The sequence below is a fragment of the Arachis stenosperma genome, chromosome 8 (genome assembly GCF_014773155.1).
Source record: "Arachis stenosperma cultivar V10309 chromosome 8, arast.V10309.gnm1.PFL2, whole genome shotgun sequence".
Classification (NCBI taxonomy): domain Eukaryota; kingdom Viridiplantae; phylum Streptophyta; class Magnoliopsida; order Fabales; family Fabaceae; genus Arachis; species Arachis stenosperma.
The window spans coordinates 12,371,953-12,496,083 of NC_080384.1; the positions used below are offsets into that span (position 1 = coordinate 12,371,953).

The 124,131-nt window shown below is 33.8% G+C and overlaps 8 protein-coding genes across 15 annotated transcripts in view; 3 read left to right on the forward strand and 5 right to left on the reverse strand.

Moving 5' to 3' along the window:
- Positions 1–35,127: 35,127 nt before the first annotated feature.
- LOC130946618 (protein translocase subunit SECA2, chloroplastic) lies at positions 35,128–44,902 on the reverse strand. 5 transcript variants are annotated; one of them, XR_009072315.1, is made up of 32 exons: positions 44,594–44,902; positions 44,284–44,488; positions 44,127–44,191; positions 43,878–43,998; positions 43,668–43,759; positions 43,403–43,468; positions 43,224–43,288; positions 43,034–43,121; positions 42,846–42,911; positions 42,601–42,716; positions 42,228–42,318; positions 41,984–42,067; positions 41,785–41,877; positions 41,596–41,691; positions 41,405–41,490; positions 41,074–41,152; positions 40,812–40,925; positions 40,506–40,601; positions 40,373–40,436; positions 39,952–40,241; positions 38,812–38,867; positions 38,126–38,243; positions 37,771–37,851; positions 37,354–37,433; positions 37,062–37,116; positions 36,907–36,976; positions 36,608–36,797; positions 36,406–36,529; positions 36,251–36,325; positions 35,996–36,174; positions 35,742–35,843; positions 35,129–35,620 (listed from the first exon to the last, which is right to left on the reverse strand). XR_009072315.1 is itself a non-coding variant. In XM_057875421.1 (31 exons), the coding sequence occupies exons 1-30, from the start codon at positions 44,774–44,776 to the stop codon at positions 36,016–36,018; spliced, it is 3,168 nt and encodes a 1,055-aa protein (XP_057731404.1). In that variant the 5' UTR covers positions 44,777–44,902; the 3' UTR covers positions 35,128–35,843; positions 35,996–36,015. The 5 variants fall into 5 exon arrangements, 2 of the variants coding, with proteins under 2 accessions (XP_057731404.1, XP_057731403.1); XR_009072316.1 differs by having other exon boundaries at positions 35,742–35,848; XR_009072314.1 differs by having other exon boundaries at positions 35,131–35,620; positions 35,742–35,905.
- Positions 44,903–52,903: 8,001 nt separating this feature from the next.
- Positions 52,904–56,746, reverse strand: LOC130946619 (uncharacterized). Of its 4 annotated transcripts, XM_057875422.1 has the most exons (7): positions 55,102–56,746; positions 54,722–54,777; positions 54,324–54,596; positions 53,994–54,230; positions 53,767–53,886; positions 53,475–53,600; positions 52,904–53,361 (listed from the first exon to the last, which is right to left on the reverse strand). In XM_057875422.1, the coding sequence occupies exons 1-7, from the start codon at positions 56,744–56,746 to the stop codon at positions 53,341–53,343; spliced, it is 2,478 nt and encodes an 825-aa protein (XP_057731405.1). In that variant the 3' UTR covers positions 52,904–53,340. The 4 variants fall into 4 exon arrangements, 1 of the variants encoding a protein (XP_057731405.1); XR_009072317.1 differs by lacking the exon at positions 52,904–53,361 and having other exon boundaries at positions 53,474–53,600; positions 54,080–54,230; XR_009072319.1 differs by lacking the exons at positions 52,904–53,361; positions 53,475–53,600 and having other exon boundaries at positions 53,766–53,886; positions 54,080–54,230; positions 54,338–54,596.
- A 32-nt stretch (positions 56,747–56,778) lies between these two features.
- Positions 56,779–59,374, forward strand: LOC130946621 (uncharacterized). The gene is made up of 5 exons (XM_057875423.1): positions 56,779–57,017; positions 57,299–57,457; positions 58,109–58,160; positions 58,676–58,742; positions 58,934–59,374. The coding sequence occupies exons 2-5, from the start codon at positions 57,302–57,304 to the stop codon at positions 59,040–59,042; spliced, it is 384 nt and encodes a 127-aa protein (XP_057731406.1). The 5' UTR covers positions 56,779–57,017; positions 57,299–57,301; the 3' UTR covers positions 59,043–59,374.
- Positions 59,375–60,229: 855 nt separating this feature from the next.
- Positions 60,230–65,713, forward strand: LOC130944945 (auxilin-related protein 2). The gene is made up of 9 exons (XM_057873551.1): positions 60,230–61,307; positions 62,340–62,581; positions 62,671–62,921; positions 63,005–63,152; positions 63,241–63,335; positions 63,980–64,045; positions 64,172–64,261; positions 64,902–65,078; positions 65,277–65,713. Exons 1-9 carry the CDS (start codon positions 60,757–60,759, stop codon positions 65,313–65,315), a joined length of 1,659 nt encoding a protein of 552 aa, XP_057729534.1. The 5' UTR covers positions 60,230–60,756; the 3' UTR covers positions 65,316–65,713.
- Positions 65,714–71,020: 5,307 nt separating this feature from the next.
- On the reverse strand, positions 71,021–73,983 carry LOC130944477 (amino acid permease 3). The gene is made up of 6 exons (XM_057872813.1): positions 73,454–73,983; positions 73,073–73,306; positions 72,848–72,941; positions 72,523–72,737; positions 72,262–72,404; positions 71,021–71,988 (listed from the first exon to the last, which is right to left on the reverse strand). Exons 1-6 carry the CDS (start codon positions 73,584–73,586, stop codon positions 71,332–71,334), a joined length of 1,476 nt encoding a protein of 491 aa, XP_057728796.1. The 5' UTR covers positions 73,587–73,983; the 3' UTR covers positions 71,021–71,331.
- Positions 73,984–82,792: 8,809 nt separating this feature from the next.
- Positions 82,793–95,001, reverse strand: LOC130946590 (uncharacterized). The gene is made up of 18 exons (XM_057875385.1): positions 94,441–95,001; positions 94,037–94,135; positions 93,728–93,831; positions 93,122–93,189; positions 92,916–93,045; positions 92,344–92,455; positions 91,854–91,912; positions 86,167–86,346; positions 85,776–86,043; positions 85,540–85,636; positions 85,274–85,395; positions 85,061–85,145; positions 84,740–84,872; positions 84,464–84,618; positions 84,167–84,296; positions 83,812–84,012; positions 83,394–83,699; positions 82,793–83,204 (listed from the first exon to the last, which is right to left on the reverse strand). The coding sequence occupies exons 8-18, from the start codon at positions 86,314–86,316 to the stop codon at positions 83,031–83,033; spliced, it is 1,821 nt and encodes a 606-aa protein (XP_057731368.1). The 5' UTR covers positions 86,317–86,346; positions 91,854–91,912; positions 92,344–92,455; positions 92,916–93,045; positions 93,122–93,189; positions 93,728–93,831; positions 94,037–94,135; positions 94,441–95,001; the 3' UTR covers positions 82,793–83,030.
- A 23,933-nt stretch (positions 95,002–118,934) lies between these two features.
- Positions 118,935–123,179, reverse strand: LOC130944577 (chloroplast processing peptidase-like). Its single transcript, XM_057872946.1, has 7 exons — positions 122,943–123,179; positions 122,600–122,838; positions 120,615–120,677; positions 120,449–120,517; positions 120,259–120,345; positions 119,886–119,953; positions 118,935–119,511 (listed from the first exon to the last, which is right to left on the reverse strand). The coding sequence occupies exons 2-7, from the start codon at positions 122,825–122,827 to the stop codon at positions 119,442–119,444; spliced, it is 585 nt and encodes a 194-aa protein (XP_057728929.1). The 5' UTR covers positions 122,828–122,838; positions 122,943–123,179; the 3' UTR covers positions 118,935–119,441.
- Positions 123,180–123,825: 646 nt separating this feature from the next.
- LOC130944575 (uncharacterized) overlaps positions 123,826–124,131 on the forward strand; it is a 2,356-nt gene continuing 2,050 nt past the window's right edge. The window contains exon 1 of the mRNA XM_057872943.1: positions 123,826–124,131. This exon is cut by the window's right edge and continues 2,050 nt beyond it. Coding sequence (XP_057728926.1) covers positions 123,902–124,131 — 230 coding nt within the window. The 5' untranslated portion in view covers positions 123,826–123,901.

A 124,131-nucleotide genomic window follows, 5' to 3' on the forward strand; every position in this document is an offset into this window, starting at 1 on the left:
TATTATTATTATTAATAAAAATTATTGTTTATACACTGACCCAAAAATAAGACTAGACTCAAAATGAATAAAGGTCCAACAAAAAAATTTCGTTTCATCCTACCTTCCCAACCTCATTGAGCTCAAGTGTTGTGACTTAATTTTACTTACTTTAATAAGTAACTAATTCTTAAGTTATCTCTCATTTATTTAGAAGGGAGATCTTAATAACTTTCCTAGAAAAAAGGGATGATTATCCACTATTAAAAGTAGAACTACACTAAAAGGTAGTCATCTATTCCGACAACATTAAGTATATTCAAGACCTAATCTACTAAAAACTTACTAAAGCCTTTGCTAACTTAAGTATCGGAGTCTCTTGCAGGTACCACCTCCACCTCCTAACGAGGAACTCGGACGGCGACACCTCGGCACCAGCACAAGTGGATGCTGCCTCAGAAGGAGTTTGGACCTTACGTTCAGGCCTAAATCATCGTTTCAGGTAACCTTCAGAACATTGGCGCTGTTGACGGGGACCTGAAAGTCTACTCCAAACCATGGCGGACGAACAATTTGAGGACAGACACACTGCATTTGAGTCTGAGCTAGAACCTTGTAACGACGACCGATCCCTTGTGATAACCCCACGACAAGAAGGGACAAGTAATCCCAATGAGGAAGGAACATCACGAAATCCTCAAAATCGACGACTACGGTCAGAGGTACATCCACCTGAGAATGAAGAGCCTCCACACTTAACCGAGATCATGGGACTCGTATATAGACATCAAGGCCGGTTAGAGAAACTCGAACAACAGATCGAGCGACAAAGAGAAGTCGAAAGAGATATGCGAAGGGAGGTATGATGCAGAAGGGAACTCGAGAAAAAACTTCTAAAATTAGAAGCTGATCTACGAAATTGGACTAACAATGCTAAACGAGAAGAAAGCCCTTTTGGGGAAGAGGATCCGTTCATAGAAGAGATCATGCAGGCTAGGGTTCCAAGAAATTTTAAAAGCCCCGACATAGATCTCTATGATGGCACGACCGACCCAATACATCATTTGGCCGACGCATTTGATGCGACTCGTTGCAAGGCTTTTCTGACAATATTAACCAAAGCAGCAATGAAGTGGTTCAATAGCCTACCCCCTAGGTTGGTGACTTGCTTTGATGATCTAGCAAAGATGTTTCTTACCTGATTTTTAATTCAGAAGGACAAAGTCAAACATCCTCCAAGTCTCTTAGGAGTAAAACAAGAAGTCGGAGAGACTCTCTGTGCTTATATGGAAAGGTTCAATAAATCCTGTTTAAAAATACAGAATTTGCCTCCCGAAGTAGTAATAATGGGATTAGTTAATGGTTTTAGAGAACGGTCATTTTCTCAATCCATATCAAAGCGGCATCCGACCTTTTTATATGAAGTACAAGAGCGGGCAAATAAGTATATCAATATGGAAAAAAATTTTCGACTTAGAGATCCATCTCCAAGACCGAACTCAACCTACCAAGCTCAGGATGAGGATAAGGAGACAAAGAAAAAAAAAGAGAAATACAGATCAGAGAAGTCTCGGAGATACCACAACTACACCCCACTCTGAAAAATTTCTGCCTCCTTGCTCCACATAAGCACAAAAAGGCTGAAAGTCAGACGAAATACTGTAAGTATCACAAACTATATGGGCATTTTACCAATGATTGTTACAATCTGAAAAACGTTATAGAAAAGTTAGCCAGAGAAGGTCGGCTAAACAAATATCTCGCAGAAAGATTAGATGACCCAGGGAAAAGGAAGAGAGGTGATGAAGATGGAGGTCGACGAAATCAGCCACTACAAACCCCTGATAGGCACATACACATGATAAACGGAGGATTTGCAGGAGGAGAAATTGCTAAGTCCTCATGCAAAAGATATCTTAAGGAGGTATATCAAGTCGGGGAAGACAGCAGAGTTTCTAATTTACCCACAATCTCATTCACTAAAGAAGATGCACAAGGGGTGACATCTGATCACAGAGATCCTGTGGTAATTACCATGATCCTTGCTAATGCAAACCTCCATAGAACCTTTGTGGACCAAGGAAGTTCGGCCGACATATTATTCAAGCCCGCTTTTAATAAACTCGGGTTAGAAGAAAAGGAACTGAATGCCTATCCAGACACTCTTTTTGGGTTAGGAGACACATCAATTTTACCTCTTAGTTTCATTTCGTTGTACACCACTTTTGGTAAAGGTATGAAATCAAGAACCTTAAGCATTGACTACATTGTGGTTGACGTGGTGTCAGCCTACAATACCTTGATAGGTCGAACCACCTTGAACCGACTAGCCACAGTCATTTCTACACCTCATCTATGCATGAAGTTCTCAACTGCTGAAGGAATTGCCACTATAAAAGAAGATCAGAAGTTAGCAAGAAAGTGTTACAATGAAAGTCTCAACTTAAAGGGCAGTACCAAAGATAAGAAAGTCAACACTATTGAGCTTGGAAATGTCCGAGCATGAGAACAGCTGCATCCACAACCTGAAGGGAAGGTCAAAATGGTTCAAAATAGATATCAAGCAGAAAAGACAACGAGTATAGGAACCAACTTGGATGAAAAATTAAAGGTAAATCTCGTTGATCTCTTACAAAGAAACTTTGATCTCTTTGCCTGGAAAGCATCCGATATGCCTGGCATAGACCCTGACCTCATGTGTCACAAGCTCGCCATTTACCTAGGCTCCCGACTTGTTCAATAAAAGCGGCGGAAGCTCGGTCCCGAAAGAACACAAGTTGTAGAAGAACAAGTGCAAGCTTTACTAGAAGCCGGGTTTATAAGGGAGGTAAAATACCCTTTGTGGTTGGCCAATGTGGTCCTTGTAAAAAAGAAAAATGGGAAATGGAGAACGTGTGTTGATTACACTGACCTCAACAAAGTTTGTCCAAAGGATCCAAATCCTCTTTCCAGCATCAATGCATTGGTTGACTCAGCTTCAGGATATAGATATCTATCCTTCATGGGTGCATATTCGGGATACAATCAAATCCCAATGTATAAGTCGGATCAAGAGAATACCTCTTTCATCATATATCAACGATCGATATACAAGATGTTTTCATCTCACCTTAGAAAATTGATAGAGGTATATGTGGATGACATGCTCGTAAAAATCAGAGATGACTTCAGCCTCTTATCCGACTTAGCTGAAGTATTTACCACAATAAGGAAGCATAAGATGAGACTAAATCCTTCAAAGTGCATCTTTGCAGTAGAGGCTAGAAAGTTCTTAGCCTTCATGCTCACTCAAAGAGGTATTGAGGCCAATCCAGACAAATGTACAATAATATTAGAGATAAAAAGCTCGACTTGCCTCAAAGAGTCCAACAACTAAATGGAAGGTTGGCAGCTTTATCCAGATTCCTAGTAGGATCAGCCTTAAAGTCTTTACCCTTATTTTCAATACTTAAAAAAGGGAACCAATTTGAATGGACTAAGGAATTCGAGCAAGCCTTCCAAAACTTTAAAATCTTTTTGAGCCAACCTCCAATCGTTACCTGACCTATTTTTGGGGAAGAGATAATTCTTTACCTAGCAATTGCAAGCCGGGCTATTGATGAGCGGATAATTTGTACGCTTTTTGGCATTGTTTTTAGTATGTTTCTAGTATCTTTTAGTTAGTTTTTAGTATATTTTTATTAGTTTTTAGTTAAAATTCACTTTTCTGGACTTTACTATGAGTTTGTGTGTTTTTCTGTGATTTCAGGTATTTTCTGACTGAAATTGAAGGTTCTGAGCAAAAATCTGATTCAGAGACTGAAAAGGACTGCAGATGCTGTTGGATTCTGACCTCCCTGCACTCGAAGTGGATTTTCTGGAGTTACAGAAGCCCAATTGGCGCGCTCTCAACGGCGTTGGAAAGTAGACATCCTGGGCTTTCCAGCAATATATAATAGTCCATACTTTGCCCAAGATTTGATGGCCCAATTCGGCGTAGCAATTCGGCCTCAGAAATTCCAGCGTTAAACGCTGGAACTGGCATAAAACTTGGAGTTAAACGCCCAAACTGGCATGAAAGCTGGCGTTTAACTCCAGAAAAGGTCTCTACACGAAAATGCTTCATTGCTCAGCCCAAGCACACACCAAGTGGGCCCGGAAGTGGATTTTTATGTCATTTACTCATTTCTGTAAACCTTAGGATACTAGTTTACTATTAATAGGATCTTTTGACATTGTATCAAGTACCTCATGACACTTTACACGTTTCTTTGTGTACTTCTTACAGCATGAGTCTCTAAACCCCATGGTTGGGGGTGAGGAGCTCTGCTGTGTCTTGATGGATTAATGCAATTACTACTGTTTCTTATTCAATCATGCTTGCTTCGATTCTAAGATATCACTTGTTCTTAACCCGGATGAATGTGATGATCCGTGACACTCATCATCATTCTCAACTATGAACATGTGCCTGACAACCACCTCTGTTCTATTTTAGATTGAGTAGATATCTCTTGGATTCCTTAACCAGAATCTTCGTGGTATAAGCTAGAACTGATGGCGGCATTCAAGAGAATCCGGAAGGTCTAAACCTTGTCTGTGGTATTCTGAGTAGGATTCAATGACTGAATGACTGTGACGTGCTTCAAACTCCTGAAGGCGGGCGTTAGTGACAGACGCAAAAGAATCACTGGATTCTATTCCGGCCTGATTGAGAACCGACAGATGGATAGCCGTGCCGTGACAGGGTGCGTTGAACATTTCCAATGAGAGGATGGGAGGTAGCCACTGACAACGGTGAAACCCTACATACAGCTTGCCATGGAAGGAGCCTTGCGTGTTTGATGAAGAAGACAGTAGGAAAGCAGAGATTCAGAAGATAGAGCATCTCCAAAACCTCAACCTATTCTCCATTACTGCATAACAAGTACTTATTTCATGTTCTTTTGCTTTTTACAATCAATCCTGATAATTTCTGATATCCTGACTAAGAGTTACAAGATAACCATAGCTTGCTTCAAGCCGACAATCTCCGTGGGATCGACCCTTGCTCACGCAAGGTATTACTTGGACGACCTAGTGCACTTGCTGGTTAGTTGTGCGGATTGCAAAAGTGTGATTGCAATTTCGTGCACCAAGTTTTTGGCGCCGTTGCCGGGGATTGTTCGAGTTTGGACAACTGACGGCTTATCTTGTTGCTTAGATTAGGACTGTTTTATTTTTGTTGGTTTAGAGTCTTCTAGTTGAGTCTAGTTTCATATTTTAAGTTTGGTGTCAATTGCATGCCTTTTGCTTTTCTTTTAATTTTCGATTTTTGCATGTTCTTAGTCCCTTTTTGATCCGTAAAAGTTCTAAGTTTGGTGTCCTCTTTTTGTTTTTCCCTTAAAATTTTCGAAAAATTAGTGTTTGATTTTCTAAAAATTTTAAGTTTGGTGTCTTTTTGTGTTTTTCTCTTACATCTTTTCAAAAATCAAATCTTTTTCATAAAAATTTTCCAATCATATCTTTTTAATTGCTATTTTCAAAATCTTTTTAATTACTTGATTGATTCAGTTCTCAATTTGCTTTGATCTTATTTTCCTTTTTGATTTTCGAATTTTTCTTTTAATTCTCTTTTGTTTTATTTTATTTTATTTTTTTTTCGTTTTATTAAAAAAAAAAAAACAAAATTTATCTCTTTGCAATCATCATCATTTCCCTTTTGTCCATTATGGACTTAAGTGGGATTAATCAGTCCAAAAGGACTCTGGGGTCATATGCTAACCCCATTACAGCTGCATATGGGAGTAGCATCTGCACACCTCCCATCAAAGCAAGCAGCTTTGAGCTAAATCCTCAACTCATTATCATAGTGCAGCAAAATTGCCAGTATTCCGGTCTTCCACAGGAAGAACCTACTGAGTTTCTGGCACAGTTCTTACAAATTGCTGACACAGTACATGATAAAGAGGTAGATCAGGATGTCTACAGACTGTTATTGTTTCCATTTGCTGTAAAAGATCAAGCTAAAAGGTGGTTGAATAACCAACCTACAGCAAGCATAAAGACATGGAAATTATCAGACAAATTCCTGAATCATTTTTACCCTCCAAAGAGGATGACACAGCTAAGGCTGGACATCCAAGGCTTTAAACAAGAGGATAATGAATCCCTTTACAATGCCTGGGAGAGGTATAGAGGTATGCTAAGGAAATGTCCCTCTGAAATGTTTTCAGAATGGGTACAGTTAGACATTTTCTACTATGGGCTTACAGAAAAAGCTCAGATGTCTTTAGACCACTTAGCTGGTGGATCTATACATATGAGGACAATTGAAGAAGCTCAAGAGCTTATAGACACTGTTGCTAGAAACCAATATTTGTACTCTAGCAATGAGTTCTCTCCAAAAGAGGAAGTTATGACAGTAGTCACTGATCCTAATCCTCAAGAACAGATGAATGAGCTTAATCAACAATTGCTCCTGATGACTGAACAGTTAGCAGAATTTAAAGAAATGCTCCATGATACTAAGGTTGCTAACAAGAGCATAGAACTGCAATTGAATCAAGCAAAACAGCAAATATCTAAACAGATAACAGAGGAATGTCAAGAAGTTCAACTGAGGAGTGGGAAGACACTGAATAACACTGTTCAAAAGAGCAAAAAGTCAAACAAGGAACAATTGACAGAGGATAACCAACCCACTGTTCAAAATCCCTCTGAGGACAGTAAGAGCCCAGAGAGGAATATTATTGGCGTTCAAACGCCAGAAAGGGAAGGAAAGTTGGTGTTAAACGCCCATTCCTTGCCCAGTTCTGGCGTTCAAACGCCAGAAAAGGAAGAGAAGTTGGCGTTTAACGCCCAAACTTCACCCATTCCTGGCGTTCAAACGCCAAGGGAAGATCAGACACCTGAGAGTACTGACAGTAATCCCTCTAAAAAGGCTTCTTCAACCACTTCTGTAAGGAATAAACCTGCAGCATCTAAGGTTGAAGAATATCAAGCCAAGATGCCTTATCCTCAGAAACTCCGCAAAGCGGAACAGGATAAGCAATTTGCCCGCTTTGCAGACTATCTAAGGACTCTTGAAATAAAGATTTCGTTTGCAGAGGCACTTGAGCAAATACCTTCTTATGCTAAGTTCATGAAGGAAATCTTAAGTCATAAGAAGGATTGGAGAGAAACTGAAAAAGTGTTTCTCACTGAAGAATGCAGTGCAGTCATTCTGAAAAGCTTACCAGAAAAGCTTCAAGATCCGGGAAGCTTTCTGATACCATGCACATTAGAAAGCACTTGCACCAAGACAGCCCTATGTGATCTTGGAGCAAGCATCAATCTAATACCTGCATCCACTATCAGAAAGCTTGGGTTGACTGGAGAAGTCAAGCCAACCAGGATCTGCCTCCAACTTGCTGATGGCTCCATTAAACATCCGTCAGGCATAATAGAGGATATGATTGTCAAGGTTGGGCCATTTGCCTTTCCAACTGACTTTGTAGTGCTGGAAATGGAGGAGCACAAGAGTGCAACTCTCATTCTAGGAAGACCTTTCCTAGCAACTGGACGAACTCTCATTGATGTACAAAGAGGGGAAGTAACTTTGAGAGTCAATGAGGATGAGTTCAAGTTGAATGCTGTAAAAGCTATGCAGCATCCAGACACAACAGAAGACTGCATGGGCGCTGACATTATTGACTCTCTGGTAGAAGAGATCAATATGGCTGAAAGCCTAGAATCAGAGCTTGAGGACATCTTCAAGGATGCTCAACCTGATCAAGAAGAACCAGAGGAGGCAAGGGAATTTTCGAAAATTCCTCAGGAAGAGGATAAGCCTCCTAAGCCTGAACTCAAACCACTACCACCATCCCTGAAATATGCATTTCTGGGAGAGGGTGACACTTTTCCAGTAATTATAAGCTCTGCCTTAAATTCACAGGAAGAGGAAGCACTGATTCAAGTGCTAAGGACACACAAGACAGCTCTTGGGTGGTTCATAAGTGATCTTAAGGGCATTAGCCCAGCTAGATGCATGCACAAGATCCTATTGGAGATATGCCAAACCAGTGGTCCAACCACAGAGGAGGCTAAATCCTGCCATGAAGGAGGTGGTGCAGAAAGAGGTCACTAAATTACTAGAGGCTGGGATTATTTATCCTATTTCTGATAGCCCCTGGGTGAGCCCTGTCCAAGTTGTTCCCAAAAAGGGAGGCATGACAGTGGTTCATAATGAAAAAAATGAACTGGTTCCTACAAGGACAGTCACAGGGTGGCGCATGTGTATTGACTACAGAAGGCTCAACACAGCCACCAGAAAGGATCATTTTCCTTTACCATTCATAGACCAAATGCTAGAAAGACTAGCTGGTCATGATTACTACTGCTTTTTGGATGGCTATTCAGGCTACAACCAAATTGCAGTAGATCCTCAGGACCAAGAGAAGACAGCATTCACTTGCCCTTCTGGCGTGTTTGCCTATAGAAGGATGCCTTTTGGTCTGTGCAATGCACCTGCAACCTTTCAGAGGTGCATGCTCTCTATCTTCTCAGATATGGTAGAGAAATTTCTGGAAGTCTTCATGGATGACTTTTCAGTATATGGAGACTCATATAGCTCCTGTCTTAACCACCTAGCACTTGTCCTGAAAAGGTGCCAAGAAACTAACCTGGTTTTAAACTGGGAGAAATGTCACTTTATGGTGACTGAAGGAATTGTCCTTGGGCACAAAATTTCAAGCAGGGGAATAGAGGTGGATAAGGCAAAGGTAGAGGTAATTGAGAAATTACCTCCACCTGCCAATGTTAAGGCAATCAGAAGCTTTCTGGGGCATGCAGGATTTTACAGAAGGTTCATAAAGGATTTTTCGAAAATTGTAAAACCTTTAAGTAACCTGCTAGCTGCTGACACACCATTTGTGTTTGACACACAGTGTCTGCAGGCATTTGAGACCCTGAAAGCTAAACTGGTCACAGCACCAGTCATCTCTGCACCAGATTGGGCATTACCATTTGAATTGATGTGTGATGCCAGCGATCATGCCATTGGTGCAGTGTTGGGACAGAGGCATAACAAACTTCTGCATGTCATTTACTATGCTAGCCGTGTTCTAAATGATGCACAGAAGAATTACACAACCACAGAAAAAGAATTACTTGCAGTGGTTTATGCCATTGACAAGTTTATCCTACCTAGTGGGATCAAAGGTGATTGTGTACACTGACCATGCTGCTCTTAAATACTTACTCACAAAGCAGGATTCAAAACCCAGGCTTATAAGATGGGTGTTGCTTCTGCAAGAGTTTGATATAGAAATAAGAGACAGAAAAGGGATAGAGAACCAAGTAGCTGATCATCTGTCCCGAATAGAACCAGTAGCTGGGGCGTCCCTCCCTTCTACTGAGATCTCTGAGACTTTCCCAGATGAGTAACTCTTTGCCATTCAGGAAGCTCCATGGTTCGCAGATATTGCAAACTATAAAGCTGTGAGGTTCATACCCAAGGAGTACAGCAGAGTGCAAAGAAAGAAATTAATTTCAGATGCCAAGTACTACCTCTGGGATGAACCATATCTCTTTAAGAGATGTGCTGACGGAGTGATCCGCAGATGTGTATCCAGAGAAGAAGCACAAAGGATCCTATGGCATTGCCATGGATCACAGTATGGAGGGCATTTTGGAAGTGAGCGAACAGCCACTAAAGTCCTCCAGTGTGGCTTCTACTGGCCTACTCTCTATAAAGATTCCCGAGAGTTTGTGCGTAACTGTGACAGTTGCCAAAGAGCTGGTAACCTGCCTCACGGATATGCCATGCCTCAACAAGGGATATTAGAGATAGAATTGTTTGATGTATGGGAGATTGACTTCATGGGGCCATTCCCACCATCATACTCAAACACTTACATTCTGGTGGCGGTAGACTATGTATCTAAGTGGGTAGAAGCAATTGCTACACCCACTAATGATACCAAGACCGTGCTCAAATTTCTCCAGAAACACATCTTCAGCAGATTTGGTGTTCCCAGAGTACTAATCAGTGATGGGGGCTCTCATTTCTGCAACAAATAGCTATCCTCTGCTATGGTTAGATATGGAATTAGCCATAAAGTGGCAACTGCGTATCATCCACAGACAAATGGGCAAGCTGAAGTCTCTAACAGAGAGCTAAAAAGAATCCTAGAACGGACTGTAATAGCCCGAAGAAAGGATTGGGCAAAGAGCTTGGATGATGCTCTGTGGGCATACAGAACATTCAAGACTCCTATAGGAACTTCTCCATACCAATTGGTGTATGGGAAGGCCTGTCATCTGCCCGTGGAACTGGAACATAAAGCCTACTGGGCAACCAGGTTCCTGAACATGGACGCACAGTTAGCTGGTGAAAAGAGATTGCTCCAGCTAATGAGCTAGAGGAGTTCAGACTCATGCCTTTGAAAATGCAAAATTTATAAGGAAAAGGCAAAGAAATGGCATGACAAGAAGTTGTCAACCAGAGTCTTTGAGCCAGGACAAAAAGTTCTGCTCTTCAACTCTAGGCTCAAATTGTTTCCAGGAAAACTCAAATCCCGGTGGAGGGGTCCATATGTGATTACAGGAGTCTCACCATATGGATATGTTGAGCTTCAGGATATTGATTCTGACAAAAAGTTCATTGTTAATGGACAGAGAATCAAGTATTATCTTGAAGGCAATTTTGAGCAGGAGTGCTCAAAACTGAGACTTGAGTCTCAGTGAAGGTCCAGCTAAAGACAGTAAAGAAGCGCTTGCTGGGAGGCAACCCAGTCATTAGGAGGTTATATGATTTGTTCTTACAGAGGCAAGTATCAAAATGAAGGAATTCACAGAGTTACAGAAGGATTCAGCTCAAAAAGCAGAGAAATGAGCTTACTGGCGAAAAAACGCCAGTAAGGGGCATTTTGGGCGTTAAACGCCAGAATGGGCACCATTCTGGGCGTTTAACGCCAGGTGTGCAGCATCCTGGGCGTTTTGGAAAAACGCCCAATGACAAAGGAATTCTGGCGTTTAACGCCAGCCAGGGCACCTGGCTGGGCGTTAAACGCCCAAAAGGGGCAACAAATGGGCGTTAAACGCCAGAATGGGTGCCATTCTGGGCGTTTAACGCCAGCAAGGTGGGGGGACCACAATTTTGTTTTCAAATCAAATTTTTTTCAAACTTTCCTTTTCTCACCCATACTTTTCTACAAAATCACACTTCAATCATTCATCATTCACTTTCAAATCTTCAAAAATCAAAACCATTCTTCAAATTTATTTCAAATCAATTACAAACATTGTTCAAAAATTTTACCCTTTTCTCAATTTCTTTCCATATCTTCTCAATATCCTTTCAAATTTCTCTCTTTTTTCTTCGAAAACTCCCCTCCCCCTTATAAATACACGTTTGGCTCCCTCATTACACCACACCATTCGAATTTCCTCTTCCTCCCCCCTCTCTTCTCTCTTTTCTTTTGCTTGAGGACAAGCAAAACCTCTAAGTTTGGTGTGCTTTTCCGTGATCACTAAGCCAAGATTCATCAATATCATGGCTCCTAAAGGAAAACAAACCAATTTAAGAGGAAAGAAAGAGACTAATCCAAAGAATCTTTGGAATCAAGAGAAGTTCTTAACTAAAGAACATGAAGACCATTATCACAAAATAATGGGTCTGAGGTCAGTGATCCCGGAAGTTAAATTTGATCTGAAAGAAGATGAATATCCGGGGATCCAAGAGCAAATTCGAAACGGATGGAAGTTCTAACCAATCCTGAGACAAAGGTTGGAAAGAACATGGTTCAAGAATTCTACTCAAATCTGTGGCTGACAGATAAGCAGAGAATGACTGGAACCACTTACCATACCTACAGAACTATGGTCAGAGGGAAAGTTATGTACTTTCATCTGGACAAAATAAGAGAAATCTTCAAGTTACCTCAACTGCAAGATGATCCTGACTCCTTTAATAGGAGGATGGTGAGAGTAGATAAAGGGTTGGATCAAGTTCTAGAGGACATATGCCTCCCTGGAACTAAGTGGATAACCAATTCTAAGGGTGTCCCTAACTAACTCAAGAGGGGAGACCTCAAACCAATTGCAAGAGGTTGGCTAGACTTTATTGGGCGTTCCATATTGCCCACTAGCAACCGTTCTGAGGTCACCATCAAGAGAGCAGTGATGATTCATTGCATTATGCTTGGAAAAGAAGTGGAGGTCCATCATGTGATTGCTTGTGAGATCTACACAATTGCAAATAAGAATTCCACTGAAGCCAAACTGGCTTACCCAAGCTTGATCTCCTTGCTCTGTAAAGAGGCTGGGGTGAAGATGGGAGTAGATGAATTCATACCCATTGAACATCCAATCACCAAGAAGTCAATGGAAGGACAAATGCAAGAAAACTCTATCAAAAGGAGGGCGCAGGAGTTCCTCCCTGAATTTCCTGAAATTGGCTACTGGGCCAGCCTAGGAGCATCTATCACCAAGTTGCAAGAAACTATGGAGCAACTTAGGGAAGAACAGCAGAATCAGAACTGCATTCTCTGCAAATTGCTGAAGGAACAAGAGAAGCAGGGGCGTGAAATCCAAGAGATGAAACGCCAAAAGCTCTCCTCTCAAGCTGAGGGAGCATCCACTTCTCAAAATCAAGGTTGTTGAGTCCTAACTCTGTGAAAACCTCTATCATTAGGAGCCTATTTGCGTTTTTCTTTTGTTTTTCTATTCCTATTTTTATTTTATTTTTTTTAGTCTCATCTTATATCTATATTTGAGTCTTGTTCTTAATTCATAATTAATAAAATTTAAAGTTTATGCCTTAAAGCTATGAATGTCCTATGAATCCATCACCTCTCTTAAAAGAAAAATGCTTTAATCACAAAAGAACAAGAAGTACAGGATTTCGAATTTATCTCTGAAACTAGTTGAATTGGTTTGATGTGGTGACAATACTTTTTGTTTTCTGAATGAATGCTTGAACAGTGCATATGTCTTTTGAATTTGTTATTCATGAATGTTAAAATTGTTGGCTCTTGAAAGAATGATGAAAAAAGAGACATGTTATTGAGGATCTGAAAAATCATAAAAATGATTCTTGAAGCAAGAAAAAGCAGTGAATCAAAAAAAAAAATTTCGAAAAAAAGAAAGAAATAAAAGTTATGATCCAAGGCAAAAAGAGTGTGCTTAAGAACCCTGGACACCTCTAATTGGAAACTTTAGCAAAGCTGAGTCACAATCTAAAAAGGTTCACCCAATTATGTGTCTGTGGCATGTATGTATCAGGTGGTAATACTGGAAGACAGAGTGCTTTGGGCCACAGCCAAGACTCATAAAGTAGCTGTGTTCAAGAATCATCATACTTAACTAGGAGAATCAATAACACTATCTGGATTCTGAGTTCCTAAAGAAGCCAATCATTCTAAATTTCAGAGGATAGAGTGAGATGCCAAAACTGTTCGGAGGCAAAAAGCTACTAGTCCCGCTCATCTAATTGGAACTATGTTTCTTTGATATTTTGGAGTCTATAGTATATTCTCTTCTTTTTATCCTACTTTTGATTTTCAGTTGCTTGGGGACAAGCAACAATTTAAGTTTGGTGTTGTGATGAGCGGATAATTTGTACGCTTTTTGGCATTGTTTTTAGTATGTTTCTAGTATCTTTTAGTTAGTTTTTAGTATATTTTTATTAGTTTTTAGTTAAAATTCACTTTTCTGGACTTTACTATGAGTTTGTGTGTTTTTCTGTGATTTCAGGTATTTTCTGACTGAAATTGAAGGTTCTGAGCAAAAATCTGATTCAGAGACTGAAAAGGACTGCAGATGCTGTTGGATTCTGACCTCCTTGCACTCGAAGTGGATTTTCTGGAGCTACAGAAGCCCAATTGGCGCGCTCTCAACGGCGTTGGAAATTAGACATCCTGGGCTTTCCAGCAATATATAATAGTCCATACTTTGTCTAAGATTTGATGGCCCAATTCGGCGTAGCAATTCGGCTTGAGAAATTCCAGCGTTAAACGCCGGAACTGGCATAAAACTTGGAGTTAAACGCCCAAACTGGCATGAAAGCTGGCGTTTAACTCCAGAAAAGGTCTCTACACGAAAATGCTTCATTGCTCAGCCCAAGCACACACCAAGTGGGCCCGGAAGTGGATTTTTATGTCATTTACTCATTTCTGTAAACCTTAGGATACTAGTTTACTATTAATAGGATCTTTTGACATTGTATCAAGTACCTCATGACACTTTACACGTTTCTTTGTGTACTTCTTACAGCATGAGTCTCTAAACCCCATGGTTGGGGGTGAGGAGCTCTGCTGTGTCTTGATGGATTAATGCAATTACTACTGTTTCTTATTCAATCATGCTTGCTTCGATTCTAAGATATCACTTGTTCTTAACCCGGATGAATGTGATGATCCGTGACACTCATCATCATTCTCAACTATGAACATGTGCCTGACAACCACCTCTGTTCTATTTTAGATTGAGTAGATATCTCTTGGATTCCTTAACCAGAATCTTCGTGGTATAAGCTAGAACTGATGGCGGCATTCAAGAGAATCCGGAAGGTCTAAACCTTGTCTGTGGTATTCTGAGTAGGATTCAATGACTGAATGAATGTGACGTGCTTCAAACTCCTGAAGGCGGGGCGTTAGTGACAGACGCAAAAGAATCACTGGATTCTATTCCGGCCTGATTGAGAACCGACAGATGGATAGCCGTGCCGTGACAGGGTGCGTTGAACATTTCCAATGAGAGGATGGGAGGTAGCCACTGACAACGGTGAAACCCTACATACAGCTTGCCATGGAAGGAGCCTTGCGTGTTTGATGAAGAAGACAATAGGAAAGCAGAGATTCAGAAGATAGAGCATCTCCAAAACCTCAACCTATTCTCCATTACTGCATAACAAGTACTTATTTCATGTTCTTTTGCTTTTTACAATCAATCCTGATAATTTCTGATATCCTGACTAAGAGTTACAAGATAACCATAGCTTGCTTCAAGCCGACAATCTCCGTGGGATCGACCCTTGCTCACGCAAGGTATTACTTGGACGACCCAGTGCACTTGCTGGTTAGTTGTGCGGGATTGCAAAAGTGTGATTGCAATTTCGTGCACCAGCTATAGCCTCAGCATTAGTTTGAGAAGACAACCACAAACAATAACCTATCTACTTTATTAGCAAAACTCTTCAGGGGGTAAAACTAAACTATCAAAAGATAGAGAAGTTCACATATGCCTTTATCATCACTTCCAAAAAGCTCCAACCTTATTTTCAAGCTCACACTATAAAAGTCCAAACTAACCAACCCATGAAGCATATTTTACAGAAGACGGATATTGCACAGAAGAATGCTACAATGTGCCATAGAACTGTCCGAATTTGACTTAAGGTATGAAACTCGAATACCAATCAAATTCCAGTATCTGGCCAATTTTGTGGCCAAATACACTGAAGCCCAGGAAAGTCTTACAACCTAGAATCTATATGTAGATGGATCATCCAATAAAGTTGGAAGTAGAGCAGGAGTGATTCTGGAGAATGAAGAAGGAACTTGGGTTGAACTCTCACTAAAGTTTGATTTTGCTACTTCTAACAATCAAGCAAAATATGAAGCCCTACTTGCTGGCTTAAAGCTGGCCAAGGAGGTCAAGATGGAAAGTTTGATCATGTTTAGTGACTCTTAAGTGATTACCTCCCAAGTTAACGGGACTTATCAGGCTAAAGATCCCAACATGAAGAAGTACTTGAAAGAAGCACGTAAATATTTAGCTCAATTCTCGAAGATAGAGGTTAAATATATAGCTCAAAAATCCAACATACGAGCTGACGCCCTTTCTAAACTAGCCAGTACCAAGACAGGGGGCAACAATAAAAGCTTGATCTAGGAAACTCTCCACACACCATCAGTAGTAAAGGAAGACGAAAAATCGGATACAATGGCCATATCCAATCAAAGCCTAGGATGGATGACCCCTATAATCGAATATCTTAAATTCAATATCATTCTTGGAGAAGAAAGAGAAGCAATGAGGCTCATAAGGGAAGCACAAAATTATACCCTGATCCACAATATTCTCTATAAAAGAGGAGTATTTACACCTCTATTGAAGTGTGTCACGACCTCCAAGACTAAAGAAGTCTTAAAATAAGTTCATAATGGCATATGTGAAAATTACTTAGAAGCAAGATCACTAGCTAAAAAAGTGATCCAAGCCGGCTTCTTTTGGCCGACCTTGCAAAGGGAGGCGACCGACTTCGTCAAAAAATGTCCTCCTTGTCAAAAGCATGCTAACTTTCATTTAGCACCTCCGGAGGAACTTATCAGTATCATCTCACCTTGGCCATTTGCAAAATGGAGTCTTGACCTTCTCGGTCCATTTTCACAGGCACCCGGGCAGGTAAAGTACCTCATAGTTGGGATTGATTATTTTACCAAGTGGATTGAAGCAGAACTCTTGGCAACCATCACAGCCCAAAGAACATTGTTACCCGATTTGGAGTCCCACACTCCATTACCACAGATAATGGAACTCATTTCACTAACTCAGCCTTCATAATTTTAGTGGCAAACCTAAAAATCAATCATCAGTTCACATCGGTAGAACACTTCCAAGCCAATGGACAAGCAGAAGCTACGAATAAAGTCGTACTGGCCGAGCTTAAACGCCGGCTACAAGACGCTAAGGGAGCATGGGCAGATGAGCTCTCTCAAGTCTTGTGGGCATATCGGATAACTCTCCACTTAATAATTAGGGATTCACCTTTCTGACTTGCTTACAGCATAGAAGCCATGATTCCTGTGGAAATCACTGAAAAATCTCCAAGAGTTAGATTCTATGATGAAGTGATAAATATCCACGCATAAAAGGAAGAACTTGACCTTCTCCCAGAAGTCCGAGAACAAGCTCAGGTAAAAAAGGAAGCATTGAAGCAAAGGATGGCCTTGAGGTACAAGAAGAAAGTCATCAGAAGAAGTTTCGCCACAAACAACCTTATACTAATCTGAAATGACATCGAAGTTCAGAAGTCAAGCAAGGAAAAGCTGGTTGCAAACTGGAAAGGACTTTATAAGGTTATTGAAGTCTTAGGAAAAGGTTTCTATAAAGTGTCCGACCTAAAGGGCAACGAGCTCCCAAGGTCGTGGCACGCGTGTAACTTGAAGAGGTACTACAGTTAGAAAGCGCACCTTGCTCTTTGGTATACTCTTTTTCCCAACTTCGTGGTTTTTTCTCAAAAAAAGTTTTCTTGAAGAGAGTTTTAACGAGGCACTATAGCAAGGGCTAAGGGTAGAAGGAGAAATCCTTAGCAAGAAAACTTATGTGAATCTTTTCCTTTTATTAATGATAATTCATTTTATACCAATTTTTCCATCCAAACGCATTAAGTTAAGCTCGAAAAATCGCAAAAATTATTGCCCGACCTGAGTGGTCAGCAAGATGAAACGACGAGGTGCAAATTAGTGTAAGAAGTTATGTAAGCAGTTTATGTAACAGCCTACCACACAAAGCCTTACTCTATAGTCGTAACCATTAGATTCATTAATCATAACACTTTGTTCAAATCCTCAAGCTTAGATTCATTAACCCAAATTTTCTGTTAGTTTATTAATTCTATTCTCTCATGAGCGGGATAGAACCATCATCCTCACCGTGGGCCGAGCGAACCATCATCCCCGCATCCATGTCATCCGGTTCAACCAAGTATTTTTTCGGGAATAATTTAATTTAATGCTTTCAATATATTCTCACTCATTCCAGAACCTAAAAACTAGTTTTTGGACCTTAAACAGGGGTTGTAGAGGTGAAAAAGCATATTGGATAGGAAAAAATAATTAAAATAAATATCTTTTAAAAAACAGGACAGTCGTGTGTACGCATGCCTTGTGCGTATGCACGAGTTCACCTTTGCACGTACGTGCAAAAATGCGCACAAAAATTGTTCAATTCTGAAATGCAAGTTGTGCGTACGTAGGACTTGGCTTTTGTGTGTATGCATGATATGCACACGAAACCATTTCACTTCTGTAACACCCATCATGCGTACACATGGGCGTGCGTATGCATGACCTCAGTTTTTGTAACTTCTACAGAATTCAGTTTTTAACATCAATTATTAATCATTTGTAACTTCTTATACAAAATTCCGTTTTCTTTTATTCTTAAATAGATTTAAATCTCCTGTCATCACCTTTAATTTAAGATGAATTTCATTAAAATCTGAACTCCAAACGCCAAGTTATGACCCATCGAAATCGGTTAAAAACTACAATTTACCAATTTTAACATAATGCTCATTTACCAATCTTCTAAATTCATTACATTCCATTACCACCCAAAGCCAATTTTAGGCATCACCTTTAGACAAATACCAATTTCAATTCATTCCTTAGCCATTTAAAACCTAATTAACCAATCCAATCCATCAAAGACCTAACTTCGATTCAATTAGTCCTTTCCTAAGTTTTTTTTATACAAATCACTACCAACAATACATTTATTCAATCAAATCTCATCAATTCCACAACTAATCACAACATGGTAATTATCCAACTTACCATAACTTACCAAATAGGGATACCTCACCCTGTAAATTCTGTAAAATTAGAGAATAATTAACCAATAAATTAAATTTTAATAAAAGAAATTAGAAATGTAAATTTTATATTAAAATATGATAGAGCTAATTAAAACAAGAATTTTGACACTAATTTTAAAGAATTTGGCCCAAGATTGGGCCAAACGGGCTAGACCGATCAAATCAGGCCCAAAATGGCCCGAAAGCCCAACCTAATCAGCCCATACACTTAAAGAAGAATTAACTCTTCTTCCTCCATTCAGCAAGTCACGCTGAATCTCAACACAAGAGGGGGAAGAACATAACAAATTCACAAATCCTTGATTATCATTCAAATTCACATAGCTTCTCGCTCCGAGCTCCGATCGCCGTACCGTTTGCGGCTACGTATCCATGGTGCCGAGCTCTACAAATCCCAATATTTATATTGGTATGGAACTTCTATTTTTATTCTCAGCCTCCATTTTCCCAAATTTTTGAAAATTATATAGAGTGGTGTTGAGATTTTGGTTCTTTGACGTTATAGGATCCGATTAGTTTGAGGAAAACATTCACTCTTGCTTATATGGCGCTTGGGTAAGGTGAAAATTCTAGAACCTTAGCTAATTCCTTAATTGAGTATGTTAGGTATTGAATTTTGGGTATGTATGTGTGATATATGTGAATTAGATTTGTATATATGTAAATTGGAGCTTGATTGTATACATTGGAGGCTTGGTGGATTTTGGGTGTCATTGCTTTGGAGATTTTGGACCTTTGGGGCTGTGTTTGGTGCCTTAGTGGTGTCTCGGGTTATACGAGAAAATCGGCCAAGGTATAGTTTAGGTTTCTCGTATTTAATATATAATGTCTTGTGAAAACTTAGGTTAGAGAATCATAGGATAGGTTAGAAGGATTAAGTACGTTGAATGCTTAGCACTTGTCATAATGATTGATGATATGGAATGAGCATGTGTTGGTGATCATTGTTGTGATGGGAATAGAATTCTAAAAGGGTGATTTAATAATGATTGATATGTTGATGATGTTGATTATGCATATAGGATGAATTGTTAATAACCTTGTTGATGGAAGTGAGAAATTTAGGTGTGAAATTGTCTAATATTGAAGCATGATTGATTGTGGTATGATGAAGGGATTGTAGTGCTGTGTTGGTATGCTATGATATGTTGTTGTGTTGAATATATGTATAGGAGGTTGGATTTGATGTTGGGTTTTAATAAAACTTGAGGTTTAAGGTTTTTGTGCAAAATTGATTTTTAGTCGAACTTCAGCGAGCCATAACTTGGCTTCCAGACTCCCAAATTGTTTCAAATGGTTCGTGAAGTTTACATCATTCGAAGAACAGATGAAAAATATTTTAAAATGAGAAAGTTATGCATGTCAGAAGTTCGGTATGTAAAATTGAAATTCTGTAGACTTAGCCATTTCTGATCAATCTGCAGTGTATGCGTACGCATACCCCTCATTCACCAAGGGTCGTTTCTGTCCAGCGTAATGTGTATGTGGACAAGGCAATGCATACACAAAATGGGCTAAAATGCACTCCCATGTATACGCGTGACCCCACGTTTTAAAAAAAAAATGCATGCCCACGTGTATGCGAGGTCCACGCGTACGCGTGACCCCTGCTTTAAGCAAATGAGATTTTAGTGTTTTAAATATGATTTTAAACTTCTAAGCCTCTATTTTCATTCTTTTAATCCTAGATCTTAATAGTAAGCCCAGTAACAAGATGGAGTTATGAAATGGTGGTAACTTGGGGGTGAAGCAGGGTTGGAAAATTAATGAATTATAAATGGAAATGTGAATACTTGGAGTGTATGTGGTGCCATGGCTTTAATGATTGATTGTGCAATGATTATGAATATTTATAGGCTTATACACACAATTTTATCTGAGATACGAGTTTTCCTGGGTAAAGTACAGTGGCTTGCTACCACGTGTTCCACGTGGCTATGCATAGACTCTTGGGGATGCGCGTCGGGGGACAATCCAGGGTTTAGCAGCCGGACTTGTCGGGTTGGCTTGATAACCGACAGATGAGACTCATCAGCCATAGGACAGGCATACATCATGTGCATATTATTTGAATTGCTTTCTTGAGCATTAATTGGGAATGCCTAATTCATTATAATATGCTAATTGTAATACTTGCTATCTGTATTACCTGTATTCTACCTGTGTTTGCCATTGTTTGCTTGTCTGTCTGTGCAATTTCACCGGAGATGGAGGTACGGAGGAAAAGTGGAAAGATTTAGTGTTTAAGCTAAGTTTTAGGCAGGTTTAGAAATCCTTAGAAGACCACCCGTTTATGGTTTTTATTTAGTCCTTTAAGTTTCATAATCTGAGTATCGGTGTTCTAGGATTACTTCTGGCATTTTCAGAACCTTATATCTTATGTACGTGGCACCTTTACCATGCTGAGAACTCTTGGTTCTCATCCCATACAATATTGTTGTTTTTCAGATGCAGGTCGAGAGGCACTTCGCTAGGCGTCTGGAGTTCTGCAGCGAAGTGACCATTTTGGGACTTTACTTTTGATCTTTTGTTATATATGTATAGAATCTCCTCATGTATATACTTGTTTTACTTTTGTACCTCTTAGAGGTGTATGGAGAACTAGAACTTTATGTATGTATTTTGGGATTGTGGGTTATGTATATGTATGTAAATATTCTCCGGCCAGTCTTAGCTTTGCAGGCTGAGTTAGGAGCTTGTTATTTTGTACTCTTGACCCTCTGTTCTTACTTTCTCTCTCTCTATATATATATATTTGTGAACTCTAGCTTTCTTCGTACGCAAGTAATCCTTAATCTTGAGTGCTGCGCTTTTAATTTTTCGATTTTGTTTTACCTATTCTTCAAGGCTCTTAGTATACTACCTTCTTTCGAATATTATACGTATATATGTTTCATTTTAGAGGTCGTAATATCATACCACCTCTATTTTACGACTTAAGCATAAAGCTCATTGTGGTAGGATGTTACACACCCAATCACGGCCTGCAGCCCAATTTTCACACACATCGCCATAATAGGCAATAAATCCACAATCTCATATCCAATTTCAATTCAAACCAATACATATTTCACACCAAGAATTCAATGTATGAAATCATACTAACACATAATTCATCATCAATATACACTATTTTCTATTCAATTTTATCTTAGGGGCAATTAACCTCGGCATTCACATAATGTTACATACTGCCTATCCGAAACCAAAACCCGTACCTGTAAATGGTGGTTCATACAACATTTGGCTTTCCTCTGGACAACTCCAATGTCCACCAATTCTCAGTGTTTGATCCGCAACTCAACCCTGCACCAAATCAACTCAACAAGCCAAGCTAATCCATATAATCTAGTCACAACAATCAATTTAACATTCACACTAGGATTTTACTTGAAATTAGGGATAATTGAAGGGATTAAGCTTCCTTACCTCAACCCACTTAAAAGTAGGATAGAACCCACCAAGAACACAAGTTAGAAAACTCCTTAACATCAAAATCACAAAAAATTCTTAATACCCAAGCTCAAAAAGCAAATTCAGACTTGAATGAAAAACTGAAGCTGGGATTTCTAGTTACTTACCAAAGTAATTAGAGAGAATTGAAGAAGATGAGGAGAGCGACACGTGGCTACAAATGGCTCGTCAATTGGAGCTACGGTTTGAAAGTTATATGCGATTGAAATGGTGATGAATAGTGAAAGTTTAGGGCAAGCTCTTCCATCTCTCTTCTCTTCTTCCACCCATGGAACTCTCAATGAAAAAGGGAGAATGGCTGAATTCACTAAGTTATGAGAGTTATATATGTGTAGGCTTAGACTTTGGGTCCAGCATGGGCCCGTTTGTGGTTTTTGACTTGTTTAATCCAACTTTGGGCGAAAACCTTTAAGATAAGTGTTTGTGATTTTGTTTTAAATATTTTTCTTGTTATTTTTACGGTTTTAGCTTTCTCACTTGCAATACCGGACAAATTAAGTCGGTACATTTAATTTTAATGCCAATACACGTTTTTCCACAATTTATCATATTTTTGCATTCAAAATTATTTCCTAAGTTAAATTCTCATTGACAATTTCCCAAATTGTAAATCTAACCCCTTTTTGCTCCTAATTAGTTTATTAATTAATTATTAACTAATCATTTGTCATTTACCTGGATTTTACATCCTACCTACTTTAATAGAAATTTTGTCCTCAAAATTTAACCTCCTATAACAGAATGAGGATAATCCTTCCATCCCAGCTTGACTATAAGCCACTTTCACCAACGAAACTCCCTTTCCACAAAGCATTTCACTCCTAACACCATCAATTATAGTTGAGGTTCACTTTAAAAGTTCAAGCTTTTATCCTACATCTTCATCCATGCTCAAACCTAATTAAGTTATCAAGGTAGCTCCTTCAGCAAAATTCTACCATATCGAGGCTCCCACATGCTTTCGCTACATCACTCTGATGGTTAGCCACCAAGAACCTAACTATTCATCTATGTTACTAAAATATCTCTTTGTTTCAATAACTTAAAGCCATTGATTGATAATGCATTTGAAAATTATGATTTTTACAACTCAATCATATGATATAAATCAATGCCATGCTCCAATATCATACAAAGCAGTTAAAGTTCGGTTATCCTTATCAATTTCACAATTACCTTGACCTAGTTGTTGTGATCGACCTGTATCCTGAGTCCTCCGATGTGGACAAATCTAGGACATATGCCCCGGTAACCTGCACTTAAAGCATAGACATGGCCTGGTCCTGCATTGCCTGTTTAGGTGATGGTCCCTATAACGTCGACATGCCAACACATCTGAATAAGCCTTTGCCTATTTTCCTTTACCATTTTTCAAGCGGTTGTTGTTCCTTCCATAATTATTCTGATGTTGGGGGTGTAGTTGCATGCATCCACTTCTCTTGAATTCTTGGCCCCTTGCGGCATAACTGTTACCTTGATCCTTTTCACAGAATTCCCTACAGTCACCCCTTTTCATCATAGTCTTCCTTGAGCACTCTTCCACCACTCGGCTCTTATTAACTATCTCAGAAAATATCCTGATCTCCATTGGTACCACAGTACTCATAATGTAACTCCGTAGTCTACTCTTGTACTTATGCCCTTCCACTCCTTATAATCCTCTGGAGCACCTTGGCACAAAAATCGGCATAGCTCCTTAAACTTATTGGTGAATTTAGCCACAGTCATGGATCCTTGCTTTAGTTGCAATAGTTCTAACTCCTTTGCCGCCCTAACTGAGTTTGAAAAGTACTTCTTGTAGAACTCCACCCGAAAGGAATCCCAAGTGATCACAGCATCACCTTGCTACAGTCAACGACGAGATCCTTGCCATCAGAATTGAGCTTCTCCTTCCAACTGGTACGTGGCAAACTTCACCTACTGATTCTCTGGAACATGCTGAGCTTGCAGCGCTCTTTCCATGGCCTGAAACCAGTTATCCGTTTCAGTAGGGTTGGTCATACCCCTGAAGGTTGGTGGATTCACCTTCAAAAAAGTGGCCAAGGTCATCGACCCTCCATTCGAATCATTGGATCCACCTCTATTTTCATTCCCAGCATGCTATCCCAATACTTTAGCAGTAGCTTGCATAGCAGCAGCCATATTCTCCAAAGCAGCCATAAAGTCAACTAGATTATTCGTCGGTCCAGGTCCCACATTTCCTCTCTTTCCACGTCCATGAGACTATATATATATATATATATATATATATATATATATATATATATATATCAGTCAGATATCCTACATAGCACATAAACACAATCCAGAGTATGCTTAGAAGCATAGTCAGTCCATCCCTCAAGCTCTACGGGAATGAACTGCTCTGATACCATAATGTAACACTTTACCACACAAAGCCTTAGGCTATAGTCATAAATCAGAGGCGGTGAGGCATTACGATGCCTAAAAGCAAAATACATACACATATTCGAAAGATAGTAATATAGGTAGGAGCCTGTGAAGAAAGAATAACAAAACAAGAAGCGCATCTCACACGAAACGTTAAGGATATACAGTGTCAATATACAGAAATGAAAGATATATATATATATATATATATATATTATTCAAAAGGAGATACATAGCAAATACTAGTCTCGACCTGCGAAGACAAGACCGGCTAGAAAGTATTACAAACCAAAAGTATACTTAAAATAGAATGATGTTTCTCCAAAGTAAAACCTCTAAGAGGGATACACAATTACTTATACAAAAGTGGAGAATAATTATACTAGATATAAAATGTAAAAAAGTCTTTGTTTTCCAAAGAGAGTCCAGCACGCTCAACGAGATGTGTCATGTCCTGCATCTGAAAATAACAAAATTTGACAACGGGTGAGAACCTGAAGGTTCCTAGTAAGGTAATAATTTCAAATAGAGACTATGTAAAAAGATATGAACCTGCTAGACAATCCTATACTCCAATCAACATAAGGTCCAAACCTATGGTTTTGTTAAACCAAACAGGAAAAGCAGACTAAATCTCAACCATTTTTAGTGATCTCTAAATCTCAGTTCTTCCTAATAAAAGTTATCATCTCTCTCTATATCATAATTGTCCAAATTCAGTAATTCTATATCAAAATGCAGTCCCAATGGTATCGATTCATTCTCAATGTTGAGTCTCAACCTCTTAAATTTCCAATTTGTGTCCAATGATTAGTTCAGTAGTAGCAACTACAAGTAAAGCAATTCAACCACAATTAATAAACCACATCACATCAAAAACAACCTTCAGTGTCACCATCTTCAGTATAAGGGATCTCTCACTTGTTCAAACACATACAAAAAATATAAAGAATACACAAATAGAGAGAACAGATAAAGCAATTAGCTCAAATAACATATAGATACAATTATTCAACAAGGCAAGCTACATATAAGATGCACACCCAATCAATACACACAAATGTAAATGATGCATGCCTGTTCTACTGGCCATGAGCTCACGTGTCGGTTATAATGCCAGACCCAACACATTTGATAGTTAACCCGGACATAGAACACCATATTACGGAGCAAGTAGGACTAACCATAATCCTTGCGTCTATCTATACAGGTGCTTCACACCGTAACCCAGATGCAAGTGAGAGAATGCCACAACCCTTATATCTACCCAAGCAAGTACCTTTCACCACAATTCTGGATGCAAGTGGGACAATGTCACAACCTTTACATCTACCCAGACAGGTGTCTTTCACCACAATCCTAGATGTAAATGGGACAACGCCACAACCCTTAAATCTACCCAGGTGTCTCAAGTTTCATTCCATAGCAAGTGGGACTAAGCCACAATCCTTGTGTCCACCTAGGTGTCTCAAGTCTCAACCCGAAGCAAGTGGGACAAGCCACAATCTTTACATTATTTATCCAGGTGCAGGTGTCTCACAATTCAAGTCATTATTGGGGAATGACTTATTACATTCATCATATCTACCCCCAACATCAAATATAATCATTATTAATCATAAACATGCAAGCAGAATAAACTTCCGTCCTTGCCATTTCAATCATGCAGGCCATAATCAATCAACATTAATTGTCTTTAATCAATTTTCTAACCATTAGATTCATTAATCATAACCATTTGTTCAAATCCTCAAGTTTAGACTCATTAACCCCAATTCTCTATCAATTTATGAATTTCATTCTCTCGTGAGCGGGATAGTACCACCGTCCTCATCGCGGACGGGACGAACCACCATCCTTGCAACCATGTCATCCGGTTCAACCAAGCATTTTTTCAGGAATAATTCAATTTAATGCCTTCAATATATTCGCACTCATTCTAGAGCGTAAAAACTAGTTTTTGAACCATAAACAGGGGGTTACAGAGGTGAAAAAATCATATTGGATAGGCAAAAAATAGTTAAAATCAATATTTTCTAAAAAATAGAACAGTCGTGCGTATGCACGAGTTCACCGTTGCACGTACGCACGGAAGCGCGCACAAAAATTATTCAATTCTGAAATATAAGTCGTGCGTACTCATGGATCATGTGTACGCATGACTTGGCTTTTATGCGTATGCATGGTATGCGCACAAAATCATTTCACTTCTGTAACACCCCTCATGCGTACACATGACCCTAGTTTTTGCAACTTCTAAAGAATTCAATTTTTAACATTAATTTTTAATTATTCATAACTTCTTCTACAAAATTTTGTTTCCTCTCATTCTTAAACCTATTTAAAGCTCTCGTCATTACCTTTAATTTAAGATAAATTTTATTAAAATCTGAACTCTGAGTGCCAAGTTATGGCCCGTCGAATTTAGTTAAAAAATACAATTTATCAATTTCAACATAATGCTCATTTACCAATTTTCTCAATTCATTACATTCCAATACCACCCAAAGCCAATTCTAGGCATCACCTTTACACAACTACCAATTTCAATTCATTCCCTAGCCATTTAAAATCTAATTAACCAATCCAATCCATTAAATACCTAACTATGATTCAATTAATCATTTCCTAAGTTTTTTTTATCCAAATCATTACCAACAATGCACTTATTCAATCAAATCTCACCAATTCTACAACTAATCACAACATGGCAATTATCCAACTTATCATAACTTACCAAATACGGAATACCTCACCCTATCACGGCCTCCGGCCCAATTTTCACACACATCGTCATAATAGGCAATAAATTTACAATTTCATATCCAATTTTGTTCAAACCAACACATATTATTCACCAAGCATTCAATATACGAAATTATACTAACACATAATTCATCATTAACATACACCATTTTTCATTCAATCCTATCATAGGGGCAATTAACCTAGGCATCTAGATGGTAGTTCCTCCAAAATTTGGCTTTTCTCTGGGCAGCTCCAACGTCCACCAAATTTCAATATTTGATCCGCAACTCAACCCCGCACCAAATCAACTCAACAAGTTAAGCTAATCTATATAATCTAATCACAACAATCAATTTAGCATTCACACTAGGTTTTACTTAAGATTAGGGATAATTGAAGAGATTAAGCTTCCTTACTTCATCCCACTCAAAAGTAGGATGGAACCCACCAAGAATACAAGTTAGAGAACTCCTATAACATCAAAATCAACAAAAGTCCTCAATACCCAAGCTCAAAATGCGAATTCAAAATTGAATGAGAAAATGGAGCTGGGATTTCGAGTTACTTATCAACTAATCGAATAAAATTGAAGAGGATGAGAAGAGCGACAAGTGGTCGCAAACGACTCGTCAATCGGAGCTACGATTTGGAAGTTATAAGCAATTGAAGATGGTGATAAATAGTAAAAGCTTAGGGCAAGCTCTTCCCGCTCTCTTCTCTTCTTCCACCCATGGAGCTCTCAATGAAAAAGGGAGAATGGTTGAATTCACTAAGTTATGAGGGTTATATATGTGTGGGCTTGTGCTTTGGGTCCAACATGGGCCTTTATGTGGTTTTTGGCTCGTTTGGCCCAACATTGTGCCAAAACCTTAAAGATAGTGTTTGGACTTTTGTTTTAAATATTTTTCTTGTTATTTTTATAGTTTTAGCTTTTTCACTCGTAGTACCAGACAAATTTAAGTAGGCACAGTTAATTTTAATGCTAGTATGCATTTTTCCACAATTTATCATATTTTTGATTTCAAAATTATTTCCTAAGTTAAATTCTCATCGGCAATTCTCCAAATTGTAAATATCCATTTTCTAACCCTTTTTTGCTCCTAATTAGTTTATTAATTAATTATTAACTAACCATTTGTCATTTACTTGGGTTTTATAGTTCGTGGTCCGACCTTAAAAGAGTTGGACCTAAAATGAAATGCAAGAGTAACTTGATAAGCCTAACTACTTAAAGTCGGAGTGCAAACAATTAAGGAAAAATAATATTTAAATATGAAAAGTCCAAAAGTGACCGACCTACTTCGTCAACGTCTTTCCCAACTTAATGAAAACAATATCAAGAGTTATCAAAATGACTTAATGGAAATTTCTACTGAGTCACAAAAAGCTAAAAGTTGTACCAACTAATGAAAGATGATTAACAACACAATCATTCATGCAAAAAGCCACTATTAAAATAAGATTTTTAAACAGCAAAATAAAAGTTGTTCAAACCATAACTATTACAAAATAATTGTTCATCAAAATACCCACAAATCGGTCATCCAAATACTTAGAAAATAAAGACTAAGGAGGAGGAATCTATTGGTTCGAAGTCATGTTGGAAGTGTCTTCGGGTTGCATGGAAGAGGTCGGAACAGTTTGAAGTTGAGAAGAAATGGGCTCATCTTCCATCCGGGTTGGAAAGCTCTGAGAGGCTCTCTCAACTCAGACTTCTAAGGTCTTCGGGTCAAGCATGAGAGTATCTTCATCGTCTTCAGGCCCAGGGATAATCCTCCCATCAAATAGAATGTTATCAAGGATAATGAAAGAGAGATCCACCTTGGGAGCTATAACTCAGAATTGAGCCTTCAAATTCTCCACCATCTCATCCATTCCTTCAGCTATAATCTCCTTCAGCTCTACATATTTCTCCCTGGACTTGGCAATCTCATCCACCAAGTTAAGCTTCTCCCAAGAAGACTCTGGTATAATTATCCTTCACCTTCTTTTTTAAGCCCTCTGCCATGGCTAAGGTTTCCTCCGCCTGTTTTATTCTCTCCCGAGACTTTTCGAGGTCGGACAAAAGAAAATCCTTCTCACCCTCCAATTTCTTCTTTGTCTCCCTTAAGGTGCCACTTCAACTTGAAGGTCAACTAAGGCACGCTGAGTGGCGCCAAAGGGAGTCTTCTCCGACCCTGGCCGCATGAATTCTACCTCAGGCAAGTACTTGAAGGTGGTTATTCACGAAGACATCATCCATACTAATAGAACTATTTGGAAGGATGTGATTTTCGGCCCAAGTCACCACATCAAAGGCCTACTCATAGACACCCATTGATTTGGTAGTTTTTCATTTTTTAGACTTCAGCTCGGGATTAGGGGGTGGATGAAGAGTTGTTTGCTTTATCGAGCTAGAGGGAGGGGGAGTTGGTTGAAGAGTTAGGTCAGAAATTATTTTTACCGAGGCAGACGCTCCCGAGTCTGACTTGGAAAGGGAGGAGAGATCGGTAGATTCACCGACTTCTTTTAGTTGGATATTTTGGACAATAGCGCGCTTCCTAGCTATCCGAAGAGTTTTCATAGCCGCCCTAAGAGCCATCTTATCTACACGACATGAAAATCAAGTTAGATTAGCCATCCACAAAACAATCAACAAAAAGTATCTACAAAAATTAAGTAAAGGCTACCTTGCTCGGACTGAAGTTGGCTTATCTAGATAAGGAGCTCGACCCTAACACTCCTGAAACAAAGCTACTACACTCCCTTCGACCTCATCTAAGTCATCCAAGTTATATTTTACTATTACAGGACTCTCCTCCTAATACAAAGAAAAAAAGGGGTTCATCTCTCTCATTCGGAAAGAAAGGTCGAGCACCCTCAATAGCACGAATCTTGAAAAAGTAATTTTTAAAAATCATGAAAGGAATCATCAAAAATGATAAAGACCTTCCTCTCCTGAATAGCTCGGAAGGAGATCCAGCCTTGTCTTTTGGTGCTAAAAGATTTGGTAAGGATAAAGAGATAAAAGAAGACCTTAAAAAAAAAGAAAGGACGTCAAGTTCCTAACAAAGAAGCTGGTAAATTTTTAAGAAACTCCACGAATTAGGATGAAGTCGGGAAGGGCAATGTTACAGACCCTAAGGACTTCAGACTCAAAATTGAAAAGGGAAGACTAACATCTAATTTCGGAAAAAACACACCCTCTCCTCAGGGTCGGCAACTACAATCTCATAATTTCTCTCATCCTCCCAATTTAGACATATTCTATAATGCCTATGAAAGGTTTCAGTATAATTGTTATTAATACCCGAGACGTGAGTCAAAACAGATATATCTACCCAAATAAGGTCAGATGAGACTTTAAAAGACATATTGTGAATTACTGAACGAGACATAAAAGCTACACCTATAATACAACAAAAGAAAATATAATAAGAGAGGTAAAACAATAAAATCTGAAGAGGTCGGGTTATCTTTAATATTACAGTTCCTACAACCATTGACTTTCAACAAAATCACATAAAAAATGGAACCAACTTCAGAAAAAACGGTGTCATTTGGGGGCAACACAAAGGAAAGCCCCATACTCAGATTCACAGTGATAGTAACAAATAAAGATTAGGTTTAAAGCAAAGTTTTTAAGACTAAACTCCATTTTCGAAAAACCAATAAAGCATTGCAAACACCAGTAAAAACAAAATCAAGAAATACCACCCAGAACGCAGAAGCAGAAACAAAAATTTAAAGGAATTAAAGCACCAACCTTAAAGAGAATGCAAAGAGAAAATGGTGTACAACAACAGCAAGGCACATACGATCCAAAGCCCCCAATGTATGAAACAAGAATTCAAGATAAGAAAAATCTTGAAGAAGCAGCAGAGATTACAGTGAAGATCAAAAAGATTTTTTAAAATAAAGGAAAGGGTGAGTGCAAACGTTTCAAAGAAGAGAAAAAAAAAGAAAGAGAAATGAGTTTGGATATTTATAAGACACTAAGGACAAAAAAGTCATTTCACACCCCCTCATTAATAACATGCTCAGATCCTAAGGTAACTGCAAAAGTAACGTATGTTGATGCAATGTTTTAAATCTTGAAAAATACGTCGAGTACCCGACCTATTCCGGAAAGACGGCATACCCAATGTGGCCTAACTACATTCCAAAGATTAAATAAATCTACAAATGCTTAAGTCCGACTTCTTAAAAGCTCGGACTCCAATAGGGTCACTATTCATACCCTGTTCCAAAAATAAGACCAGACCCAAAATAAATAAAGGCCCAAAAATGAATAAAGGCCCAACAAGAAATCCTGTTTCATCTTACCTACTCGACCTCATAGAAGTCGGACGCTGCGACTTAATTTTACTTACCTTAATAAGTAACTAATTCCTAAGATATCTCTCATTTATCTAAAAAGGGGATCTCAACAACTTTTCTAGAAAAAGAGATGGTTATCCACCATTAAAGGTGAAACTATACTAAAAGGTGATCATCTATTCTAATATAAATACACTGACAACCTCACAGGTATATTCAAGACCCAATCTACTAAAAATCTGTCTAAAGTCTTTGCAGGTAGTACCCCCACCTTCTCACGAAAAGTTTAGACGACAGCACCTCGTTACCATCACAAGTCAGGCACTGTCTCAGAAAGAGTCTGGATCTCACGTTCAGACCCAAATCATCGTTTTAGATAACTTTCGAAACAATTATTAAATAAATTCTTATAATAAATACAAAACAAATATATTACAAATTTAAATTTTTTGGTATTTGCAATAATTTTTTTAATTTATAACTTTAACATGTATCATTAAAACAGACGTAACTAAATTCTATTTATTTTTCTATACGTCTATACTTTAATATGTATGTAAGGAAATATAAAAAAGATTAATGTACAACTTTTTTTTTTTTCTCAAAAAACTCTTCATTATATATAATCTTTAAAACAAATTATTATTTTTAGAATTTGAATCCAAAACTTCTTAGTTAAATTATGAGTTTTTTTCATCAGTAAATTTTGAGTTATTTGCCAAAATCATCTCAACTAATTTCATTTTTATTACTTTTACGTATTTAATAAATAAACATACATGTGGATGCACTAGGATATATAATTTGAATTATAAGAAAGTGAGCACTAAGTACATACTTAGATTTTGAATGAGAATATACCTAAGTATAAGATCTTGTTCAGTTAGGAACTAACTATTACATTTGGAAGAAAGTTAATTAAAGCCTAAAGGGTTGTTATCAAATAATAAATAATCAATTGGCAGCAAGTGCATTAGAAGTTATAATCACGCATCATAATAACACCGACCAGCCAACGACTTTGCTAGGTTTGATGTGAAACCATTATATTGTTTATATCGCAAAACACAAACATTGAAAATGAAAAGCATCATTCACCGGCACAAGTTAGACACCCACACAAAGAAAAATATTTAGTAACAAAAAAAAAATAAATTAAAAATAATTAAAATTTATTTTATTTATTATTTATTAATTTTAATAATAATTAATAAATATTAAATAAAATAAATTTTGATTTCTTTTGTCTTTTTAATATTACTGCACACATATATCATCAAATTGAGATAATCTTTTTTAATTTAAGCTAAAAAGGTAACTGTGTTGCATTAAAAATATCATGGTAGAAGGACAATAATCTAAAATTATTTAATTTAATTTAATATTTATAATTATTCATTAATTACATCTAAGGATAATTAAAAAATGCAAAATAAAAAAAAACTTTTGACTACCATTGATTAATTTTTACTGTCTCGCAAACATTTTGGTATAAATATATATAGGTCTAGACAATGAAGTCAACTCCTTTGTTATAAACATCTAAGAGTTTAATTGTTGTCATTAGAAAATAATTCATAGTATTATCTAATTAGATATTTTAGTTTATAAGACTTAAATACAATTCTAATTATTATATATAAGACAGAAATTTAAATATGTAAGAATTTTAAGTTAACAAGTGATTAAGCCAAATATTTTTACTAATCTAAAAGTGCGTAAGTAATTAAATATATCTATGCAATAAATTAGATAAAAACATATTTTCACAATATATATTATATATATTAAATCGAATTAAACTATCATTCTTTTTAGTTGCATAACTACCTGTACCTGAAAACTGTACCAGCATTTAGGGTTTCTATAATTATCTCGTTCTTGAGACTAGGGGTGTCAAAAATCCCCAGCAGGTGGGGATTCCCGCGGAGACCGTCCCAAATGGGGCCCCGATGGTGGGGAATTTTCCCCGTGGGGATGGGGATGGGGAGCAAAATTCCCCCGAGATAGGCGCGGGGACCCGAGCGGGGATCCCCGCCCCATCCCCGATAATTCCCCGAATTGTTAAACTTATTTAAATACTCTTACTTTATTTCTAACATAGGGAGTATTTTAGTAATTTCACCCATTAAAAAACCTTAACCCTATATTCCCTTCTCACCTTTGTTGCTGCGCCCTCTCTAACTCTCTATTCCCATCCAAACCCCAACTCTCTAGACTCCAGTCACTCACTCACTCTCCACTTTGTTCAAACTTCAAAACCCTCACAGCTAGCCACCGGCCACTCTTGCGCCGTCACCCTAGCAGCTTCACCGCGTCGTTCTCTCTCCTCAGGCACGGCGTCCTTCTCCTCTCCACTTCTGCGTCTGCGTGTTTGCTTCCATTCTCGTCACTGTATGTTAACATATTTGTCTCTATTATTTTAACAGAGAACATGGAGATGTTTGTTGGAAGTTTTATGCCGACAATGAAAGAATATTTGATGTTAAAGACTTTGTTTTATTGCTTTCTTTATAATGGAAGTTGCATTTTAAGATTTTATTTTATGGACTATGATTTGCTATGTTGTATTTCTGGACTTATAATCTTAGATAAGATATGTTTGTGTATTTGTAATAATATTTTTTAGTTTGTTTTTTTGTTTTTTTGATATTTTTTACTATAATTTCCATATGAATGTTAAACATAGGGAGATGGGGAATGGGGCCCCGCGGAAAACGCGGGGAATGCGGGGAACGGGGATGGGGACAATTATCCCCCCATGACGGGGAATGGGGCGGGGACGGGGATTAATTCTGGAGGCGGGGACGGGGAGTAGGGAAGCATCCCCCGCCCCCGCCCCGCCCCATTGACATCCCTACTTGAGACCACCATCAATCTACTTACAGATGCATGATTTATTTATTTTTTAAAATCAGATTTGATAAATATTCTGCTTACCTCAAGTGCTTATATAATGTGAGCTGCAACTTTGTTTTGATATATTTCTATAATTATAATTTGTCCTATTCGATAATGATGTTTGGAATATCAAATCAATTTTTTCTGGAAATTATAGAACTTTATTAAAAAAAAAAATCTTAATATGTGTAATGGTGATCTGCTTAGATTATCAGTTAGGGTTTAAGGTTGTTAATTGAATTTTTTTTACAGAAAATATAAAAATTTTAAATTCTTAATACATTTGTTATGTGTTTATTAAAAAAAAAATAAAACTTCCACTAATAGTAACCTTAAATTATATCTTAGTTAATTTTAATAAGCAATTAAGTGTAGGCAAGCACGGCATTAATATATTTGAAGTAGACATTTAAGGCAAAGCCAAAAGTGATTACATTGATTACTTCTCAAGCTAAAGTAGTTAGTATCATTATTAGTGAAATTTACATTCTTTATTTCTGCTCCTTTTCCTGCCCAAAGTCAACTATTCATTGTGCTTAGTCTGCTTAAAATCCTTGCCTGTGAACACTATAGACTTGTTACTTATTAGTGAGGAACTCTAATAAAGAATAAATAAAAAAAAGGGTACATAACTTGTATAGGGCAGGCCAACAAGTATTCAACTTATCATAAGTTTTGTATAAAATATTTACTTTTAATATTTTTATTACACAATTATTTTAAATTTAAACAATATATTGTTTATTTTAAATATTCTAATCTAGGGTATTGCTTAAGAGTTTGCCACATGAAATTTGGGATAAAGGGCTTGGCCAAAACATGATGGTAAAATATTGGAAATACCAATATAATAGCCCAGTGTTATGTCATAGTTTGATCCTCATAAACTAACATAGTTAACCTCTAATCTAAAGATACAATAAACCTGAAAGATAGAATGCCCTCAATATTAATTTACATATCCTACATAAATTCCTAGAAGTGTTGTTAAAATGTCAATAAACTTTTTTTTTTTGGTGACAAAAATGTCAAGAAACTGAAAGATTGAATATAATATAATTATTTACTCCTGCTTCATATTTTACATATTTTTTAACAATGCCAAAGGATACAATTTACAATGGGTTGATGCACTATCTCAATTTGCTTGGAGTTTATGGCAAAGCGCTTGCCATATATATCTTCTTGGAAGCACCATATAAAAACTTCAACTTCAAAAATCCACAAAAATCATGTTATTAAAGCACAAGAACTGTACGAAATAGGATCCCCTCTGTGATTACCCTGCATTTTGAAAAGGAAAAATTCAAGTCAATCATTCCCCAGGCTCTAAATAATAGGAGCTTGTATCAGATTCCGCACTGCATTATCTCCATGATAGGGTGTGCTGCTCATGATGACAAACCTGTATAGTGCATCTCCATGTCACATCCCAGTCCCTTTGACAAACCAGAAATACGGATAACGCTACCGGAGAAGGTGTGGCCAGAGTTCTTTAATACAATATCTACACTGTTCAGAATATTAGTCTGATTGAAACATCAAATTAACATTGTGTAAAAATTGGACCTGCATAATTTGTGCAGCTTTTAGTGATTAGGGGCCAAACCAAAGAGGGAAACCAGTCTAAGTTAAGATTCTTTCACTTGAATTATCTACCTTTTTATGTACATTTATAATCAAGATAGTTCAAGTGATTCCATTGGAGATGACCAATGCTGTAACAGCGCTTCTACAGTTAACCTCCTTGTTGCACTAAGCATTGAGATGAAAAAACGGCAACCGTCAATTTTGTACTCTTCAAGAGGGTTTCTGTGCCCAAAGCTCCTTATATTCACCTGCCACAAATCAGATAATAAGCCTAAATCTGCTAAGGAAGGCAAAAGGATTCATTAGAACAAAGGGAGAATTTACTGCAGAACTGAGCCGATTCATGTTTACAAGGTGATCTCTCCAGAAGCAATCAAGAGTTTTCAAAAGAACAGCTCTCTGTATTTCATAAAATATCAAATACAGTGGTTAGTTATAGTTTTACATTACAAGAGTAAAGCAATTGAATAGTATCTGACCTCAATTTCCTTGACATATTTATCTTCATAACCAGACTCTTCAACAACATTTAGATATGAAGCAATTAGAAAATCTCCAAGATATTTGCGGAGGAGATTAGATGTTGTCCGATACTTCCCGTTCCTGCATTAGGCACATGTCAGTTTGTTCTACAACTCAATATATTGGAATCTCACATCTACAGTAAAGCAATTAACTCACTCGATTAGATCATCAGAGCAAATAACAAGCCAACGTCTTAATGAAGAGCTTTTCCTGCGGATTCCCCTGAACGCATTTGGAGGTGTGGGCAGATTTGGAAGGGAAAAGTTGACAATATCAATGGAACCCGCATCATTCAGTTGCTCAAGTGAGGTTAACAAAGAGTCATCGGTGATCCCTCCAAAAGATTCTGTGGCATTCAACATTAGATGGTTTTGAGCAGAAAAATGATAATCAAGAGGACATAACATTTGTTAAACAGAATGGAAACGCTATAGTTGCAATTAGTAATGACTTACCATGAAGCAGCTTTCCACCAATTGTCATATACTCTTTCAAGAGCTTACTCAAACTCCAGGTACATGGATGCTACAAATCCATTCAATGCTATAATAAATAAAAGGAAGTGATGAACAGAGAAACATACAACAAGCTAAAGGGAAAGCTGAACCACCTTCATTGGATTGATGTTACCGAAGACAATCTCATCCACAACTGCTTGCATGTACCTATAAGTGACACTCTTTAGATTATGAAGGGGGACTAGAGGAAAAGTGATTGAAGAGAAAGAAGAATATATCTTGATCACCAAAACTGGACAAAAACCAGTAACAAACTTAAAGTAAGCATAAACCACTCAAGAACTTAGTTTCAACTCCCAAATGTACATGCTTAATCATCCCTGAAAGATACCCATAGAGGACAAGCAAAAGAATTTTGATGTTTGAGAATTTAAAGTGACTTACTGGAATATGTGTTGGGAACAGCTTTCATCATCTCCAGTCAAGATCAACTGCCTTAGATCATAAACATGCTTTCGCTGCACCTGATAAAATAATAATAATATTAGAGAAAAAATCAGTTGATAGATGATTAGTAGACTTTAACATTCCATCAGAAAGTCCAATTTTGGAGAACAGTGAAATTTATTCCATAAATCTGACGAAGGTTAAGAATTGTGGCAGACAAATTTAGTTCTACACATTTTTTAAAAAGAACACAATTGCCCAGTAACAAATATTAACAACAAAAATAATAGTAAGCCTAATTTGGTAAAACAGACTTTCACCAATTTGAATCAACCAAGAATATTATGACAATAAGCTACAAAGTAATTACTTAACCAACTATGTCTTTGAAATGTCTCCTCGTGAGTAACATACCTCCAATACTTCATCAAATTCAACTAGGCTCTTTCTTATGCTGAAGAAGAACTTCTCTGCATTGATTTGCAACCCCAAGAGCTGTACATATGTGATGATTCCAGATAGGCGAGGGAAGGTTACATTCATCATCGCAACGAATATTCGCATTAAATAAAATTAGAAAACAAGATGGCATGGGAAAAAGAAAACAAACAATTGGAAGAAAGAAATTCAAATATTTCACTGTGTGTGTCATGAAAGAAGAAATGTCATTATATGAGAAGAAGAGTAAAAGCACAGGTTCAGACATCTTCCCTATTCCCAAAAACAAATATATCCTAATGAATGATAATGTTAATAAGTAGATTATAACCTGCTTCACAATGGCATCACCCTCAATTGGCATATCCTCATCATTTGTAATCTTTGATATAAGTCTGACAGCCCATTCCGTATCAAAATTGAACTTTTGAAACATCTCGTCCTGCAAGCTGTAACAAGGATAATGTGAGAATTGTTGACAGCTCTTAATTAGTAAAATAGACTCATCCAGCCACCACAAGAAACCCAGATGTAAACAAACAAAATAAGGAGCAGGAAACATTTAAAAATTTAGGCATAAGATTCAGTCCTTATCTTTTGCAGAGAAAGGGGATACAAATCCAAACCTATACCTCATTGAAACATCTATTCATAAAAACAATAGTGTGTTTGTTGCAGTGGCATTTTATATTTCAAACAAAACTTCACATACTCCAACAAAACTTCACATACTCCTAATACCTAACATCTAACTAATCAAAGGCCAATCATTATTAATATAAAGTGAAGCCCAACATGGTCACGTTAATTACAAGAAATACAATGATTGTCTGATTGAATTCACTTTGTTATTTTAATACTAAAATAATCATAAATGCTGAAAGAAGATAGATCCAAATAATAATTATCCATGAGTAAGAATGAGCATCTCCTTTTTAGTTTTATTTAAGTTGACAAGAATTGTTTAGATTTCAATTCATATGAAAATCATTAACAGTGGCAGCAGTGGTACGCTACCTAACCATAAATCGCGTTGAACCTGGATCTCCCTGCCTTCCTGCTCTGCCACGGAGCTAAAGTGAAGATTACAAAATGTATTATCAAAATGTGAGCACAACATACGGCTGGGACTGTGACAAAATATGTATTGACATTAATAAATATAAACAATGATACAATTCACTCCAAAATGATGTTTGTTAATTAGAGATTTAGTATATTATTATTAGACATATAATCATTCATGTGCCTTTATCTAATAACTTAAACTTTTTTTATAAATGGTTTCATGACATGGTATCAGAGCTTATGCCCAAAAGGTCAAGAGTTCAATATTTTGTTAATTCCAAAAAGAAAGAAACTCTTGCATGAGGAGACACGTTAGATATATAATTACGCATGTGCCTCTACCTAATAACTTAAGCTTTTGGAATAAGTTATAAGTGGTCCTATGACAATTATGCCGCAAGCTTCAGAGAAGCCTTGGACATCTTGTTGGATGCATGAGAAACACTTATTAGACGCTGGAATTATGACTGATATGTTTTATATGACATTTTGACACCAAATTTAAAATTCCTTACAGGAGGCAGCAAATGAAAAAAGAATTAAAAGAACCCTTCAGCCAAGCCAAAAACTTAATATCTTTTAAGCTGAAATCATATTAAGATAATTATTTGTGCAAACTAAAATATGTAAATAAGCAATTATCGACTATTACATTACATATATAGATATCCTTTTTTCTTTTGCAAATTTAGGATAATTGATCATCAAGATAATATCAGATACCTCAAATGATTTGTTGATAACATTCAATGTTTATGTAAAGCTATTCAATACAATAAGTATATAAAACTTAATCCTACATAAAAATGAATATATTTCCTATACAGTATTTTAACAACACATTGGGTTTTTCTCCCATAAATCTCTAAATCTTGGGTGGGGAGAGGTTAAGGTGAAACAGCTTTTCTTCAGAGAAATTTAAAATTTTATCTGAAATTAACAATTTCTAGAAGGGTCAATTGGATGCTTAATTGTAAACATCTTCCCCTTTTTCCCTCATTAGTCATCCAAGTCGAAGAATACAATAAAAGGCCATTCCTAGATCTAATATATTAGTATTTAGACCATTACTATGCTTAAGTTACCTACCTGGTTATCTATTCTCCGGGACTCATGTAAAGATGTACCAATTACATGAAGGCCACCAAGCCTTTTAACTTCAGAGCCTTCATGCAAACAGTGCTCTTCACAATCCTTCAGAACTGACACATAGGCAAGTGCTACTGTTGGACCAAGAGGGTAAAATTCAGAATCTTCATTAGCAAGCTCCTCCAGCTCCTCAAAACTATATGACAGACTAAATTGAATAGCCTCTGTGATCAAGGATTTAGCCTTCTGATATGTCCAGTTTCTACCCTCACTTTTCGAGACATATTTGGCTGAATAATGCATGTTGCAAAGAATATAAAATCTTGAGTTAAAAACATGAACTTATACCTAAAATGAACAGAATGTCATCTTGTATGAAAAAAAGGAAAGAGAGGGGGGGTTGAGTAGAAAAGATACTGACCCATTAAGGTTGCCTTAGCCAGGAAGGCCATTGATGATGATCCAACCTTTATCTTTGGAAGCACCTATAATAAAAAATTTGTTAAAAACCGTATTTTCCAAAATATAGATTAAATATCAATATGTAACACTACCTGTCGCGAAACAGTCTCACTAGCAAGTTCAACATTTGGAACCTGTTGTGTCAATAAATGAATTACGCTATCCTCTATAATTTCTCTGGCAAGCATCTACACGCATAAGAAAAAATGCCACTTATAAGATCCAGTTCATGCCAAAGTGAACATATGTCATACAAACATGACGTCAACCAACCATAGAAGAGATGCAAATGATCTCACTTTCTTGACATCCAAGAAATCAAAGACAATATTATAGGGTTCTCACAGAACATTGAGGATGGAAGACTCAAAAACAACTAATCTTACTAGCACACTTACTTTTGGATTTCCTCCAAGGATTATATCCGTGCCCCTGCCTGCCATATTTGTAGAGATGGTAATGGCATGTTTGCGTCCTGCCTGTGCAACAATTTCAGCTTCTCTTGCAGCATACTGAATCAAACGAAAGAGGGAATGTGGTGAGAGGCAAAACTTGAAACACATGTGTGCCGGCACGCATGTGCACTATCTAAGAATAAAATGAAAGAGATAGACAGAGCATATGCTTCTGAAGAGACTAACAAGTTATACTTTCACAAACCTTAGGTCGAGCATTCAGGACATTGTGGGGAATATTCCACTCCCAAAGCAGACCAGCCAAAAGTTCAGAATTTTCTACACTGCATACAAAAAAGAGATCAGATAATAACTATTCTCCAAGCTACCAATTACTCAAAAGCTTTGGCACAGACAAAAACAAATTTAATATATAACTCATATTGTATTCAGTAAACAAAGGTGTACCAAAACTTACAGCAAGACTTCCATAGAAAATAAAATAGAAGCATAAATTCATTAATGCAAAGACAGAATTTAGAAACATTCTTCTGAAACTAATAGACAACAATAATTAGAACTGCCACAATGCTTACCTAGTTGTCCCAACTAAAATAGGACGGCCTTGTCTAAACATATATTCAACTTCTCGGCGAACTTGCTCCCATTTCCCACGAGCAGTCTAAAGCAACAGATTAAAAGAACAAACTTATGCCTTGAAGAAATAATCATTTAATATTATTGAAAAATAATCATTTACTATCATAGTGAATATTAGATGTCCTACGGCGAAAGCTTGAATAGGAAGATCTTTACGAATATTAGGAAGATTTGTGGGCACTTCAATGACTGGCATCTGGAACATTTTTAAGAATTCTCTCTCCTGTGGTGATAGATATATCAAGCTTACATATATTGCACATGAATTATGATAGATGGCAACTTATGCAATGCTAAAACTATATAAATCTTTTACTTCTGTTTTTGCAGTCCCAGTCATTCCTGACAATTTTGGATAGAGCTTGAATAATGACTGGTAAGTGATTTGTGCCACAACAACGGAATCTGCCTGTGCAGGGTTAAAACATTGAAACATAGAATCAAATAGTTTACCAAAAAAAAAAAAAGAAGCAAATAGTTATGACCAAATGAGCATCATGAAACCCAACATATACCTGAATCTTCAAACCTTCCTTTGCCTCCACAGCCTGGTGAATCCCCTCAGACCATCTCCGTTTCTCTTCAACTCTTCCTGTCAGCTGAGAGTTTTCAAGAGTATATTAATTATATCATCAGATTCTCAAGAAATGCATCACAAAAGAAAAAAAAATTATTAGGCTATTTATGAAAGTGATGCACTGCTATGGGAAAATAAAATCTGCATAATATTGAAAACAAAATGAAATCTCGAAATATTACCTCATTGATAATTAAAGCCTTCCCATCTCGGACTATGTACTCTACATCTCGTCGATAGAACTCTTTAGCTTTTAAAGCGTTCATCACAAACCTGGGGTAACTCAGCACTCATTACTCGTGTAAGGAACAATCCAATTCCAATTTGTTAGTCAGAATTATCCCAGAATCCAGCTAATATTCAATTAGTATGGCAATTATGATGGTAATGGTGATGATCGGTTTAAATTATCATCAAAAGATGAAACATGGATCTCACACCTAAACCCTAAACACTCCCCACCTTTGTTTTACTACAGGGATTTCATAAAAAGTAAGTACAACCAAAGTGAAATGAATATATTTCAAATTCAATATTAAAGCATGTGAATATTACCTAGCCCAGGGATCATTTTCATCCCAAAGGTCATTGGTTTCAAGAGCCATTTCAGCAAGAGCAATTCCTTCCTCAGTCAACTCCACTGACTCATTTTTAAGCTCCACGTTATAATGCTGTTAAGAAAATAAAATCTCTTTATAGAACTATTTTGTTGAATAGTCCAACTTAATTCCTTAGAATGGCGAAAAAGAGAAAAACTAAGATAAGGATTAATGATACAATAAATTACATAATGAACTCACAGTGCCCTGCACAAGCAGTTCAGCTACTTTTGCAGCAACAGGATATCGTGCAGCATCTTTACTAGCCTGCAATAAAGGAGGAGGACCAAGTGATCTGTCATTGAGCTCGTTCAGTTTAAATGATCATTCAACCTGGATAACGAAGGAGATCATGACAAGGAATAATAAAAATGGAAGATTAAGCTTACCTCACCGCTTATTAACAAAGGATTTCTTCCTTCATCTATCAGGACAGAATCCACTTCATCAACAATTGCAAAATGAAATGGTTTTGGCCTGATTTCATTTAGAATAGTAACTAGTAACAATCCCATCATATTCCCACAAAAATAAATAAACAAATAAACTTTTAAGTTCTGTTTAAGTAATATATTCTACCATCTCATCACAAGGTCTTCCCTATTTCCAGCAAGATTATCTCGTAAATAATCAAAGCCAAGTTCCTAAGGCAAGAAGGTGATAGAAGGAACAGATTAAGCACGCACTGTAAATAAATGTAAGTATAAAAACAAAAAGAATAAATAATAACAATTTGAATAACTTAGAAGTGTAGTTACAGAGTTATTGGTATATGTTATATCACATCTATAGTTGGATCTCCGCTCTGCAGCATTCATCCCCTTCTGCACATGCAGAAAAACCAGAAAATAAATTCAACATAGTCATGCTATGATTTTATGAGTTGATAAAATAAAATACCCAAATACAATCAGCATCATAAAATTAGTAACAAATCAGGCCAATTTTCTCTGGTCTAGCCTACCCCCAAGACACACATAGTACATACACAGAAAAACTTCACTACCAGCACAGGAAACTTACCTGAATAAGGCCTACAGAAAGACCTAAGAAGCGATGAACACTCCCCATCCATTCAGAATCACGCTGAGCTAAATAATCATTGACGGTTACCACTGAAAATAAATCAAAAGACCATATCAACTATTTTTCTTTTATTTTATGCAGAGCCAAATGCTAGCCTAGCCCCTGGAGAAATTGTTCAACCCATCAAAGCTTATCAATAATACATACCATGAACACCCTCACCAGTGAGGGCATTAAGATACGCTGCTAACGTGGAAACCAACGTTTTCCCCTCCCCTGTTTTCATCTCGGCAATTGACCCATCATGCAGCACTGCCCCACCAATAATCTAGCCATACAAAAACATCATAAGGAACAATTCAATCAACTATATTGAATTGATCGTGCCTGAACATCAAAATGTTCATAAATACACAATGCAATGCATGTACAAAAGAAATGACAGAGTGATCTTGCCTGAACATCAAAATGGCGCATCCCAAGCTTCCTCCATGCAGCTTCACGAACAACAGCAAACGCCTCTGAAAAAAGAAAAACCGATACAATCACATCAAAGGACACATTTTAAAGACCAATAAACAATGGGAACATATTTTAAAAAAAGAGATTGAACCAGCTTGAATATCTCCAAGGGTCTCGCCACGTCCGAGCCTCCTGCGAAACTCCTCCGTCTTGGCCGTTAACTGTTCGTCGGAGAGTTTCTGAATGTGGGCCTCGAAGGAGTTAACAGAGCTAACAAGGCGGTAGTAATCACGAACAACCCAGTAGTTCAAGCTCATGAAATCGTTGAGACTCTTTCTAATACTACCTAGCGTCCCCTAGAAACCAAACAAGTCACACACACAAAAAGGAAGAGTTAGTTAATTGTTTTCACTTTACACAGGCATTTCGTCGAACAGGTAACGAGCACAGAGCGAGTGGACCTTGGAAGGGGCAAGGGCGGCAACAACGGGGGCGCGTGTGAAACGACGTCGTCTGAGGGGAGAGAAGGAGGAAGGATGAGAAAGAGAAGAGGGTGGAATAAAGGAGGAGGCATTGGCGTCGGTGTGTGGAGGTTTGATAGCGAAGGAAGGCGCATATGAGAACGCCGGCACGGTGGTGGCCATAACCGATATGCCGCTGACTGGCTTAGACTGTCATAAACCGAATAATGAAAAGGAAATTAACTGAAAATAAATAATCGAAGTTATCTTTCACCTATGAAACATGCACACTTCCTTCAATTCAAGAAATTGAACACATTTTGACACTACACTCGTTAACATTACGTTGTTTAAACTTTAAATTATGTCTTAAAAAAAATAAAAAATAAAAATTATCAGATATTTGGACATATTTAAATATCATCACATCAGCGTATTCAATTTTATTTCTAACATATATTTTTAAAATAAATTTAGATATAATATATATTATTATTTATTAAAATAAAAAATATTTTAAATACTTGATATAATTAAAATAAAATATTAAAAATAATTAAAAAATTTTATATTTTAATATTAATAAAATATTAAAATATTATTATAATTTATCTAAAAATATTTTATATTTTATATGTACACGTGTTCTCGTATCTTATAAAATTTTAAAATTTACGTGTGACATATTTCATATCTTATAGTATCTGTGATCATAATCTTTCATTTTTGTTGACGTAAGTGAATTTTTTTTCTTATAAAAGATTTTTTTTTCTTATAAAAAATCTACTAATCAACTGCTCAATGAAATAACTTAAAATTTAAAAATATTAGTTAAGAAATTAAGAGAACTTTGGCTCGAATCAAGCTTCAAGAATTTTTAGTTGAGTATTTTAATTTTTTAATCAACAAATATGTTTTAAACATTTTATTTTATTGAAATAATCAATAATTATGTTAAATTTTAATAAATATTAATTTTTATCGTTATTTAAAAAAGACATAATATTTTTTAAAAATTCTTAGATAAAGCACAAAAATCAACAATTTAATGTAAGAATTGATTTAGTAATTAAAATTTATTAAAAACTATGAAGTACAGACACTTCACTTTACGGTTGGATACGACACTCACCGACATTTATCTGGCACGTGTATCTGTTGTATCCAACCGTATTTTGATAAAAAATAAATAATTTTTTTTCGGACACACTTGGACATACCTAAATACCATCACGTGTCAGCGTATCCAGTCTTATTCTTAACATATATTTTTGAAATAAATCTAGATATAATATATATTATTATTTATTAAAATAAAAAATATTTTAAATACTTAATATAATTAAAAAATAATTTATATTTTAATATCAATAAAATATCAAAATATAATTACAATTTATCTAAAAAATATTTTATATTTTATATGTATGTGTGTTATCGTATCTTATAAGATTTTAAAATTCGCATGACAATCCAAGAAATAAGAAGCCCAAGGCTCCTGCAATAGCTGCAATAATAAGTGGAGACAAGTCTTATTTTTATAGAGTTGGATTCTTTGAGTTACAAGACACTCTATGAGACAATCAAAAAAGATATTACTATAAGTTTTATACCATTTAAAGTGCATGTTACTTGATATTTATTCTGTTAGTTAGAATTTGTTAATATAAGCTATTATTTCTCTTTGTATAAAAAGTTGTTAGTAGTAGGTTTGATTGCACATGCTGAGCTGTATAGTTAGTTAGAGCAGCTATAGCATTCTATTAAAAGTAGTGTTTGTATAAATAGCAAATTATAGCTTTGTATTCTTTGAGTCTCATCATTATACAAGTTCAATTCTCAATTCCTTCTTGCCTTCTCTGTTCTTGTTCTTCTCCATGCTCACATGCAAATTTTACATGGTGTGGTGAGCGTGGATGGAGAAACGTTTAAATCCTAATTGAAGGATGAGAAACTTGGTCTCTAATTCACAATTCGTTGACGTGATTAGAGAAGAATGATGAGTCCAACTTCACAGTTGAAGCGCTCATTCGCTGTTCTTGGCTCGTGTATTTTTTCTCCCTTTTCCTTCGTTTGATTTGAACTCATGCAATTTCTTCTCCCTTTTATTCATACCTATTTGAAATCTCATCATTCGCTCTTCTTCTTCATCTATTTCTTTTCTTCTTCTTTCTTGAACTCACACCGTAGAGTTTGATGAGAGCTTTGTTATCTAACTGTCTTCCCGTTAAGGAGAGATAACAAGTTTTCGATCAACGAGATCAAGAGAGAAAGATTACAACCACTTTTGGTATCTTCGCAGCAATGGAAGGAAAATCAAATTCAAGTGATGGATCCACAGGAGGTGGTCCTACGATGGACATGCAGCAATTTGCAGCCTTCTTCAGTCACGTGGCACAGATCTAGAGCCATATCAACAAGACAAATCCGAATCAAGATCTCTCAAGCCCCCATTACATACTTCCTTCTTAAAATCCAGGTATACCTATTATCAATGTAATCCTTACTGGTTCAAATTACAGTGCGTGGAGTAAAGCTATGACTAATGCTCTTACATCTAAAAATAAAATTGAATTTATTAATAGCACTATCCTGAAACCTGAGAAAATTGATCCTAATTTCAAGGCATGGCAATGATGCAATACCTATGTAGTTGCTTGGATTAACCTTTTTCTTAGTCCAAAAATCTATCAGAGTGTTCTTTGGAACAACATAGGTTACGAATTATGGAATGACCTTAAGCATCGCTACTATCAGGGTGATAGGTTTCGAGTAGCTGAATTGAATGAGGAGATTTATGCATTAAAACAAGGAGATTTGTCTGTCACAGCTTATTTTGCCAAACTGAAAAATCTTTGGGAAGAGATTGATAATTTTAGAAGTATACCTAGTTGCGATTATGTTAAATGTGAATGTGGCTTAGACAGAGAGTGGATCATCTCCAGTAGAAAAAAAAAACTGGATGGTATCCAGTGAAAAATCTCACCCTTCATTGCTCTCTCTCTCTCTCATTTATTTCTAGTCCCACTTGTAGAATTAAAGGTGGAAGATTACACTTTATTCTCTCCAGTGACAAAAAAAATGGAGAGGATCCATTTCCGGCTTAGACATTGTTAGGCAACACAGGGAAGAGGACAGAGTCACCAAGTTTTTGCGTGGTCTTGGAGAGCAATATTCCACTGTTAAGTCATAGGTTATGTTAATGGATGATTTGCCTAGTGTGAATAGAATTCTGTCAATGATCACTCAGCAAGAAAGGCAGCTGTTCAGCTTTGATAATGCCTTAGATGCTAAGATTCTGGCAGCCTTTTCTCAGCCTGACAATAAAGGTAGAAATTCATCTAAAAAAGGGCAAAGTCGCATCAAATTGCAGTGCACTCATTGTGAAAAATCAGGACACATTGTGGATAACTGCTATAAGAAGCATGGTTATCCACCTAACTTCAAACCCCGATTTGAGAAAAAGTCTCCTGTCCTCAATTGTATAACTGCAGCAAACAATCCTGAAAATGAAAATGATGACTTTAGTGTTCCACAATTGGTTAGAGATGAAACAACCATTAATGAATTCACTCTAGAGCAACGAGAAGCTCTTTTAGCCCTGCTCAGCAAACAAGATGTGCCTCATTCTCATAGTGTCAACCAGATTTCAGCCAAAGCAAATCCTTCTCCTTATATAGGTAGAATGGTAAACATTTTACAATTTGATTCTCATGTCAAAGCTCTAAATATTTCAATCAATAAACACAAGCCATGTGTACTTGACACTGGAGCTACTAACCATGTATCATATACCCTGGTAGATTTTCAAAATTACTTTAAAGTTGATCCAATTATTGTCAAATTACCTAATGGAGCACTCACTACTAGCTGCATCATGGGTACCATTATGTTCTCTGACAATCTTTTTCTCACTAATGCATTGTTTATTCCCACTTTTAACTTCAAACTCATATCAGTTTCAAAATTACTGCATCTTTACATTGCAAAATGAGTTTTATTGACAAGGCTTGGAGATACAGGATCTATACACTTTGAAGATAATTGGTGCAGCTAGCAATGTTGATGGTTTGTACATTCTCCACAAAGAAGTCAAAGCTCTCCCTCACATCATAGCAACTTCCCGCAGCCAATTTTCTCGGTCTTTATGGCATGTTAGATTAGGGCATCCATCTCATGATAGGCTTGTTGCATTGCAAAATAATTTTGAATTTATTTATTGTACAAAACATACAAAACCGTGTCATTCTTGCCATCTTGGCAAACAAAAGCGATTACCCTTTTATGTTAGTTCTAATACTGCAGCTAATGTACTTGACCTCATTCATGTTGATATTTGAGGACCTGTTTATGTTCCCTCTTTTACTGGAAAGCGTTATTTTCTTACTATAGTGGATGATTGTTCTCGATTTACTTGAATTTTGTTCATGAAATCTAAAACTGAGGCTTCTTCATTGGTTAAAGATTTTGTCATTTTTGCTAAAACCCAATTTGATGCAGTGGTTAAAACAATTCACACAGATAATGGGCCTGAGTTTTTAATGCCTGCTTTCTACAACTCTAATGGAATATCTCACCAAGAACTTGTGTGAAACTCCACAGTAGAATGACATTGTTGAGTGCAAGCATCAACACATTCTTGCTATGGCTAGAACTCTCTTGTTTCATGCTCATTTACCAAAATCTTTTTAGAATTACAGTGTTGGACATGCGGTTTATTTAATTAATCGACTGCCAACACCCTTTTTGCAAAACAAGTCTCCATATCAAGTTCTTTATAAGACTTTGTCAAATCTTTTCCTTCTCAGAGTCTTTGGTTGTTTAGCATATGCTGGCAGCCTTGCACGACAACGAAGCAAGCTGGATCCAATAGCAAGAAAGTGTTTACATCTTGGATTCAGGGAGGGCACAAAGGGATACCTGCTCTTTGATTTGCAAACTCGAGAGATTTTCTTATCTCGGGATGTCCAATTTTATGAGAATTATTTTCTTTACTGTCACTCCAATAATGCCAATAATGACAATTTTTTAGCTTCCTCTCATTCATCTCATGTTGCATCTCATCCCTTTGATTATAAATTTTTGGAAGGGAGTCAGATACAAGTTTTAAATACTGATGATGCAGCCACTCAACCAAGCTTGCATCACCCAAATCTCAGCTAGCAGGAAGATAATGCTTCCTCTGAATTAAATGAACTTGATGAAATTCTCCCCTATCCTGAAATTCATGATCATTTGGAAATCACATCTGCATCACATGAAGGATTTTCAACTCATAATTCTGATGCTCTGCCTGAATCCTCCATTATGCCTGAAGTTGCTGATTTAAGGAGATCAACTAGGCACACTAAACCACCTACATACTTGCAGGACTATGAGTGTCAAACCATCAACACTGTTTCACCCTCATCGCAGCTTACTGCTCAAAGGTATCCTCTCGCTAATGTCTTGTCTTATACTAGGCTTTCCCCATGCATTTTGCATTTTCTGTTGCTATTCAAAATTTAGAGCTTAAAATCTATAAGGATGCAATCACTCAAACCTGTTGGCAAGAGGCAATAAGAGCTGACTGCCTTGGAAGAAAACAAAACATGGAAGCTAACTTCTTTACCAATTGGAAAGAGAGCAATTGGATGTAAATGGGTCTTTCGTACCAAATACCACCCAAATGGTACAATGGAGAGGCACAAGGCAAGACTTGTTGCCAAATGATTCACACAAGTGGCTGGTGTTGACTATCGAGATATCTTCAGTCATGTAGCAAAGCTAGGGACTTTGAGAGTGGTACTTGCTGTTGCAGCAGTAAAAGGGTGGCACCTTAAACAAATTGATGTCAACACATCATTTTTACATGGTAAACTTGATGAGGAGGTCTATATGAAGGTGCCTCCAGATTTAGAAGCCTCGCCTGGTCAAGTTTGCAAGCTTGAAAATTCCTTGTATGGATTGAAACAAGCGAGTAGGCAGTGAAATTGCAAGCTCAAATCTGTTTTACTCCAGCTAAAATTCACTCAGCGTAAATCAGATTACAGCCTCTTCACCAAGACTACTTCACTTGGATTCATAGCAATTCTCGTGTATGTCGATGATTTAGTGTTGGCAGGTGATGATCTAAATGAAATTAACTCAGTTAAAGACGTTCTTCATGAGAGATTTCGGATCAAAGACATGGGAGACTTGAAGTACTTCTTTGGTCTAGAAGGGGCAAGATCCAAGACAGGAATTGCTTTGTACCAGAGAAAATATGTTCTTGATTTACTCAAGGAAACAGGATTTGAAGGGTGCAAACCTGCCACCACTCCCATCAATTATGGAGCAAAGTTCAATAAAACTGCTGGAAAATTGCTCACTGATTCTAGTCAGTATAGAAGAATTGTGGGCAAGCTCTCATATCTAGCAAATACCAGGCTTGATATAAGCTATGTCATTGGGAAGTTAAGCCAGTTTTTGGACTGCGCCACTGCTGAGCATTTGAAGGTGGCACATAGAGTGCTGCGTTATGTAAAAGGTTTCCCTGCTGCAGGCCTCTTCCTCTCTGCAGAATCTGATTTGCAACTTACTGATTTCTCTGACTTTGACTGGGCTTGTTGTATTGAATCTCGCAGATCCATCTCGGCATATTGTTTTTATTTGGGACCATCATTGGTTACTTGGAAGAGTAAGAAACAACTTACAGTTGCAGTCTCCTCCTCAGAAGTAGAGTATAGAGCTTTAGCTCTGGCCACCAGAGAAACCCAATGGCTGAGCTATGTTCTTCAAGATCTTGGTGTTCCAATCACAAAGCCTATTAATTTATACTATGATAGCAATTCAGCTATTTATATTGCAACTAATCCTGTGTTTCATGAACGTACCAAGCATATAGAAGTTGATTGCTATATAGTCCGTGACAAATTGCAAGAAAAGTTGATTCATCTTCTTCCCATTTCCACCAATAATCAAGCTGCCGATATCCTCACTAAACCTCTTGCTCTTGGGCCTTTCAATGCAGATTATTCTAAGTTTGGATTGTTGGAACTCTTTTCTCCCAATGCTCCAAGCTTACGGGAGGGTGTTACTTGATATTTATTCTATTAGTTAAAATTTGTTAATATAAGCTATTATTTCTCTTTGTATAGAAAGTTGTTAGTAGTAGGTTTGATTGCACAGAAGCAGAGTATAGAACTTTAGCTCTGGCCACCAGAGAAGCCCAATGGCTGAGCTATGTTCTTCAAGGTCTTGGTGTTCCAATCACAAAGCCTATTAATTTATACTGTGATAGCAATTCAGCTATTTACATTGCAACTAATCCTGTGTTTCATGAAGGTACCAAGCATATCGAAGCTGATTGCCATATAGTCCGTGACAAATTGCAAGAAAAGTTGATTCATCTTCTTCCCATTTCCACCAATAATCAAGCTGCCGATATCCTCACTAAACCTCTTGCTCCTGGGCCTTTCAATGCAGGTTATTCTAAGCTTGGATTGTTGGATCTCTTTTCTCCCAATGCTCCAAGCTTACGGGAGGGTGTTACTTAATATTTATTCTATTAGTTAGAATTTGTTAATATAAGCTATTATTTCTCTTTGTATATAAAGTTGTTAGTAGTAGGTTTGATTGCATATGCTTAGCTATATAGTTAGTTAGAGCAGCTATAGCATTCTGTTAGAAGTAGTGTTTGTATAAATAACAAATTATAGCTTTGTATTCTTTGAGTCTCATCATTATACAAGTTCAATTCTCAATTCCTTCTTGGCTTCTCTGTTTTTATTCTTCTCCATGCTCACAAGCAAATTTTACAGTGCCCTTTATTTTATTTTTGGCTTAGAAAAAGGAGTTTGTATGATACATAACAGTACAAGGGAGAACAAATTCAAATGATTCAAATGAATTTGTGTTCAAAAATTTAATATGGCGTGTCCTATATCGTGCCATCCTGTATCCATGTATCATAGATTATAAATGAAGCATCTTACTAAAGTTTTTTTTGAAAACTTATTTGGAATATTACTCTTAATTTTCATTATATATTTCAAGAATTTGAATTTTTTTTCGATTAATTAACACTTTTCACCGTCAGAAACTTGAATTAAGGTCATGTGATTATGTGCTTTTTATGGGAAAAGATTAAAAACAGCATATTCCTTCATTCCTTCTTTTACTGTGAGCAACTATACTCTCAACAAAAATAAAGTAAAAAAGAAAAAGAAGAAAATCAAAACTACAGTAGGGTGAGTCAGTAGCATATACAATGCAAAGCTATTTTTTTTTTCTCCCCCGCATCTCCCAATTTCAGTCCAGCAGACCAAGAATTAATATGTCGCAAATCAGAATTCTATTTAAAATTTTGTTATTGGATAATAGATTGCTACATATACATAACGGGATTCAAACCCCAACACTTTAGTAGTTTTTCAAATCATGTTCCTTTAAAAAACCTCTTGAAACTAAGATAATATCATGTAAATTACATGGTAGCCTACTTGGTCACAAAAAATGATAACATACTAAAAAAGTAAAATTACCAATACTCTCCACTTTGCGTTCGTGACACACATGTTCGTAATATAACTCCACACTTGCAGGGTAATAATTTCCAATCAAATTTATGTACAAACCTATAAGCTGTACAGTAACTATACAACAGCGTTCAAGTATTACTCAGTTCCTGAGCATCACATCATTGATGATGCATCATTTGTGAAAATAAAAGATATTCGGCTGAAACTTGAGCTCTCCAACTTGAATAGATGCACGTGGTGGATATATTACCATTTACCACGATAAACCTGAAGGAAAGAAAACTAATGTCAAATTAAACTATCTCACTTGTTGAGAAACAAAAATGAATCTTCTCGTGTATGATTTTAACCAGAAAAATTATAATAATAATAAGTGCTACCTTGATAGACTTGTCAGCATATCCAACAAAAAGTTTTCCTTGACAGCTTAAAATAGCCGTTACAACAGAACTGCAAGAAATGGTACCGAATGCTCTGACTTCCAATTCGTGGTCTCCAGCTAATTCCTAAATTCAACAACTTTATCAATGAATTCATGTGTTCATTAAAAACACAAAATAAAATATCATACTTAAATTTTGGCAAATTTAAAGCAACTAACAGTGCAAACTAGCATTACTAAGTTCATTTTTTATCTGTGATTCCCAAAACACAGCACATTTTGCACTCTACCTGTATATTTATATTTTTGTCCCAGCCACCTGTATAAAGGCATTGCCCTTGCATGCTCATAGCAAAAATGGCACCATTATGTAATGATTTGGAACTCATGAACACATCATTTCTCCATACCTAAACAAACAAAGAGATGTTACCCAATGATGTTGGTAGCTAATATGTTGATCAAGTCCATATTTCATATCAAGTGGACTATATTTCATTATTAATCTTCAAGAAACCTTTATGCAGCCGTTCTCATACGCCGCAACAAGCAAATGTCTATCAACAGTAATAGCTAGGATAGACTTCATTTCTCCAGGCATACCTTCCCCTAGCACTGTCAATGGGCTGTGATCGCTAAGACTCCACAACCGAATGGTTCCATCCCAACTACCACTGTAAAGAACCTCATCACACACTACAAGAGTGGAAACTACAGACCTATGACCAGTCATTGTGCACATCATAGTTCCATCCTGGTAAGAGTACAGAAAACCAAAGAATGAATTTCTCAATGACTACTTTGTTTTAGGGTTGATATAAGTAGACCAAGCAAATGCCAATCTCACCTTTAACAACCAACCTTTTATTGTTCTATCTCCACTTCCGGTGTAGAGACAACGACTTGCTGAAACAGTTAACGAATGGATACCACTGAAGCGCCAATCCTTCTGCTCATACCATTTCCTTAAGGGGTCTTGCCTGAGAGGAGCAGAAAGTCCCCAGACAAATATGCCCCCTCCATTATCACCACTTACACACAATGGTTCTTTATCATCTACATAAACTATAGCCATGACTTTATCCTCATGACCTTTAAACGTGTGTGAAAGAGAAAAGTCCTACATAAAATTTATATGGATGAAATGAACAATAGAATAAATGAGAGAGAGTTTCCATCGTAAAGAGATTATTCTATCTAGAATACAGCCTGTAGAAATCATGTAATTGTGTTTTCCAGTCTTACCAGCAACGACCATACTTTGACAGTTTTATCAAACGAAGAGCTAAACAGATATCCCCCTGCAAAACCACACAAATGCTTATGGAATGGAATATAATTCTTCAATGCATAATCAACTTATATCCTAGCATACCGAACACCATAAGTGAAACTCTGACTGTAACATGGGTAAAGCAACATTAATGCAGAAACTGATCAAGAGCCTAGTTTATGTCACATTACATGCCATACCAATAATTTATTTCTTTGATTGAAGACCTAAGGCTGAATTTATTTCAATAACAATAACAGAAATATATTTTATTTTATACCCCAAAACAATAATCCCTATTAACTTGTCATCCAATCAAACAGCAAGTGGAATTTAAGCATAGAATTCATACCGCCAATTGCTAATCCAGAGATACAATCCAGATGTCCTCGCAGATCTTTAAGTTCAGCCATTCCCTTAGATAAGCTAGCAACCAAATCTGCATCAGGTTTCTCTTCCCCATCAACAACATCTGGTGGCCCATTGTCTTCTTTTTCATTCAACTCATCAAGAACCAAGCAGCAACCAGTGCTGCTCCGATTAACCATGACCTCCAAGTTTTCCAGAAAATCGAATTCAGGTTTGAGTAACATATCCTGAATGCACTTCCGCACATCCACCACACTCATGCGGTTTCCCGGATTCATGTCCAAACATTTGCAAAGTGTCCCCCTCAATGACGGATATTCAGAGCCAAGTTTGTCTTCCAAAACAGAACTAACTTTCTCCGCCCAACAAACATAACTAGCTGATAAGTCAAAGCCATTCTCTTCACTCATTTCAAAGGGAATCTGAGGGAGTGCATCTCCAATGAGAAGCCACAACAGCACACAAGCCAATGACCACACATCTGAGCCATACCCGAAGGGATATCTGGAATGCTCATCCTCCGGATTAACAGCAGCATTCTTCTGCAGTAATCGAAACAAAACCTCAGGGCATAAAAAAAGCTCATTTTTTAAACAACCCTTAAACAATCCCTCTTCTTTCTGCCTAACCTTGTTGCCACCAGAAAAACTATACAGAGTCTTCCTTCTCATAACCAAAACCTCATTCAAATCAACACAAACACCACCAAGCTCATCGAAAGCAAAGCACGAAGGTCCTAAACAACCAGCAACCAAACCTTCCAAATGCAAAGCCAGCACAGAATCACACACACTCTTCCCAATCACAGCAAAGCTTAAAATCCCATCTTTTTTATCTTCCAATCCCAAACCAAGGAACCCATTCTTCAATTCACCAAACTTCTGCAAAATGCTACCACCATTGTGCCTCTCACACACCAGGTACAACGACCCATCCACTTCACTCCACAGCCCATAAACCCTAGAAACCCTGCCCTGCCTCACAGAAGCTTCTAGAATCAAAGCTAACTCCTCCCTCACAGCCTCCTTCATCCCCACCAAACATTCCATAATCCTCGCAACATAACTGAACTTAAACTTCGAACAATTCAAAATACGAGGTAAAGAAAAAACAGGAACAAGGCTCAAACACTTGCTGTTTCGAGAACAAACACTAACCCTACCCTTCAACGAAGAACTCGAACCAAATTGCCCTCGCAACACAAACCCGCTGGGTTCGGATTCGGGTTCAGGTCGGGACTCCACCGAAACTGCGTCGTGCGGGAGAATCCAGTCCTTCCACTTGGCATAGAACTCGTCGGACCAGAACCGATCTCGAATTACAGACCGATCATCACAACCGTCGATCGTTGACCGTTGAGTCGGTTTCACCGGTCGCGAAGAAGAAGAAGAAGATGAAGAGAGGGAAAGCCTGAGAAGGTCGATGTTCTTTGGAAGAGACGAAGGTCCTTGCTCTGAAGAGTACTTAACGAGCTGTGTACACGCCGGGCACCGAATCGTGTTCGGGAACCGCAGCGGAAGCTCCACGAGGCATGCTTCGCAGACGGAGTGACCGCAAGATAGGACCCTAGGGATGGAAACTTGGTCGTCGTAGCGTTCGAGGCACACCGGACACTCCGGCACTTCCATCGCCGGCGGAGTTTTCTATCTGCGCCGTCGTTTCTGGTTTTGTGCGGAATTTGGAGCGCGAAACGTAAACAGTGTTGATCTGAAACGGCGTCGTTTTCTCCAATGAGCCTTTTTTCCTTTGGACGGATTTACCCTCGTGTTTAAATCTGAATTACCTAAATTACCCCTTTCGTCGTTGTGTTAAAGGTCTACTCGAACGACTAATGCGTGTTTTGAGAGATCTGAACTCTGAGCTGAAGCCGCTGCTTCTGATCTCAGATTCTCAGTTGAGGTAAGCTTCTTCCGTTTTTCTTTTAACCTCTTCGTTATTCTGTTTGTTTCCTTAGAAAATGCGAGTTGATAAGAAATCAAACTTACTACATCCCTGAATTCAGTTTAGATCGATGTGCCCTAACAGCATTATTGGGATCCATTAAGCATTGGTTGAGTTTTTGTAATCTTCTTCACTTGATTGATAACTTCAGCTACTTGTTAAGTGAAACGTAAAGTTGTGCCTACGAACTGTTTGTGTTTTGAACTCATTCACAGTTGTTTGAATTTTGCAATTTGAAGGCCATGGCGGGGTCTGGGAGCTCCATGCTGTATTCCTTTCTGATGTTCACTGTAATTCTCTCGCTTCAAGAAATGTACCGTGCGAAATTAGCATCGACGGAATTGTACACTATACTTGGAGGGTTTATCAGCTCTCTTCTGTTTCTTGTGCTCCTTACTGTGAGTTTTCATCATCAATCTATTGAATTCCTTCTCATGAATCAATCACATTCAGGCACATGAACATTAGCATAGCAATATTTGATATCATTGATATGGACACACACTAGAAGGAGGGACATCTGTTTATGATGGCATTATAATGAAAGATATATCTTTCGCTCATTCCTTTTCGAATACGGCTCGTTTGGTACTTTTGTTCGGTCTTTTTGGCAGAGAAAGCAATTATATTTTAAGATATGTTGTAATCTGTGCTTGTTAATGTACTAAGGTTTGCCTGAAGCAATCTAATCGTGCACTTAATAATAAATTTTCACTTCATAATGCTTCCTATGAGAGGTGCCATTTTTTGTAATTTGATTTCAGAAGGCTTTTACAAGAATGAGAAAATTCTGTTTTTTTTTTTTTTTTCTCCCATATATATATATATTCTTTCCTTGATCACTTATTGATATTATCCTTCTACTTTGAGAAAAGAGAAAATTTGTGGTTATTAGTATTGCCGGTAATATATGTGAATGCTTTTTTGGATCTATATAGTCTTTTTGTAATTATATACTGCTTTGTATAATTCTTTCAAGAATTCTATCATAGCAAAATCTTCCAAGTAAAATGAAGGTATTTATATTTGCTTTACATCTGTGCTTTCAGTTCATTGGAAACTACCAAGAAACAGTCGGCGCAAAAACTGGTTGGGGTGCAGGTATTGTAAATTTCATAATGTTTGTCTCAATGGGTTTGTTTGCATTTGTACTTACTCATGTAACAGAAGAAACTACGTATGATTACTGGAACTGAACATTTTGCATAAATTTATTAAACGTTATTGGTGGTCATTCCTTTGTCAACTTAGTTTTGTCAGTAAATTTATCACCCCTTCGGAGTTTGCTAATAGCAACTTTCTTTTGGGGTACATAATAGCATTTCTTTTTATTTGATAAACTATATGCATTAAGCAATATTAACAATTCTAGAAGAAAATGAAGATGAAGTTGTCCTGTGAATTTTATGCTCTAGGTCACTCATGCTATTTATGATGAGTTGTGTGATGACTAGCACTTAATAAACGACATCTTTATACCTGCGAATTGCATGGTCCATAGGATGAGTCTTTCAACTCTTTCATTCCCCCTGGTGTTTCTGTGTATTTCCACCTCGGTTTCTCATGTTTTTTGTGTTTACATAATGGATGACAGTTTTTTATCTTTTAATTCACAGTCTTCATAGCAGAAGCAGTTGCCCTGATTGCTGCAAGCACAGTCCACAGGGTTTGCATTACTACATGGTATGCTCCTCCCAACTAGCAATAGACACACTACTACCTCTTCTGTGCAAATAATAGATTGCCATTTAGATATGAAATCATACTCAAGCGTAGCATTAAGATGGTTCCAAATCCAAAATGTATAAATTGATATTTTGGTTTATTCGTATGGACACTTGTTGATCACCCTTCTAATGTTGGCATAATTGCAGTTTCCTGTTCTCGGCTGTATTGCTGTATGAGGTTAACAAAATCTCAGGATCAGTGCTTTCAGTTCAAACAAGCGACTCCAGAAGTAAAAAGTATAGTGGGAGAGGTTAATCTCGTGTGTTCTTATTATGTATGCTCACTGTCTAAGCATCTTCAAAGATTTTGTTTGTAGAATTAGTTAACTACCCTATTATCTTTTCTAAAGTTATCTCACTTTTCCATGTTACAACTTCAGTGCTGAATTCCGTGATGTAAACGATGAGCAAATTACCAAACTAGGATTATCGAGGGTAAACTGAGTGTTACAACTTATAAAATGACTTTTCCAGTTTTCCTTAGTTGACCTTGTTTACTAAATTATTGAGGGTAAAATGAGTGTTACAAGGGTTCTGATTGTTCAAAACTATCACCTTCGCTGAAGTTTCTTTTTATTTTATTTTTTATTTTCTGTTTAGTATCATGGATATGCAAGACTTTTGGCAATTACGTTGTATAAGATCACTCGGTCAAATCCATAATTAACTTGTGATGGTGCAAATTAAGAGAAAATAGTAACACCTTTTCTTCAAGGTCGAGTCATTCAAATTGGACCATTAACTTGCTATGTGCACTAGCAAACTAATGATCTATCTGGCCATGATTAATCAAATACTACTTATAAATACTAAAACCGGAGAGAAATTTTGATATGTAAAACTTCAGAGGGGCAGTAATTGGATAATACACAACCGACTCTTTTTACCCCCTGAATATGCAATGCATGGAATAGAACAATCAATAAGCAAACTTATGACATTGAAGTCCTCTTACACCATCCTGGTTTTCTAGATTTTGTTCTTTTTTTACTATTTGCTTTGAACTGTCCCTAACTCCGGTTTGATTAAGAGGATTGAAGATATCTTGGACACATATATATGTTTGAATAACAAAGTATTTTACAGAGTTATTTAATCAAATTTGTGGTTAAATATTTTTTTAATAAATTTAAAAATTAATTATAATGTAATAGTATATAATTAATTATTTGTATAGAATTCTTTTATGAAAATTAAATTTTATTGTTAAATTTTTTAAAATTATTTTTACAGCTATTGTGTGTATATTTGTCTAAATATTTAGATGATATTTTTTATTTGATAGAAAATCATAATCAACTGTGATCAATCAAATGGAGAGTTGGACACCGATTAAGGAAACTCCCATATCAATAATGAATAATCAAAATAATAATAAAAAAATAAAGCAAAAAGCGCAAAAGAATTAATAAGCAAAAACCGCGTATAATGGTGGTTGGTGGCAAACTGGCAAGTGGCAATGGAGTAAACATCTGTAAATTCCAATCCCACGAAAACGCCACCACACCGCACCACCACCGACCGGAGTGAGAGAAAGTGAGAAACGAAAGAGACGCACACAAATAGAAAGAAGCATCTCAATCTCCCAAAATTCACTTCTCTTATTCTCTCTCTATCACGCCATTCCCGCCATTTCTTCTTCGCCATCGTTCTCGCTCTCCATCCCATTTCACTTCCCCTTCCTCCTTCCCTCTGTTTTTTTTTTTTCCCCTTTATCCAGTTCCTTATCGCCACCGAACAACAATTTCGGTTTCAACGTATCCACTCGGACCAAAATTTTGATTCTTTTTCACCCTACCAATTCAATTCCTCTCATAAATTTAACAAATTATTTCGTTTCAGCTCTACCTAGCTCAGCAAAAACACCTTTTTAGTCCCTTTTTTGTATACCCTAGATTTTACGTTTGATTGGTTCATTTCTAAATTCTGATTATCGTTTAGTCGCTAAAGTTCAAATCTTTCCCCCCAAAATGGACGAGTTTGGCGTGTTGACCGAAAGGTTTGGCTTGAAACCGCAGGGAAAATCGGCTCCGATGGCCTCATCGAAGCGACCCACAGGTGTCGGTGGATCCCAACCTGGAATCAATTCGTTCAATCACCCCAAATCTTCTTCCCAAAACGGATCCAGATCTCACCAACACTCCGATTCTGATTTCGATGGCATTTTCAGCCCAAGCAACAATAAGAAAACACAGAATTTCGGTGGCCTCGGCGATGGCATTGACGATATCTTCGGCCCGGGCGCTAAATCTAATACCAGCAAGGGTTCTTCCTTCGATTACGATTCGATATTTGGCGGTTCGAACAGGCCGGTTTCGAAGCCTGCTTCGAACAATGATTATGTGGACGACATATTCGGTGTAATGCCTGAGAAAAAAGGCGTTGGTGTTGATGATCTGTTAGATAAGATTGGAGGGTTAAATTCTAGTACCAGCAACAAAAGCTCATCCAATGTGAAAAAAGCACCTGATTTTGATGAATTGATACCTGGGTTTGGTGGAAGCAGCTCTTCAAAGAATGGGTATGAACTATGGAAGCTTTGATTGCTTGATTATATGTCCTGTTGTTGTTTTTTTAATTGTTGAGGTAACTTGCAAAATTAGTATGATTTATGCGTTTGAAAGTGTTGCACTTCCCTAGGGTCAAGCACACATGTCTTTTAGGTGTAAATTATTGTTATCTTCTAGGCTTCTAATAATTTTTATTTTGGTATATTAATTAGATTTCTTATGAAGCTACAGAATAGGACTGCTTACTAGCACGTGGTTTTAAATTGTGTGTGTGGCGGTTAACTTATCTGCATTGAGTATCATGTGCTCCCAGCAAGCTTTGGGAGGTGTTTTGAGCATCTTCATTACTCTGTTGGTATAGTTTACTGATATGTTGAGGATCTATAATGTGTTATTTATATGTGCTGGTATATTATGCTGGTGTAAAATCTTCTATTTTAGGATATTAAGTTGGAGAAAATGTGGAAAAGGACTCAGCTGAGAACTAAGTTTTACATCTTCTGTGACTTATATTTCCATGAGACATGTATTTAATAAGGTTATATGAATTTGGTTTGAGCAACATATGTGAAATGGGAGTTCTGTTTGTTACATTGTTGCTACCATATGTTTCTTCTTTTTCATCTTTTACATCTTGTAATGAATTCAGACGCATCCCCACCTGATCCTTGTAAGGGTTTCACAAGTTTGGATGAATAACTTTCTTTTCTTGGTTTGTGCATTGATTGATCCTGGACTTGAGCCTAGTCGTTGTTCCTAGTGGTGTATCAAATATTCAAATTATTGATGCAATATGGGAATTTAAAAAAAAAAAAAAGAAAGAAAAAAGCATTCTGGCAAATTACTTGGTACTATACTGCAATCTACCATTTTACTTTTACTAGTGATTTAAGCTGCTTATCACTTAAGTAAAAAATAAATGCATGCAGATTTTGTGGCCTTCTTTGTTGGTAGGTGTGTCTCACTTATCCATCTACTCAGTCTAACAATCTCTTCATGTGTTTTTTTTTTTTTCCTTATCTCTTTTATTTTGTACTTTTCAGAAGAGCAAGTAATAAGTCTCCTAAACCAACTGCCACTACAAACAAACCTGCTGCCGCCTCTCATGATGATCCATTTTTAGTATTTGAAACCACTTCACGCGCAGCATCTTCGGAATCCTTCTTTGACTCTTTGGAACAGATTAATAAGTGGAATAATTCCAAAGGTACAAGAGACAGCTCTGGTGCTTCCCCAATATTAAGACCTCCACCTAAGGCAACAAATGTTTCATACTCAAATAAAGGTTTTTCTGAATGCTTGAGCTAAAAACTACTGCTACCTATCTTTCTTTCTATCACTACTAAGCAGTTTTCTGAATTATGTTTTATGCAGTTAACAGCTCAAATGTATCATCGATAGATGAGCTTGAGGAATTTGCCATGGGTAAGATGCAGAATAATGCTACCAGAAAGGCCAATATAAATACTGGTGACACTAAACGAAACTTAGCTGCAAAAATCAACAAAAATAAAGGAGGTCCGGCTGCAAGAGTGAACCAATCAAATGGCGTGGACGATCTTGAATCCTTTTTTGGCACAGGCTCTCGGTCAAGCAGTGTACCAAAGTCAAGGGCTTCAAATATGGTATATTATTGATATAAAACGCCCAAAAGATTTGCTACATTAAAGAGGCTATGTTAATGAATTATTGCTAATGCCTTGTGTAGGATAATACGTTTGATCATCAATTGAATGATAAAGGGAGATCTGGGGTGTCACAAGGGGTGTCACATGGGGTGCCACCTGTTTCCTCTGCCAGTGCAAAGAAACCTTCAGCAGCGACATCTTTTGATGACCTATCATTAATTTTTGGTGGTAAGTTGTTTATGTTTATTATTTCTAATTTTTTTTTATAAGGAAGTGAGTTTATTCTCATCATATCGTCCACTTTTGGCTGCAAAAGGTTCCCCAACATCTGAATTCCAGGAAATTGAAGGAGAATCTGAAGAGAGACGAAAAGCAAGATTGCAACGTCATCAGAGGACCCAAGAGCGATCGGTGTGTATTGTTATCTTTTAGTTTTCTTAATTCCAAGTAATAAGGAAAAAGAGGGATCATTAATTCAAATTATATGTCATTCTTTAATAATTATATTAACCCCCCCCCCCCCCCCCCCCAAAAATAAATAAATAAATAAATAAATGAGTGTGCTTTTTGGTTTTCCTCCTACAAGTATAAGAAAAGTGCATTTTTAATACAACAAATATATATATATATATATTTTTGGCATTAATTCCTTCTGAGAATCTTACAAAATCAGAACAAGAAAATACTCAAAATAGTCAATTTATTTATTTTATTATTTTGAGGAGTTAGGAGTGCTTATGTTATGATACAAGCACTTAATTTAGAAAATCAATTCTGAGTTTTTTTCTTAAAGGTAAGTTATTGAAAAACCTATCCAAATGCACCCCTTAGGTTTCCTAAATTGATTTAATAGTCAAATCTTTTAGTTTAATGATCCATATAGACCCGTCATGTGATATTTCATATACTTATGGTACTCTGAACTTAGAACACAAATGATGTCTTCATGGTTTGTACTGGACATCGAACTTGATTTGTCCGTGCATAATAGGTTTATATTGAAATAATCTTACAAGACATACCTTTTCACTTTGCTTTCTATCGGTCTTTTCCAGTTAAAAGCATTGGCTGATATGAACCAGCGTGACCATCAAACTAAAATGGAGCAAGAAGAGAGACATGTAAGCTTTTAGTGTTTTTATTTCAACTTTGATTTATTTCCAACTATTATCATGATGCAATTCTTTTGTTTTTACCTTATATTTTCTCACACTTTCTTGGGGTGTGATTTGATTTTAATGTGGCAGAGAATCGCCGATTATACGGATGTTCAGATAAAGAGATGGGCTGCAGGAAAAGAAGCCAATATGCGGGCATTGCTATCATCATTACAAGATGTATGCTCTTTTGACATTAGTTTTGCATTGCTAATACACCATTCTCTTTAGTTACTACTCTAATGGGAAGTGTAAAGGAAATGAACACAACAAATTGTTTGGTTTTGTTTTTAACTGGGTAGTCAATTATTACCCTCTTCAGAATAGCTATAGCATGAAAGTGTAAGCAAGAATGACCAGATCCTGTCTAGAATATTATTGTTACAAGATCGAAAATTAGATAGAATGCACCATATGTGATTGAATTTTTTAATTTTTCAATCAATTTATCTCGTTCATTAATGTTTCTGTTCACTATGGTTGTGCTAAATTATCTTCGCAACTGAATTATTTATGTTGGTTATAAATGAAGCAGACTACTATTTCATCCCGTCAAATTATGTATTGTTTTAGAAGTTTTTGAGTGCTATAAAAATTTCACTTATTTTATGATTTTATTTCTTAATTGTTTATTTTATATATTATTCCATATCAAATGCTAGAGCATATTTATTAGCTTTATTGTACAGGAAAATGATGCATCTTCCTTGTGTATATTTTGATTATTTTGTTTCCTTTTACTGAAACAATTCTATAATTTATTTCAGATCTTTATTGTTATTTTTCATTTCTCAAATCTTACCCTGAATTTCATATTCAGGTTCTTTGGCCAGAATGTGGATGGGAGCCAGTGTCTATTACAGATATGATCTCTTCCACTTCGGTGAAAAAGGTTTACAGAAAAGCAACTTTATGCATTCACCCAGATAAGGTCCAACAGAAAGGTGCTACTCTTGAACAGAAATATATTGCAGAGAAGGTTTTTGACATCCTCAAGGTACAAGTTCATACCCTTTTAACCCTCCTCAAATAATCTTTTAAGGAAAAAAAAAAAACACCAAGACTGATATTTATTTGGTTGTGGCCCTTCTCCAAACCCTGTGTTACGCGGGATGTTTGTGCATCAGACTACTCTTTATTGCAGTATGATAAATGTGTTACCTTTCTTATTTTGATGTTGTGATCTAAAACACAGGCAGCGTGGACCAAGTTCAACGCGGAAGAGCTTTCTTAGACCCCCTGCTAAATTTTCTTTGCAAATCATAGCTGTATGTCTAGGACTCGTGCACGTCTTCAGTTTGAGAATATTCACTTGAATTGTTGGTTTTGTGCGGTTGAGGATATAACTTGGCAAGAGTTTCTTTTTCCTAATGTGTTTATGCTTGGAATGTTCATTTTAAGTTGTATTGTACAGTAATGTACTTAAATGTTCATTGAGGTCAGTGTACAAAATTTGTAGTGCTCCTTAGCAATTTAGACATGCCTACCTAAAATTCAATTCAGCTAGCCCTCAAATTAGAGGTTATCTTATATTTAGATTGTGCACGTTTGCACACCTGCATTTGATATGTTGTATGAATAATATATCATTGATTTTTTATTTATTTAGCAATATTTGTTTGTGATCTCGAATTCAATTAAGTTTCGGTTCCATTTTGTGGATAGGATGGCAATTTTAATTACAATGCGACTCTAGCCAAATATATTGAGTTTTTGCGTCATAAATGTAACAAATTAATAGATATAAGCTTTATAAGTCATAGTGTCATACCCTATTTCGACGTCGAGATTTTGGTTGGTCAATTTAATATATAAAACAAAAGAACTGAATGAGAACTATATACATATATTAGTTATTTTACATTCGGAAAAATTACAATTTTAATAAAATAAATCTCAAAAAAGATGCAAATGACAAAATGAATCAAATATATATAAGTAAATTGATTATACATTTGATTTAGTTTGTTAAAGGTAACATATATTTGGAGGTAATTTTGTCATTTATGTCTTTAGGAATTTATTGTGTCAAAATTGTAATTTTTTAGAGGTCAAAATAGTTATTTGCTCGAATTTCTTATATAATGTGGGATCAATAAAAGAGTTATATATATTCACTAGTGACGAGAAATTAAAGTTAGCTTGCCATTTGAGATATAAACTATCTCGGTGTAAACAGTGTAAACAAGTACTACTTGCATGTTCTATATAAGCAGAAAATTCTAGCATTCTTAAAGAGTTCTATTCAAACCTCAAATCAAGTATCCCAAAAGTATTCAATTTACCCAGATTTATTAAATCTTAGTAGGGCCAACCTATCAAAGGAAAAAGTTTCAAACATCCTTGTCAAAATATATTTCGGTAAGTTAAAACTTAGTTTAGTAAGGTTTTTATTTTTTAAAAAATATAATATTTATGTTTAATAAATCAAATTAAAAATAATTTTTAATAAATACAAGTAATATAATTCGTTTGGTAAAATAACTTTTAAAATTTAAAAGTACTATAAGAGACATAAATTTAAGCGTTAAATTTAAAAATTAATTAAAATATGAAATTATATTAAATTTTTAAATTTTTAAAAGTACAAGTCAACTTTAAAAAGTTCTACCTTAGGTGCTTTTAAAAGTACTCCAATCTTTTAAAAGCTACAAATATAAACACATAATCTTTTTTATTTATTAAACACAAAATGAGGAGTTTGTATTTTAAAAAATCGCACACTTCTTTAAAAAATTTTACCAAATTAAACCTAAAAATACTGAGATTCAATCCCATAAGATCTAAATGAATACGTATAAAGACATTGTTTTTGCTTCATTTGTAACATGTGTAACATTAACAAGGATCTCCTTTCTAATGATTATGTCCATAAGATAATACAATGTCCTAACTTCTATGCCATCTTACACATTCTTACTGGCCAAGTTGTTAGTGACATGTTTTGCAATGAGTGATTAATTTGAATCAAACAATTAATTATACCCCAATTCATCACTTCATATATACATTCAACTTTTCAAATTGGATTAAACCCAAAAAAGTCTGAAAGTAACAGTACTAAATAATAATATTTCTTGCTTTATTAGTAGTGGATACTACTGTCAATGAAAGCGAGGAAAGTGTATTTGCCTTTCCCATGCTCTTTGGAGATTCTTCTTTATTCCTTCATTAACATTAAATTATTAATTTTCCGTACGTTTTATATATATATATATATATATATATATATATATATATATATATATATATATATATATATAGCTTTAAGAAACATAGAGAAAACACTTTATATGTTGTGGTGAGAAACTTCCTATATCTTCCCACTTATCACCCACTAAACGAAACCAATAGTCCACACCCTCATGAAGGAAGAGAAAAGCAAGATAGATTTCTCTTTAAAAAAAAAATCACATGATTAAGTATCGGTTTAATTTTGGTGGTGGGATAACAATTACTTAATCAATTATTAGTTTAATTTTCATACACCGAAAGTATAAAAAAAAAATTATAGAGACATTCGTGTATTTTTATATTATCAAAACTAACTAATTTTAGAATTTATTACTTAAAAAATTATCTACACAAATGAATTTAATGGGATGACCATATAAAAAATTTTATAAGAAATAAACTCATTAATATTAAATTACACTAATTAAAAAAAAGTAAAAAAAAAATTATTTTGCTCATCATAATACACTTATTTAATAACTAAATTATAGTGTAAATAATCTATTATATATTCTACTTAACATGGTAAGAAAGCTAAAGAGAGAAAAAAAAAGTTAATAAATATGACATTTAAAATATAAAAATAAGAAATATATCCAATTAAAAGTCTTTTTATTTTTAATGTAATTATTAATTAATAAACCAAACCAAAAAAGTTTTTCAAAATCCAAAGTATCTAGTGATATAGACAATTTTAGTTATGGCCCACCACTTCCTAACTTCCACAACTTTTTTTTTTTGTGCCGGCGGCCGTTACCAAAATTTAAATAAAAATAAAAAATTATTTAATTTGGAGAGTCAAATTTGAAATACTCAAATAATAAAATGAAATGCACTAACAATCACTAGTAGTGTCTTTTAGCCTATACAAAGTGCAACTACTTCAAGGTGGGAATTATATTGGAAACAAGCAAATCCAACTAATTTAACTAGGCCTGTTTATGGCAACCATCTGAATTTTAATTTGATCTTAATATTACAAAACATGGGTTTGTTATAAAATGGACTAACAAGATTGGAATAACAAGTAATTATGTTTTCATTAACACTACTAGAGGTGTATAAAAATTGAATCTGATCAATCCAATCCACATATCTAATTCTTATCCGAAAATATCAAATTCATAAATTGTTAGATCAGATCAAATTAATCGAATTTAGAGGTAAAAATATGTATATCTGATCCAATTCAATTTGTGTACATTTCTAAATACCACGTTTATTATTAAATTAACCTTGTTAAAAGACTCTAAATTTTAAGTTATATATATATTTTTCTTAGTTCTTCTCGGTATCTCCTATTCTATTAGATTAAGAACTAATTTATTGTAAATCTAAATTTTATTTAAGGGTCTACTATCATACACAAAGCAGTATTATTTAAACTCCGACATTTATTTAAGCGAACAAATGAATGGTCTGACGCGGTCAAGTTGGTTTAAGTTGTTACATTATTATTGTTGGAAATTATATGAATATGATCCTACATCTTTGTAAACCCTTTAAAGTGGAGTCAGCTTATTGCTTTACTGAGAAGTCTTATAAGGCAATTCTTTACAAAAAGTTTATGGACTCTCTTGTAAAGGTGACTACAATCTTATACATATATATGTATATGGAGGCCTCAAATTAAAGTTAAAACAAATACTACTTTCATTCCCACAAGATTGTAAATACTAAATTAAAATAGCCTCTTGTTCAAGCTACACACTGAGTAATGATCTAGTGTGTGCTACTCAATCTCCAAAATTCAGAGGCAGGTAGGTTGTTGGGCTATCTATTTAAAGAACAAGCAAACGTTTATAATCGTGTTCCCATTACAATAATTATGTGGACCACAATTTATAGCCCATTAATTATTCATAAGAAAAGAAAATTAATATCATTGAAATTTTCTATGCAAGGTGAGGTAGTCTTCATGACACTTTTTTAATTTTTCTTAGAATTATGTACTCATTTTTTTAATATATATATGTTTTGCTGCGTACCCTCAATGAACTAATTTGTTACAGATCGTAGCTCTATTTAAAGGTAGAGGTAGTAACACTACCCAAACTTGTGGGTATCCATCTCGCCCCTACCCGTTCGAGGCAGGTAATTATCCATTTTCGTATCGGAACAGATTTTTAATGGGACGGATTCTTGGGCAGGATGAGATCGAATTTAGGTTAACCGTTCCTACCCGTCTTGGTATATATAATATATGTAATATATATAAAATAATTAGTAAAATAATTAATAATATTATATCATATTTAAATATTTACTTTAATTTATGTTATGTATATAATGATAGTTATATAAATTTTAAAATTTTATTTTATTTGTTAGATTTTAATAATTATAAGGGCGGAACAAATATCCACAAGAACGGATTAGAATTTAACTTTTTACTGCCAGATAAAAGTGGAACGGGTTCAATGTGAATTATTGGAAGGTGAGACAAGATCAGGTAGGACAAAAAATCGTCCCATTGTCACCCCTATTTAAGGGTTTATTATTGTTTAATAAATCGCTATATATACAACTAAAAATTCAAACTTTCGATATTAGTTTAAGTGGACTAATAAACTAACAACTTGGCTAACCTGTTAGTTAATAAATGGTCCTAAACTTGAAGCTCAGACTGATATATATTAAATACGATTAAGGCCATTACTTTACTTTGATGGTACTTTAAAAGCAAAGCAGACCCTTGCATGTTGGAACATGCATGAAAAGATCACCACCAATTCAAAGCACATATTTGTCTCAAATATATAGCTCTGATCTTATAAGCCACTTTGTGATGATCTAATATAAGGAGCCATCACGCTCAAGTTTTGATGGTCCAGATTGAACGAGATTCTATCTTTATTTCAGTGCAATTCTATATATGGACCTTGCATTTTCCCACTTTCAGCGGTTCATGGCTAATGGTTTAAGGTACAGAATATATAACACCTTTTTTAACATAATCAAACCCAAACCGTGTGTTGTCTCATCAATTTGAATTTAGAATATGTGCATGTTTGGAGAAGTAAGATAAATGTGTTATATTTTTTGTATATAAAGATTTGTCTCTTACTCTAAGTTTACTGTAACAGTAATACTGGAAAAAAAAAAACAGTTAAAATTTGTCTTATTTAATATATATAACAATAATAATATATACGGTTAATAATAACACAAATTATCTTATTTAATTTAATATTTATAATTATATAAGCATGCAGCTCTAGGCATAAAACTGTATTTTGCAATTAATGCCTTAATCATATTTTTGCAAAATGCCAAATTGAACTCCATCATCATTGAAAACAATAAAAAAATGAAGATTTTCAGTAAATTTATAAAGAATATGTGTATCATCTCTTGTTTTGATGTTTTTTTTTATTATTATAAAAAGAGCAATTTTTATTTTTATTAAAAAAATACAATGCGCCATAACATTATCCAAAATATTCATATACTAACAAAATTATATAATGTATATACATAAAATATAAACTAATATATTTATTCCGATTTAATTAATCACACTATCTCATTGCAATAAAAATCACTAATTTTTAATATCTTATTTAAAAAATTACATAAACACATAAATTTGATTAGACAATTATAAGATTATCAAATGTAAATCACATATAAATCTCACTTTAATTTAGTTGTATTTTACTCAATACCAAAATGAAATAGAAGGAGAATCTAACACAATAAGTCTTTGAACTCCAAACCTCTTTGCTTCATTTCTTCCACTTTGTATTAGAACTCAGAACAAGTTACAAAGTAAGAGAAATTAAACATTAAAAAAAAAAAAGGATTGCTAATTAATTAAGCAATAAACAACAAGATTACCATCCCAACCAAGGCTATATAATATAAACATTGAAAAACAAGAACTTCAAAAACTTGTATTAACTTTGATATATATATATAATATATGATTTTTTTTTTTTTTTGTTTCTTGTTTCTTAAACCTTCCTGTATGAAAATGGTAACCAGAGTGTTATTTATTGTTCCATGGATGTTGATCAATATTCAGAACCAAACAACTTAATATCATGAAGCTGATCAACAATCCCAGCAATGGATCCAGCAGCAGCAGCAAGAGAAATGACAAGGCATGCAAGACTAAGAACTTGAAGACACACCCATTTGGTGCTCCATTTCGGTATTCTCTTCTGAATAATATACATTTGAACCGGAAAATAAACCGTTAGAGGCCAGAATCCAAGAGCACCAAGAAGTCCAACAATGTTGTTGAAGAAAGGAAGCAACATGGATATCAAAGTTGTTAAGATCACAAATCCTGTTCTCCATGTTAGCCTGAAGAGATTGAGCTTGTATGGTTTGGAACAACCTGGGACACAGATCTCGCTGTCTTTGTTAATGAAATCACTGTCTGGGAACTTCTTGCTTGCATACTTTTCGATGAAGGCGAAGAGGGGTTGGCAATACACTTGGTATGCTCCTACAAGGTGGATTACTATGGCAATGTTGGCTATGTCTAGCAGCCAGAAAGGGTTCGAGAATCCGGCGTCGGTTAGCAGGTTTCCGGGGGCCTTGTCCCCGAATGCCGCGTAGCCGAAGCACCCACATAGCATGTAGAAGAAGGTGGTTACTGCCACACTGATGAATGTTGCTTTCTTCATTGTTTTTGCCTCTGATGGTGGGGATTTTATTGTGTCCTGTTTCACATACCATTGTTATTTCTCTCAAACCTTCAATTTTGCTTTCTTTTTTTTTTGAATAAATACTCTTTTCGTTCCCTAACTATTTGTCTAAAATAATTGGTTTAACTGACTGCTGATACGTTAATGGTCGTTTAAACCAATTATTTAAATAGTTGGAGAATAAATAGAGATTTTCGAATGGTGAAAAATTGATTTATGCGAATTTGTTTAGTTCATTCTAAATAACTAAATTAATAGTATTTCAATATTGGGAGATTTATTAATTACCTGAATTTCAATAAGAATCATGGAGTATGAGTAGGCAAAGGCTATGTCACCAAGAGCTTCAAAGGTGTTCCAAACTTTTTCAGTTTCAGTGACAGAAGGACCAACTGTCACCCCTGTTAGGCTTCCCTTAATCACTTTGTTTTCTGTCACATAAAACCATTGTTGTAGTGAGAGACATTTCTTTCTTTCTTTCTTTCTTTCTAGTACTTCAATTTCAATTTAATCACAAAATTTAAAGAAATTATGATCATAGATTGATACCTATAACTTTAACAACTCCAAGGCCAAGACCAATTGTTGAGTATGTGAAGGACATAACAGCAGCTAGAATTGAAAGCCACCATAACTGATCAAAATCTGGGATTTGAGAGAGAAAAAGTTCAGCTATTCCAAATGCAATTGTGTAAACATTGCCATTGGTATGGCATGGATTCCTTCCTCTGCTTGCATGAACACAGATAGATTTTCTTACAGCCCTGTTTGATTCAGAAACCAAAATTACATCATTTTCTTCTCAAAGTTCTTAGAATATTATTATATATTATTATTACTACTAAAAAGGATCTTAAAATGAAATTAAACTCACCCCATGCTCTTAGCAGAAGCTATGGTGTAACCAATGGCTACTCCAAAAAGGTTAGTATACTGAACTAGCCCACAAAGCTTGACCTTCAAGCCACCTAAAACAATCACCAAAGTTTGAACCTTTTTAGAATTTTAATCACAACCCAGAATTTATTTTCTTCATTTTTTTGGTTAAATGGACTGAATATATAATTTTATTTATCATCATCATTATTATTATTATTACCAAGGTTTGCATGAACAGCATCCATGTAAGTGTAGTTTCTTTTTCCGGTGACAGGGTCGCCGGAACGGTAACAAGCGGCGAGGAGTGAAGAGGTATAGTAAGTGACCAAGGAGAACAAAATCATGACGGCCGGTCCGGCGATCCATCCGAGCTGAGCTATGGCCCAAGCCAGGGACAACACCCCTGACCCTATCACAGCTGTTATTATGTGGGCGCTCGCCGTCCACATCGTACCTGAGGCGATCAAGAATGAGTACATCAAAAATTAATAAGTAAAAATCTGAAAAATTAGGTGCAGTTAACTTCACGTAAAAACATGAAACTAATTGTATCAGAGTTTTCACCAAAGAAAAAATGAGTACATGTGATGTTACTACTTACCGGATCTTTTGAGGCGGCCATCGTCGTCGAACAACTTGGAGCCTCCTTGTTGATGCATGTCAATGGAGAGATCAAATGATTGGTGGTGGTTCTTGGCGGTGGGGGTGGCGGTGGCGACAACCTTCTCAACCATGTTTCTTAATTATTATGAAAAACAAGACCAACACAACAATAAATAAGGCTTTGTTTATTTATTTATTGTTTGTGCATGCACTTTGCAAGATGAATATGAATGTATAGAGGTAAAGTTTGAAGAAGTTAAGGGTAGTTATGATGAGAAACCAAGGTTTTATGTTTTATGTTTTAACTCCCCCCAATGACACAACTTCCCAGAAAATTAAATCTTGTTGCAACCTTAAACCATGTGTTAGGAGGTTCAGGCGAAAATGGTGTTCTTGAAAGTCAAAGGAGGGAATTGAAGAACAAGAAGAAGAAAAACAACACAAGAAAAGTGCCTCTTGTGTTTGTTTTTGGACACAACTCCAATTCTCACAAGTCTGTGGAGTTATGCAATGAACAAAGGATAGGTTTGGGAGCATATAAATAATGGTGCCATGGCAGAGAAGAGTTAATATTTGAGTGAGAGAGAGAGAGAGAAAAAACAAATATTGTTAGATTCCAAAGTTTTTTTTTATTTTAAATTAAATAAATATGTTTATTTGTTGATAAATACTGAAGAAGTTGTGAGAGTATGAAAGGTGGTATATGTGTTTATGATAATTTATTTATTTATTTGATTTATTTAATTTAATCTATTGACTTGTCTTAATCGTTGGTAAACAATTTGGCATTTTGTTTTCTTTTTTAAGAATGTAAGAAAATGAGTTTGGCTTAATTTAATGAGGCATGCAATGTGAATGCAATCAAGGAAGTGAGACGCACGTGATGTTAATGACCAGGTGTCAACTATTTCCACATCAGCATCTAATAATTTATTTAATCTTTAAAATTAGGTGCGATCATACGAACACAAATTAAATTAACGTGTTTAAAAAAAATATTGTTATCATTTATGAATTAGATTCGAGTAAAAAGGGAAATAGGTTTGTTAGGTTATGGGTCAGTGTTGGTGTGTTAATGTGGTATTTAATAAGTTGAAAGTTGAAACACTGGTTTGACTAGAAATCCCGTGTAAGAGGGCATACACTAGTTTGTGTGTGTGTCTCAATCAAATTGATTTTCATTCACAAACCGCTTGATTTGTGTGTGTGTTTCGTGTGGTTACTGCTTAGTAGTTATGATCCCACTTTCCTATCAAATCAAATAAGCTTCCTTCTAGGGGTGGCAACGGGGCGGGTAGGGGCGGGTTTTTGCTCTACCTGACCCGCCCCGCTCAACAAAAACCCGCATCGAACCCGCCCCGCTTCTACCCGCGGGTAGTAAAATGTTAAACCCTAACCCGCCCCTGCGGGTACCCGCCCCGCCCCTACCCGCCCCAATAATTATTAAATTCAAAAAATAAAATAAAATTTTAAAAATTATATAACCATTATTTACATTCATAACATAAATTAAAATAAAAATTTAAATATGATACAATATTATTAATCATTTTACTAATTATTTTATATATATTACATATATTATATATTAAAAATATATATATTTATATATCTATTATATATACCGGGGCGGGTAGGGGCGGGTTTAACCTAAACCCGACCCCGCCCCGCCCCGCCCAAGAACCCGCCCCGCTAAAACCCGCCCCGGTGCGGGTGCGGGTAATTACCCGCCCCGAACGGGTAGGGGCGGGGTGGGTACCCGCGGGTTCGGGTAGTGTTGCCACCCCTACTTCCTTCCCCTTTCCTTTCTTTATTTTGTCTTCTTCTTGGATTTTTCTTTTCTTTTCCTCCCTAAATCCTAAATCAGAATTCTAACCTTAACCTAATTTTGCTATCTAGTGCGGATAAAATTAATTTGAGTTAGTGGAGTAATCAATTTATTCATTTATATAAATAAGTATCAAAAATTTGAATTTTGTCTTACATATATAATAATACTTTTTTAATATGTTTTTAGTATATAATATAAAGACAGATAAATTTATAAGGTAAAAATTTATATGTAGTCGACTTCACGTCAAGTTGATAGCTGAGAGTCGTTAGATAAAAATTTAGTCAAATCAGTCAAATAATCTAACGGCTCTCAATTATTAACTTCACATGAAGTTCATTGCACCTGATTTTTTATCAATTTATAATTATGTTTGATAGTTGAAATTGTAATAATTAGAAGGTCGATTTAATTTTCAATTTTTTAATTATAAATTTAAATAATTCAATTAATTTTATAAAATTTTCGTTAAATCAAATAATTTTATAATTTAAATTTCTTTACGTTTTATATTTTATTATTTTTAATTTTACGTAAACTTTAGATTTTTTTATTTCTCATGTTTCTTATAAAAAAAATAAAAAATTAAAAACACCTACATCTGAATAGCTAAGTCAGATAACAATAATGCTATGTTGTTTGCTGTGTCTAATTTACCATGCAATCAATGTTCCTTCCTAAAATTTTTAGAACATGTTTAAGATTGTTTTCCTCACAACAGTCCCTTGTTTTATGAAACTAACTAATCACATCATTGCCTAAAACTAATTAAAGTGACTATACTATTACTATATATAATTATTTCATATGTTTAACTTTACCAAACTACAATTAATGAAGTTATATATGGTTAAAAACTTCAAATATAAATTCAAATTAATTTTATTAGGACTATAGTAGTCTCTTATAAAAGTGTTATTAGTATATAATTATGTAGCAGCATAATTATAGATACTACTACATCTATAACCCTCTTATTAGCTTATTATTACTAAAGAGTTTTAACAATTATTTTTTATATTTTCAACAACACATTTTAAATATGAATTAACAAACAGTGATGATAGTAGGCCAATACATTATGCCTAAATTAGAAATTAATTAATTAATTAATTAATTAAAGCTTACTGATTCTCATACATACCTTGATCTTATTAATGCAATGGAAATAGCACAGCAACACACCACCAACAGAAGCTCTAGTGATACTAATGATAATAATAATAATAATAATGAAAAATGTTGGAATAATAATATAATAAAAAAGGGATATGATTTAAAATTAATACTAAGGTAGATAGCTAGGTATATATTGTGCCTATAGTGTATTAACCTCTCTACCTTATATAGTGGAATTAATAGAGTTATAAATGTGAAATATTATTTATTATTGTATATATCTCTTTAAAGGACCACCCTAGAATAAAAAATTCTAATATGCAACGCCTCTCATCCACCCTTACTGAAAGAGAGAATAAGGTTCCATTTCAAAATATTCATTCATTCTTAGAAAAAATGAATGAATAAGCAAAGTGCCACATTACAAGCATATTTAGGATCAATTATTTCGGTCAAAATTTGTTTTCTTTATCTTGATGACCATCTTAAAATACTCTACAAAATTTAGCCACCAACAATTAAAAAAAAAAAATTAATTTAATTATTCCCATAAAACTCTTACAATTGGTTGGACAAGTTGCATCTTAATGATTCTTATCTTTTTGTCCCCAATAACTGAGGAAAAATTAATTATGTAATTAGCCAAGTCTCTTGACCTATCTTTGAAGATTTTATTATTAATTAATAAGTAATAAATATTTCTAATTTAATTTTACTTAGTCATAATAAATTAATTTGATTTCTCCTACACATGTAGGTACAAAATTTTGTAGGGATATTTTCTTGTGAATAAGGAAATTGGAACATAGAATCTCGACCCAATAAAAAAACAAAAATGAAACTTATAGAAATTCAATGTACCTTTAATTAGTGACACATATGGCAATGAATCATTTTCCCCCTCCTACTATATATTATTACTAGCAGGAAGACCCGTGCAAACTGCACGGGATTACTATTTTATGAACATACCTAAAAATTGAATTATTCAATAATGATCTTTCCAAATCAAAATCATATTCAAGTTAAAACAGTATTAAAGACCTCATAATAAAAAGAAAATCTATTATTAGACAAACACAGTTATATTTAAACAAAAAAAGTATTAATTAAATAACTTTTTCTGTTTAATTAAATATCCAATCAATCAAACATAACCATATTCAAAGATGACAATCTTCTAAAGAGAAATAAAGTAGATGATCAAATTGAATAAAATTAGTTTAAAAAAGTTATGATCATATCAGAATTAAATGGTTAAAAAAAATCAAAACAATACAAATGTCAACCAATTAGAAAGTGTTTATTAGAAGACAACTTGAAAGAAACATCAAGTTGTAATATTGTTAAACATAAATTGTATCTAAACATATATAGTAATCTGTCAGATATAATATCTTCATATCAATGCTAATTAGGATCTAACACATCATGATAATGATATAAAAAGAAAAGCATCTAATTGCAGTAAGTATAAAGTTAAGTGGGGGAATGATATAACCAAATAGCATATTAATTTGACTGTTCACATCTGATATAAAAAACTAACTAATTTAACCAACAAGTTCACATCCCATACATATTTTGAATTTTAGATAATCAAAAACCCAGAGTCCAAAATAGAATACATATCCCAAAATTAACAAAAGAAAGTATCAAAGCATCTGAATAATTAGTTTCTAACCACAGAAACCTGAACCAAATGATTTTTGTTCGAAACACTTCTAAATACACATAAATATCCAGGACTAAGTTTATGCATCTTGACAAAATCTTTCCATTTGGGTCCAATTTTGTACTCTCGATTCTTGCCCTTACTTTTCAACACATGCATTGTAAAGGGTTTAGTAATCTTTGAGTCCTTAACAGTAAATTTCCATTGTTCCGATCCACCACTCTTAAGCAATAATCTAGCAAACTCACAGCGAATATACTGTTAAATAAAAAGGGGTTAGAAACAGGTCTTAAAATAAAAAACTCATCAACAGGTATGAAACAATAGTTACAAAAACTTACAAATCGATCAGCCTTCATATCATACTCCGTTAACCTCTTGCTATAATGTTCAGCAACACATCTATATATTTCAATTTTAATTGATAGGAAAAATATGAGCAAACTAAAAATTGTAACAGTGAAAGATATAAGATAACCTTATACAGAATAGTGTGAGACAGAATTTGATTACTGAAATCAATACGCTTAAAATGTAACAAAACTCATCAATTAATTAAATGATATCAAGAGTGAGAAAATCAACAACACATGCAACAACAATCTAATATTAACAGTAATGCCCATGTCACGACGTTTATACACTGGATACCCATCAGCATCAAATGAAGTCTCATTCACAAACTCCTTAGGGTAAAATTTTGAGCATTTACCATCCTTCATACATGGAGAAGTCGGTCGTATCCTACCACACGGACCATGAATCATATATTTTGTGACCATCGTATACAAATTAGGAAATCTTGCAGGATTAGGTAATTCTGCACAAATCAATTCATCAACAAGTTCAACATTCTGCAAGGTGTTCCTTCTTTCAAGCCAAAGCAAAAAATGTGCATGCGGTAAACCTCTTTTTTGAAACTCAATTGTATACATACCTACATAACATAACAACTAATAAATCAACAAATAAAAAAAATAAAATATACAATAAACACAAGTTATTAGAGGCTAGCCACAAAAAAATTATAAAACCAAATAAATACGAAGAATATACCAGCATTGAGAGGACCGAAAAAAGTGCCACCTTTAAGGTCAGTTAGTAGACACTTCAGTTTAGCATGAAAAACTCGACAAGAAATATCTGGTCTATCAGCAATTGGAATCCCCTCACGACGGGTGTATCTTTGAAATTCAGGCCAGTTTGGATTGCAAGTAATAGTGAGGAACAAATCAGGATAACCATAATGCTTGCAAATTGCCATAGCATCCTGGCAATTATTAAACATATAACGTTTACCACCTGTAAAAGAAGATGGCAGTATAACCCTTGTCCCAATTGAGGATGCTTCAACATCACCACGCTGCATAGCTTCCTCTATACCGTGCAAAAACTCACCTCTAATTGTACTTTGTTTCTTCCTAATTTCAAAAAGTCTCTGTGATTCTATCGATGCAAAACAGTCAATAACAAATTGTTGGAACAACCTTCTAGCTTTGTGAATGATGCTTCCCTCATCTTCTCTCATTTGTAATCGAAAACTCACAAACTCACGCAAAGACATCCTCGTCCTTCTTCCACGCACGTAAGTAGACTGAACCCCTCGATACGGGATGTTCAATTGATACCCATCCTCACCATAAGGAAAAAGCAAAGGATATTGTAATGGCAAGTATAAAGCATGGGTTTCATAAATCCGTTGCAACTGGCCACTGGTGGACTGAACAATAATATCACGACCACGATCGGACGATTCGAAATCACCAACTATCAAAGCCGCAACCTCATCACACGAAGGATAATTGTAAATTCTTGGATCATGTACTCGCTGAGAGAACAATCTCAAACAAAATTCTTGCGAAGGATGATGCTCATAAAATTGTCGAGCTCTCCGAAACAATTGGGCTATAACATTGTGTTCATCAATCATTTGTATTAGACCAACTATCAATTCTTTATCTATTTCAGTTGTTTGCCTACACGAAGACATAATACAACAATTCATTTAAAATCTCTCTAGCCCATGGTATAAAACAAAAAACAAGAAATGATACACATATAATAGAAAATAACAACACTAATAATCAACCATGGAAGTTAAGAAGAACATACCCAAAAATTCCCTGGCGATTGACTACTTCATGCTGCGTGTCATAGATATATAACTGTGCAAATCTTGGATTTTCACCAATGGTTGGTATCAAACTCCCAATTCGATGATAAACTTGCCCATTTATGATAAATTGAGGCGGTCCACTACCATCGTTAATTGAGTCATGAACCTTACATCCAAAAGAAGTGAATGCAAACATACTATTGTATGATCTGATATTTTTTTGAAAATGCAAAGACTTATTATCATGACCATATATCAGGTTACACAATAAATCTGGAGGCCTTTGCAAATAAGGTAATTGAACTTTTCCTTTCGAACAACAAAGCGTAAATACTGGTTGATTTACTGTTGAATATTTTTCAACACGCTCTAACAACCAAAAGTTTGCCCCACAAAATGAACAAGTGTAATTAGCATCACCAATATCAAGGCAGCCTGTACAAATTTCAAACAAAAAACAAAAGATCAATGCAATCACCGTACACCACAAACACATTAAAAACGAATCAGAACTATCTATCAAAATTTTGTTCACATGAATACAATGAACCAAAAATTATGTAAAAAAATCATTCATAGATTATCATATTTAAAACCAAAATCTTTATTATCTATCATCACCTATATTGGAATTTCATTTGCATTTATAAATTTACATTTATATATAGATAAATGCATTTACTATGCATCACACCTTCACATTTATAATTGAAAAAATCAAACAAACAATAATAAATATGCAAGGAAAATTAGTATGAATAAATTAAATAAATCAATGCATACAAATTAAATCGAACGATAAAATGAAGTATTATCATAGAACAAAACAAAAATTTATAAAAAAAATACCTTGGAGCTCACTTTGCAAGAAAAGAGGATGATCAATCAGAGAACCAAACGGATTACACGAATTTATGGTAGGATCATATATAACTGATTCATCTGTTTTTTTTGGTAAAAAAAAAAAGAATCATGGAGTAAGTATAATTAATCTTTGATATTTTAAACACATATTATACACATATCATTTACAATACAAAATAAAAAAGAACTCCCCATAAGACAAAAATAAAATTAACCATAGGATATTAAACAAAAAAAAATAAAATAAACTAATATTCAACATATATTAAATTAAACATTACTACAATCACCACGACTACCACTGTTATTATTATTATTATTATTATTATTATTATTATTATTATTATTATTATTATTATTATTATTATTGGTATGAAACTAAGTCTTATAAAACATACATGAATACACGAAATATAAGACTATGTTATACATAATTAAAATAGAACTCAAACATACAATAATACCTGAAGCTAATAAATTTTGCGTTAGACCATTAACATCTCGATCAACACCTACGTTGTCCAATATTTAAAATAAATGAAAAGAACATTCAAATAAACAAAGAAACAACATAATAGTAAGAAAAATTACAAAAAACAAGAAAACTAAAAAAGAAAGCACATACATAAAAAAGATTCATGGTAACAACAGCAAATATAATAGGTGAAAAGGAATGAAAATCTACAATATTTAACAATTAGCTAAAAAAAAGAGAACCTATAATATTTGTGGACATAGTGCTACGTAATGAGCCAACAACATTTCCTACAAAATAACACAAACAACAATGAGCACACCAAAATATATACCATATCTAACATTTAGTTGAGAAATATGTAAAAAAAATTTACCCAAACCACGTGAGTCTTGAGATCTTTGACTTCGTTTTCTTTTTAAACATTTTTTTCTATATAATCTTGCAGAAGCACATAAGTGAGACATTTAAACTTGAGTTCTCACACAAAAAACAATAGAAAATAAATATACCACTATGGAATAAAGCATCTTCAAGATGGCACTTGATTCATTCTTTTGTGTGAAAAGATACTAACAAATCACTTCAACAACCAAAGCTAAAGCTATATATATATATATATATATATATATATATATATATATATATATATATATATATATATATATATATATATATATACACACACAATTATATACATATATACATATCTATAAATTAAAACTACAATATAAATGAGAGGAACAATCTAAAACCTAAGTGTCTAATAATAATGTGAGCCTAATCTAACAAAAATATATAGAAAAAAGTGAGTCACAATCCATAGTATCTCAACTATACATAATAACACATTATACCTAGTATCTCAGCTATATCTAATAACACATTATACCTAGTACATAGCTATCCAAAAGAATAACATATAACTCAATTCCTTGTTTGACAGTGGCAACAATAGTATATGTTTATCTTTTAATATTGATATTATTATTATTATTATTATTATTATTATTATTATTATTATTATTATTATTATTATTATTTTCAAGCTGCAACACTGAAAAGTAAACTATCTTGGTATGCTACTCGAATAATTACAAAACAAGGTTTAACGAATTTAAAAGTATACAATATATATTAATATACTAAAATAAATAGAAAAGCTGCTGGATTTCATTGAAATGTGGTACCATCATAAGAAAGTACATACATATATATAAATACACTACATAGGTGCAAATTTCAAAATAACCTAGAATCCTTAACCTGCCCATATCACATCATTTATACAGGACACTGTGTACAATCCCTAGCAAAGTACAAACAAACAAAACGGTACTACGAAACCATGCTAGTCTTTGGACACAGCTCAAAAAATAGATGGGACACAGACAGAATCTTCACATCTGATTGAAACATTGGATTCAGTGAATATAAGTTAATTACTTAGATTAGTAAACTATTTCACATCAACACCAGCAGCTATATTAAAACATCAAACATCACGGTTCTTGAGAACCTTGGAAGTTGGGCCAAGCTCCTCATGGGCAACATCATCAAAGGCTTTTTTCAGATTTCTCTTAACTTTTCTACCCCTGGGAGGATTGGAAACAGCCTCTTTCTTGATCACATGAACAGGGGATCCATCAAGAACAGCAGAAAGTACACCCTGCAATGCAAAAGAATTGAATGCCTGAATAAATGTAAACAGCAGAAAACACACAACCATATAGATTGACAATTCATCTTAGATTTCAAGCCAAATTAGATTGATTACTCCCCGTAATTCAAAGAAAAGAATAGGTAATTTAGCCAACCAACACATTCTTATTTAATACAATTCTAATAAACAAATTACCGTAGTTTCCATGGGCGGAGAATTCAAGAGGCTCTCAATTTCCAGACTGCACTCCCCATCAACAAGTACACTATCATCAACTCTTTTCCCTGCCTCTTTTACAATATCAATATCAGTACTTATATCATCCAATCCAGTAACTTCAGCACCCTTTTCACCCAGAAAGTCAATCAAAGGCGTGCAGACTGTCTTCATATTTGAACAATTCCCATCAGCAGTGATACCCTCATCAAGCACCTCACAGGGCTCCCTCTTGTCAACAATATGTTCATCCTCGCTTGAAGGGATCTTTCCGAGCTTACCACCCTAAACACAATTTACAAAAAAAAATTTAATCAAGAAAAGAATATTAGTCGGAAAAAGAAAAGAAACAATAAAAAACAATAAGGAAAATAAAAAACACGAGTTTAGATGCAACCTTCAATGGAGTACACTCATCATCCGCATCATAGTTAGGCAACTCAAACATGGAAATAATAGCAGCATCATCACAAACTCTTCTCACACGGAAAGTTCCAAAATACTTGTCCGCACCAACATTCTTGGTATCTATCTTAAGGAGCAATTTTTTTCTCACCAATTGTTGGAACATCACAGGATAACTATCTCCACAAACAACCTATGAAATAATTTGAAAAACATGGTTCTTAGAGGAATTAACGACACAATACACACTCAAACACACCCAACAAACAGTTAGATATGGCAGAAGTAGATCTCAGTCACTATTAAACTCAACAACATGAAAAGAAAAAAAAAGGAATAAACCATACACTTGCATCTTTTTGAACTTCTCCAAACAGATCAGCACATGATTTTTTCAACAAGTAAGCAGCCTCACGATCGAATAACACAAATACACCATGTCCATTATCATCCTCAACAGCTATTTTGATCCTATATCTGACCATCGAAAAATTACCCAATAAAAAATTTAATACAAAAACCAAAAAATAAAACAACAACAAAATAACTGTAACCAGGAAAATGCAAGAAAGAGAAATAAACAACAGCAGGGAAAAAAAAGAAGAAAAAAGAATATCACACATAAGGGAATAAATACAAGGTACCTGGGAGTCACATTGGTAACATAGTGCTGACAAAAATCACAATAATATGCACCACCTTGAGGTTGAATTGACTTCCCACAAACACAAGCTGAATACCACCATGGTCCCTCGTCCACAATAGATCTCACAAAACCAAAAACCACAAAAGACCCCTCCTATCATAATATAAAAAAGAAACATTGAGATATGAATGAAAAACATAAACTTCATATAAATTGTTCACGAAAGGACATCCAAGTTAAAATTGACCAAAGACATGGAAGAAACCCAATAAACCTCGTTGTTATCATGAAGTTCGTCAATAGTGCACCTTCTAGTAAGCCGCATAAAATCATCTTCCAATGAAACAACCTTGCCCTCATTAGCAATAAACAATGGCTGTGTTCCATTGATACCTTGGTCAATCATACTAATCATCATAGAAGAATTACAGGAAAAATCAGTAAAAAAAAAAAGGAAAAAAAAAAGAAATAGTATCAACAAAACTTAAAACACGAATAAAGAAAATAAACTGAAATTATATTAACAAAGTTAAAACTATAAAGAAAGACATCAATCAACTAAACAATGGCATCTAATAAGATACTATCCAATAACCTGTTTTTGAAATCAACTACTTCAGACAAATCTGGATTAAAGAACAGCCGAGTAGCATGCATAACATTTTGGAGACCAACTTGTCCTACAAAACACCAAGCTAAATAAATAATACATAAAGAAAAAAATAAATAGCTAAAAACAGGGAACTAAAAACAAAGCAAACAAATCTCAGAAGAATTTGAGCAGCCTAAACATTATAATATTGACTACCCCTAAAAAATTTAACTTTGGCAAGTTGGATCACAACAACTGGCTGCTCCATATAGCCAGAACCTAAGAAACGATGCACTTCATCCACATACTCCCCAAACAAAGCACAACGTATTGTCAACCTGAAAAAAAAATATTCATTGAAAAAATTAAGTCCATTAATAATTTAACATAAAACACCAATAAAAACTAAAAGAATAGTGCTTAACGTAAACAATAGTGAATCAATGCAAAACACAATCAACAGCAGGCAGAAAAGAACAAACTCTTTTGAAGATAACTCAAGAACGATCATCTTCATCACTTTCGCATCTTTCACATACTCTTTCTCTTCACCAACAGAAGTTAGCAAACCAATAACATCTATAAAAAAAAAAACAAACATCAATAAAATCAAAATTCAAAAGTGCACACTTCCATAAGAAATCAGCCAAGAAAAAAGGCAACAAAGTGAAACAAAAAAAAAAAATGAAGGGCACAAGGAAGATTTAAAGTCACCTACCAACTAAGTAAACATAATCTTCAGTCATATTCAAGAGCTCATCAAACGGACAGAAACTGAAACATGTCTTTGGGATACCATCGTCAGGGACAGGAATAACAGTTGTACGGTTAAGGAAAACCAACTTAAACTCATGTTCTGCTGCCCTATAATTGCCCTGGTTTGGAACAACACTAAAATATGACATTCGGTATGTTTGACCCTCAATAATACTCTCTTTAAACCTATTTATGAGCTGCTTCTTAATAGTTGCTTGTATTTTGTTAGACTGCACAAGAAAAAAAAAAACAAAAAATTTAAAAAACAAATAAAAATTACAACGAAAACAACAAAAGATGAAAGAAAACTGTAGATAAAATCAACACAAGACCAACATTGTACAGCAACTCACATCTCCATCAACAAGAACAATTTCCATTGAATTTGCAACATCATGATTTCCAAAAGAAGGAACAATCCAAGTTCTTAGTACCCTAACTTTAAGTCTCCATGCCTCCCTTGGAGGGTGGATCTTAGAGATAGAATCAAATGGAGGAGGCATTGGCTCAACCACCAAACACACTAGAGGAAACTAAAAAGATAAACACAAAATAGAAACAAGGGATTTCAGAGGACGAATGAGGTGCATTGAACCATACAACCAAAGAGTTCTTTTTATAGACAAGCTAAAAATCACCAAAATATTTGAATTTGAATTTGAATACCTCAAAGAAAGGGTGGGAAAACATGTATCACATAGCATACATCATCTATTACCTATCATACACATATCCAGCAACCACAATCAAGAATACCTATGCTATCCTCCATGCACAACAATTAAATAAGAAAGGACACATTCCAACAAATCCCATAGAATCATATTAATAATAATTATAAAGTAATAGAATAGAATAGTATACCCTAAAACCCACTAACAACTAATCTAGTTGAATATATGTGCACATGCATATGAGGCACACCCAAAAACACCTACAATGTAGTCATTGGGAATAAAATAAATAGGAAAAGATATCTATTAGCATAGCTCATCTGACTAAATCCCAGAATTTCAGATGCATGGAAAGAAAGAACTAAAAAAATAATTGAAAAAACATAAATATACCAATCAACAAATCAATTAGAGTAATCAATGACAAACAGAATGGAAATAAAAAGAACAGCAATATCAAGACAACATTAAAAAATTCTCAAATAAATCAATTAAGCATTCAACTTAAATATATATCAATAGAAAATAGTTAGAATATCATTGTTAACTTATAAACCAAATCAAATCCAATATGATTTCTTGGATAATGTAGTTCTAGTATAGATAGTAACAGTATATCTATACATATATTATATTGACTTAATATTAATATATCAAGTAAATTATAGTTCATTATAGTTCATTGGCTTAGTGATCAGATAGATGCAATGTATACCTAGAACCTAAAAAAATCCAAAAGAAGAGCAAATGACAATCTGCCCCCAACTTCCTAGAGCAAAAAGGTAGATTTGACATCTATAGCACCTAGTAATAACATAAAAAAAGTAAATTTTACTTGGAAATAGCAACTGCCCTCTCAATCACGTCAGTCATCACATCAACCATCACAACAAACAACCATGACCTATGAAAAACAGTCAACACATGATCCATGATGTAGGGTGAGAAAAACCTAACGTAAATAACCTACCCCATTTTTTAACTAATATTTTATTTAACAATAAATATTTCTTAAAATTAAATAACAACAGAGAGGTATTTTAAAATTTCAAATAGAATAAACTTAAAAAATTTAACAATTCTATCAAATAAAGCACAAAGTTCTCTTTTTCACATTATTGTGACATTTTCCACCAATTTTCAAGTCATGAATGAACGAAGAAAGAATAGTTACATGGACTCTAACTCAATTTTTTCCATTTTTTTTCTCTCCATTAAACCAAACAGCAAGAAATTTTGTTTTCCACCCATTCTGTCTTGTTACACTTTCTTCTACCTCATATTGCTCCAAAACAAACAATGTGCATAAACAATGAATAGAATAAATTAAAAGAAAAATAATAAATATATTAAATTAAATTCATATTGAGAGAGAAAACACATTGAAGGGAAACTCACAAGCTGCCCCAACTTCCTACACCAAAAAAGTTGACTTGACATATATAGCACCTAGTAACAACACATAAAAAGTAAATTAAGCTTGAAAATAACAACTGTCATCTCAATCACGTCAATCATCACATCAACCATGACAACAACCAACCAAAACCTATAAAAAGCAATCAACACATATGAATTATGTAGGGTGAGAAAAACATAAAATTAATAAGTTACACCATTTTTTAACTAATATTTTATCTACCAAAAAGTATTTCTTAAAATTAAATAAGGACAGATGTATTTTAAAATTTTAAATAGAATAAACAAAAGAATTTTAACAGCTCTATCAAATAAAACACAAAGTTCTCAGCTTGACATTGTTGTGACATTTTCAACCTATTTTCAAGTCATGAATGAAGGAAGAGAGAAGAGTTACATGGACTCCAACTCATTTTTTTTCTTTTTTTTTCCCTCCTCTAAACCAAACAGCAAGAAATTTTGTTTAAACCCATTCTGTCTTTTACACTCTATTCTACATCATATTCCTCTAAAGCAAACAATGTGCAAAAACAATAAGTAGAATAAATTAAATAAACAATAAAAATATTAAATTAAATTCATATTGAGAGAGAAAACACATTGAGTCAGCATTTAGTCCTACCTCAATTGAAAAAAGAAACATTTCAACAAATCTAATACTAATATAGAGTGATAAATGACCCTACAGCCCACCCATAGCAAACTGAATTCTTTTACCTCATAATAGACCTCCCACACAAAGACTATTAACTTTTACCAAAAACATACGACAACAGTACACAACTCAATATAGGTATATAGAGATATTGCATACCAAACAGCACACTCACCTGAACCTAAGAATTAGATTCTATAATTATTTAAAATGTAATTTTACATATATAAGAGTTAGAAAATAAAAAGAAGAGAGATCTTATTGGGAATACCAAATATCTTTCTAAATCACATCAATCATGATATCTAAGATGAGACACCTATAAAAAATAAACAAACACATCACTCATCGTGAAAAATAAAATAAAAAAATAAAATAGGCAAAACAAAATAAGTAAATTGTTATACTTTGGAAAAACTATTTTCTTGAAAAAATTGTAACACATTATAAACAAACCAAATCTCACAAAGAAGTAAACCATAATGACATGAGCATATCAAAAAGAAGATAATAAAGAATTATACAAAATATACAAAGAGACAAGAAAAATCCTCTGATGTTGAGGTAACTGAATAAACTTTTCATTCATGTATTAGACCAAAGAGTAATATTAGACCCACTAACCACAACAACACATCAATGAATTCAAAATAGAATTCAAATAATTCCTTGCTAGACTCGTTCTTCCAGCCAGCCAAAACTATCTAAGCAGAAAGAATCAAATACCCACTAAAATAAAAGATAAAAACCACAATCCTAAAAAAAACAAAGGACAAGAGTAACAATTAATGGTCATCTTAATAATAAAAAATATAACCAATATAAAAACTAAAAAATCATCCAACTCAAAACAAGAACTTGTAAACCTCTAAAAAAATGAATGCAACACAACACCTTCCCAAAAACCATAAATAACACACACAAAAAGAAACACACAAACAAATAAAAATCAAGACAAAAATCGCAACTCTCAAACAAAATCAAAATATCGAAAAAGACATAAACCTGATACTCACAGTAACAACAAAAAGCACACATAATAAACCCTCTCAAATTAGAATACATACAACAAATGTGCATATGCAAAAAACCACCAAGAAAAAAAATAACATCTACAATTAAAAATAAACGGACTTAATATTAATATAAAAAGAACAAACAGCCAATAAATAAAACACCTGAAAACTCTAAAATCCGGGATTCTTTAAAATCATCTGCATCAAAGAGGAGTTCGTTTGTAAAAACAAAGTAATACTTCTTTGACATCACGAAAAGTTCTGCACTTTGGTCTCAACCTCGTAAGAATGGAACAAAAAAAAAAATAAAGAAAAACACACCATACTATTAGCGATACAAAGCAACAGTTGAAACCATCAGAAAAGATAATCAAAATCAACACAAAATTAACCACAGTGACTATGAAAGTAAATAATAACATGAACTTTTGAAATTGTTTAACACTCAAATCAAAAACCTATATAGAATTAGCACTAAAAGAAAACACACTACTTCACATATTCAGTTAAATCAAGATCATATATAAAATTAGCACAATTACACAATAGCAGATTTAAACTAAACCTCAGCCAATATGACACAACCAATTTTCTTTACCACGTGAAATAGTCAAGAAAAAAAAATCACAAGAAAAGCAAGACAAAAACCACAATCAAACAGAAATCGAAAATCAACACAAAAAAAATATATTAGCGATACAAAGCAACAGTTGAAACCATCAGAAAAGATAATCAAAATCAACACAAAATTAACCACAGTGACTATAAAAGTAAATAATAACATGAACTTTCGAAATTGTTTAACACTCAAATCAAAAACCTATATAGAATTAGCACTAAAAGAAAACACACTACTTCACATATTCAGTTAAATCAGGATCATATATAAAATTAGCACAATTACACAATAGCAGATTTAAACTAAACCTCAGCCAATATAACACAACCAATTTTTTTTACCACGGGAAATAGTCAAGAAAAAAAAATCACAAGAAAAGCAAGACAAAAACCACAATCAAACAGAAATCAAAAATAAAAAAAGCATGAACTTCATACTAAGAATACGTAAATCAATCGAAATTAAAATACAAACAAAATGTGTAAGCTCCAACAATCATCAACACACAATGTGTTTGGATAATGACTAAGAATAACACGATATTCTTTTTTCTATCAAAGTTTGAACAATTTTCCTAAAAATAGACATGAAAAAAAATGATTTAACTTAACTCGCTGCTAGAAGCTATTTTTCTCAGAACCCAGCAGTTAATCAGTGTCAACCCAATACTTAGCAACCAATAGAGGTGTTGAAGACCCATTCAACATGAAGTTCCTCAGTAAAAAACGTAAGCAATACAACCTCTGTAACCACCAACAGTAAATATCAATTTTCTACCCAAAAATATCACTAGTCTACCCAAAATTATCAAAGAACACATGGAAAACAAAAACACCAAAATATATACATTAGCATAACAACCATATATGTGATAACAGTAGCAAGCCAACAACATTGACCTTCATATGTTTTTTATTATCCAATCTCTGTTCAACCTCCCAATTGACCAACCAAAATAATAAAGGATACAAAACATTTAACTGATATAAAATAATAAATAATAAAAAATAGACCGACAACAATTCAGAGCAGATAAACTAAACACAATCACACAGTACTAAATTTAAAATAAAATTCAAATAATTTATTGCAGTACAAATTTTTTCAGCCACAGAAAATTATCGACGCGGAAAGAACCAAATAACCAATAAAAAAATAAAGCCACAATTGTAAAAAATCCAAACCACACGAATAACAGTTAATGTTCATCTTCATAATCAACATATATCATACACGATATAAACATCGAAAATCAGCCAAAGAAAAACAAGAACTTATAAACGTCTAAACAAGTGGATGCAACACTATTTTTCCGTAACGGCACTAACTAACACACACAAAAACAAACAGATGCCCAGAAAAAAATCAAGACAAAACTCCTGACTCTAAAAAAATCCAAACACCAAAAAAGACATAAGCTTGATGCTTACAATAACACCAAAAACCAGACACAATAAACCCGTTCAAATTAAGATACATACCAAAAATAGAAAATCAAACAACCATCTTGGAAAAAAGATAAAGTCTAAAGTTAAATTGAGAAGGATTTAATATTAATCTAAAAGGAACAAACAATTAAAAAACCAACCACATTTACAACCAACACATAAATTATCACACACAAATTTAGTTAAAAAGAAAATCTAGTAAAAAATACCTCAATAACACAACAAAACAGTTTCCAAAAAGTTCTGCACTCTGCACTCTGGTCTCAACCTAACAACAACAAAACAAATTATTAAAAAACTACATAGGAAATTATAAAACTCAAAATTAACCAAAATAAAAAACTCAAACAATCTCCAAACACAAAAAAATAAAATAGAATTTATCATAAAACACATAGAATCAAAATAGTGATTTAAAATAAAAACACTCTTCCAGATAAACTTTTAATTAAATAAACTCAACACTATCACACTGATCATAGCCAATCTCAAATATTAAATCAAACTACACTAAGAAGAAATGATAATCACATCTAAGGTAAACTCCAAAATTATCAAAAGAAAATGTAAAAACTCCAACAATCATCAAGACACAATGTGTTTCAATAGTGAACAAGAATAACACGAGATTCTTTCATTATATCAAACTTTGGACAATTTTCCTAAAAATAGATATGAAAAAAGATTATTTAACTTAACTTGCTGCTAGTAAAAATTTTTCTCGGAAACCAGCAGCTAATCAGTGTCCACCCAGTACCTAGCCACTAATAGAGATCTTGAACACCTATTCGAGATGAATTTGCTCAATAAGCTACATAAGGAATACACAACCTCTGTAAGCAACAATGGTAAATATCAGTTTTCTACTCAGAAATATCACTAATCCACCCAAAATTATCAAAGAACACATGGAAAACAAAGACACCAAAATATATACATTAGCAGAACTAAAAACTCCTGAAATTCCCAAACAGCAAAAAATAAAATAGAATAGAATTTATCATAAAACAAAGATAATCAAAATAGTGAAACCACAGTAAAAAAAAATGAACATAAAAAAACACATGAACTTCATACTAATAGTAACACCAGAAAACACGAATAAGATACTCAATTGAAATTAAAATAGAAACAAAATGTGAAAACTCCAACAATGATCAAGACACAAGGTGTTTCAATAGTGATAAAGAATAACACGAGATTGTTTCATTATATCAAACTTTGAACAATTTTCCTAAACATAGATATGAAAAAATATTATTTAACTTAACTTGCTGCTAGTAAGGAATTTTCTCGGACACCAGCAGCTAACCAGTGTCCACCCAGTACCTAGCCACCATTAGAGATGTTGAACACCTATTCGAGATGAAGTTGCTCAGTAAAATATTGATTCTGGAGGACCTGCTCAAAACGAAGAGATTTAAATATAGAAGCACGAGTAATTCAAGTTCATCAGCTGAAGGGACAAAAAGCAAACCATTTCCAATAGTTGTCCTCCTTAACAAATTTGGATGAGGCTCATCTTCATCCTCCGGAGCACTGAACCTGTTAAATAAAAGAATATATTGCATATTTTGAATACACAGGAGGTTATTTCAAATAACACTGGGAACACATAACTAACTACAGTAAAGCTATTTGTTCATAAGTGCAAGAAAAAGTGTTAGCAAACAAGTCTTTCTTCTTTTTTTGTCTTTAATATGTGCCTCGACAAACATAATAGTGGTCAAAAACCAAACACAAGATAGAAAGTTTTTCAGTTGACAGAAAATTATTCATATTTTATCCCAGAATAAATACATGATGTATGATTTTGTATCTATTTCCTACTCCGAATTGATTTTTGTGTTTCCCAGTGTATTCATATTTCTATCCTGAAAGACTGTTATTAAATTTGGCATATGTAACGTCTCATTGAATTATTCAATAACATCACCAAAGAATGGACCTTGAAATGAGCTTAGACAGATAGTGCAAATGATCACAATATTAGGAAACAATGACACAAAAAGGAAGTTAAACTTTAATGCTGTGATCTTTCAAAAAATAATCAAGTATAGAACGCAGAGCACAAAATACTTACTGGCTTTCTCGATCTGAAGAAGAAGCTGTTTTCCCATTGTCCATCCCAGATTTGTATTCAAAATAAATGTACTTATTACCATTTGATGGTTGTGCTCCTTGATGCTACATTGGAAGTTCAATAGCATACAGTTACAACTCAGTAAAGCATGTTCTGCTCGAAATGTCAACTTAAATACACAACAAGAAAGACACAACCAACTTTGACAAATTTACAGATTTAAGATTACAATGTATCACTTCAGAAATGTATCAAGAAATGCTTCCTATATTACAATTCCACATACATCAGGAACACATGAAGACTAACCATCTTTTTCTTGCTTATGAATTTCTCCAATTTCAACCCTAACTGCACAGTTACATTTGGACTGTCCTAAAATAGTGATTGAATTTATCATAAAAACTCCTGAAATTTCCAAACAGCAAAAATAAAATAGACTTGAATTTATCATAAAACACAAAGAATCAAAATAGTGATTGAAAATAAAAACCCTCTTTCAAATAAACTTATAATTGAATAAACTCAACACTATCACACTGATCATAGTCAATCTCAAATATCAAATCAAACTACACTAAGAAGAAATAATAATCACATCAAGGGCAAAAATAAGACAACAAAACCCCCTCCAGAAACTTAAAAATCCGACGAACTATAATACAAATCAAAATCACAGAAAATCACAAATACTGAAAAAAAGGGGAAACGACCTCTTGTGCGACCTGTAGTTCCTGTGCCACCTGAAAAAGGACCAGAACCACCTCGCCGATCGGCTCCGTTTAACAGCCGTTGAATCTGTCCCGCCTTCGAGATCGGGATCCACCCCAAAGAACATCCATTTTAACCGGAGACACGGAGTCGCCAAGGAGCGCGAGCGGCCGAAGGATGACTCACTCTCTATGAGGTTGTGGATATCTTTCTTCCACTATACCAAATCAACCTCGCCGATCGGCTCCCGTTAACAGCCGTTGAATCTCTCGCGCCGTCGAAATTGGAATCAACGCCAAAGAACGTCCATCTTGAGCGCAGATACGGAATCGCCAAGGAGCCCGAGCGACCGAGCGAAGGCTCACGCTCTATGAGGTTGTGGACACCACCGACAGTAGAGACGTCGCCGGTGACGAAGAAACCATCGAAGAACGGAGAGGAGGAAGACTAAGAAAAAAACGAAAGAAAGGGAAGAAGAACAAGAGCACCTGAAAGATGGCAGAGCTGGATAGACTGATTCGAAAGAACAGAGAAAGAAGAAGCAAAGAAGCTGAATCTGGAAAAAGTGGAGGAGATGAACAGGGTTTCAATGAGAGAGAAAAAGAAGATATGGAAGAGACAAGGTTCAGGATAATAATAGAAGAAAGAGATGACAATCTAATGTGAGCTGTAAGTGGGACCCTAAGGTGATATTATTCAATTTTAAAAAAAATCAAAATAACCAGAAAATGCCATGTAAGATATGATTCTTCCACTATACCATTGTTATATAGATATCTTTAGCTTATTCTGAATTTCTCATCAATAATTTCCTTTTAATTTTTCTTTTTTTTGGTAATTTAATTGTGAATTGTTTGACCTTACTAACGTGTGGAAAATTTAAAAAAATTTGAGTAATGTGTATGTGAGTATTATTAAATATTGGGTACATATCATAAACTACTTATATACGTACCTAACAAATTAATTAAAGATATTATATATGGATGGAACCAAAAAAGGCCATACACGTATTAATATGGTCATGGGTGCACGCAATCACATTGCCACTTATTATTATTCACTAAATTCTAAAACTCAATAATTGGAGGGATCGTAATTCTTTTATAATTAATTAGTGAACATTTGACAATTAATTCACATTATTTTTATTTTTATATACATTTTTTAATTTATATTTTAAATTTAAAAATAGACGTGTATGTGTTTGAATTTTAAGAGATAACTACTTAAAAGTTATTATCATGCATCAGATATATATAGGATAAACGAGTATCACAAACAAACAAAGAATTGAATATATATTTAACAATATTTTTTATTATTTAATAATTTTTTTAAAAAATTGCTAAAAAATTACTAAAATAAAAAAAAATAATTTTAGTTTTAACAATAATTATATAATTACTGAAACCACCATAAATATAAACATACTAGAATTTATTAATAATATATATAAGTTTATTTAATTTGTGGCAAATGCTTATTTTTATTACTCGCAAATGTTGGAAAAAAATTTAGAAAAATCTTCTTTCATTCAACTAAAATTGCAAAAAATAAAATTTAAATAGTATATATAAAATTAAAATCTAACCAAATTAAATTTATCGAGTGATTAACTTATTTATCTCCATATTAATCTTTAGCTTAATAAGTTAGAGGATTCTCCCAAAAATAGAAAAATCTAACAAACTTCATTGCATGACAAAATAAAAAAAAATTACTTATATCGGAGCAATAAAAAGAAGAAAATGAGACTGAACATAATTTGATGATGGTAAATTGGTAATGTTTGTTAGGAGGAAGAAAATCTTTCTTTCTTCTGAGAGAGGAAATAATATCTCTGAAATTGCACATGACCGATGAACATGACACATCTTAATCACAAGATTCGAAGATATTATTATATTTTTTGCATTTGGTATAATATATATACTTTGCGGAGAAAATTAAATTATTTGGAATAAATTAAAAGATGTTCAATTATTATAGCTAGCTAATCGATTCTTATTACCCAAATCTTTATTTTACATACTATGTAAAAGAAAAAGAGATATTACGTATTTAATTATTTTTTCCATAATATGTACTTTAAATTTGATTTAATATTGACCAATTTTTTTTTTCATTAAAAATGTTAACCTCCTAATAATATTTTCATAACAAAAAAAATAGGAAATATAGTAATATTATGATTATTATCTCTTTTGAAATGTCCTAAATTATTAAAGGTCAGAATGTTTGACCAGAACTTAATCACGTAATTAATTAAACGATTGCCAAAATTTGATACTCTTCCTAATCAAATAATTAAGACTTTTTAAACAAATTAACTATAAACTATGATCACATATTCCTATAATAGAAATTTGGTGATGAACCAAAAAATTAAGCTTTTAAAACTAAACATATATTTTTTTTCCTTCGATTTTTAGTTGGGTTGTTCGATTACAAACAAAGAACACAATATAAAAACTCAACAAAATAGATATGTTGAGCTAATTATCAAAATAATAAGGGCTTATTTGTGCGGCTTTAAATCGACAAAAAATTTTTTTTTAATAAATAATGTTCCATTCATTTAGTATTATATAATTGTTTCACCTTAATAACGCGTTCAATTCATTATGAAGAAAGCTGTTTTGAATTTGATTTTATATAATGGATAATGTTCCATTCATTTAGTACTATACAATTGTTTTATCGTAATAACATGTTCGGTTCATTATGTAGGAAGCTGATGATATAATGGATATGTTCCATTCATTTAGTACTATACAATTGTTTCATTGTAATAACGTGTTCGGTTCATTATGTAGGAAGCTGATGATATAATGGATAATGTTCCATTCATTTAGTACTATACAATTGTTTCACAGTAATAACGTGTTCGGTTCATTATGCAGAAATTCGTTTTGAATTTGATTTTATATAATGGATAATGTTTCGTTCATTTAGTACTATACAATTGTTTCACCTTAATAACATGTTCGGTTTATTATGAATTGAATTGAATTGTTTTGAATTGAATGGATGCAGGTGTTCTATTCTGAATTGAATTGAATTGAATTTGATTTTATATAATGAATAATGTTTCGTTCATTTAGTACTATACAATTATGCATGTTCTGTTCTTACAATTTGAATTCACTTAACATCAATTCTGAATCTATCCGATACAATATTACTAAATCACTCACCTATAAATATTTACGCTTTAAATAATCATTTCTAGACATAAAAAAATATATTAAAAATTTTACATCACTCAAAAATAAAATTTCTAAATAATTTATAAAATAATCTTTATCATTAAGTTAGTTTTTGAAAAGTTAAATTAGGTGTATTTAATCTCAATTCTAATAACCGAAAATAAAATATGTTTACCATCCTACCTAAAAAAACATACTTTTTTGAACAATATCAAATTATTTTATTTTATTTAATCCGAGTAGCATCGAATCAAATAGAATCTTTTAAAGTAGAAGAAATGAAACTGGGAGAGGGGGAAGCCGAAAAAGGAGACACTTGATACTACTTCTTGTGCTTTTTTGTTAAAAATAATCAAAACTTTCATACAGTTGCACAAAAAAAATAGTAACAATAATAGTAATTAAATTAAAAGTTTCATCAGTGAAATTGAAGTTTCCACTAGCTACTTTAATTTCATAGATTAATATTTCATGATGATGAGAGAGACAAGAATCAAACCCACCAGATATATCTATCTCTCTATATATTATTGGTCAAACTTAAAGGTCTAAGGTTAGAATTTAGAAGCACGCAGCTGAATTCTTTGAAACTTTGAATGACTATTTGCATGGTGGTGGTGGGTAAAAAATTAAGCATATGATAATTAATCTCTTCCCCTTTTTTCTTTTTCTTTTTTTTTTCTATTCAAAATTATTATATTATTAAAATTGAAATATAGTCACTAAAATTTTGATTTAATTTTAAAAAATTTTTAATATTATAATTTTAAATAAATTAATTAATTTATAAAATTTATATTAAATTTTATAATTTTATAATTTAAATTCTGTTAAAATTTTATATTTTATATACTTTATTAGTTTATTTATTTTTGTGATATTACGTAAAATTTCGATTTTCTCTTTCATAAACGAAAAGAATATATTAGTGATTATCATTACTCTCCTTGAAAACGATTGTGATATTGGTAGCTTAGTACGTCATGAACAATTTTTTTTCTTTTAAAAAAAAGGGTTAACTATATGTTGCATACAATTATGCAAACTGTGTAGTCCTACCTCCATTTGCCGTTTAATTTATTGAATAATACTACTACTAATAATAAAAAAATTATAAAGTTTTAAAAGCTCAGTGCTGTCGGGTTTTAAAAGAGATATTCATATATGAATGTTAATGCATTCACACAAACTGTTGGCGTATAAAATATTTTTATTTCTTATATTAAAAATTTATCACAAATTTATTGAATCTATTATGTAAATATTACAGTTGTATATTGGCTCGTTAGATCAATTAGATTTTTAGAATTAGTTAGGCAAGTATAACTAATTTAGAGATGCTACACATTTATGTGACTATATAATTAAGTTGGCTCAAATCTAAAATAATTCATGGACTTCCAATTTTATTAAATAAATGTGACTTTCACCGCCCTATACACACTAAACCACTATCTTTATTTGCGCTTCATTATGAAAAAACGTTCTTTCTTTTTCAAAACGCACGAAACCGCTCATTCTCTTTGAATCTCTCTCAAAATCACTCAAACTTTAGTCACGTTCTTTACGAAAACCACCACTGCAGAAGAATCGCGAGAAAATTTGGTAAGGAACAACTACAAACGAATGAAAATAGCAACAGAGACTATCAAAAGTATGAGAAAAACTACTATTCATTTGAAATCTTGCAATGTCGCGTTTCTCCTAGTTGCATTTTAGGTTTACTGGATTGATTTGTTTCGTTTAGTAGATCGAACTATTGTAAATGCATTTTACAGTATAACTAGGGTTTGGAATGAAATTTGTTATTATTTTCATTCAATTCAGTGGATAGTGTAACTAGGACTTTGAAATTGGTTGTTACTCTGTTCAGTACTTCTTTTGCATGGAGAAATACTATTTTTGATGATTAAAAGTTGAAAACGGTTTATTCTTCACATGAACATTGTTTAGTTCAGTGGCAATCTTTTTCTTTGTTCAGGGTTTAGGATTACTGTGATTGAATTTTTACAGTATAACTAGGGTTTTGAATGAAATTTGTTGTTATTTTCATTCAGTTAAGTGGATAGTTTAACTAGGGCTTTGAAATTGGTTGTTACTCTATTCAGTACTTCTTTTGCATGGAGAAATACTATTCTTATTGATTTAAAGTTGATTACCATTTATTCACCACATGAACGTTGTTCGGTTCGATAGCCTTTGTGATTTTTATTCACCAAATGAATGTTGTTCGGTTCGGTGGCCTCCTTTTACTTTGTTCAGTGTGTAACATTATTGTGATAGCATGCAAGAATCATTTCCTAGTATTTTCATTATTTATGATGTTTGATTCTGTGCATGAATGAGTTTTGGTTTGGTGGCCTGTGACATTTTAATAGACTTGATTAAGATATACATGCTTGTGTTTATCGGTGTATTGAGTGAAGTATTGACCAAATTTTTTCAGTGTTTAAGATTATTGTGATAGCATGCAACAATCATTTCCTAGCTGTTTCATTATTTATCATGTTTCATTCTGTGCATGAATGAGTTTCGGTTCGGTGGCCTGTGACATTTTAATTGACTTGATTAAGATATACATGCTTGTGCTTATCGGTGTATTAAGTAGTGAAGTATTGACCAATTTTTTTCATTACAGCAAAACATAACAAGACAATGGTGACAATGAAGGAGAAGGCGCACTATAACGTAAGCACATTAACTGATTCGGGAATCTGAAGCAATAAGACTTTCGAAGTCATCTACTGCCCTCTCCAGCCCTAATTGTAAATTCTCATCTGGGAATTTAGATAGTAAATAGGACATACTATGATTAACTTGTTGTAATTAACAATATTTTGTTTAACTTGTTTAAAAAAACAAACAATGCTTCTTTCAAATGTATATATGTCAATATTAATGTAAATGTTAATGTATATATCTATTTTTAATATCAATGTATATATCAAATGTTAATATTTATATCTGATTTAAGATGGATTACTCCTTGTCCTGTCTGTTGGAACTGTCTGGTTTCTATTTTGTTCTAAGTTCTCCAGCGATTGGAATCAGTGTATTTACTAATATATTAAGAATACCAAAAAACACAGTGAATCGAAATTAATATACTGGCCGAACCAAAAATTGCAAACACACTGTACAGAAATTCAGAGAGCTAATTATAAAAAAATATTTCTATCCGTATTCAGTTTCACAAACATCTAAACTCTATGACATAGCACAATAAAGAAAAAAATGACTTTTGAAATAAAGAATTTCACAAAAAAGTGACTATTCATTAAAGACTAACAACAGTCAGAAATTAACCCACCTATAACCTCGGTGAACCGAAATTAATACACTTGTCGAATCGGAATGTGCTCATGGGTGAACAGAAATATCTATTAATAAAAACTAAAACTCGTATAATCCTCTCTTGGATAATTCATATCTAGTGCATTGTAAAGACTGGAGCTTGACTAAATCGATGATCCAACGTCTAAAAAGTTCAACTACAAAAAAAGACATAATTAATTGTATATTAGAAAAATGTACAACTGAATTTTTACCTAATTGAAAGCAAGTCAATTTTACCTCGCTTGGAGCTGTCTTTTTCTTTTTCTTCATGGCATTTGAGATCTTTTTTTCCAAGTTTGATCCAAGTCTGTTCTTGGGCCGGCCTCTTGTTTTGACACATGGCGGGCTTTGAAGGTCGTTCACATTGCTAAACGTCGCTTCTTCGTGGGATAACAAACTTTTTCTTCTAATTTTTTTTACAGACTCCTTTCTGCATACCGAACAGAACACATGCTTATGGTGAAACAGCTCTATAATATTTATCGAACCGAAAAGTTACTCAGTGAACGAAAGATAATCCATTATACAAAATCAAATTCGAAATAACTCTGTCTACAATTTAGATATTATCAATTCAATTCAGATTCAGATCACATCCATACATTCAATTCAATTTAAATAAAATTAGCAATTACATTCCATTGAATATAATCCAAATCGCACTCATTCAACTGATTTGAAGTTGATTTATTTATTGTTTCAATTTAGAAGTCCAGAAGAAGAAGCTAATTACATCAAACTCAATCCAGATCCATAATGCAGAGAAGAAAAACGCGAACAGAGGAGAACAAAAAATTTTATTAAGTTGAAGAAGAAGAAGAAGAAGAAGAAGAAGAAGAAGAAGAAGAAAAGAATGAAAACGCGAGAAGAGAACAAGGTTTATGTTGAGAAAGGTTTTGCACGGAGGAGAAGGTTTCCGTTATATGAGGCGCATGTATAACAAACGACTGTGAGGTGGGGGGAGGGAAAACGCACGTGTGGAGGAAGTTACTTGGATAACATCCATGTATTTTTTACATGGATGTAGAGCTTTTCTCTAACTATATATATAGTTACTGAGATCTTTCATTCAATACAAAATTTACTTACTGAGATCTTTCATTCAATACAAAATTTACTTTACTCTTTTCATTCATTTAGTTTATAACAACTGAGTTCTCTATTTTCTAGAATCATGATTTATAGCTCAGAACTAATTCGAACATAGTGTAGTGAGTGTGAAAGTGCTGCAAATTGATGAATGCATAGAAAATAAAAAATTTTGTCTCCTCCTTCTGCATCAACCATGGCAGATCGTAGGAAAAGAGTGGTAGATCTAGAGAATCAATAAAATCAAAAATTTTTAACATCAAATTTACAAACAGTAGAAAGATTGATAAATCAACTTACATTATTTCAATCACAAATAGAAAGAACAACCATCAATGCAATTCAAGATCCGACAAACCATATTACTTACATCCAAATGAAACACCAGGTTTAATGCTCACCCACACTCCACTAACAACCCGCAATTATCATTTTTGGGCGCGATCTGTCTTGTTGTCTATCAAATTCAAGAACAAATTGGGATTTGTTGATGGAACTCTTCAAAAACTCAAAAGAAACTATCCAAATTTTCAACTCTGGGACAGATACAACACCTTTGTTTTATCATGGTTGCGCTCCTCCTTAGGCAACAAAATCTTGCAGAGCGTTCTGTTGTGTAATACAGCTTCACAACTTTGGAACAATCTCAAGCATCAGTTTTATGAAGGAGATATTTTTGAATTGCAGAACTTTAAAAAGAAATGTTTTCAATGAAACAAGAACACCACTACCATCACTGCTCATGACAGTGATATATTATCTCACACACAATTTGTCACTGGTGAAACTGCTGTTTTGAGAAGATCCACACGAAAAAGATATAAACCAAGTTATTTGAAAGATTATCAATGTATGCCCACCACCATCTCCCAACCTCACGTCCACTCATCCCCTCCAAAGTATCCAATGTCAGATTACATGTCCTATGACTCACCTCTCAGTCACACAAGGCTCTATCTATTACTATCTCAACAAATCCTGAACCAACATCTTATGAATAAGCAATCATACACAATTGTTAGAGGCAAGCAATAAAATTTGAGTTAATAGCTTTAGAAGACGGCAACACCTGGAAGCTCACCTTTCTCCCCAAAGACAAAAAGGCAATTGGGTGCAAATGGATTTTTAAAACAAAATATAAATCAGATGGAAGCATTAAAAGACATAAAACAAGACTAGTGGCGAAAGGATTCACACAAACTCAAGGGTATGATTATTTTGACACTTTCAATCCAGTTATCAAGATGACAACACTACGTGTTTTTCTGGCTATTGCTACATGTAAAAACGGGTACCTTCACCAACTAGACATTAACACAGCCTTCTTACACGGTGATCTCCCAAAGGAAGTCTACATGAAGGTGCCTCCTGGACTAAGTGCTCCACCAAAAACAGTTTGCAAACTCTAACGATCCTTTTACGGCTTCAAACAAGCAAGTTGCTAATGGAATTTAAAGCTCTGTTCAGTTCTACTTCAATTGGGTTATACTTAATCGAAGGCAGACCATTCCTTATTCACCAAGTCTACTACAATAGAATTCATCTCAATTCTCATCTATGTAAATGATTTAGTGCTAGCAATGGACAACATCAATGAAATTCAAACCATTAAAAGAAAGCTTGATGATCTCTTCAGGATCAAAGACTTAGAAGAACTTAAATTCTTCCTAGGATTGGAAGTAGCTCGTAGGAAATAGGGCATAGCACGATATCAACGAAAATACACCTTAGATTTACTACAACAATATAGACTGCTACTTTGCAAATGTGCTAGCACTCCAATGAACTATTTTGTGCAACTATCGAAGATTTTTGGGACATTTTTAGAAGATGCATGTTAAATCTTATAGAAGACTTATAGAAAGACTGATCTAACAAACACAAGATCTGACATATGCTATGCTGTCAGCAAACTAAGTCAATTCTTAGATTGTGCCACTGATGAACATTTTAAAGTTGCCCTACACATTCTGCGATACCTAAAACAAGTCCCTTTTAAAGGACTATTATTTGACTACAGCTGTGGTTTATCTCTAAGAGGCTTCGCTGATTATGATTGGAAAACTTTTCCAAACACTCGAAGATCAATTTCAGGGTATTGCTTCTTCATAGAAAAAATTTTAGTCTCTTGAAAAAGTAAAAAATAACCGACGGTAGCTCGTTCCTCATCCGAAATAGAATATCGAGCCATGACACTAACCACTTGTGAAGGCATTTGGCTCGCTTATATCCTAAATAGCTTTGGAATTAAGTTGGATAGGCTAATAATTTTATTTTGTGATAGTCAATCAATAAGATATATTAGCACTAATTCAATTATTCAATATTTTATAAAAGAATAAAGCAAATAAAAATTAATTGTCACAAGGTATGAAAAAAATATATAAAATAGAAGTCTTAAGTTGATGCCAATCTCTTCGAAAAAATAGATAGCAGATATTTTGACTAAATTTCTATTTTCAGGACCTTTTGAAACTTTGTGTGGTAAACTATGCCTATAAAACATATACGGTCCTAACTTAAGGGGAGTTGTTACTGTATAAAGTATTTTAACTTTTTACATTAGAAATTTATCACAAATTTATTAAATCTGCTATGTAAATATCACAGTTGTATATTAATTAAACTAATTAATAGTAGATTCTAAAATTAGTTAATCAAATATATATATATATATATATATATATATATATATATATATCTTATTAATTACTGTAATTAATTGAGATCTTTCATTTAATATAAAATTTACTTTACCTTTTTTCATTTATTTAATTCATCACAACTGAATTCTCTATTTTCTGAAATTATGCTCTGTATTTTAGAACCAATTTGAATAATATATAATTATATTTGACTAACTAATTCTAGAATCTATCACTAATTAATCTAACTAATATACAGCGGTCATATTTACATAATAGATTCAATAAATTCGTAATAAACTTTTAATATAAGGAATAAAAATACGTTATACACCAACGCAAATATATATATATATAGTATCATAATTATTAATTAGGACAATTGACTTATATAAAATAAAGCTGAAAAATATTTACCTAATTACAACAATTGGAAAATGGTTACGTACATGTCTTGTTTCAATTTTTATATAATCTGTGGGAGTTAATTACAATTTTCAGATTACACATAAATCGTGCCTGACAGTAAAGGTTTACATGCAAGAAGAGCTCAACGTAAATCGTGGTAGACAGCCACGGTTTACCCTTGGTGAATGCGAGATGAAAACCGTTGGAAGCAGCCACTGTTTATGAAGATAAATGTGCATAAAACGTGGCTAGCAGCAACGGTTTATGAAAGGTTTCGAATGGGCATAAACCATTGTTACCTCCCACGGTTTATGAGGAGAGAAATTCTATATATATGTGAGTGAGATTCAAGCTGGTGAAGAGATCATTATAGGAAGAGAGTTTTCTTGTCTTAGTGCATTGCTCTGGGAAAATCAAAAGAAGCAAAAAAATATGGTGTGAAGTTCACTGACAGAGAACCATTGAGTGTATTCATTAGTTCATCAAGCACTTTGTCAGATGTCAAGAACAGCATCTTGCAGAAGTTTGGGGTATTTGGGAGCAAGTGGGTGAAGAAGCTATTCTACAAGATTCCCATCGTAGTAGTCTCGACCGGTGTTAAGTATGATACATTTGTGCTAGCGGCTGATGAAGATATCAGGGTTCTGTTTCATTGTGTTAGAAATTTTTCGGAGGTCAGAATACACGAGTTGTTTGCGAAGTTGGAGGTTGGCGTCGATAGTTCTGGGGCATCGGCTCTAGTTCATAGCTCGACTGCCGGGGGCGGTGCGTCTAGTTCAATGACTGCGGCCCGGCCATCTGTTTCGCAGGTCGCATCCCCTTCCTTCGCGGCTAATTTAGAATGAACGGAGGCAGTTGGTTCTGTACCTTTGGAGAATCCTGGGGTCTGGCAGCAGGCATTTGAGGGGGATACAGGTGGTGGCATAGTTCATGAAGTTCAAGGCTTCGGGAAACCTGATCGAGTAGAGAATGCAATGCGGGACGATGACTCTGACCAAGAGACTGTAGATATCATTGGGGACAGTGATGATGACACATGTGCTAATCCACATGCACAACACGCGCCTTCAAGTTCTGCTATATCTCTAAAGAACTCTGACTGACTAACAGGATCATCGATGTCCATGCCGACGGCCGCGGTAGTAAAGTCTACGAACACCTGTGGCTCGACACTCCCGAACATCTGAGAGGTACCTTATACATCGTAGGTGGGCTGATCCATCCCTGTGGCCACACCACCAATATCCTCACCAACAGCGTGCTGAGCACCGTCATCCTCAGCGGATGGTCCTCTACCCCGAGCCCATCCACTGCCATCCCGCTCACCGCCATCCCGTCCACCCCGTCGTCTGGCTCTACGTCAAGGAACATGATAATCCACAACACCTCCATGATCAGCACCAGCTACGTCCTCATCCAAACGGTCGGCAAGCCATCACCACTCTCGATCGGTGGTACGTGTACCTATACGCTGATGCCGATCCACTCGTCGGTTATCCGGTCTGTCGACAACCTGCACCCTGGGAGGTGCTTGTGACGACCCTCTGTGACGAGCCTCCTCCGTCAACACAATCGGCCTGGGATCCTGAAATGCAACCTCAGGAGATAGGAATCTGTGGGCCACATGGCACCACCAGTCCAAGTACTCAGCTGATGGACCGGGGTCAGTGACTCAGTCGACCGGTATGACTGTATAAAGTCGGTCCTCCCAATGCTGATGTCACTCCCGATAATATCTGGGGAACTGTCGGTCTCCACCCCTCCCATCCTTCGCACAGAGCCAATCTATGTTCAGAGCCAACTGAGGGAGATGCTGAACCTAGCCGAACTGCGGCATCATCCTATCCACCTGGTGCCACTCAATCGCGGCAAAATAAATCAGGCTAGTAATCGCCGTCCATAGCCTACGGTGCTCGTCAACTAGTATCTCCGGATGAACAACAGCCGCCACCTCGGGAGAGGAGTAAGGCTCCCACACGTACTGTATCGGAGAATGTAACGTTAGGTAAAAGTATAACTCTATACAGGAAGAACTACTTGTAAGAGCGATAACTAAACGACTCACATCATGGACACGCAATCTATCCAAACAAAGGCGTGCAGCCACCACTCTTTGATCTACTACATCGTTTCTCGGTAGATACTCAACCCACCTATAAGTTTCATTCAAAGCATGTCATAACGGGTAACAACACATGTAATTGAACAAGTTATGGACCTAAAATAATATATCCGTACATGGATGCAAGCAGAAACTCGAAGATATTGAAACCACTAGGTCTCAAACTCGGAAACCTCCAGACAATCCAAGACTGTAGAAGCTGAAGTGGCCCCGCCAAGTTAACAACGTTTCTGTTTGTCCCACGACAAAGACATCTATACAATCAGGCCAGTGCCGCAGAGCCCCAACTATATCTACCCAAGTCATCCAACGATGCCAAATAAGGCAACCAGCGAAGGTGGACCCGGTTTGCGTTCTTGTCCGCAAACGGCTGAAATGACAACAACATCAAATTATAGGCACGCGCGTATATACACATGGTCTCGTCAGTAGCATCTGCTGGGAGAACCTGAAACCGCTCATGGAACCATGTGCAGCACACTGTCATCTGCTTGACTTTATTCTGCGGAGGTAACTCCCCAAACAACTTGCGGAACCATACCCATGCCAATCTTCCATTTTCCATCAAATTCTTAAAGTCAGTCAGACATCTACTCATGGGCTCCCCATCGATCGGCAAACCTAGCTGATAGGCCACGTCTTGCAAAGTGATAGTACACTCCCCAAAGGGCATATGAAAGGTGTGGGTATCAGGATGCCACCTCTCAATGAATGCGCTTAGAGGCTCATCAACTCAGAACCACTTACTGTTTAGCCTAACCAAGTGATACAAGCCCGCAGTCTCCAGATACGGTATAATTCGGTCGTGTAAAGACATATTCTGTTGTCTCTTGACACCGCTAATAACCCTAGTAGGCTGCAAAATATGGATAAGAAAATCTTCAACATACGACCAATACTAATAACATCTAATATAATTTTAAAAAATTATTATACACCAACATTGGTTTTCTATGTACTCTAATGATGACAATAGTTCTAATAACAACAACAATAACAAAACTAACAATACCAACAGGAATCACAAAAGTAACAACAACAACAATAATAATACTAACAACTCGCAATAATAACAATAATAATAATAACCATAATAACAATAACGATAATAATAATAACAATAATACTAATAAGTCACATTACTAATGATAATAATTATTATTATTATTATAAAAATAATCAAAATTAAAAAGTCACAATTATAATAATAATAATAATAATAATAATAATAATAAAGTTGTTTAACTAACCTCTTGGTCGATATATCCAGCCACATGCGCAACGCCATTTAATCGGTACATGCGAGTTTCGTCTTCCATCGGTCCACTATTCAACTGGTTCAAAATCTCAAACCGGACCCTAAACCACAAAGTTCTCCGGATTCTCTCTCAGCCATCCAACTTCACAAAATTTTGAATGCTCAAATGTGACCCGCCCTCACCAACAACGGCTTCTATATTTATAGTTGCTCATGCATAAACCGTGGCTGCTTCCAGGGTTCTATGCACACACCATCTTCTTCATAAACTGTGGCTGTCACCCACGGTTTATGTGTTACATTCTCCAAGAGTAAACCGTGGCTGCCTCCCACGGTTTACGTTCATCTATCCTTGTATGTAAACCTTTACTGTCAGACACGATTTATGTGTAATCTGAAAATCGCGGTTAGCTCCCACGGATTATATAGAAATTAGAGAAAAGGACAAATAGGTCCCTGACCTTTTGTCCTGCGAACATTTTCGTTCCTGACCATTGAAAAATACTTTTAAGTCCCTGACCTTCACAAAATTTGGACAGATCAGTCCCTCTGTCCAAATGTCTCCGTCTGGGACTGATCCGTCCAAATGCCTCCGTCAGGGACTGATCCGTCTAAATTTTGTGAAGGTCAGAGATTTAAAAGTATTTTTTAATGGTCAGAGACAAAAATGTCTGCGGGACAAAAGGTCAGAGACCTATTTATCATTTTTTCTAGAAATTAAAACAAAACATGTACGTAACCAATTTTTAATTGTTATAATCAGATAAAGATTTCTCACATTTATTTTATATAGGTAAATTGCCCTATTAATTAACTACCCTAAGCTAGCTTCGGTTAATTACCAAATATCATTTTCACATATCATTTTCAAAACTTTTATTCCTACCACGCACTCATCTATATCATTATTTTCTCAATAATATCTTGGGGTTGGATCAAGGCACTTTACATGCCTTTAATTTTTTTCACCTAATTACTAGTTATTTAATTAATTTGTTTATTGATCTTATTATAATTAGTTTTTCTCTTAAGCTAGCAAAGGTTGTATATATAAATAAAGAATAAAGAAAATTATTGGGTAGCTCATGGCTGGGTTATTTAATTTTTATTTGATTATTAATTAATTAAGTACTACAACTAATATATATTCTGGACACATGTTAGGATGAACTATCCTTTTCAAGAATGCAAACAGTTCTGAGCAAAAAAAAGGATTAGAAGAACTTTCTTTTAAGAATAGTCTCCCAAAAAAAAGAAAAAAAAAATCTTCTAAGCCAGGTTCCATTTCCTCCTCTAACATATGTGAAACTCATTTTTATCTTTTTTTTTTTAACATGGTGTCACTTTTTTTTTAAGTTAGAAGTGAGATTCAAATTCAAAATTTTTAGGTAAAAATAAAAAAATTATGTCATTTAAGTTATACCTTGTTGACTTAAACTAACAAATAAGCTCCAAAAAAAAATGTTATCTGATACAATTATCAATTACTTGTATCATAAAATTAAATCACTTTTTCTAAAAAAATTTAAATTGATAGAAGAAAGTAACATAAATAGTAATATCTTTAATATTTTTTTAATCAAATAAAAATTTCTTTTAAATTTATTTAATTTTTATATAAATTTTCTTTTTTTATTTGTCTTATATTATTCTTTTATTTTTTTGGATTCACCAAGAATTCATACTCTAAATTAAACTTTTCAAACATAAAATTTTAATATATATAAAATTATTTTTTTCAAAATTTTAAATTAATATATAAAAAAAAACAACTAATTATGAATCGCCCTATATATTGGCCCCAAATATTATATTAATAATTCAAACAACTCAATCCATACCAAATGAATAATTATTAAATGTTTCCATGTGTTTGACCATATACAAAAAAAAAAAAAACTAATATAAATGTTGGGGCCACTATTGACTCTTGAAGTTTGAAGTTAGCAAATTATTGAGTCGTATACAATAATGATATATATATATATATATATATATATATATAGGACAAGTAGAATGTCCTTTCTATTCTCTTGACTTTGAGATAGTCCAACAGTGTGAGTGTCCTTCATTTCAATACCAACAAGTTCATTAAAACCTATATGAAAACACAGCGTTGAATTTTTACTTGTTCAAGCTGGTTTTGATTGCTTTTTGAAAATCCAATTGTTATACTAAAGTCATGATATATAGAAATGGAAATTAGTCCAACGGGTATATGTGGTTAACTTCTTTCTTTTCTAAAATAATAATGCAATAATGCTGAATAAAATATGTTGTTATAATTTAAGAATGAACACATACACATTATTTATGGTTATCCGACCAAATCAATAATTCAATATATATTTATTTAATTAGGGTTCCAAAATGTAAATAGGGATAAACTCGAATAATATTGATTGAAAGGGTTCCATCGGTACTACTTTATCTTTGATCGATCACTAATCAACCTCCATGGTAAGATAAATTACTATCACTCATGTTGCATCATACTATACCTTTTATTATTATTATTATTATTATTATTATTATTATTATTATTATTATTATTATTATTATTATTATTTCTAATATTTTTTATTAGTTTAATTTTATTTTTAACTTTTTTATTTATTTTAAATTTATCCCTAAATATTTTTTATTTTGTCCTAACATTTCAGATAGAGTTAACATTCAAGAATAATTTTAATATAAACAAAAAATGTTAAGAATAAAATTGAATTCAATTAAATATTAGAGGTATTTTTAAAGAAAATTTCAAATATTTAAAACAAAAAATATATTTTGTCATTATTATTATTATTATTATTATTATTTAACCAAAAACAAAATAAAAAAACTTATATGTTATGAAGGAATAAGTCAAGAACAAAACATTAGAATGCGATAAGACAATACTAAAAAAAGCCGTGATGCTTCTTATATTATCTTATCGCATGGAACTAAAATTTCCAAAGCTTAAAAAAATAATAAAAAAGAAAAGATGAAAAGGACTTAGATAGATAGACACTTAGACAGATAGATACTAATGTACATGAACACACATATCAAAGTTATAACTAAGAGTGAGAGATAGCAAGAAATATACCAAAGTGTCGAATCCGATCCGAATTAAATGCATTGCAATTCTTTTTAGTGTTTATTATACGAATAAAGTTTGTATAAATTAATTACTATAAAGTTTATAAGGAATTGATGGCTAACATATATTGAGAGAACATGAGACTCTTCTTATAATGACACTACTTATTTTTAAAATGTTTATTTTTTGCTCCACGTGGTTAAAATATTTTTTATTAATAATAATTATTTGGTTGATTGACTATTTATTCAAATAATAATGATAAAATAAAAATAAAAATTATTACAATAATAATAAATATATTTTACATTATTATTATTAGAATTAACAAAATAAATACAATTAATTTATATATATTAATATAATAATTATTATTTAGACATCTTACTAGAGGAAAAAAGTGTCATTTTCTCATATATTAAATATAAGTAAGTCGTAGAAAAGGCACAACGCAAACTAGTTGCTTTATTTTACGTTTTTTCGGATTTTTCCCCCCAAAAAAATCTTCATATAGGGTTTACTTTAGCATCTTCCATTAAATAAGTATTACTTTTACTCTTACTGCCACAACTTATGAAAAATACTAAACAGATTTTAAATTTGAGAAATATTGGAGTATATTTTGCCATCAAAACCACTGTACTAATACTCTTATCATTTGATGATTTTCTGTCTATCTAAATTAAGTGAGTTAATATATTTCTTTTTAATTTGCCCACCCATTCACGTTTCTTGTTTATAAGAAAAAATATTAATATTTTTAAAAAATAAGATTTAATTATACTCTATTAATTTCTATAATTTTATTAAATTTTTAATTAAATTTTTATAACTTTTTATACTACAATATTTTTTTATCTATTACAACATATGTTTAAGACAACACTTTAAAAAAATTGCCTAAAATATATATAGACAACTTTATACTAATGACAAAAAATAGAGCTATAACAACACACTATAATAATATTTTTGATAAATTAAAAGATACTTATCAAGTGTTGCCCTATCAAATACACATAAGCAATTATTATAAAGTTAATATATTATTTTTTTAAAACTTTGTCTTTAAATTTATTTTAAACTTTACTTTTTAAGTGTTGTGTAAAATTTTAAATACCTCCCTCAAAAAATAACAATTCGTATATATTTTAACTTTGATTTTCAATTTTTACCAATTTTAAAATAAAATAACAAGTATAAAATGTTGCTTAAAATATACTTTAAAAAATGTTGTCTGTTTTAAAGAATAGGCAACACTTCTAAAAGATTGATTTAAGAAATGTTGTTTTTGAAGCAAAAAAGGCATTGCCTCAAATCCAAAAACGTTGCTATAGATTAAAAACAATTTTTTTTTTCAATATTTAGACAATACTTTTTAAAAAATATCTCAGCCCTAAAATATTCTAGTGTTAATTGGATATCTATATTGCTTTTAATTTTGTAAGGTCCTTTTCATATCAAAAACGTTAAAATTAATCGAAGATTTTTTTCAAAATATATGCGTTCAAAGATCTAGTTAGATTGTCAATTATGAATACCTTTAATTTGTGTAGAAATATTCAGTTAATTCTAACATTTTTTATACTAAAAATAACCTAATTATAAAATTAAAAATAGTGTAAAAACTCAATTAAAAAACATATAAAAATTTAATTAAAAATTTGGTAAAACTATAAGAAACAACAGAATAATTAAATTTAAAAATAATAACGACAATAAAAATACAATAAAAATAATACTACTAGCTAATTTACTCCATGATATTAATTAAAAAATTTTTTATTTTTTACAATATTTTTTAATCAAACAAATTAATAATTAATTCGTTACAAATTATAGCTTTATTTAAAAATTTAAACCCAACTTACTTATCATATTAATTGAGACTACTCAGTAGCATAAAGTGGTAATTGATTCTAAAAGATAATATAGTGGGACCAATAGCACTTACATATATAGTCCATAGGACATTAATTTATATAATAAAATAATAAAATATATCAAATCCAATGAAACTGATCCAGTCAACCATGGTGTCTTAGCACATTTCATTTTTTCCGCATTATGTTTCTTATCCTAAGAAGCATATGAATTACGTATTAGCTAGGTATATAATTTTATACATAAATTCAAAAAACTATATATGTGTGAGATGTTCTTATTCCCATATGCAATTCTTTGATGATAGCAACTTCTCACTGCTTCTTTATATGTTATTTTTTTACGGCCATCCCCTAATAATAGGTCATTCCTCTAATGCGAAAAATAAAAAAAGTTCAAAATATATCGCACGCATGTTGACATGTTGTTCACAAAAATGCCTTTTTCACGTCTCTTGCTTTTTATTATTCCATTCGAAAAAAAAAAAAAGAGAGCGAGCTAGAGATATAATATTAACAATAAAAAACTCAAATTATATTTATTCTTTTTGATAATTATTTATATGATAATTGAAAAAAATAATTATTTTTATTAATATAATAATATATTATTAAATTTATGCATTTTCTTGCATTAAGAATATATATATATATATGTGTGTGTGTCTGTGGTATTGTAATTAATTTAAGTTCAACAATCGATTAATTAGCTCATTTATTATTCAAATAGGTATCGAGGGTTCGAATCTCGTATTATATATGTAATAATTTATTGACTAATGATAAATTCTTAAATAAAACGTTTGATTTGTGATAAAATAATTTTTTATTTATCGAATTGAGGGATACTGAGCATAATCAGAGGATATCAAAAATATTATTTGTACACTAAAATCAATTATCATATATTTATGTATAAATATATATTATTTAATTTATTTTTAATATATATTTTAATATATATTTTATATTAGTGACTGATTTTGATGGTTGATTTTAGTATACACGTAGCATGATCGAAAAGATATATATGGTGTGGTTCTATTAGAATAATTATGGAAACATGTTCAAAACTATCTAGAAGGAGAATAGTTAATACAGATAGATAAGCATCAAACAATCCTTCATATCTTAAGAGAACATGTTCAATCATTCTGTTTTTGTATATAGTAATATTAGTAATTTTTTACATATAATACAACCTAACTAACTATTGACGTGAAATACTATTCTAGACACATATATAGATGGATACTTTTAAAATGCTTTTATATGTGTCTGATATCAGAACTTATATTATTGGGGGTACTTATAAATGTGTACTAATGAATTTTAATTTATTGACTAATAATAATTTTTTAAATGAGATTTTAATTGGTAACAAATTAATACTTAATTTATTAAATTAAAACATATCGTTTATATATATATTAGTCTTCTAATGAATATTTAATTTATTACTAATAACTGGACATATATTATTAGTCTTCTAATGTTATTTTTTTAAACTCCATAAGCCCATATAACTTATCTATATATATTTGGTACTAAGTATATATATTGCGACCCTTAAGTATAAACATCAATTTTTTTTGTTTATATAATATTGTTAGTGATATTAACTAATTTGTAGCAACAATATCTTTTGCTTTATTGGCAACTCAAAAAGAATCGTGATGAGAATAGTAATGCTTTGATGAAAAATTTTCAGTAGTGCTTGACTAGCAAATAAATAAAAGACCCATGATGACAATAAGATTTGTGAATGACTACTACCAATTTAGAATATTTGCACATTATATTTTGTCACAATGTCCTATTTACCGTAGTACCCCAACATGTGTTTCTACCTCTCATGCTAAATGACCAAGTTGACTTCATGACAATGAGGCAAATAAAAAATGATCGAATTCAAACGCATTTTTTCTACTAGAGTATGATTGTTCTATAAGATATTAAATCCTGATCGTATTCTATTAAATTTGTAAAAATCTCTCTTGTATTTAACAAAATACATCATATATATATATAGAAACATCCATAAAAAAAAGTTATTTACCCTAATTATTATACATTTTAGCTTTGACAACAACTTAATTAATTGTCAAAATTCTTTGCAGGTATAATTTTTTATTGGGTTAAAAAATTGCAGTTGATTGAAAGTTTTTGTTCCCAAGAAAATAAATTCAAACAGATATTACTTGTTGATAACTGGTTCAAAAATAAAGTCAAGTCTAATAAAGATAAAAGATTTATCTAAAAAGGATGGTTTCTCCAAGCTTATCCGACATCTTCAAAGAGGTCAAATAAGAAAAAAAAAACCAGCTTGCACTTATCTAAATGAGTAACTGCCTCTCGGAATCTCTCATACTATCTCTAACCTCGCTAAAAGATGGATCCTAAGAAACTCCCAAGATAAAGGGAGCGGTTATCCATCAATAAAGGTGGAATTACTTCAACAAAAGTGGTTATCAACTCTACTATAAATATACTGACACTCCTCAAGTATACACATGTTCCATTCTACTAAAACCTGTTTAAAGTCCTTGTTAACTTAAGTATCGGAGTCTCTTACAAGACACTGCCTCATAAAGAATCTAGACCTTACGCTCAGACACAAATCAGCATTTCAGCTAACTCTCAGAATATTACTGAACACATATATATCGCTCTAGGAAAAATATCTAAGATTTTAAATTTTATTTGTTTGTTTATTCATTTGAAGTAATTAAGTAGTAGGGTCATAGTAGCATTAATGGAGCAAAGAAGATGCATGGTGAAGAGATGGAGTGAGCTGTGTGAAACAAGACAGCACCAACACTAAAAATGGCCATGTGCATTGGTTTCTAGTTAGTGCATTAGGTTATTGACTGTGTTTTTCGTGTGGATAATTAAAGAATAAAGATTAAAATTAAATTTTTATGTAACAAGGATAGAGAAAATTTTAATGTTAAATTTTATTTTATAAAATAGTTTTTATTATGTATTATCCATAAAAAATTAATAATTATTAAAACTTAAGTCTTAAACCTTTTTATTAAATCATTTTGATTAATAATCTCATATTTATTATTATTGATAATATACATTTAACTTATAAAAAAATAAATTGATAAGTATATGTTTGTACTTATGACTAATTGGATTTTTCTGTGTTTAATTTGAATTGTGTGAACAAGAAGCTAAGTGATCTAATCAATAAGTATATTCAACTATTAGTGTAGGTTTCTCTTGGGGTAAACTTTAATTATTCGATACATCTAATATCAGTTCTTTAAGTACAATGTTTATCGTCTATTTCTAAGAATGCAAAAATATCTTTACAAGAATTTTTATATCAGAAAGCAAAATAAAATAAACAATAATTAAAAACATTAAATAAAATAATCTTAGGCTATTTTAGACTGATTTTTTTATTATTTTTCAAACATTTTTATTAGCTAAAAGTCTAAAACCCAATGTCATCAAACGTTCAAATTAACACATGAACTCCTATAAATAATTAGCTACCATAAGTCTTAAATTGAACAATGTGATTGATAAACTCTCGTGACTTTAAGAATTTATTAGGTTTACTATTCTTGTTCCCTAAACTCATCATGTGTATCAACGAATTATAATTCAAATGATATAATTTTTTATCTTCATTTAAAAGTTTTAAATTCGAATTTCACTCTTAAAAAAAAAACTCATCATGTGTAAACTTCATAAATTTAAGTAAACTTTCAAATTCGACTAAGTTGGCTAATAAACAAATATTTATCAACTATATTAAGTATATACTAAAATCAATTCTATAGTATAAAATATATAATAAAATATAAAATATACATTAAAAATAAATTAAATAAAATATATATTTATGTACACAAATACAAGATAACTGATTTTAATATATAAATAATATTTTTAAATATCTATTTTATATACATAATTCAGGCAATTATTTTTGGAACATATAATGTATTAAGTATGTTAAGGATAACCAAGATTTTCTCACGTTGAATCTTAGTAGCATAAACCTGTCTAGAAGAGTACAAAATAGATAACCAAACAAGGCAGTAGTTATACGCCTACGGTTAGCTACGATTTAGGAATTCAAGACCACCTAATTAAAAAGTTATTTATTTGTAGTCCTTTTATATGAACATACATATACTAATATCTTATAATGGTACATTCAAGTCCAAATCATTGAAAATAATTCAACTAATATAATGTTTTAAACTTGCTACTTCATTGAAAAATTCTTATCATATTCGTATACTATTTATTCACAAGTTTTCACGATATAGTTCCGTGTTATTGAGGCAATTTTGTTATAGTAGAAACTCCACTTCATATAAAATTGATATTTAAAAATTATTAAATAATTTAATAAATTTAATTAATTATTATTTAATAATTTTTAATTTTTAATTTTATTTAAAAATAAATGCATATGAATCTATACCTTTTGTTATTATAATGATATATTTTTTCGTTTTTTTTGTCTATTATGATGGTAGTATGTTTTACCCGGAGGAGGTGTTTTGGATTCGATTTCTTTATCGTCACAAAATGCCAAGTTTTAAAAATTCTTGTTTATAAGAATTTAATATTACTAAACTACAGTACAAGAAATTGCATAAATAATTTTTTTTTTCCTTTTTACCAAATACGAACACATGATGTTGTACTCAAAATTATATATAGGAAATTTAACTGCTAAATTGTGAAGTCAAGTGTTGATAAATAATATCTATGATTTAATTAGGAAATTAATTTTTTGTAACCAATATTGATCTGTAATAAAATAGTGGATGGACAAATATTAAAGGAAAAAAAAATCATTCCCAGTCTTTTTCTTTAGAATTAAACCTTTGAGAGTTCATTTACCATAAGATATTAGTCTAAACTCCAATTAACTAACTTTCTGTAATGAAATATTTTTATAATGACTATCTTATTCGATAATATGCTTCGAATCAGCATCAAGATAAAGGTTAATGTTAGTCTATGTCTTTAACTAGACATTTGAGGAGGAGCACAACATCGTACACTCAAAAAAGCACATCTTAAAACATTATTCATTTATTATTCCAATCATAATTATTGAAGCAATTTTTGGCAAGATATTTTTGTGGCAATTTCTAAGAGATAAGAGTAAGATGTGGTAGTGGATGGTGCAAAAACAAGGTAGTGCAATCTTGTTTTTCCTTCCTTCATTGGAATTGCATGTTACTAACTTTTCAAAGCGTGAAACATTAGAGGAGCTAATTAACGGAAAATGACACCACTAACCAAATTTTGGACAAGTAGATAGAATTGGTTTTGATAAATTCTTCCCTTTATCGAACAACAAAGACATATTTATATTCCAAGCAATCCAAATCCGACCATAGATAAAAAGTTAAAAGGGTGTTTTTTTTTTTTTTTGGGCAGCAAAGTCATTCAAGTAAAAAAGAACATGACACTATAACAACTAACAAGTATCTTTAACTTATGCCATAGTTTTGAACAAGATTCAAATAATTCAATACTCCTTTCCACACTTTTCTTTTTCTTTCAATGCATATAAACAAATTTATTATGGATAATACAAAAGAAATCAGATTCCTATAAACAATCAGCAATGCCATGCTCAAACAACAATGAACCAAGCAAGAATCACATGAAATATTTTTTGTTTGTTTTTGTGATATTGAAAGAGATTTGGATGTAAATGGTTCGGATATGAATGTGATTCCTGTTAGAACACTATGGTGTTGTCTAATACGTGTAGCCGACTTTACCTAGTGAGACAAGACTTAATTATTTCACTCGAAGGAAGAACAGAAGAATGAAGTCTCACTAGAGGCATTTGAGTATCCAAATGGCAGTTAGAGTTAGCAAATAATATGATTCAATAACTCAGATATAACTCTTCATGGAAATCACATGGAGGTAGAACTCTATTTCCTGCAATACATCTCCGATATGTGTGTCAAATGTTTCTTGGTCTGTGCCAAGACATGACATATCTTCCGATAATATTTTTCACAGGAAGTGGTCCCCTGTTCATTATTAAGGAAAATAAAATTCATGTTACGAAGAAGAAAAAGATAACGATAATAGGAGAAATTGTTTAACATTAAGATATCCATCATTTGTCCTAACAGAACAGAAATTAAGGGAAATGATTCATATAGTGTTAAAACCATGTTTCCTCAAACATTAAACAACAAAGATACTGATGTAACTATACATCAAGAGAACATATCAAATTGTGCTTCAAATAAACGACTTAAGAAAATGAGGTGAAAACTTCCATAGATAAATTGCGAGTATTTAAACAAAGAGCTTTATCCATCAAAAAACTCAAACAAAACATAATCTTAATGTAAAATATATAACAAAAGGGCAATAACTAGTAGCAGGAGTTACTCACCACATATGGGAATCATTGCTGATGTTACGATTATCCCCCAAAACATAAACATGGCCTTTAGGCACACGCTGCGAGGATAGAAATAAAGTGAGGAAAAGGAAAATATGAATCAACAAAGAAACAAGGGGAAATGATATTCAGCCACAAAGCAAACATGAAAGGGAAAGCGAGAACACATGATTCTCCATAACAGAACATTGTTAATCCGGAAGCTACTAAGCAGACATTTGTTGAACTTGTGAAAGAAGCATAGTTTGAGATTTTGTGCAACGACTCTACCTCATAATGTTCACGAATATGAATTGTGGTCACAGCATAATTCTTGAATGAAGGTTAAAAGTAAAAAGGACCATAGCATTAATTAGGGCCTCACAGTTAACTCCAGTGTGTATGATGGTGGACCTGCTATGAAATCTTCATCCCGTGCAACACCATTGACATAGAGTTCCCCATTATGAATCTGCAAATTTTGCGATTCAGGATAGGAAGAGTTGATGTTAGTTATATTTCTCTCTGCTCATGATTTATTTTACCAAAAAAAGAAAATTGAAGCACATTTATACCTCAACTGTGTCTCCGGCTTTTGCAACAATTCTCTTAATGAAAACACCATCCATTTTGTCTCTAGATAGCTGTACAGAATACCACCACAATCATATAATTGAATTGTGTCATGAGTTGCGTCCTAGGAATATGCAAGTAAGTTGCAACTTGTCCATGATAACATACCTTTGTTGGATCCCGGAACGTTACAATATCATTTACAGCAGGACTCCTGAGGTAAAATGAAGCCTGACAAAGTTTGCAAGAAAAATAAATCAAAATTCAAATATTAAAAAGATGATAGAAGTAGAAAAGCAGAAATTTATCAGAAAATATTTGTTGACCTTATTTTTTAGTGTGTTTCTCACCACAACACAAACAGTCAGTATGCAGAAACAAAAATGAAAAGAGTGTAAGACAAAATATAAAAAATGATCCCACTTTTAAAATTGTATCATAATGAAGCAGAATTTCAACGAAGCTAAAATTTATTTCCATCAACAAAAATCAACACGAACTACAGCAACGGAAAGAATCATTAACCAAACAATATCTGCTATTTATACAAATTATTCATAAAGCCAATTGACATACTCTTTCTGCATCCTCTCTCTCATTACATATCAGTTATTGCTACATCTCCCACGACCTAAAACTAAGATCCCTTTGACCTAGATTATTATTCTCTATCTTTCTCCCTTTTATGGTCATTTACCCTCATGCTGTATTAATGTAGCCATTTTCAAACATTGTTTAGATGGTCTTGCTACACTAAAATTGACTTGATAGGAGGGCAATGTCTAAGAACTCGTACATTTCTTGTTAGTCAAATTTCCACTTCTTACTTTCTAGACGACTCCTGTCAACCCCCCCCCCCCCCAAAAAAAAAAAACCACCAGTCTAGAGCTGGCATTGCAGACCCTACCTGCGGGTATTTAACCCGGCCCAACTCGTTCGAGTAGGGTAGGCTACTCGACCCACTGCGAGTAGGGTAGATATCGGTCCGGGTATGTCTGCAGGTAGGATGGGGTACGGGTTTAAGGTGTACCCTACCCTACCCTACCGCACTATATATATAACACACATTTTATAAAAATTAAGTATATAGTTAAAAAGGTGAGAGTTGAATCCATAATCTCCCTCATGTAATAACTTGCAATAAGTGAGCAACCACTAAACCAGTTAGTTAATTTAGTAATTTATAGCATTTGTATATTTATAATAATGTGTATGTTTGTAATTTTATGTTGGGTTTCTTAAAAATTTTATTGTTTTTAATTTGAATTTGAATTTTGTTTTATATTTTTTATTTTATTAATATGTGTGAAATTTGGAATGATTGAATTTTATATTTACTTTGAAAAAATTTGATATTTCTGCGGATAGAGTAGGATAGATTAGGGTTTAGAACTTTAGAATGCAGGTAGGGTTAGGGTTGAGAGATTCTCAACCCGCGGATAGGATAGGATAGAGTTTTAATGAAATTTTCAACGGGCGGATAGGGTTAGGGTAAGATCCAAACCCTACCCTACCCTACCCATTGCCAGCCCTAACCACCACCCACCCAAAAAAAATTTACTACCAAAACTAGCAGAATTCATTGAGTATATCAAGTAGAATTCACTTAATCACTTCAAAGATAAGTGGTTAAACAACTTTGCTATCACCAAACATAGCTTATTCATACAATACTGAAAACTATATCTAGATGTCTTAACCAATTTACACCCTCTTTTACTAAACATACACTTTCTGACTTTCACCACCCGATGGTAAAACTAGAAGTACAACTTAAAATGTCAAATCAACTTGCCATTTGTAGAACTTGTAGCTTCGGACAGACTTCGGATTTCAGAGTATATCACTTCTAAGGAGGGTATTTATTTAAGGGTATATACTCCAATGGAACGATTGCCATGATAAAAACTAATCAATACATACAAGAACACCAACTCCTAAAAAGAAATATTAATATGGATCTAATTAGAGCTAGCTACAACCTAAACAGCAGAAAAAATTGTATTACGAGTAAATTAAATCTACACACAACCATCAATTGGAAGGTTCTGCCAACATAGAACAGGAATATGCTAAAACATAGAAGTTAGATAGATAAAAAGAAAAAGAAAAGGGGTACAGATTTAAGAGAAAAGAATGAAGTTAGGAGGTACCTTTTCGACGAGAATTCGATCACCAACACGAAGGGTAGGGTACATAGAAGAAGAGGGTATGTAGTGAAGTTCAGAGAACATGGTCCAGAGAAGCGCAAGCAGAAGGAGCCTCATGAACCCATCAAGACCAGGCCATCGGAAGAAGCCTCCACTCTGACATGGCATCCATCGCATTGAAGGAGAAGCCACAAGGAAGTAGTACAATGCACTGGGCCTCAAGAAACTCATGGTTACTCCAACTAAACCAAACAAACAACAGAATTCAGTTAACCTAATTAAGAATTTAGAACAAATGAGAGAGTGGATTGATTATCATGAATTATGCATGATCAGGGTTTTGTACCAGGATTCGTGAAGAGATCGGAGTTTTGACTTTTAATTTGAAATCGGACAATGAATCCAGAGAAAGAGTCAAAATTGAGAGAAGTGTAACAAGCGATGAATGAATGTGAGAGAAGCCAGAGCTTCAGACATGAAAGTTGAAACTTGAAAGAGAGAGAATGAAAATGAGGAAGAAGTGTATCTGTATTAGTAAATGGTGAAGTTAGGTGAGACTTACTGATTAAGTTTCTGCATCCAACGCGGTTTTCTGACACGTGAGTGTTTGTTTGTCTACGGTTACGTCACACTGCAAAGCCGTTACTGTAACTAACAAAACATAAGAAACAGTTGTGTGTTTTTCTTTTTACAATTAGAGCCCAATTCATCTAGAGCCCAATTTTCAAATCCTTCACCAGGCCCAGTATTACCTACAACACCAAAAATATCGTACTCGTAAGTTCGTATCAAATTTCCATTTTTCCAACCCCAAGGCCCTGAAGTGAAAGCTCTTCAACTTCCCCTTATTTTCCAGCCACAATAAAATAAATAGAAAAGGTAACTTGAAAGGGAAATATGCAGCAGACGTCATTGCTCACGAAATTCTGAAGAACATTAATATATATATATATATATATAGAATTTTTTTTATTTACAGATGTTGCTGCCATGAAGAGAAGGGGTTTCTGGATTCTGGATAATTATGGTGATAAAATGACTAATGATAATAGGAGTTGAGGCATTTTGGGCCAAGAAAAAAGTCCAACAAGCCCATGCATAAAGCAGTAAACGACAAATTAGGGTGTTATCGTATCACATCGCCACACGTACACAAATTTTGGACCTCACCTCGTTATCTTCTATTCCTCTTCAATTAATTAAATAATAAAATAACAATAATTTATCACACTGCTCACACTCGCACGCACGCACTCACTCACTCAAACACTTGACAGTGAAGAAGAAGAAACAGAAACAGAAACGATGAAACTTCGGCAGTACATACCTTTTGTATGGCTTCTACTGTCATGGAGATGGTCACTATTACCGTTATCTTATGCATCTGATGAAGAACAAGGTTCCACAAGCATAATCTTCACCACACTTGGTCGACCCGATTACGCCTTCGACATCTACTCCGTCCCAGTTAATAATATTCCACTCACTCCCAATTCTGAACTTCGACTCACCGATGGCCACTCCGTCAATTTTAA

Excerpts from the sequence above, each read along its gene's own strand:
- LOC130944945 (XM_057873551.1), top strand. The coding sequence starts at position 60,757 with ATGGACGAGTTTGGCGTGTTGACCGAAAGGTTTGGCTTGAAACCGCAG. Across the intron at positions 61,308-62,339 it reads AGCAGCTCTTCAAAGAATGG|AAGAGCAAGTAATAAGTCTC; the intron begins GTATGAACTATG and ends TGTACTTTTCAG. Across the intron at positions 62,582-62,670 it reads TGTTTCATACTCAAATAAAG|TTAACAGCTCAAATGTATCA; the intron begins GTTTTTCTGAAT and ends TGTTTTATGCAG.
- LOC130944477 (XM_057872813.1), bottom strand. The coding sequence starts at position 73,586 with ATGGTTGAGAAGGTTGTCGCCACCGCCACCCCCACCGCCAAGAACCAC. Across the intron at positions 72,738-72,847 it reads GCTTCTGCTAAGAGCATGGG|GGCTGTAAGAAAATCTATCT; the intron begins GTGAGTTTAATT and ends TGAATCAAACAG. Across the intron at positions 71,989-72,261 it reads TGATTCTTATTGAAATTCAG|GACACAATAAAATCCCCACC; the intron begins GTAATTAATAAA and ends TATGTGAAACAG.
- LOC130946619 (XM_057875422.1), bottom strand. The coding sequence starts at position 56,746 with ATGGAAGTGCCGGAGTGTCCGGTGTGCCTCGAACGCTACGACGACCAA. Across the intron at positions 53,601-53,766 it reads ACAAAAATATAAATATACAG|GAATTAGCTGGAGACCACGA; the intron begins GTAGAGTGCAAA and ends TGTTGAATTTAG. Across the intron at positions 53,362-53,474 it reads ATGCTGACAAGTCTATCAAG|GTTTATCGTGGTAAATGGTA; the intron begins GTAGCACTTATT and ends TCTTTCCTTCAG.
- LOC130944577 (XM_057872946.1), bottom strand. The coding sequence starts at position 122,827 with ATGAGTTTCTTGAGGCCCAGTGCATTGTACTACTTCCTTGTGGCTTCT. Across the intron at positions 120,678-122,599 it reads ATCGAATTCTCGTCGAAAAG|GCTTCATTTTACCTCAGGAG; the intron begins GTACCTCCTAAC and ends AAACTTTGTCAG. Across the intron at positions 119,954-120,258 it reads CATACACACTGGAGTTAACT|CGTGTGCCTAAAGGCCATGT; the intron begins GTGAGGCCCTAA and ends CTATCCTCGCAG.
- LOC130946590 (XM_057875385.1), bottom strand. The coding sequence starts at position 86,316 with ATGCCTCCTCCATTTGATTCTATCTCTAAGATCCACCCTCCAAGGGAG. Across the intron at positions 85,637-85,775 it reads AGATTATGTTTACTTAGTTG|ATGTTATTGGTTTGCTAACT; the intron begins GTAGGTGACTTT and ends TTTTTTTTATAG. Across the intron at positions 83,700-83,811 it reads ATGAGTGTACTCCATTGAAG|GGTGGTAAGCTCGGAAAGAT; the intron begins GTTGCATCTAAA and ends AATTGTGTTTAG.
- LOC130946621 (XM_057875423.1), top strand. The coding sequence starts at position 57,302 with ATGGCGGGGTCTGGGAGCTCCATGCTGTATTCCTTTCTGATGTTCACT. Across the intron at positions 57,458-58,108 it reads TGTTTCTTGTGCTCCTTACT|TTCATTGGAAACTACCAAGA; the intron begins GTGAGTTTTCAT and ends CTGTGCTTTCAG. Across the intron at positions 58,743-58,933 it reads AGGGTTTGCATTACTACATG|TTTCCTGTTCTCGGCTGTAT; the intron begins GTATGCTCCTCC and ends GCATAATTGCAG.
- LOC130946618 (XM_057875421.1), bottom strand. The coding sequence starts at position 44,776 with ATGGCCACCACCGTGCCGGCGTTCTCATATGCGCCTTCCTTCGCTATC. Across the intron at positions 43,469-43,667 it reads TTTCTGTAGGCCTTATTCAG|AAGGGGATGAATGCTGCAGA; the intron begins GTAAGTTTCCTG and ends CTGCATGTGCAG. Across the intron at positions 36,977-37,061 it reads GTAACATCAATCCAATGAAG|CATCCATGTACCTGGAGTTT; the intron begins GTGGTTCAGCTT and ends ATGGATTTGTAG.